This window comes from Amaranthus tricolor, chromosome 3 (genome assembly GCF_026212465.1).
Source record: "Amaranthus tricolor cultivar Red isolate AtriRed21 chromosome 3, ASM2621246v1, whole genome shotgun sequence".
Taxonomy (NCBI): domain Eukaryota; kingdom Viridiplantae; phylum Streptophyta; class Magnoliopsida; order Caryophyllales; family Amaranthaceae; genus Amaranthus; species Amaranthus tricolor.
The window spans coordinates 8,299,080-8,443,258 of NC_080049.1; the positions used below are offsets into that span (position 1 = coordinate 8,299,080).

The window sequence follows — 144,179 nt, forward strand, 5'->3', positions numbered from 1 at the left end:
AGAACATCATTTTACCCTATTTTATGCCCCCAAATCCAATAGAATGATCAACTACTTGAGATTCTTATAAGATTAATATAGATAAAATTGAAATGATACAAAGAAGAATTTTTTAAAAAGTAGCATGATCAATTGATCAAACTAATCTATGTAAAATACATTTAAATTCCCCTTGGACTTTTCAAGGTAATCCTCACTATGCCTTCTAAACAATTGTCATGGTCATATCTCACACGGATAAAAGGGATGTGTAAGCAATATAATATGTTGATGATTTTGCATTGTATTTTTAGATATTGGAATATTTATCATATCATCCTATATTATTTTTCTAGTTTATAGGCATAATTGTAGGCTCAATTGTATCAAAGGGATTTGCATTTGCATATAACGTGCCACGATTGATAACCTAATCTAGGAAATTGTTCTCTCATCTTATTCTCCTTCACACCCTAATTCAATACAACCCCTTTCCTCTATTCACTCCATCTGCCTTCCCTTACTTCTCTACAAGGCATAGGCTCAAACTTTATCTCCATCTCAACCTCCAAAAGCTGAATGTCAACCATATTCAATACTTTAACTACTTTCTCAGTGAAAACTTTAGCATTATCCTTTTTAATCTACATCATTGAATACTATGTTCTTCTTTAGGTTTCTTTATATTTCATCTTACTTGAAGGTGAACATCTAAGATTACGGAGTCTATATTGATTGGCTAAACATTCTCCTATGATAATTTTACAAAATTTAGGCAACTACCTCTATCTATCGTTAATCATTCTCGTAAAAAAGGTAGTCAATTTGGATTGTGTTTACTCTAATTCTAAAAGTCATCAAGTAGCTATCTCTCTGCTTAAACAATGTGTTAGCAACCTTTAAATCACCTGCTATATAGAGCTTCTCATTCATTGGTATTTTTTGCCCATATCATCGAAATCCTCCTAAATTTTCATTTTGATTGATTCATCTATTGCCGCTTGCTCTGCATAGGCACTTATGATGTTCAAAATCTCTTTATCATATACAATTTCACTCTCCTATCATTCTTTCGACATACCTCTGCTACAATCTCTAGATATTCCTTCATCCATAACGACACCAACTTCATTTCAATTTCTATCTTGTCCCGAATACTACAATTCACATTCTTATCTTCCACCTACTATCGTAGCTCTATTTCTAATCCATTTTGTCTCTTGTAGACGTAAAATATTTCCCTCATTTTCATGATTTCAACTATCTCTAAAAAGATCAATAGCATAATAAAACTAATACAAAAACAATCTTTTTATTAGGACGCTCACTAGGTAGCACATAAATAACCCCCTCAATCCATTTGGTTCGCCCAAAACCCAGCAAAAAGATTTGGCAAACCACCATGTATAGGACAAACAAAAGAGGACACTGCGAGTGTGGAGTTCATTTTAACATGCTAATGTATCATATTGAGAGGTCATGAGTCCATCCTTTCGAAGAACAAGAAAACTTTCTTGAAATTGGAAAAGTACTAGCAATGTATAATAAAGATATTGCTAAGGCAATAAGACACGAAATTAGAGACTCCAAATTTGCATAATTGTTGATGATATCAGAGATGAATCCAAGAGTGGAAATAGATTTTATTTTGACTACCATGGAGCGGTTCTTTGACCTTATACATGTTTTAGACGCTAGTGCGGCAATACTCAAGAGGTTATATAATGTTCTTGCTCGACATAATTTATCTATTGAAAATATTCGTTGTCTAGGGTATGATGGCGCTAGTAACATGAGAGGTGAATAGAGAGGACTACAAGCATTTCTTTGTGATTGCTCTTCTGCTTATCATGTTCATTGTTTTGCACATCATTTATAACTTGCATTAATGGCATTTTCTTGTGAAATTCACCCCGAGACCAATTATTTTCGAATTTGAGTTTGATTATAAATATTATTAATAAATCTCCTAAATGACAAGATGAATTTCATACAACAATAGAAAATAAAATGGACTCGTTATTATGTGTTGGTGAGTTATTATGGTAAATGATTTCATATGATGTTATGGTCCATTGCAAGGTATGGGATTGTTATAGGACAAATAGGAGAGCTCACCCAAAAGACTAGTCTATTAGGTGAGAGCCATTTGCCTATAACCCCACACCTTGCACTTTACAATCGATGTGGGACAAGTCTCATACCTTACAATGGACCATAACAATCGACCCCCATAAGGCCAACGTCCTCGTTGGGGCACGGCCGGCTCTTCCAAGCCACCCACTCCGCAGGCCACCCGCTCCGAGTCCAACTCTGATACCACTGTTATAGGACAAACAGGAGAGATCACCCAAAAAACTAGCCTATTAGGTGAGAGAGCCCATTTGTCTACAAACCTCACACCAATTGCACTTTACAACGGACGTGGGACAATTTCCATACCTTACAATAGACCATAACATATTCAATTGACTAATACGCCTTATATTGACTATTCCCGTCTAGACAACAACTGGCCGGAGAAAGAGCATTCTCTGCCATGAAAATTATGAAGACAAGACTAAAGGATTTTCTTGCAGATAGTTTATGATCCACATCGAGAAACATTTCTAAAATATTTTAGTATAAAGCCTATTATCGAGAAACATTTCTAAAATATTTTATTTGTTGTTCTAAAAAAAATCTTTTTATTTATATCATATATATTGGACAAAAATAATCGTATTCGTCGTCATTTTAATATTTTAATAATACTTATGATTCTTACCTTTCTTCCATTAACTTCAATTCAACATTTTTTATTTTTTATGATCCTTACATATATCTCACAAACTTAATAAAAATAATTTTTTATTAGTTATCATCTCCATATTTTTTTTTATTTTTTTTTAATATTTATAAGTAAAATTTTTCACCATCAAATCTATTATTTAATAATATAATATATTTACTATCTAAAAAGTTTTAATTTTTTAATTATCTAAATATTTATTGTGAAAATTTAATGAACGTAACGGAGTAACTTTTTATATCCAGCTAAATAAAAGGAGTACTACAATATTGCCAGTATACTAACAAAAAAATATACTCACAAGACATCATAATATCAAAACCCCCCCCCCAAAAAAAAAATCATTCCAATTACAATCAAAATTGATAATCAGATTATAAATGAACAACAAAAAATGAAATAAAAAGAAAAAAATAGAAGGAAATTACTGGGATCACGGACGGAAGCTTGAACGGTGTAGCCTCGTTGAAGAAGAAGCTTGACAAGCCATGAAGCTATGTAACCGGATGCACCTGTTACACACACTCTTTTTCCTTCACCATTCATCTTCTCTCTCCTCAACCCTCAACAATTCATCAAATTCAATTATTAACATTTTCAGGATTCCATAAGAAACCAACCTACCGTGGACCGTGGACCGTGGTTCAACATCTCCACATTATTTTTCTATTGGCCTTATTTATTTCACTTTATTCTATTAAATTTTCTATGTTTCTTAATAGGTAAATTGTTAATAATAAATTAATTTATGTTTGATCCGCTGAAAATAAATTTACTTATTATTGATTTTTATTTTTAAATAGATCACACATTAAGTATATTTGCTAAAAATAAATCGATTTATTGTTTATAACAATCTTTAAATACTTATATGTAAATTAAGAATTAGGAATAAACAATAATTAAGTTTATTTTCAGCAATCGAATAGGTGGGAATAGATGGATTTATTTAAAAATAAACAATAATTGATTTATTTTTAGTGGATCAAGCAAAAGTTAGTTTATTTACAATTTTGCCCATCTTATATTAGTCATGAGTGACCTAGTACACTTTTTTTAAATTTTTATTCATAAATAATTTAATTTACATTTTTATTTAATCCATATATTTGTTTTAGTCTTCATTAATGTACTTTTTATCACTTTTATTTATTTATTTAATTTAACCTCATTTGTACTTTGGGTTATTCTATTGAGATAAAGAAAGAAGTATTAATTAGTCTAAACATCTTATAGAGTTGTTTCGACAAAAAAGATATATAATGATTGAAAACTTTTTAATATACGGGAGGAACCAAACTTATTCCACTAGATATCAAAAGTAATGTTGAATTATGTGGAATTATAGTGGTCAAACTTTTCTCGGTATTCTACCACACGATGAGGGTGAGAAACAGTTTTCAAAGAGTATAATTTGGACTCATGTCAGGAGAGGTCCATTATTGATATTATTCACGTACTCAAAATGTTGACGGAGAATTGTATGAAAAAAAAAATTAATTTTCATATGGTGTTTATTGATTTAGAGGAAGTACCACATATTATTATTTGGGATAAATTGGAGGCTAAGGGAAAACTATTGATGTATGTTAAGGTAATATAATGTATGTATGATGAAATTAAGACCAACATTTAGTTAGTTGTGGGGGTAGCAAAGCCTTTTTTTTGATAGAAGTAGGTTGGCATCAAGGAATAACCTTTAGCTCTTTCTTAGTCACTATAATATTTGAAGAGTTGTCCAAATTTATTAGCGAAAGTATTCCTCTGCGCGTGCTATTTGCTTATACTAGAGGCAAAAACGCTGGATTATCAAGTATTATGAGGTTGCATTTAAAATTTTATAACTCATATTATATTGTATGATTTGGATTATCTAGCCTAAAGTGTGTTGTCCAAAACGTCTTTTTAAGATTTTTGTCAAGCTTTAGTAAGAGTAAAAAAGGCTTGACTCTACCTAGGAGACCTTTGATCAGAACAATAGTGGGCATTGCGATTTAGACTCCATAGTACAAATGTGAAGATCCAAAAGCAGCTTGCCATGAATAAAGTTGAAAAATGTTTGTCAATTTGTTTCAGAGTCTATTCCCAATCTATGGCCAAATTAAAAAGAAATTCCCACTTTCCTTAAAATGGGAAAGTATTTCCAAGTTTACCGTCCACGTAGGATTGCTTTGAGAAATTTTTTTTTTTTTTTTTTAATGAAACCGCTACATGAAATGGCGGTTTTATTCAGGCATTTGGAGTAAAACGCCATCTGAGATGGCGGTTTGGTTAAGGTAAAAATTTTTTTTTAAAAAAAAAAATAAAATAAAATGGAGTAAACCGCCACTTGATTTGGCGGTTTGGTATTAGTACAAATCTCCAGAATGTCGTGAGATGTTGTTCACTGCATTCCATTTTGCTCTTCATTCAACTTGCTGCCGGTTTTGCTAAAAAAAAAATAAATTCTTCACTCTCATTTACTTCAAATTTACAATTCCTCTCATTCAACTAAGCTAATCAACTACATTCCCATCTTCTCCTTGTGTACTAGTTCATTTTCATCCTCATTTAAGGTATGAATAAAACCCTAATTTTTGTTCAATATGCAAATTGTTTTTTTTTGTTCATTATTGTTTGAATTGAAGTTATAAAAACGTTAATTGTTTGTTACATTCTATTGTTTTCATGATTTAAGCTTACGTTTTACACATTTGTAGTTGAATTTTAGGATTTGTTTTGTATGCATATAAAGTGTTTGATGAAATGCTTCAATGAAAGTTTATTACTTTGTAGGGTTAGTTTAATGGTTTTTGTATATATTCATGGTATTTTTAGCTTTTATATTTGAAATGAACCTTATAATAAGTGTTCTAATACCTTAGTATCACAAATTCTTGTATTCAAATTTACACTTCCCGTTATAGTGTATTGGGGTGAGGAAGTCATGATATTGGTTGCAAATTGGTAGCAAATTGGTGGAGATATCACATGAAAGATCATTATCCCATTGAAAAACATGTTGAATTGGTTGCAAATTTGGATAATGCGAGGGAAGTCATGATATTTTTATGATTTTTATAACACTTATGGCGATGAAAAACACGTAACAGCAATCATGGCGATGCCGGGCCCAGTTGATCCATCAGTGCTTACGCTTCAGGCGACACACAGGAGCGTAGCTGCGTGGGAGGGCTCCACTGCCCAATTGGTTACTCGTCAGCACTACCAGGCGAGTACGTTACGGTGGGAGGTGGATGACAGGGTATTAGACGTAGTCGAGCTAGCTGGTTTCAGATACATTCACCGGTTGTTGGGCGGGGGCTTAGAGCTCGATCGAGCTCTTATCACTGCATTGGTGGAGAGGTGGAGGCCGGAGACACATACCTTCCACCTCACAGTTGGCGAGGCAACGATCACATTGCAAGATGTGGCAGTTATCATGGGACTGCCGGTTGAAGGACAAGCAGTCATTGGCCATGGGGAGGGAAATTGGCCAGCATTAGTACATGAGCTGCTAGGGGTTTGGCCGGAAAACCCTCAAGACCCCACCCAGCCGAAGATCATCGTTGGATCGTCATTGAAGCTAACTTGGCTTCGACAGCATTTTAGCGCGCTTGAGGATGATGCAGATGATGTGACGGTTGACAGACATGCCCGAGCTTACATTTTGTACCTGTTTGGATGCATCTTGTTTCCGGACAAGAGCGGCAATTCGGTACAGTTGATCTATCTCCCTCTACTGGGAGACTTGGAGCGCGTAGATGAGTACAGTTGGGGAAGTGCTACCCTAGCATATCTGTATCGTAACTTATGTCGAGCATCTCGTAAGGGTGCCAAGGACATGGGTGGATGCTTGATGTTGTTACAGATATGGTCATGGGAGCACATTCATATAGGGAGGCCCATTATTCGGACGGTTCGACCGGATGGGCAACATGATCAGGAAGATGACGCGGATGATTTTGAACCGATATTAGGGTCACAGCATCGGCGCGGGATGGATCCTTTGACAGTAAGGTAGCAACACTCAATTCACTATTCAAATTCATAATTTCACTATTTTATGATAGATGAAAATGTTAATTAATGTTTATTTGTTTGCAGCTGGCTTCGCGTATATCTTTCGAGATCCCACTCCCCACATACTCTCGTCTACTACAGGGACGCACTAGATCGACAACGGGACGAGCAGGTTAGTAACATTTACTATTTGTATTAGTTATGAATAAATTGTATACATTACTAAGCATATTCATTTCTATTACAGATGACATGGCAGCCTTACACAGCGGCTAAGATGGAAGCTCTACCGCACATATGTACATCGGGCCACGAGATTTGGAGATCGCGTTGTCCTCTTATTTGCTTTGACATCGTCGAGCTACATCTCCCGGATCGTGTCACGCGTCAATTCAGTTTGGAGCAGGTAATTCCGCAAGCCTGTGACACCCAACGTCAACTACATGCGATCGATAGGAGGACTGGGGACAAGAACTACCTCGTACGACATAGATCGCATGTAGATGCGTGGAACGACCGAGCATCTACATTGGTTGGAGGAGATAACTTCACAGGTCATAGCTCTGCTATGTACATGAGTTGGTACAGGCGCATCTCCATATTACGCCTAACGAACACCGCATTTGCGCAGCCAGGATCACATTACCATCCGACATCTACGTTACTGGTACGTTTTCTTTCAACACTCATAACAAATAGTAATAGTTTTAAGTAACTGTTTTAACAATATAATGATAACAAACAGGCTGAGCGCATCCGATCGGTGTTGATACAATGTAATGACACGATTCAAGGGGCCGCTACATCGCCAGTTGACGTGGGCTATCGGCTATGTTCTCAGACCTTAGGCTCCATTAATGCGTCGTTGACCGATGCATTGAGTCAAGCGGGTTATGAGTACCTCATACCGACTCCACCCGTCATTGGCGACGTAGATGACACATTCCACACTCCTTCTCCAAGGAGTTCAGCCCATCGAGGTAGCTCTTCCGGAGGATCCAGTTCTCGGTCCCCAAGAGGCCGCCAGCGTTCATCTACTCAGGGTCGGTCTTCCAGATCGCCATCGACATCCGCTACTATGTCGCCGTTCGTTCCCCCGTCTTCCATCAACACTCCTCCGCCACATCCATCGCCTCCGCAAAGGATTATCACATATCAGCGTGCTAGTCAACGACGAGCTCCTACTCTTATTGTCATTGCGAAGGTTGACGAGTTCACACCATCATCATCCACCGGTGCGCAAAACAAAAGGGGTCGGGGGTTGTAGTTTAACAAACTTTGTATATTCTTATATTATTTTAACTTCTTGTATATTCTTGTATGATTTTAACTTTGTATGTTCATGATTGTAATATATCTTCGCATTATTTTCATAATTAATTTTTTCAAATCAAGCTGGTTCGTAATTGATTAATATGGAATAGATGGTATTGAACTAGTTTAATGCAGGTTACGTTCACTATTTAGGGGAAATGAAAGAAAAAAAAATTGTTGCAGGCCACCAGCAAACCGCCACATGAAGTGGCGGTTTACCAGGGATCAAACCGCCACATGAGATGGCGGTTTGCCTTGACCAAACCGCCACTTCATGTGGCGTTTTTGTGCTTTATGTAAACCGCCATTTCAAGTGGCGGTTTGGTCTAAAAAAAAAAAAAAAAAAAAAGACTTTTCCACGTTGACGGTATTCTGGGAAATTCTTTCCCAAATTAGGTAAAGTGGGAAATTTTTTTTTTAAACATTATTCTGGGAAATGACTCTTTGTTTCACCAAGCAATTCTTACGGAAATTAAGAAAAAACAAAAAAATTTTAGAAGGTGGATATATCATTTAGCTTGTCTTCTATGAAATTGATTCATCATGAAACAAATTCATATAATTGACCTATTTCTCTATCACTTTAAAATTGCAAGTCATTACTTTAACACACTAAAAGTACATAAGTCAACTTAATATAGATGGTCTCACTAACCATGAGACCGTCTCATTTAAAAATTTACCGGAGAAAAGTTAATATTAAAATAAAGCTAGTGGAAAATAATAGAATTGATTACTTGTCATTTCATTACTTGGAAGGAGAATAAATACAATCTTAATCATGAGTTTTAGGAAACTAAATATTTACATAATAATGACAAATATAATTACCAAAGATATGATAATTTACAAAATATACAAAATATAGCAGAAAAATTATAGAGACCAGAATTATTAAAAAAATTAAATAAAGTTTATGAAAACATATAAAAAACATAAGTAATATAAAAATATTAAAAAGAAGTTTGTAAATAATATAAAAAAACCACAAACATCAATAATCTATTAAATGAGGTTGAACACAGTTAATTATGTTTAAAAAATTTTATATAATAAAAAAATTCATAAAATAATGATAAATAAAAGGAAAAAATGAAACAAGGTGTAGTTTATTTTGGAAAAAATGTATCCGTTAAATCATTATTAACAAGAAAGCGCCAAAAGCGCCAAACGCAACAAATATATTGATTTGAATACCCTTCTCGGCTCTCAAACGGTAGTTTCCGAATCATTTCGCTTGGTATGCTCTATCTTCTTCTCTGGGTTCAATACTTCGATCATCTTCCTTCGAATTTCAAGACGGATTCAAATACAGGATCTTGTAATGTAAGTTTGTAATACGTGGTACTCTCTCTTTTACGCATTTTTGGTCCATCTTTATTAACTTTTTGAAATTTTGTTGAATTTTTGTAATATGTATGTTTCATGTTTGTAATATGTGCTACTCTTTCTTGTAATGTGAGTAAATTTCAATCTTTAATCCTTCATTTGATGTACATTTCTGTGTTTTATTTCTTGATGTTTTTTCGTTTTCAATCTTATATGTCGTCCATTTTTGTGTTTTTTGCTTGATTTGTTTAATTTGTATCATTTATTGTTGCTCGGTTTGTTTGATTTGTTTGTTGCTTGATTTGTTTTTGTTTTGGGAACTTTATGGAATTTGTGGGTATTTTATATTTGTGGGTATTTTTGTTTTTGGTCATTGACTCCTTGACTGTTAGATTGTTTGTAATGAACATAACAACTGTGTATCAAACTAAACAGATAGTAGAATAAAAATTATGAGGAAAGAACTTTTGCTTCTTGACTTTTTTGTGTATTTTAATAATGATTTTATTAAATATAAAGAACAACCTATCTATATATTTTCTCTGTTTTAATATACTTGTTATATTTGACTTTTTACGTAATCTAGTGTATTATTTTGATCATTTATATATTGAATTATACATATTTAAAAATTATAAAAAATTAATATTATAAAAGTATGCGATTAGACGATTCAAACAAGATATCATATCATTATGTTTTGTTTTACACATTAGTCGCAATATATAAAATAAACTTAAATGATAAATAGTATTAAAAATCGTTCTGTAGCGAGTATTTCAGAATGGAGGAAGTATAGGATAAGAAGGAGAAACGTTATAACTAACTAACAACCAATTAGATATAACCAACTAACTAAATATATTTAACATAAATCTTGCAAACTAGAAACACCCACATCTTATCTTCTTTCTTTTTCCCCAATTTTTTTGCTTGTTTTTGGTGTTTATATGGGGTAGTAGTCTAGTAGATTTGTCATATCTTTAATAATAATGCTTGTACTTTCATTTTTCAATGGATTTTTATTTTTCATATCATGAAAGTGATCAACTGTGTTTTCAACTAGTTAGAAATATAAAGACAACTTATTTTGCTCTGTTTTTCCTGTATATTTCTATATTTCCAGGTTTTAGTAAGTAAAAATGATGGTTTTTTTTTTCCTGTTTACTTTTCAAATTATTTTGCTCTTGAGATTCTTCAATATGTAATTTATTCAACATTTTCATGTTTATTTTTCATAATTTGAAAACGAAAATGAATTGGCCCATATTTGCATGTAAGATGTAGTGCTCATATTATGAATAGGGGTGGTCAATAAAATCCGACCCAACTGACTCGACCTGCCAACCCATTGTCCCGATGACTTAATGGCGAGTCAAAATTTTTAAAAAACCATGAAATTCGTAATCGGGTATCCGACTCGGCTTAAATGGGAACCCGTTGACCCAGTCTTAATGAAATGAAAGGCGACTGATAGCTTTCATAAACAAAACACCTACAGAAATTAGATTCTTGATTCCCTTTTTTTTTTTTTTCTAAAATTTCATGTGTGGTTTTTCTCATATCTTCTCCCTCTTTTTCTCATCCCTATTCTCTCATCCTCTGCCATTTCTCATTCTGCTCTTCTAATTTTTCAATCCACATTCTCCTTCACGCCTAATTTAGACAAGTCAGTATTCTTCATGGTCGATATTTCGATCGTCACTCTCCTTAAGACGGACATAGAAAAGCCAATATTCATTTATGATTTTTCTTGTCCATCAATAAGACCCACAAACATTATAGTACTGCTCTTCTTGTAAACAAACTATACTATCATTGCTTTTTTTCTTCTTTTTTTTTTTTTTTGATGGTTTTTGTTACCAACTAACCTTTCTGGGAATTAAATGGCTGACATTTTTGGTGGATAAATGTTGCTTGATGCATGAAAAAGTTAGTGTGTATTTAGTTTTGAAAACGATCGCCAAATACTTACGATGTTAAGAACAAACAACAATGAGCAAAAATAAGTTTGACAAAGTAACAAACAAGGACACAAAAATTTAAGGAGGTTCACCCAATGATGGCTACGTCCTCCGTGGTGTGTAGTTATGTTTATATTATATCAAATGAATACAAACAACACTTCAATATGAAGAATTACAATTGAGATAGAGATAACAACAATAGGCTATGTGTTTGGCTTAAGGGTTGTGTTTGATGTGTTTTTACATACTTGAAGTGTGGGTATGAGAGCCCTATTTATAGTGCTAGGTACTTGAAGATGAATGGCTCACATAAATACATAGTTAATTTAGGGTAATGAATACTATGAAATAACTCTAAGAACTTGAAAAGGCATTATCTCAAGAGTCACACACATGAGACTCTTCACCTTAATCTTCATTAACACCAATAATTCCCATGAATACTCTTCACCTTATTACACCCTTTTGGATTCCACAACTCAAGAGTCATACACATGAATTCAACCCTTTAATGTGCACTCAAGTCACACATTAGTATACTATCATTTATAATCACATTAGTATACTACCATTCATAACAATCTCCACCTTGACTTGAGTTCACCCAAGTAACAACATTCATCAATCCACTTCATATTCAAAAAACATACACACCTCAAAATGCCCAAGAGGGCATTATCTCAAGCAAGGAGCTAAACCTACCAAGTCAACACATAACTCAAACTTGGTAGAAGGTAATGACTTTGTCATCATGTCGGCCGGATTTTCCGTAGTGTCAATTTTCTTCAATAACACCCTTTTGTGCTCAACTTCATCCCGGATAAAGTTATACTTAATGTCAATGTGCTTGGACCTTCTATGAAATGTATTTTGATTTCTAGCCAAATGTATTGCACTTTGACTATCACAATGCACACTTACCTCACACACCTTATTGCACATTTCACCAACAAGACCTTTAAGCCATTTTGCTTCCTTGAATGACTCGGCCACGGCTATGTACTCCGCTTCGGTTGTAGAAAGAGCAACCACATCTTGCAAAGATGATTGCCAACTAATCGCCGAACCACCCAAAGTAAACACGAACCCATTTGTGGACTTTCTATTATCTAGATCACCACCATAATCCGAGTCACAAAACCCGGTTAGCTCACTTGAATTTTTCCCATACATGAGACAAACATTTGAAGTATCTTTCAAATACCTCAATAGCCATTTTAGTGCCTCCCAATGTCCCTTACCCGGATTAAACATATATCTACTCACCAAACTCACCGCATGAGCAATGTCGGGCCTAGAGCATACCATAGCATACATAACGCTACCAACGGCACTAGTGTATGGAATTCTTACCATTTGCTCTTCTTCCTCTTTTGTTTGTGGACACAAATTCTTGGACAATTTGAAATGAGAAGCAAGAGGAGTAGACACACCTTTAGCATCATCCATGGAGAAACGTTGAACAACTTTCTCAATGTACTTCCTTTGACTAAGGTATAAGACACCCTTAGCCCGATCTCTCAAAATCTTCATCCCAAGAATCTTCTTGGCTTCACCAAGATCTTTCATATCAAATTCACTTGAAAGCAACTCTTTCAAGTCCTCCACCTTAAGCAAAGAGCTACATGCTACTAGCATATCATCAACATATAAGAGCAAATATAGTAAAGAACCATCTTCAAATTTCTTAAGATAAACACAGCTATCATAAGAACTTCTAACAAAATCATGTGAAATCATAAAGGAATCAAACCTTTTGTACCATTGCCTTGGAGATTGCTTCAACCCATACAATGACCTCTTCAATCTACACACATGATTCTCCTTACCGGCTACCTCAAAACCTTCCGGTTGCTTCATAAAGATTTCTTCTTCAAGCTCACCGTGAAGAAAAGCCGTCTTTACATCCAATTGATGTAACTCCAAATCCTCCATCGCCACCAAAGCAAGCAATGCCCTAATAGAAGAGTGTTTCACGATCGGAGAGAAAACTTCGTGAAAATCAATACCCTCAATTTGAGAGTATCCCTTTGCAACAACCCTTGCTTTGTAGATGGGAGGAATATCACTAGAAGGACCCTCCTTCCTCTTGAATATCCACTTGCACCCCACAATCTTCTTTTTCTTTGGTGCAACAACGATATCCCAAGTTCCATTCTTCGCAAGAGATTCCATCTCTTGTTTCATAGCAATCAACCACTTGCTTGAGTCATTTGAGGCCATAGCCTCCTTGTACGTACTTGGTTCATTTAACCCTTCGACTTCGCTAGCAATGTTGAGAGCATAAACAACATAATCACACTCTTCAATGTACCTCCTTGGAGCCACGATCTTCCTTCTTTGCCTAGTTGTGGACAAAGGAGGAGACCTTTGTTGAACATCATCATTTTTCTCATTATCAACATTGGAGGATTCAACCTCCACTTGTGCTTCATTATCATCATTATTAAAAGGTTTTTCAACATTAGATACAAGCATGCTATCTTCATCAAAAACAACATCTCTAGAAACAATAATTTTCTTTGATTCATTACACCATACCCTATACCCCTTTACACCCACTCCATACCCCACAAAGATACCTTTTCTAGCCCTAGGTTCTAACTTACCATCATTTACATGAATATAAGCTGGACAACCAAAGATTCTAAGACTAGAATAATTTACCGGAGTGTTGTACCATACCTCTTGTGGCGACTTGAACTTCAAGGCGGTATGAGGTGAACGGTTGATCAAATAACATGCCGTAGCCACCGCTTCGGCCCAAAATTGTTTCCCCAAATTTGCTTGATTTAGCATGCATCTTGCCCTTTCCAATAACGTTTTATTCATCCTCTCCGCAACACCATTTTGTTGAGGACGACCTGCACAAGTTCTATGTCTAACAATACCTTCATTAGAACAATAATTGAGAAACTTGCTATCAACAAATTCAAGACCATTGTCGGTTCTCAAGGTCTTGATGCTCCTACCGGCTTTCTTTTCAATCATCTTCTTCCATTCCAAGAAGACATCAAAAACTTCATATTTATGTTTTATAAAGTAATACCAAACTTTTCTAGAGTAATCATCAATAAAGGTCAACATGTAGCTACAACCACTAAGAGAGGGCGTTCGTGAAGGCCCCCACAAGTCGGAATGGACATAATCTAATATCCCCTTAGTGTTGTGGATGGCGGGTTTAAATCTAACTCTCTTGTGTTTCCCATAAACACAATGTTCACAAAAACCAAGGTTCCCAAAATTTTTTCCATCAAATAAACCTTGTTTAGAGAGTTCAAACATACCTCTTTCGCTCATGTGACCAAGCCTCAAGTGCCAAAGTTTGGTGTCACGATCGGACATTGTGCTTGTGGATACATTCGCCGAGCCAAGAATGGTTGAACCTTGAAGAGCATACAAACTCCCATTCAACCTCCCCTTCATCACCACTAGTGAACCCTTGGCTACCTTCATAACTCCACCTTCACAAGTGATTCTACACCCGATCTTATCAAGAGTACCCAAAGATAAAAGATTCTTTTTCAAGCCCGGGACATACCTTACATCGGTTAAGGTCCTCACAATCCCATCAAACATTTTAATTTTAATGCTCCCAATCCCAACAACCTTACATGTGGTGTTGTTTCCCATGGTAACATTTCCCCCATCAACACTTTCAAATGTATGGAAGAAAGTTTTGTTGGGAGTCATGTGGAATGTGCACCCCGAATCAAGAATCCATTCATTATTACCTTTGTACTCATGAGTGGCAACAAGAACATCGCCATCATCACTATCATTCACGTAACTAGCATTGGCATTGCTAGTTCCTTCCCTTGCCTCTTCTTCTAGCTTTCTCTTAAGCTTCCAACAATCCTTCTTGATGTGGCCCTTAAGCTTGCAATAGTTACAAGACTTATTTTTGTTTGGCCTCACGGACTTGGACCTTCCTTTACCCTTGTTTCCACTCCCACTAGTGGAACCTTTCTCTTGTGACCTCCCTCTTACAAACAAACCGTCACTAGCATTGCTTGGTGACTTTTGTGACAATTGTGTATCAATGAGATCCCTTTGAGTCAAGGCATTCTTCACATCATCACTACTCAAATTATCTCTACCATAAAGTAGAGTTTCTCTAAAATTTTTATAAGAAGGGGGTAAAGAACATAAAAGATAAATTGCCAAGTCTTCATCATCAAGCTTAACATCAATGTTTTGTAAATCCATAACAATGGAACAAAACTCATCCAAGTGAGGTTTTAAAAGTTTACCTTCCTCCAAGCGTAAGTCGTAGAGTCTACTCTTCAAAAGTAGCCTATTGGTAACACTCTTGGCCATGTAGAGTGATTCCAATTTCTCCCATATACTCTTGGTTGTTGTTTCTTTAACAACCTCTCTTAGAACTTCATTGGATAAGCATAATTGGATTGCCGATAACGCCTTTGTGTCTATCTCTTCCCATCTCGATGCGGACATTCCTTCCGGCATCTTCTCTACACCATCAATCGCCTTGTGCACACCATTTTGAATCAAAATGGCTCTCATTTTGACTTGCCATAAGCCAAAGTTTACATTCCTATCAAACTTCTCAATATCGAGCTTCATTGTAGTCATGATTTTCAAGTAATAATTTCTTAAAACACCGCAAAATAACCTTGGCTCTGATACCAATTGAAAACGATCGCCAAATACTTACGATGTTAAGAACAAACAACAATGAGCAAAAATAAGTTTGACAAAGTAACAAACAAGGACACAAAAATTTAAGGAGGTTCACCCAATGATGGCTACGTCCTCCGTGGTGTGTAGTTATGTTTATATTATATCAAATGAATACAAACAACACTTCAATATGAAGAATTACAATTGAGATAGAGATAACAACAATAGGCTATGTGTTTGGCTTAAGGGTTGTGTTTGATGTGTTTTTACATACTTGAAGTGTGGGTATGAGAGCCCTATTTATAGTGCTAGGTACTTGAAGATGAATGGCTCACATAAATACATAGTTAATTTAGGGTAATGAATACTATGAAATAACTCTAAGAACTTGAAAAGGCATTATCTCAAGAGTCACACACATGAGACTCTTCACCTTAATCTTCATTAACACCAATAATTCCCATGAATACTCTTCACCTTATTACACCCTTTTGGATTCCACAACTCAAGAGTCATACACATGAATTCAACCCTTTAATGTGCACTCAAGTCACACATTAGTATACTATCATTTATAATCACATTAGTATACTACCATTCATAACAATCTCCACCTTGACTTGAGTTCACCCAAGTAACAACATTCATCAATCCACTTCATATTCAAAAAACATACACACCTCAAAATGCCCAAGAGGGCATTATCTCAAGCAAGGAGCTAAACCTACCAAGTCAACACATAACTCAAACTTGGTAGAAGGTAATGACTTTGTCATCATGTCGGCCGGATTTTCCGTAGTGTCAATTTTCTTCAATAACACCCTTTTGTGCTCAACTTCATCCCGGATAAAGTTATACTTAATGTCAATGTGCTTGGACCTTCTATGAAATGTATTTTGATTTCTAGCCAAATGTATTGCACTTTGACTATCACAATGCACACTTACCTCACACACCTTATTGCACATTTCACCAACAAGACCTTTAAGCCATTTTGCTTCCTTGAATGACTCGGCCACGGCTATGTACTCCGCTTCGGTTGTAGAAAGAGCAACCACATCTTGCAAAGATGATTGCCAACTAATCGCCGAACCACCCAAAGTAAACACGAACCCATTTGTGGACTTTCTATTATCTAGATCACCACCATAATCCGAGTCACAAAACCCGGTTAGCTCACTTGAATTTTTCCCATACATGAGACAAACATTTGAAGTATCTTTCAAATACCTCAATAGCCATTTTAGTGCCTCCCAATGTCCCTTACCCGGATTAAACATATATCTACTCACCAAACTCACCGCATGAGCAATGTCGGGCCTAGAGCATACCATAGCATACATAACGCTACCAACGGCACTAGTGTATGGAATTCTTACCATTTGCTCTTCTTCCTCTTTTGTTTGTGGACACAAATTCTTGGACAATTTGAAATGAGAAGCAAGAGGAGTAGACACACCTTTAGCATCATCCATGGAGAAACGTTGAACAACTTTCTCAATGTACTTCCTTTGACTAAGGTATAAGACACCCTTAGCCCGATCTCTCAAAATCTTCATCCCAAGAATCTTCTTGGCTTCACCAAGATCTTTCATATCAAATTCACTTGAAAGCAACTCTTTCAAGTCCTCCACCTTAAGCAAAGAGCTACATGCTACTAGCATATCATCAACATATAAGAGCAAATATAGTAAAGAACCATCTTCAAATTTCTTAAGATAAACACAGCTATCATAAGAACTTCTAACAAAATCATGTGAAATCATAAAGGAATCAAACCTTTTGTACCATTGCCTTGGAGATTGCTTCAACCCATACAATGACCTCTTCAATCTACACACATGATTCTCCTTACCGGCTACCTCAAAACCTTCCGGTTGCTTCATAAAGATTTCTTCTTCAAGCTCACCGTGAAGAAAAGCCGTCTTTACATCCAATTGATGTAACTCCAAATCCTCCATCGCCACCAAAGCAAGCAATGCCCTAATAGAAGAGTGTTTCACGATCGGAGAGAAAACTTCGTGAAAATCAATACCCTCAATTTGAGAGTATCCCTTTGCAACAACCCTTGCTTTGTAGATGGGAGGAATATCACTAGAAGGACCCTCCTTCCTCTTGAATATCCACTTGCACCCCACAATCTTCTTTTTCTTTGGTGCAACAACGATATCCCAAGTTCCATTCTTCGCAAGAGATTCCATCTCTTGTTTCATAGCAATCAACCACTTGCTTGAGTCATTTGAGGCCATAGCCTCCTTGTACGTACTTGGTTCATTTAACCCTTCGACTTCGCTAGCAATGTTGAGAGCATAAACAACATAATCACACTCTTCAATGTACCTCCTTGGAGCCACGATCTTCCTTCTTTGCCTAGTTGTGGACAAAGGAGGAGACCTTTGTTGAACATCATCATTTTTCTCATTATCAACATTGGAGGATTCAACCTCCACTTGTGCTTCATTATCATCATTATTAAAAGGTTTTTCAACATTAGATACAAGCATGCTATCTTCATCAAAAACAACATCTCTAGAAACAATAATTTTCTTTGATTCATTACACCATACCCTATACCCCTTTACACCCACTCCATACCCCACAAAGATACCTTTTCTAGCCCTAGGTTCTAACTTACCATCATTTACATGAATATAAGCTGGACAACCAAAGATTCTAAGACTAGAATAATTTACCGGAGTGTTGTACCATACCTCTTGTGGCGACTTGAACTTCAAGGCGGTATGAGGTGAACGGTTGATCAAATAACATGCCGTAGCCACCGCTTCGGCCCAAAATTGTTTCCCCAAATTTGCTTGATTTAGCATGCATCTTGCCCTTTCCAATAACGTTTTATTCATCCTCTCCGCAACACCATTTTGTTGAGGACGACCTGCACAAGTTCTATGTCTAACAATACCTTCATTAGAACAATAATTGAGAAACTTGCTATCAACAAATTCAAGACCATTGTCGGTTCTCAAGGTCTTGATGCTCCTACCGGCTTTCTTTTCAATCATCTTCTTCCATTCCAAGAAGACATCAAAAACTTCATATTTATGTTTTATAAAGTAATACCAAACTTTTCTAGAGTAATCATCAATAAAGGTCAACATGTAGCTACAACCACTAAGAGAGGGCGTTCGTGAAGGCCCCCACAAGTCGGAATGGACATAATCTAATATCCCCTTAGTGTTGTGGATGGCGGGTTTAAATCTAACTCTCTTGTGTTTCCCATAAACACAATGTTCACAAAAACCAAGGTTCCCAAAATTTTTTCCATCAAATAAACCTTGTTTAGAGAGTTCAAACATACCTCTTTCGCTCATGTGACCAAGCCTCAAGTGCCAAAGTTTGGTGTCACGATCGGACATTGTGCTTGTGGATACATTCGCCGAGCCAAGAATGGTTGAACCTTGAAGAGCATACAAACTCCCATTCAACCTCCCCTTCATCACCACTAGTGAACCCTTGGCTACCTTCATAACTCCACCTTCACAAGTGATTCTACACCCGATCTTATCAAGAGTACCCAAAGATAAAAGATTCTTTTTCAAGCCCGGGACATACCTTACATCGGTTAAGGTCCTCACAATCCCATCAAACATTTTAATTTTAATGCTCCCAATCCCAACAACCTTACATGTGGTGTTGTTTCCCATGGTAACATTTCCCCCATCAACACTTTCAAATGTATGGAAGAAAGTTTTGTTGGGAGTCATGTGGAATGTGCACCCCGAATCAAGAATCCATTCATTATTACCTTTGTACTCATGAGTGGCAACAAGAACATCGCCATCATCACTATCATTCACGTAACTAGCATTGGCATTGCTAGTTCCTTCCCTTGCCTCTTCTTCTAGCTTTCTCTTAAGCTTCCAACAATCCTTCTTGATGTGGCCCTTAAGCTTGCAATAGTTACAAGACTTATTTTTGTTTGGCCTCACGGACTTGGACCTTCCTTTACCCTTGTTTCCACTCCCACTAGTGGAACCTTTCTCTTGTGACCTCCCTCTTACAAACAAACCGTCACTAGCATTGCTTGGTGACTTTTGTGACAATTGTGTATCAATGAGATCCCTTTGAGTCAAGGCATTCTTCACATCATCACTACTCAAATTATCTCTACCATAAAGTAGAGTTTCTCTAAAATTTTTATAAGAAGGGGGTAAAGAACATAAAAGATAAATTGCCAAGTCTTCATCATCAAGCTTAACATCAATGTTTTGTAAATCCATAACAATGGAACAAAACTCATCCAAGTGAGGTTTTAAAAGTTTACCTTCCTCCAAGCGTAAGTCGTAGAGTCTACTCTTCAAAAGTAGCCTATTGGTAACACTCTTGGCCATGTAGAGTGATTCCAATTTCTCCCATATACTCTTGGTTGTTGTTTCTTTAACAACCTCTCTTAGAACTTCATTGGATAAGCATAATTGGATTGCCGATAACGCCTTTGTGTCTATCTCTTCCCATCTCGATGCGGACATTCCTTCCGGCATCTTCTCTACACCATCAATCGCCTTGTGCACACCATTTTGAATCAAAATGGCTCTCATTTTGACTTGCCATAAGCCAAAGTTTACATTCCTATCAAACTTCTCAATATCGAGCTTCATTGTAGTCATGATTTTCAAGTAATAATTTCTTAAAACACCGCAAAATAACCTTGGCTCTGATACCAATTGAAAACGATCGCCAAATACTTACGATGTTAAGAACAAACAACAATGAGCAAAAATAAGTTTGACAAAGTAACAAACAAGGACACAAAAATTTAAGGAGGTTCACCCAATGATGGCTACGTCCTCCGTGGTGTGTAGTTATGTTTATATTATATCAAATGAATACAAACAACACTTCAATATGAAGAATTACAATTGAGATAGAGATAACAACAATAGGCTATGTGTTTGGCTTAAGGGTTGTGTTTGATGTGTTTTTACATACTTGAAGTGTGGGTATGAGAGCCCTATTTATAGTGCTAGGTACTTGAAGATGAATGGCTCACATAAATACATAGTTAATTTAGGGTAATGAATACTATGAAATAACTCTAAGAACTTGAAAAGGCATTATCTCAAGAGTCACACACATGAGACTCTTCACCTTAATCTTCATTAACACCAATAATTCCCATGAATACTCTTCACCTTATTACACCCTTTTGGATTCCACAACTCAAGAGTCATACACATGAATTCAACCCTTTAATGTGCACTCAAGTCACACATTAGTATACTATCATTTATAATCACATTAGTATACTACCATTCATAACAATCTCCACCTTGACTTGAGTTCACCCAAGTAACAACATTCATCAATCCACTTCATATTCAAAAAACATACACACCTCAAAATGCCCAAGAGGGCATTATCTCAAGCAAGGAGCTAAACCTACCAAGTCAACACATAACTCAAACTTGGTAGAAGGTAATGACTTTGTCATCATGTCGGCCGGATTTTCCGTAGTGTCAATTTTCTTCAATAACACCCTTTTGTGCTCAACTTCATCCCGGATAAAGTTATACTTAATGTCAATGTGCTTGGACCTTCTATGAAATGTATTTTGATTTCTAGCCAAATGTATTGCACTTTGACTATCACAATGCACACTTACCTCACACACCTTATTGCACATTTCACCAACAAGACCTTTAAGCCATTTTGCTTCCTTGAATGACTCGGCCACGGCTATGTACTCCGCTTCGGTTGTAGAAAGAGCAACCACATCTTGCAAAGATGATTGCCAACTAATCGCCGAACCACCCAAAGTAAACACGAACCCATTTGTGGACTTTCTATTATCTAGATCACCACCATAATCCGAGTCACAAAACCCGGTTAGCTCACTTGAATTTTTCCCATACATGAGACAAACATTTGAAGTATCTTTCAAATACCTCAATAGCCATTTTAGTGCCTCCCAATGTCCCTTACCCGGATTAAACATATATCTACTCACCAAACTCACCGCATGAGCAATGTCGGGCCTAGAGCATACCATAGCATACATAACGCTACCAACGGCACTAGTGTATGGAATTCTTACCATTTGCTCTTCTTCCTCTTTTGTTTGTGGACACAAATTCTTGGACAATTTGAAATGAGAAGCAAGAGGAGTAGACACACCTTTAGCATCATCCATGGAGAAACGTTGAACAACTTTCTCAATGTACTTCCTTTGACTAAGGTATAAGACACCCTTAGCCCGATCTCTCAAAATCTTCATCCCAAGAATCTTCTTGGCTTCACCAAGATCTTTCATATCAAATTCACTTGAAAGCAACTCTTTCAAGTCCTCCACCTTAAGCAAAGAGCTACATGCTACTAGCATATCATCAACATATAAGAGCAAATATAGTAAAGAACCATCTTCAAATTTCTTAAGATAAACACAGCTATCATAAGAACTTCTAACAAAATCATGTGAAATCATAAAGGAATCAAACCTTTTGTACCATTGCCTTGGAGATTGCTTCAACCCATACAATGACCTCTTCAATCTACACACATGATTCTCCTTACCGGCTACCTCAAAACCTTCCGGTTGCTTCATAAAGATTTCTTCTTCAAGCTCACCGTGAAGAAAAGCCGTCTTTACATCCAATTGATGTAACTCCAAATCCTCCATCGCCACCAAAGCAAGCAATGCCCTAATAGAAGAGTGTTTCACGATCGGAGAGAAAACTTCGTGAAAATCAATACCCTCAATTTGAGAGTATCCCTTTGCAACAACCCTTGCTTTGTAGATGGGAGGAATATCACTAGAAGGACCCTCCTTCCTCTTGAATATCCACTTGCACCCCACAATCTTCTTTTTCTTTGGTGCAACAACGATATCCCAAGTTCCATTCTTCGCAAGAGATTCCATCTCTTGTTTCATAGCAATCAACCACTTGCTTGAGTCATTTGAGGCCATAGCCTCCTTGTACGTACTTGGTTCATTTAACCCTTCGACTTCGCTAGCAATGTTGAGAGCATAAACAACATAATCACACTCTTCAATGTACCTCCTTGGAGCCACGATCTTCCTTCTTTGCCTAGTTGTGGACAAAGGAGGAGACCTTTGTTGAACATCATCATTTTTCTCATTATCAACATTGGAGGATTCAACCTCCACTTGTGCTTCATTATCATCATTATTAAAAGGTTTTTCAACATTAGATACAAGCATGCTATCTTCATCAAAAACAACATCTCTAGAAACAATAATTTTCTTTGATTCATTACACCATACCCTATACCCCTTTACACCCACTCCATACCCCACAAAGATACCTTTTCTAGCCCTAGGTTCTAACTTACCATCATTTACATGAATATAAGCTGGACAACCAAAGATTCTAAGACTAGAATAATTTACCGGAGTGTTGTACCATACCTCTTGTGGCGACTTGAACTTCAAGGCGGTATGAGGTGAACGGTTGATCAAATAACATGCCGTAGCCACCGCTTCGGCCCAAAATTGTTTCCCCAAATTTGCTTGATTTAGCATGCATCTTGCCCTTTCCAATAACGTTTTATTCATCCTCTCCGCAACACCATTTTGTTGAGGACGACCTGCACAAGTTCTATGTCTAACAATACCTTCATTAGAACAATAATTGAGAAACTTGCTATCAACAAATTCAAGACCATTGTCGGTTCTCAAGGTCTTGATGCTCCTACCGGCTTTCTTTTCAATCATCTTCTTCCATTCCAAGAAGACATCAAAAACTTCATATTTATGTTTTATAAAGTAATACCAAACTTTTCTAGAGTAATCATCAATAAAGGTCAACATGTAGCTACAACCACTAAGAGAGGGCGTTCGTGAAGGCCCCCACAAGTCGGAATGGACATAATCTAATATCCCCTTAGTGTTGTGGATGGCGGGTTTAAATCTAACTCTCTTGTGTTTCCCATAAACACAATGTTCACAAAAACCAAGGTTCCCAAAATTTTTTCCATCAAATAAACCTTGTTTAGAGAGTTCAAACATACCTCTTTCGCTCATGTGACCAAGCCTCAAGTGCCAAAGTTTGGTGTCACGATCGGACATTGTGCTTGTGGATACATTCGCCGAGCCAAGAATGGTTGAACCTTGAAGAGCATACAAACTCCCATTCAACCTCCCCTTCATCACCACTAGTGAACCCTTGGCTACCTTCATAACTCCACCTTCACAAGTGATTCTACACCCGATCTTATCAAGAGTACCCAAAGATAAAAGATTCTTTTTCAAGCCCGGGACATACCTTACATCGGTTAAGGTCCTCACAATCCCATCAAACATTTTAATTTTAATGCTCCCAATCCCAACAACCTTACATGTGGTGTTGTTTCCCATGGTAACATTTCCCCCATCAACACTTTCAAATGTATGGAAGAAAGTTTTGTTGGGAGTCATGTGGAATGTGCACCCCGAATCAAGAATCCATTCATTATTACCTTTGTACTCATGAGTGGCAACAAGAACATCGCCATCATCACTATCATTCACGTAACTAGCATTGGCATTGCTAGTTCCTTCCCTTGCCTCTTCTTCTAGCTTTCTCTTAAGCTTCCAACAATCCTTCTTGATGTGGCCCTTAAGCTTGCAATAGTTACAAGACTTATTTTTGTTTGGCCTCACGGACTTGGACCTTCCTTTACCCTTGTTTCCACTCCCACTAGTGGAACCTTTCTCTTGTGACCTCCCTCTTACAAACAAACCGTCACTAGCATTGCTTGGTGACTTTTGTGACAATTGTGTATCAATGAGATCCCTTTGAGTCAAGGCATTCTTCACATCATCACTACTCAAATTATCTCTACCATAAAGTAGAGTTTCTCTAAAATTTTTATAAGAAGGGGGTAAAGAACATAAAAGATAAATTGCCAAGTCTTCATCATCAAGCTTAACATCAATGTTTTGTAAATCCATAACAATGGAACAAAACTCATCCAAGTGAGGTTTTAAAAGTTTACCTTCCTCCAAGCGTAAGTCGTAGAGTCTACTCTTCAAAAGTAGCCTATTGGTAACACTCTTGGCCATGTAGAGTGATTCCAATTTCTCCCATATACTCTTGGTTGTTGTTTCTTTAACAACCTCTCTTAGAACTTCATTGGATAAGCATAATTGGATTGCCGATAACGCCTTTGTGTCTATCTCTTCCCATCTCGATGCGGACATTCCTTCCGGCATCTTCTCTACACCATCAATCGCCTTGTGCACACCATTTTGAATCAAAATGGCTCTCATTTTGACTTGCCATAAGCCAAAGTTTACATTCCTATCAAACTTCTCAATATCGAGCTTCATTGTAGTCATGATTTTCAAGTAATAATTTCTTAAAACACCGCAAAATAACCTTGGCTCTGATACCAATTGAAAACGATCGCCAAATACTTACGATGTTAAGAACAAACAACAATGAGCAAAAATAAGTTTGACAAAGTAACAAACAAGGACACAAAAATTTAAGGAGGTTCACCCAATGATGGCTACGTCCTCCGTGGTGTGTAGTTATGTTTATATTATATCAAATGAATACAAACAACACTTCAATATGAAGAATTACAATTGAGATAGAGATAACAACAATAGGCTATGTGTTTGGCTTAAGGGTTGTGTTTGATGTGTTTTTACATACTTGAAGTGTGGGTATGAGAGCCCTATTTATAGTGCTAGGTACTTGAAGATGAATGGCTCACATAAATACATAGTTAATTTAGGGTAATGAATACTATGAAATAACTCTAAGAACTTGAAAAGGCATTATCTCAAGAGTCACACACATGAGACTCTTCACCTTAATCTTCATTAACACCAATAATTCCCATGAATACTCTTCACCTTATTACACCCTTTTGGATTCCACAACTCAAGAGTCATACACATGAATTCAACCCTTTAATGTGCACTCAAGTCACACATTAGTATACTATCATTTATAATCACATTAGTATACTACCATTCATAACAATCTCCACCTTGACTTGAGTTCACCCAAGTAACAACATTCATCAATCCACTTCATATTCAAAAAACATACACACCTCAAAATGCCCAAGAGGGCATTATCTCAAGCAAGGAGCTAAACCTACCAAGTCAACACATAACTCAAACTTGGTAGAAGGTAATGACTTTGTCATCATGTCGGCCGGATTTTCCGTAGTGTCAATTTTCTTCAATAACACCCTTTTGTGCTCAACTTCATCCCGGATAAAGTTATACTTAATGTCAATGTGCTTGGACCTTCTATGAAATGTATTTTGATTTCTAGCCAAATGTATTGCACTTTGACTATCACAATGCACACTTACCTCACACACCTTATTGCACATTTCACCAACAAGACCTTTAAGCCATTTTGCTTCCTTGAATGACTCGGCCACGGCTATGTACTCCGCTTCGGTTGTAGAAAGAGCAACCACATCTTGCAAAGATGATTGCCAACTAATCGCCGAACCACCCAAAGTAAACACGAACCCATTTGTGGACTTTCTATTATCTAGATCACCACCATAATCCGAGTCACAAAACCCGGTTAGCTCACTTGAATTTTTCCCATACATGAGACAAACATTTGAAGTATCTTTCAAATACCTCAATAGCCATTTTAGTGCCTCCCAATGTCCTTTACCCGGATTAAACATATATCTACTCACCAAACTCACCGCATGAGCAATGTCGGGCCTAGAGCATACCATAGCATACATAACGCTACCAACGGCACTAGTGTATGGAATTCTTACCATTTGCTCTTCTTCCTCTTTTGTTTGTGGACACAAATTCTTGGACAATTTGAAATGAGAAGCAAGAGGAGTAGACACACCTTTAGCATCATCCATGGAGAAACGTTGAACAACTTTCTCAATGTACTTCCTTTGACTAAGGTATAAGACACCCTTAGCCCGATCTCTCAAAATCTTCATCCCAAGAATCTTCTTGGCTTCACCAAGATCTTTCATATCAAATTCACTTGAAAGCAACTCTTTCAAGTCCTCCACCTTAAGCAAAGAGCTACATGCTACTAGCATATCATCAACATATAAGAGCAAATATAGTAAAGAACCATCTTCAAATTTCTTAAGATAAACACAGCTATCATAAGAACTTCTAACAAAATCATGTGAAATCATAAAGGAATCAAACCTTTTGTACCATTGCCTTGGAGATTGCTTCAACCCATACAATGACCTCTTCAATCTACACACATGATTCTCCTTACCGGCTACCTCAAAACCTTCCGGTTGCTTCATAAAGATTTCTTCTTCAAGCTCACCGTGAAGAAAAGCCGTCTTTACATCCAATTGATGTAACTCCAAATCCTCCATCGCCACCAAAGCAAGCAATGCCCTAATAGAAGAGTGTTTCACGATCGGAGAGAAAACTTCGTGAAAATCAATACCCTCAATTTGAGAGTATCCCTTTGCAACAACCCTTGCTTTGTAGATGGGAGGAATATCACTAGAAGGACCCTCCTTCCTCTTGAATATCCACTTGCACCCCACAATCTTCTTTTTCTTTGGTGCAACAACGATATCCCAAGTTCCATTCTTCGCAAGAGATTCCATCTCTTGTTTCATAGCAATCAACCACTTGCTTGAGTCATTTGAGGCCATAGCCTCCTTGTACGTACTTGGTTCATTTAACCCTTCGACTTCGCTAGCAATGTTGAGAGCATAAACAACATAATCACACTCTTCAATGTACCTCCTTGGAGCCACGATCTTCCTTCTTTGCCTAGTTGTGGACAAAGGAGGAGACCTTTGTTGAACATCATCATTTTTCTCATTATCAACATTGGAGGATTCAACCTCCACTTGTGCTTCATTATCATCATTATTAAAAGGTTTTTCAACATTAGATACAAGCATGCTATCTTCATCAAAAACAACATCTCTAGAAACAATAATTTTCTTTGATTCATTACACCATACCCTATACCCCTTTACACCCACTCCATACCCCACAAAGATACCTTTTCTAGCCCTAGGTTCTAACTTACCATCATTCACATGAGACTCTTCACCTTAATCTTCATTAACACCAATAATTCCCATGAATACTCTTCATCTTATTACACCCTTTTGGATTCCACAACTCAAGAGTCACACACATGAATTCAACCCTTTAATGTGCGCTCAAGTCACACATTAGTATACTATCATTTATAATCACATTAGTATACTACCATTCATAACAAGTTTTAATAATTTAGTTGATTAAGCATTAATTTTGTTGTAGTATGAATTATTATATCAATTTCTATTGTTTTATTAGAAATATTTTGGTAGGTTATTATTTCAGTTTCCAAACTTTACATTTATCTTGCAGTTTTTGTATTTGTTTCTTAACTTATTTATCTTAATATGTTTGTAGTCAAGACATTGAAAAATTATATTATAAGCAATAGAAGAGTTGGATACGTGTCACTGTATTAAGAAAAGGTTTTCCTCGTACATCTACTACTCAGGTTATTTTAAGTAAATTTCTATCTTTAACTTTATTAATTTATCATGTATCTATCTATCGATACAATACACTAATGAAAAAACAATTACGACACATATTAACTTTACAATAAAAATTTTCTCGCCTTTTCATATTCTTATTTCGCAAATATTTTATAGCATATCATGTAATATCTTTCCGATTAGATTTATTTAATTGACTAAGTACAAAATATTTTTAAACTATACCGTATAACTGATTCTTACCACATACAATCGAATGACATATTAATTATTTATGTTAAAAGTTTATTTTCAAAAAATATTTTTGTAAATTGTAATCAATTAAGAAAAAGAAATAATTTTGAAATTGGTTTTTATATATTACTTATATGACTATTTTAAAAAAACTACACAGATTAAATAGATTGCACATTAATTATTTAAGTAAATAATTAGGATCAGATATCAGTGCAATAAATTTCTAATGATAATTCTATCACCTATGTTTGGCAAATTTATAATACATAAATAAATTTCTAATGATAATTCTATCAGATTAAATAAGTTATATGTTAATTATTATAGTTGTTTTGTTGACAGACTAATTGGTCGCACTCTCCTTTATGGGTATGAGTTGTCGCCGTCCTTTCCTTCCCAAACTCTGCTCATAGTTTTATGGGCGAAATACACTGGGTAAGATGATGATAATGATGTTCAAGCTAAAAACTTTTTTTAAGTATTACTTTTTATGTATTGAAGTTTCCTATTATTTTTAAGTAATTACTTATAATTGATATTATTTAGTGCAGGACTCTATGATTATGTTTTAAAAAAATCATAGAAGCATTGCACGCAAGGTGAACTACTCATTAGCATATACATCAAACACGAAAACACCTCTATCCCACATCTTTCTCAAATCCTCAACGAGAGGTGCAAGATATACATCTATGTCATTGCCAGGTTGTTTAGGACCCGAGATAAGAAGCGAAAGCATTATGTACTTACGCTTCATACACAACCAAGATGGCAAATTATAGATCACTAACAGTATCGGCCAAGTACTATGTTGAGAATGGGTTCATTCCATTCGTACACAGTCCGAGCCATAAATTACGAACCTCATCCCCAAAAGTCTTATGCAACCTATCAATACTCTTCCACTCCGGAGAATCAGATGGATGTGTGAGCAAGTCACCTTTCTTCACCCTATCTGCATGCTACCTCAAATTTAACGCATCTTTTTTTATAGAAAACAAACGCTTGAATCTAGGTATTATTGAAAGATACCACAATACCTTAGCCGGGGGCCCTTTAGCATTCCGAGCCCCTTTACGCTTGTAACGTGATAACCCACACCTAGGACACTCTTTTAAGTTCTCGTTTTCATTCCGATACAATGCACAATCATTCGGACACGCATGAATTTTCTGGTACTCCAAGCCGAAAGGACACATGAGCTTTTTGGCATAATATGTTGACTTTGGAAGTTCATTTCCCTCAGAAAGCATCTCATCTAACGCTTCTAATAACATTGTGAAACTAGCATCACTCCAATTAAACTTTGACTTAATGTTGAAAATTGTCAACACTACTGTTAGTATGGTAAACTTTGTACATCCAGGGTACAAAGGCTTTTGTGAAGCCTCTGTCAACAAGTCAAAAACACGAGGACGTTTTCCTAACTCATCCTCGACTGTAACATCCGTTTTTTTTTTAAAAAAAAAAATAATAGTAATAGTAATAAATAAATAAAATAGTAATAATAAATCTATAAAAACAAATTTCAGAAATTTGAAAAATAACTCCCCATTAACAAATAACATCCCACTTCTCCCTCTAAATCTTATAACTAACCTTATTTACCCACTATAAATTAAATCAATTACCCTTAATTCATTCACATTATTACTCACACTTTCTTTTCCTCCATCTTCTAATTGCTTAAAATATAATCAAGAAAAGTTAAGATTTTGATATTAAAGGTATGAATTTCATCTATTTGTTAGAATTTTTTTTTATTCAAAACCCAAAAAAAATAATTATGCTATTAATTGAAAAACACCCATCTTTTATTTGAAAAATGAAAAAAAAAGTATTTCTGACCTTAGTTTTCCGGCGATACGGCAGTCATCGGGATACCACCGGCATGCGACAGCGGCCACCGGAACCATCGTCGGCCGGCACCTTCTTACTTCTCCCTCTTTCTCTCTCTCCCTTCCTTTTCCTCCTCCTCTCTCTTCTTTCCCCTGTTTCTTTTCGTGGGTATTGGTACCTAGTATTAAATTTCCTAAGTTTTCTAAAGCACCTTTATATATATTTTCCTTTTTTATAATCTTTTTATTATTTAAACTTTGTCCTTTTTTTAAAAAACTATTACTACTAATCTTTAAAATTTTAACTACATTTTAAAATTTGTCATTTTAAATAAGTTATAAAATATAAATCGAGAGTCTTTTAATTTATTTATTTCGATTGAGTTGATCGGGGTATTAATTTGAGATATATTATTTTTTTCGTGTAGACAGCGGATTCGTAGATAAAGATTAGTAAGAGCGTACGTTTGTCTAGGATCGTGTGACAAGGTAATTCTCAATGTCCATCTAATTAGGACTATCCCGTTAATATTATATGCTAAGTGATAATTAATGTGTTTAAATAGAATGCATGATTTTATATGACATTATTTTGTATGATATTATGTTTTATATATTCTCAAATTATATCTACTATTATTTTTGTCAAACTTGAATTTATAATTGCTATTTTGATAAAATTTATATTATTATTTTGATAACGAAATTAGATTCGGTTTAATTTGAAAGAGAAATACTTATAATAATTACTATTATTATAATTACTATTATTTTAATGAAAGTTATATTATTATTTTAATAATGATTTTAAATGCGATTGAATTTGGGAGAAAAATATCATGATATAAATATTGCAATTGAATATTCTTGAGATATATTTTTCTTGGGAAAACCTATGATCATAAAATAAAATGTATAATGTATGTTTGATTGTATGTTTGTGTGCTCGCGACTAATTATTAAAATATATTAAATCATGTAAAGTGTAACACGAGGGAAATAAAGCTCTTATATTTGTTGTAATCCAAGTATAAGGGTGATGAACAGGTTGTCCTGTTTGGTTACTATAGCTGCCGACAGGTATTATTATTTCTGATACTTGATACGATGTTTGGTCTTCCTTCTATTTGTTGTGATCCAAGTAGAAGGGGTGTGCACACTAGGGTTCCCTGAGACTACTCTGCTGGCCTTGAATTATTTGGGGTGACGACCTCTTGATGAAGTTGGTATAGAGGTAAAGCCTCGGCCTACTGGCGTTCTCGTTCCCTCAAATTAAAAATTGATTATGTGTTTGTCATTATTAAGTATCAAATTTATAAATTGGTTTATGTGTTATTATATATATTGTTTTCACAATTTTTTTTTTAAAACTCAGCTATATATTATTTTCTAAAATTATTTTCAATTTGATTATATTTTATTTCTTAAGTCATTTTCAAACTTAATCGTTTTATGGGATGGAGTTGAAATTACTCAATTTCCTGATTACGTGGGAATCGTGGAGTGAGGATCACCTAGAAACATAGCTTTTATTAGAGTCGTATTTCAGTTTAAATTTTATCTTAAGTTGTTTAAATTTTATATGGACATAGATTGCGTTTCAGTCTTTTCTTATGTTGTAAGACCCTTTGTTGGATTTAAAGTTATTAAGTTATTTCTTAGTCGTTAAGCCTTACATTTATTTTATTAGAAATAGATGTGGCGGTACACTCCCATGAGTAAGTTTTGGCTCATGTTTTTCATTGAGGGTGTTACATCGACTCCCTCCATCATCTCATCAACACAATCCACATCCTCATCGACATTCTCTTCATCTGTCTCATACCCATCAACATGATCTATTACATCCTCATTCATATCAGCCACATTATTGACGTTCTCAACAACACTTTTCTCTTTGTAAACTCCCTCCTCACCATGTCAAACCCAAACATGATATTGAGTCCTAAGCCCACGTCGAAGTATGTGCTCCCTAAGGATATGAACATTATCTACCTTTGATACATTGCCACAAGTGACACATGGGCAATAAAAACCAACTCCCCCGTCCTAACTTGATGTTCAACCGAAATAGTACAAAATTCTAATATGCCATCAATAAATTATGACAATTCAATGCTTCCATACATCCAAGAACGATCTTTTGTCATCCTAATTAGTGTGATTAATTACAAAATTAATAACAACTTTTAACATATGTACTTAACGAACTCTAATTAACTACAAAATTAAGTAATAATCATTCATTTAACCCTAATTTACAATATCAATAATAAACCATCATAATGTATAAATTGTTCAAAAAATATGTATATTCTAATACGAAGATTATTTTAACCCTAATTAACCCTAATAATAATAAATTTAACCATAAACAACGCTAGTTAAACTTAATTTACAAACTATAAAAAAATTATGATAAATTTAAAACTTAAAAACCATAACTACATACACATTCATAAATAAAATAAAGAAATTACTTTAAAATATAACAAAACATGAAATGTATGATAAATTTAAAACTTAAAAACAATAATTACATACACATTCATAAATTATGATAATTTTAAACCTAATTTACAAAATCAAAATGAAAATTATACCTTGAATTTTAGTGGGTTTTGGATTGTGTATAACCTATACAATAAAAAAAATTAGTATAAAAAAAAAAACTAAGCCCTAAAACACAATTAATGTGATTAGTCAGATATTACCTATGCAGTTAGTGTGATTAGTCAGTTCATGTAGAAACCGAAGAAACCTTACCTGGAAGCTATAATGCGAATATTGAGGTATGTCAAAGGAAGTATTGATTATGGTATCCTTTACCGTAATGTTAGAAAATTTGAAGTTGTTGGATATTGTGATGTTGATTATGCTGGAGATCTTGATACACGTCGATCAACTACTAGTTATGTGTTCAACCTGGGTTTTGGAGTAGTTTCATGGTGTAATAAGAGACAAACAACAGTGTTATTGTCAAGTACGGAAGCAGAGTACCGAGCATCAGCGATGGCAACACAAGAATGTGTATGGCTCACCCAGCTACTGAAGGATTTGCATCAGCCTGTTGACTATGGTGTCATGTTAAGTTGCGATAATCAGTCGGCTATACGACTAGCTGAAAATCCAGTGTTTCATGCTAGGACTAAGCATGTGGAGGTACATTATCACTTTGTTCGAGAAAAGGTTCTACGAGGTGAATCCAACTTAAGCAAGTGAAGAGAGACGACCAAGTTGCTGACATTTTCACAAAGGGTCTTGGAGGACCAAAGTTTGAGAAGTTTCATAAACAACTTAGTATGACCTTAAGGCTTACTCTGAGGGAGAGTGGTTGCTGAGGGAAGTGTTAAATAAAGTCACCAACCACTTCTCTTTTATCAATGCATAAATTAGTCAAAAATTTACAACCAAGGGTGGTAAAATTCTAATCCTATCACCCCTATTAAGCTAAATGCAAAAGTTTTAATTACTTGCCAACCTTTGTTGAATTTTAGAGCATTTCTAGTAATATAAATAGGGTGCTCATCATTTGCATTTTTCTCATCCCACCACAACATTCTTGAGTGGTAAAGCAAAAGTGAGAACAATATTTTAAAGTGAGTTATTGTAAGAATAAGGGTGAGCTACTACAATATAGTAGTAGTATATATATTGTAATATTATATGTTTCTAGTGATATTATTATTACTTTAAGTATTAGTTGTTCAATAGCATTCTAAATTTTATTGTCCACATTATTATTTTGCTATTGCTTCCACATAAATATACTCCGAAATTCTCTATATTGAATACTATATGCTGCTAAAATATATGGCTTATTGTTCTTTGTTTTTGGCTAGTGGATTAGGTATTGTAGATATTACTTTTTGTGGATTATGTGCATGTGCCTTAGGTTTTGTTGTATGATGCGCAAATACTTTTAAGTTTCTTAGCGAGATATGCGGATGGCTGTGATGCTATTGGCTTTTGGTTCTGTGTTTCTTGTTTCTCTGAGTTTCATACAATCTTTTATACGTAATTGGTATTGTATAAAGTATGCCCCAGGTATTGGTTGTATGTTGACTCATTTCTGGTATACACAGATACATATGGTTTATTGCTTGTTCAATTACTAGTTGAGTTTGAATTGAGGCAATTGTTTCTTTGCAAATCCTTTTATATCAGTGTTCATGGATAATTGTATTTCAGAATTTAGGGGTCTTTTGCATTTTGAGTGTGGACCATGTTTTCTGCAGTTTGTGGCTTAAACTAAGAATTTTTTGTGTAATATGTTTTGAATTTTGATTTGTTGCTCTGTTTTGAGTCGACTTTGTGTGACATTTGGTCTCGTTTTAAAGATCTGGAAAAAAAAAAGACTGTTTGTATAATTTCTATTTAAAATAAATATTTTTAGGTGAAATCATCCATTTAATAAACTTTTTAAACAAATAAAAAAAAGACAAGTAGTTTGCAATTACATGTCAGTGTAATTATAAAGTGTCATGCAAATTCATGTCACTTTATCTTAGTTTTCTAACTATGTCACTTTATACCTGTTGATTGGTTGTTCAACAGACAACATATCACTCTTCGACCTCTTTTAGCTAAAACATAGTCAAGTTAGATATTATATTTATTTTTTCATAATTATATTTTTATGAATAAATTTACTTTAAATTTTTTAATAAATTAATATAAATTTATTTTTTTGATAATAAAGCTTATTTTTTTTGAATAATTGAATGTTTTTTTGGAATTTTTACAAAAAAAACAAGTCAAAAATATTACAAATTTGGTCTCATTTTAAAGATCTTGAAAAAATATTACTGTTTGTACATTTTCTTAAAAAAAGTTATTGATAGGTGAAATAAAACAAATATTTAAACAAATATAAATAGGAAAAAGGCCGGTAGCAATAATGTAATCACATAAATTTAGGGAAATGCAGCAACAGGTTACTCGTAGACATCTTTTAACTAAAATATAGCCAATTGAGATCTTATATTTAATTTTCTAATAATTGCATTTTAATGAATAAATTTAATTTAATCTTTTAGTAAATTCAAATATATTTACTTATTTATAATAAAGCTTAACTTTTTTTTTTAATAATGGAATAATTTTTTGAATTTTTTAAAAAAGAGTCAAAAATATTACAAGTTTGGTTTATTAACGGTACAATTTTTTTTAAAAAAAAAATATTTACTCATAGGTGAACCCATTTAATAATAAAACTATTTTTTAAAACAAATAGGAATATTAAGTAGATAAGTAGCAATGACATGAATTTGCATGACAGCATAATTATGAAGATATAATTATTCTACAGCTGATAAATAATCTTGAAAAATAATTTTGCAATGTCAAGATATTATTCTCTTTTACCAAGAAATATAATTTGGAAATAATATTGGTTACTAAATCTTCTTCTGCACGTTAAATTGTACTATATTTAGAAATAATTTTCACTGCCGATTCACCTGCCACATTAGCATAAAAATAAGCGAGAAAATTTTCGCTGAGAGTCTAACACATGTCAATTATGTTTCTTCATTAGTAGTTTTTATAGATTATAGATAGATTGTAATTGGGTTATATAATATATTGTATTCTATATGTATATGTAATGGATATTTATTTATATATTGTGGTTGATGATGTACATATACTAGTTTTGGAGTATCGTTGGATTTCGTATAGGAAAAATTACTGTGAGTGACACAACCTTTCGTTTATTTTCCTATAAGAATACTAACTTTTGATTAAACATAAATAACACCAACTTAAGAGGTTTTTTCTAAGAATAATACCAACTTTAGTTTATTAACTAATTTACCATTTTTTTTGTCATATAATGTCCTATAGTTTGAATTTTAACATGTTAGGGATATATTCAAGGGAAACACCCTCTTAAGTTGGTAGGAGTATTATTCATGGTTAATCAAAAATTGTTATTATATGGAAATAAGCAAAAGGTTGTATTATTCTTGATAATTACTATGAGTATAGGTTTTAATATTGATGTATAATAAATTATTTATTCACTTTTACAAAGAAAATATCATAACAAATACAAAGATTTGATAATTAAAATATAGAATTTATGTTGTAAATAGATTAATTTTATAAAATAATATCATTATTCATATCAGTAAATATTTATAACATCTCTATTATACACGAAAATATATATATATATATATATATATATATATATATATATATATATATATATATATATGTATATATATATATATATATATATATATATATATATATATACATACATATATATATATATATATACATACATATATATATATATATACATACATATATATATATATATATACATACATATATATTTATATATACATACATATATATATATATACATACATAATATATATATATATACATACATATATATATATATACATACATATATATATATATATATATATATATATACATATATATATATATATACATATATATATATATATATATATATACATATATATATATATATACATATATATATATACATATATATATACATATATATATATACATATATATATATACATATATATATATATATATATATATGTATATATATACATATATATAATATATATATATATATATATATATATATATATATATATATATATATATATATATACATACATATATATATACATATATATATATATATATATATATATATATATATATATATATATATATATATATATATATATATATAAAGGCAATATTAAAGATTGTGGAGGGTTTTAGGCAATAATTAAAAGTTAAGTTGTTGGTAGAATTGAGAGTTTTAAATCTCCTAAGAAGGTGTTTGACATGTGAGAATGGGAATTAAGAGATTAGTTGAGATTTGGAATAAGACTTTGAGATGAGACTTGAATTGATACTTTAAAAATAAATGTCTCATGTCATTGTTTAGCAAATTATAAAAATAGACAAGGAATTAAATAAAAATTAATTATATTTACAAAGTTTTCCTTATAAATCTTTACTTTTCCTTATTTTCGTTGATGATATAAATGTCATTTTATAACTTACCTAAATTTCAATTCAAATTACCATTTTCCCTTCAAGACTTTTTTGTGAAAGTTTTAATTCCCAAATTTCAACTAATATCCGTACCTCAATTTTTATCAATTCTCATTTCCTTCAAACAAACAAATATTGTATAATCCAATCCCTTAAAATCCAAATTCCAACCCAAACACACCCTAATACCTTTGTCATCTTAATATTTCTATAACTTGAACCAAGAAACACAAATTCAACCCAATTATGCATTATTAAATCCAAAAAAATTGTTTTATTGTAGACTGCACCTAATTATAAATTTTCCTTGGAGGAATATTGTGTCATTTTCAGCTGACTTTTATTATTCCATATGTCGATCATAAGACCTTAAATCATATCATGATTCTTTATTCCTTCTTAATTTAATTATTAACAAAATCACATACATCATCAAATTTTTCTCCGCTTCAAATTAGTTGCAAATCAAAAAAATAGTACTATTTATTCATCACTTTTAATTCATAATCAGTTTCTAATCAATAGGTTAAAATATAGTCAAGTGATATTCTATTTGATTCGTCTCATTGTAAAGATTATTAATATCAGATTTTTTTTATAATTTATATTAATAATAAAATTAGTACATTAGACTACGTAAAAAATAATCCTTCCAAATAAATTGAAACTGAACAAATATTACATTGCATTTAGTAGGAAAATTATACGAAGACGGCGAGAGAATAACGCAAGTTCTTACCATCATCATAGTCTATCGCACGTCTGATAACACTAACATAGTTAACGTTCTTCAATTAATGGTCGTGCATGCCACTCTGCCTAACGATCTATCATCTAAATTCTTTGTTTCTCTTCATTTCTATATATATATGATCATCTCTTCCAACTCAATATTCTATAATTTTCCTCTTATTATTCCAAAAAAAAAATAGAAAAAAAAATTTAAAAAAAAAATAAAAATGAAGGGTCCTGCAAATTTTGGGATGGTTATGGTGTTAGTTTTTGGTATAATCATGGCGTCAAGCACAGCAGTTCAATGTGCTGTTGTTTTCGGCATTAATATTAATTTTAAGAAAATGATGGGAGGAGGAGATGTCCCAATGTCATCTAATCTTGGACCTGTTTCGGCACCTGCTCCGGCTCCGGCTCCGGCTCCTGGTCCTTTAAGTTCTAGGCGTTCTGGTCCATTTTTGTCGTCTACTTCTTCTGCTTCTGGTTTAGTTATTGGGTTTTATAATGATAAGTGTAATTCTGATATTGAAGAAATTATTGAAACTTTGACTCTTGAAGAGTTTGATAATGATCCTACTATTTTACCTGCCCTTCTTCGCCTCCAATTTCATGACTGTTTTGTCCATGTAAGTCTTTTAATTACCATCATAGAATTGAAAAAAATAAAAACTTTTATAGATAATAAAAACTTTTATAGATAATAAATATCATTTTATTAAATAATAAATTTAATGGAGAAATAGTAGAGATTATAAACGTTACAAAATATATTAAAGAAAGTTAATGAAAAAATATGAGAAACACAATTATTAAAAATTTTGTTTAGAAAGTTAGAGATAAACATGTGAGGACCATAAGCAATATAAAAATATTAAAATAAAGTTAGTGGAAAACAATAAGCATTTTTATAAATATTAAAATGAGGATATATAAGCTTAATTTTTGTTCAAAATTTGTGATATAAACAGAAAATTTTTTTATGGGAACAAAAAATAGAACAACCTAAAATGACAAATATGAACGTTTTTAGGGAATAAAGGGATTATACATTTAACTTTTTAACTATTACTTCTTAAAATAGAGTTATTAGGAACATGTGGAGACCATCAGAATTATAAAAATGTTAAAATAAAGTTAGTGAAAAATATATAAAGATCATAAACAGCAAAACATATTTAAATTAGGACGATTAAGGCTAATTATGTTCTAAACATATGATATAAATAAAAAGATTATTCTTTAGGAATAACTAACAGAACTACTTAAAATGAAAAATAGGAACATCAAATAGTAACGGAGGGAGTAATAAACAATATAAATAGCTTTGTCAAAATTTAAAACAATTGATATTTATTACATGATTATGTGGTTAAGAAAAACAATTATCTTTAAATATCGGAGGATTTGGAGTAATTATAATTTGTATTATATATTTTTACTCTAAATTTTACTCGGTTTGTTATTCAATTTACTATTTTAATCTTTTAAAAATATTTTGATATACAGTTAAATTCTATATAAATTTGATGTTACCAAATATACATAAATATAAATCCAATAAGATTTCATAGTAAATACAAGAAAACATTTGTAAGGAAATAGTTGTAGCTACTAACTACTCGGCACATGAAGAAATCTAGGCATTGGCCTTTCTAGTATTTTGGATTCGAAATTAAACAAACCAAAGAAAAAACTAATCCTTTTATCATCTATTTCTTTATGTGATCGTTTGTAACATATTTATGTTTGAAATATGACATAGGGTTGTGATGCATCCATCCTCATTAACGGAACATCAACAGAGAAGACAGCGGGTTCTAACCTTAGCGTTAGGGGATATGAATTCATTGAACGACTAAAGACTGTCGTTGAAGCAGAATGTCCTGGAGTTGTTTCTTGCGCTGATATTATTGTTATTGCTACTAAAGTTGTCATTAAGCTGGTAAAAATATAGACTTCTATAACATGTTTTCCTACAAGTTTATTATTTATTTTTCTTATTGTATGCTATGTTTTTGTAACTTGTGATGAACAGGGAGGTGGACTTGATTTTCCTGTAGAAACAGGACGAAGGGACGGACTCGTTTCGAACGCCTTAGATGTGGATCTTCCAAGCCCGAGTATGACCATTGACCAAGCTTTTGAAATGTTTGCTCGTAAAAACTTCACCCTCGAGGAAATGGTTGTCCTTCTTGGTAATGCTACGTTTGCCCGTTTTCAACTTATGCTGATTCTCTCTTCGTCTCTCTCATTTAGCATTATATGACCAAATATTGTTATCCAATGCCCTCAAACACCAAACACAAACCAACAACCATCACCAGTAATTATGCATCGACTCAAGTCACAATTAATTCCTCCATCTTAGCTACATATATGATTAATGACTATAAGTATATACAAGTAAAATCTTATATGATAGATTCTAAATTCAACCTATCAATACGGTTAAACGGGCGAACGACTATGTTTTGAAAAATATTCAAGTTATTGATCAAATTATGTTTCCAATATTTTCGAGTTGGATACATGTTAAAATTTCCATTTTAACCCACTAATATTTATTCAATAAAGTGGTCTATTTCGAGATCATGTCAAAAATTAACAGGTTTTATTCTATTGTGTGTTATCATAGACAATAGAAAGTTATCATGAAATATAAGAAGCAATTACCAATGAAAATATTTAGCGTAAAAGCAGTGACATAACAAAAAATGACAAATTTTTTGAAATTCAGTTAAGTTCAAAATTATGATATTAAACTAACAATTTTGTATTCCCTTTAATTTACTGAAAATGAGACACTTATTTTTTGACATTGTTTACATATTACTTTTAATTTGTATTTCATTTTTAATCTATAAATTAAAACATAGTCAAGTGAGATCTTGTTTAATTTATTTTAATTATTACTTTTTGAGATATTTAATTATGTATAATACTACCTCCTATTCATCTAAAATGAGACATTTCCTTTTGGGACACTATTCATTTATCACTCTTACATTGCATTTTATTATTAATATATAAGTTAAAACATAGTGATGTGGGATCTTATTTGATTCGTTTTGATGTAAAGATTGTTAATATCAACTTTTTATAATTTTTAATTATAAATAACTCGATATATTAAGTATTGAATAAGTGCATTAAATAGCGTACAAATGTAAAGTTCCATTTTTAGTGAATTAGAGAGAGTATTTTAAACACCTAACATGAATTAATTACTATATAATTTAATATTAAGATGTGCAATCAGAACCTTTCATATCTAATAGAAAGTTAAATTTGATACAGGTTATCACGCAGTTGGAATTACACACTGCAATTTCTTCCAACCCCGAATATTCGAAGGCAGTAACCTATTCGACCCACTGATGGACCAAAGCCTTGCTGGAATACTTAGGCAGCTATGTCCGCAAGGTGCACCAACAAACAATGAGACACCATTGAATCAAGACCCAACCAACAACAACACTTTAAACAATGGTTTCTACAATCAGCTAATTGCCAACCGTGGAATCCTTGCACTCGACCAATTATTGTCAAGAGATCCTCGTACTTCTCCTATTGTTGCTGCATTGGCTCAAAACATTACCTTGTTTCAGATTAGAACTGCACAAGTTATGATTAAGTTGCAAGCTGTTGAGGTTCTTACTGGTAATGAAGGCGAAATCAGGAAGGTCTGCAGCAAATTTAACAACTGATCACATCTTTGTCTACACCTATTCCTATTCGATCCACCATACTAATTCATTATTTGTTGATTTTGGAGAATTTTTTTATTTTGTATGTCAAATTTTGGTCATAATTGATTAAATTATTATCGATTCATGCGTTCTTACCGTAAACACGTCTTATAGACTTCTTGTTTTAGATTGTCTCACCCTGAATTGTCGTCTCTAGGTCAACAGTCTAATAATACAAATTATTAGCATATGGACTTTTTATTTTAAATTGTCTCACCAGCAGAGAGATTGTCTTTCAAAAAATAGTGCATTATAATCACTTCTTAATTTCTCAAATAGAAGCATTTATTTCATAATATGTAAATGGTTTCTATCCGGGTTTCATACTCGCTCCTATGCATTATATGTGTATTATTTATTGAAACTTTAATGGTTCTAATTATAACTTTGTATTTCCTCCAAAATTTAGGTTTTCCCACCAAAATCAAAAAATAAGTTTTTTGAGAAACAAGTAACACCATGTAGTAATCCAACAACCAACATCCTTAACAACTCATCAAACAACAATAATCATACGTAGCAACAGCAAATGTAAAGTGTAAGTTTTTGGTCACACACTTTAATAGTAAAGTGTAAGTTTTTGGACATTTTAAAAATAGGTGAAATGCACTATCTCTAAAGTTACCTTGGTCTATTGTGATAATGTTAGTGCAATCTATCTTTCGGGTAATCCTATTCAGCATCAGCGTACTAAACACATTGAATTGGATATTCATTGTGTCAGCGAAAAGGTAGTTCGTGGTCTTGTCTGGGTGCGTCGCGTTCCGTCACATTTTAATATTGCACACATTTCTACAAAAGGACTTCCCCATGTATTATTTGATGAATTTCGAACCAATCTTAGTATCCGTGATCCTCCCGCTTAGATTGAGGGGTGTATAAGTATATATGTAACGTAATATATTATTCTGAGATATTCTGTAAGGATACGTAAGTAATTGTATAGCTCTAGGTTTGTATATAAATATGTGGCTAATCATTAATAATAATCAAGGATCTTTTCCTATAATGATGAATGAGAGAGATTTCAAGATTGGAAGGGGAGTCAATTTTCAGGTTCATCCAAAAGGTTGGGGTTTTAGAAGAACAACGAAGGAGGCAGTATAATAAATCACTACAAGAAAAAGGGTTTTGTGCGACGCTGAAGTATGTCGCCCAATTTTCAATTCATGTTTCCCCAAGTTACAAAGACAAATCTAATAAGTGACACGACAAGTGTCGCCCTATCAACACCGCACATATTGGCGACACACAGTTGATTCTGACGACCATGCTTAATTTTGGGCGACGCTTATCTATGTAGCCCATTGTTAAACGTTGGGCGACACAATTATATATGTAGCCCATAGTTATATGTTTTGAGCGACACAATTATATATGTAGCCTATAGTTATATGTTTTGGGCAACACAGTTATATGTGTAGCCCATAGTTATATATTTTGGGCAACACAATTATGTGTAGCCCATAGTAAAATGCACCTAAATCACTTTATAATATTACCCATATTGTAGCTTAAGTCTTACTAATATTACCAAAAGTGTAATTTAGGTACTTAATGTCATGAATCCCATAATTATTAATTGCACAATAATAATAATAATAATATATTACTTATTATACAAAAGAGCAAGTAATTTGCTTGTATGTGATATACATTAATAATTCTTTTCATAAAAGTTTGACTCTCAAAAATATTACAAAAATTATAATGGCTATGTACTTTATCAAGATAACCATCACATATAAAAAAAAATGCACAATAGTACATATTGAATATAAACAATATGCTTGTAGTTAACAATCTCTCACTTAAGTAATTAACTAGAGCTGGTCAAACAAGTCAACATGTTAGACTGTATGAAACTTATTTTGATATTTCGAACACATCACGGTATAAGGCGGCAAATTTTTTTTTCTTATATAGGACATGGTACTTACAATCCACTTGACTTCCTAGCCACACTCTTATAATACGACCCATACTTACATCGAGATAGTTTAAGTAAATAACGGTAATTTGTAATATTGATAAATCACTTTTATGTGGATGAATATGATAGGTTGAAGCTTTTAGGATTTTAATTCATCTTTCTATTTTTTGTTTATTGCATTAATATTTATTTTGTCGTTATGATTTTTTACAAATTAAAATGATTGATTAGAAATTTCTATACTTACATCTAATTACAAGTAATAAAATGCTGCAAAGAAGAAATATAGTCATTTCTTGAAAGAAAAATAATGAATGCCTTGAAATGTTAAACCTAAGCATGCATAGTATTTTGTCAAGTATTGGAATACTAAAAGTTAACACTTTATATATAGTCTTTATATTCAGTTATGTTGTGTTTAGCTGTCTATATTGACAGACTAGTTTTACTATCATTGTCTAAGACTGGTTAATACTTCCTCCGTTCCATTTTTAGTTGCTACATTTGCATGGGCACGGGTATTAAGAAAAGTGATTGACTTACACTGTAGCTGATTGTTTATTTTATAGAGTATAGTATTTTATTATTGTTAATTGAAAAAGAAAAAGGAAAAATAGGTTGTTAGGTTACTTTATAGAGTATAATATAGTTTTTATTATAGAGTATAGAGTATAGAGTAGGATAAAAATAAGAGTAGGTAGAACTTTAAATGATTGTTTTATTACTAAAAAAGGAAATGTAGCAAGTAATATGAAATTGCCAAAAATAAAAAATATAGCAAGTATTATGGAACGAAGGAAGTATAATGCAACATTGCCGATTATATTAATATTTTATCTTATCATGTAATATTATATTGTATGCACTTTTTTACTTTACTCTATAGCTATATACACACATTTTATGTTAGATCTTAATACATTTTATATCCATTAATTAATTAGTTTATACGGAATAAATTCACCAAATTAACTTAAAAGATTGAAAAACATCATAATCAAATAAATATACCGTAAAAATTATGTAATTTAGTTCTAATATGACAATATTGTAAATAAAACATTCTGATAATGATAAGCATTCTATTAAAATTATAAGAATTATTCACAAACAAATAGAATTGCATTAATTCTACAAGTCAAAGATTATATAATATAAATTCATTTTTACTTGTAAAAGCGTCACCTTGTAGTGAACGCCACAGAAGTCCAAAAAATTAATCAAAACATCAAGGGTTCGGTTCTAAACTCAGAAAATTCATTAAAAAAATATTTTTAACTTCACGATCATTAATTATTTACCACATTTTTATAAACTTGGAGATAAAATATAAAAATATATCTTTTTGAACCCATTATAAAATAAGAAAAGGGCCTTCTACCCGTCCGAAAACACCCATCATTCACATCTTATCTCTAAAAATTTACAATTAACTAAGAAATTCTTTTTTCTTCATCCATAAACCTTCAATGGCAATCAAATTCCCATTTTCATCTTCATCTTCTTCCTCTCATCTCTGTTAAACAAAGTCACCAATCACTTTCTTTTATCAATGCATAAATTAGTCAAAAATTTACAACTAAAGGAGGTAAAATTCTACTCCTATCACCCTTTCCTATTAAGCTAAGTGTAAAAGCTTTAATTATTTGTCAACCTTTATTGAATTTTAGAGCATTTCTTGTAGTATAAATAAGGTGCTCATCACTTACATTTTCATCATCCCACCTCGACATCCTTGAGTGGTAAAGAAAAAGTGAAAGCAATATTTTAGAGTGAGTTATTGTAAGAATAAGAGTGAACTACTGCAATATAGTAGTAGTATATATATTGTAATCTTATATGTTTCTAATGCTATTATTATTACTTTAAGCATTAGTTGTTCAATACCACTCTAAATTTTATTGTCCACATTATTATTTTGCTATTCCTTCCACATAAATATTCCCCGAAATTCTCTACAATTGGTATCAGAGCCAAACGGTCTATTGTGAGTCTCACTTTGGTAAATTATCAGTCAAGGACTGGTAAAAATTAGTCAAAATAATTCTGGCTACCCGAGTGATCAAGTGATCACATTAAAATTTCATTTGTGTACAATTTGGGATTGTGAAGTTTTTGGTGAGAGACCAAACTTACATATTACGTGAGAGGCGTAACTAAGTCACAAATGGCGGATATTGCGAGTACATCTGGTAATATTGAGAAACTCAACAATAATAATTACACTACGTGGAGCATACGTATGCAATTTTATTTGTTGGGTCAAGACCTTTGGGGTATAGTCGATGGTGGTGATACCACAGTACCAACCGATGTAGAAGAGTCAAAGAAGTGGAAGATTAAAGCCGGAAAGGCGATGTACGTGTTGACAACAACCGTTAAAGACGAGTTGTTGCACCACATCAAAGATGCGAAGACACCCAAGGAGGCGTGGGACATATTGTCAAGGTTGTTCTCCAAGAAGAACGATGCTCAACTCCAGATGCTAGTGAACGAGCGAATGTCGATCCAACAAAATAAATTGACGGTGAACCAATATTTCACTAAAGTCAAGAGTTTGTGTGAGCAAATCACAAAGTTGGATCCAGAGAAATCCGATCACGGAGACTAGGATGCGAAAGATCATTGTGCGCGGCTTGAAACCGAGTCTTAATGGCAATCAAATTCCCATTTTCATCTTCATCTTCTTCCTCTAATCTCTACTTAATTGTAAAAAAATTAAATAAAAAATTATCATTATGGCATATTTATCTTACAATTTTGATATTTTTTATTTGCATAACACTCTATTATCATCTATTAATATTATTATGCCTCTAATCCTACTTTATTTTTTCTTTATTATTTCTTTGAATTTGATTATGTCGCAATTGAATTGCTTGCTACTCTTAAGATGTTAAATTAGAGGGTGATAATACTAATCATCATACAGCTTATTAAAAAACCTGTAAAAAGTCAAATGTCAACTTTTAAAGAATTCTGCCACATGTAGAGAAATGAGTGTATTATAAAATCTGACATATCCATGCTTAAGTGAATATACTAATTTAACCCTACAATTTCCTGAATTTCAAAATCTACTTATTGATTATTTTAAGTAAAAATCATATTTAAAATATATCTTCATATAATAATGACAGCAAATAGTATATTTAATAATTTAATTATAGCAACTTTAATTTCCTATATTAATTTTAGAATATTTAAGTATATTTTTAAAATACAATCCCCTCATACAGCAACAGCTAATAATAGTTTGTTTGTTATGGTAAAAAGCAATTTAAGTTTATTTTTTAATATATGACAATAATTGTAAAATATTACAGCAGTATTCAGCCCATAAATATTTAACAGCAATATCATCTATTGCTATTGCTAAAAATACGAATTCCGTTATTAAGCAAGAGTAGGAAAAACGTATGATTAATGCAAAATTAAAGATTCAAAAGAGAATAACAGCAAATTTAAAAATTTAATTATAGCAACTTTAATTCAAAACAGTATAAAGATTTAAAAAATTAAACATTTATGGTAAAAAAGTATTTTAAGTATATTTTTCATATATAACAATTGTAATTTATATCAAAACAGTAATCAGCCTATATCAGTTATTAATATTACCCTATAAATACCACTACTTATTGTTGTCTTATGGACACAGAGTATGCTAAAACTATTTCCATGATTTTGAATAACTACATGCCATATCTTTGTAAGACATTAAATATTAAAGCTATAAGATTTTATTTTGAAAAAGTGGCTTGAAATTAAGGATTTTTTGCAAATCATCTTTAGAGTCTCATTTGACTTTTCATGGATTTTAAGGAGAGTCAAAAGTGGGACCCTAAGGGTACAAAAGAGAGTGGTATTATAAGTTTTTAATGTAAGGGAGAAAAATTAGTATGGGTAATAGAGGGTATAATTGAAAATAGGATAAAGCTACTAAGGGCACAAAAGTCAAAAACTCATACCAAAATTAAAAATGGGACAATTAAGGTGATTTGATCATAAAAGAAAATGGGACACATAAGCTGAATAGGAGAGAGTATAAGAATAATTAACTTATACAAATATATCTTAAAATATTGACCAATGTTAATAAATTCATCATAAAATATATTTTTTATTATTCTCAGATATAAAATTGTCAAATTTGTCAATGTATTACTGTGTATATATAAACAAGGATATTGCAAAATAATATTCATGATATTTTCTTCTTTTTAATAATACTTACAGTTTATTTTATAATAATATAAAAATAGTTAACTTATATAGATAAATAATTGATAGGTATAATCACCACTTATGTACTAAAACTTGCATTCAATCTTTTATAATCAGTTATAAAACCAATGCTTATCTAAATTTATGGTTTTCCTTTCGGATCAAAACCTTAAATTTATACTTTTTAAAGCCATTTTAATTTCAAAAAAGTTATTTCCTATTAAAATTAACCATTTTATGTCCACATATTATATGAATGGTATTTTTTAGTAGCTTTTACAATATAATTGAATATTATGTGTTTTCTTGTATTTTATATTCTTAGTTTATACTATTTGACAAAACTATTTTAATGTCAAAATTATATAATGAAAAATACATCAAGTCTATCCTAATAAGCAAACCAATATCACAAATACAAACATATAAATTACATAAATGGATATTAAAATATTTAGAAAATAAAGAGAGCTAGACTAAACTAATGTCTATTTGGCTTAAAACTATTAAAAATACAAACCAATTTATAAATGCTAAAACTAAAAATTACAAATTTTTACCAAAATAAAACTTTTAACTAATTAATTGTTGTGTATTACCCCATAAAATGAAGATCAATTCCTGCAATTAAAAAATAATAGTACAGTATTAGAATTATTTTTTAGTATAAATAAGTATATATTTTTTTAGGGTTAAATATGTGTGTTAGAAATAAGTATATATGTTTAAAAGTTGTGTATTAATTTTGTTTGAATCAATTAATCACACTAATTAGGATGACAAAAGATCGTTCTTGGATGTAAGGAAGCATTGAATCGTCGGAATTTATTGATGGCGTATTAGAATTTTGTAGTATTGCGGTTGAACATCAAGTTAGGACGGGGAAGGTTGGTTTTTATTGCCCATATGTCAGTTGTGGCAATGTATTAAAGGTAGATAGTGTTGATATCCTTAGGGAACACATACTTCGACGTGGGTTTGACATTTGAATTAAGTGATTCACAAGTTATGAATTTAAAGCTTTTTAAAGTTTTCTTGGCACTTGGTTTGTTTTGCATGAAACTTTGCACAGAACAGTATTTGTTATATATTATTGTGTTGAACGTATTAGAATTGTAAATCATAGTCATATTCTTAATATTACTTAGCTTATGTTCTAATATATTTCTATTCATACTCTTTCAGGTACTGATATACAATGCATCTATTCAGAGACGAAATTGTCCCCGAGATTGAGACCTCGGATAATAAGCATCGTAGTTACGACAGTGAAGAGGACCAAATTGTGAGATACGAGCGTATGGCTGAAGACGCTCCACCAATTGACAATGATTTTGAGACTGAAGACGCCCCACCAATGGATGCTCCCACTACCAGTAAGAAAAGAAAAGGGCGACAATCTACGAAAAACCTCAAAGTCACAGAACCCATGCATTTGGAATACAATGCATTGGGTCAACCCTGCGGAAAATGGCTTAGGCAATATGGAAAATAAGTGGGCCTATGTATCCGCAAGATTTCCATATTACACGCATGGAACGAGGTTCCAGAGGGTTTGAAGAACTCTCTATGAAATGATATCGTGGTAAGCAACTTTACTATTTTTACTCATTTAGTTTCATTTTAAAATTAATTTAATTGACAGTAAAAAATATACCTTTTTTTGTAGAATCTTTTCCACATTGAGAGCGTTGAGGACAAGAAGAATATGTTTCTTTCAGCTGTTGCTGAAAGATTCAGAGATTTCAAATCCAAGCTAGTAACTGGTTGGATTACGAAGAGGTGTGCCCGTACGACTAAAAAGGTCAAAATGGGAAACGAAGGTGGAGAGCAAGCACCTTTGAAGATGCCCTACGAAATATGGAGTCACATATCGAAGAGGGATTGGGAGGCCTTTGTTGCCAAAAGAATAACTCCCGTAGAAGTTGTAAGTATTTCATATTATATTATAGTTTTTGATTTGAATTTACTTCTTTTGATTCAGTCATTAAACTAATACATGACATTCGATTTCTATTGATTAATTAGGAAAAGCGTGGTAAAGCTTCTGATTCTGCAAGCAAAATGAAGTTTTACCATCGATTGGGCCAAAAAACGTACGATGAGGTCCGAAAAGAGTGGGTGGATGCGGGTTTATACCCCAATCAAAGTTCATCCACACCCTCATCTACGACTACCTCCGCATTTGTGAATAATCCTACTGGAGATCGGGTGCGTGATTGGTATTGCGGGCTTCATTCCCGAGATGCAAGTGGTAAATTTACCATTAATGATCCGGGAACGAAGAAGGTTGCTGATGCTGTGGTGAGTTTTGAAATTATTAAGTATATTCTTGATTTATTTTATATTCTTTGGCTTTGATTTACTTATACTAATTGCTATATATGTCACTTTTTATTTGAACAGATGGGCTGGAAGGAAAAAGAAGCTACGGGGGAGTTCACCCCAAGAGGCAATGTTGACGCATTGCATATAGTCTTAGGGAAAGACCACAGTGGGCGGGTAGTCGGAAAGGGAGGCGCCCGCGTGGGGTTACAAAAGGCATTCGGTAAAGAGTGTGTTGCTACTCAATCCCGAACGACGCTGCGGGATGAAGTAGCAACCCTCCGAGCAGAGATTACGAAGGATGTTTTCGCCAAACTGGCCGTCGTGTTGCAGAAGATGGGAGCACCCATTGTTGACTTGGCAAACCTGATTGTCGAGGATCAGGAAAGTCAACATGGGGATCCTAATGCTTCGGTCGAGCCAACACCCGAGCCCATTACCCCCGTAGCACCCCTACCCATTACTTTCCCTGAAGGGGAAAACCCCACACCGGAGACCATAAACTCCGTTGCTCAAAATCCGGAGCCAACTCCGGAGCCAGTGCTACAGGTACATAGTTTTTAAATATATAAGCACTTTTTAAATATTTTATTATGATGCTTATTATACTAAACGACACAATTTTAAGAAGGCGACTCCTTGTTCTGTTTTGCTGCCTCAGTTAGGTGTTGCTAGTGATGGCGACTTAACTGAGGTTGCATATGGTGTGGCCCAGCCAACCAAAGAGGGTCAAACAGTGCATTCGATGCCTGTTACAAGTGGCCACATCAGTGTGACCGTGGAAACTATTGTAAAGGGGTTTGAAGATTTCTCACTCCCGGTTCCAATGCCAGAATGGAGCCTTGAGAAACTATCAGACGCCCTAGGTAGTTTCGTCACATGGCCATATGCTTGGGTCTGATTCACTAACATGGTAAGAATCATTTGTACCTTATTTATTTTTATTTTTTTAATTACATGCTTACACTAATTTAATTGTATAAATTGAAATAGCAGAAAAGTCCAAAGGGATCTTGGAGAGAGATCGGTTCCTCAGCAAAGGTGTCGACTGGGTCAAAGTCGATGCCAAGCACTCCAATTTTGACTGATGCGGAGCTAAACGATCTCTCTCAAGATTGCAAATGGCTGCATACTTGTGCATCTCGCCTGCGTGAGGAGGACCCAATTATTCTAAACCTGCAGAAGGACCAATTCTGCTTTTTAGAAAGAGCGTTTGTAATTATTGGTCCTAGTGACATTGGGCAATTTTTGAGAGGAGAGATGCTGAACGTAGCTCTTATCTTACAAGTTAGGCATTGTTGTTTAATTGTTTTAATAATCGAATTACTAACAAAATTTTCTTATTCGTGAGTTTAGTGCGGCTTACGAGGAGCTAAATTCTTGCGAACCTCCAATAAAAATTAGATGGTTTTGTCCTGAGTCGATTTCGGGTACTAAATGTGTAAATGATCCAGATGAAGTCAAAGCATACATTGAGACTGCTTTGACTAATTCCCTTGCATCTAAACACACGTTCATTCTGGCTCCATATATGGAAGAGTAAGTTTTATTTTTGAAATTGAATTTATCTTTTGATTTTTAAAGTCACATAATCTCTAATTTGTTGATTTAAATTTGCGTTTGTAGTTTGCATTGGATACTTTTGGCCATATGTCCTTTAATGAACATTGTGCACGTCTTCGACTCATTACAAAAACCTCAAAGCCCGCCTCGCAACACAAAATTCAAAGCGTTGTTGAATGCGTACGTAATATTAATTATTTTACCAATTTGATTTAATTAAGTGTTATATATATAAAAATAGTATTACTTTTCCCATGCGTTTCAGCACAATGAAAAAAGTGCGTGGACAAATGGGATCTACATCCAGAGCCACATTTCCAAAATGGACAGCAATAAAGGTACACAAATTCGATTTTATGCGTTTTTAAGCTTTTTTGCACTTTTGCGCATAAATTAGATCAAATTTGGTTTGTTTTGCACGAAACTTGGCACACAAAACTAATTGGTATATATTATTGTGTTGAAGTGGTTAGAATTGAAAATCATAGTCATATGCTAGACGTTACGTGTTAAGTTGCGATTTTATACGTTTTTAAGCGTTTTTGCCACTTTTGCGCATAAAGTAGCTTAAACTTGGTTTGTTTTGCACGAAACTTGGCACACAATACTATTTGGTATATATTATTGTGTTTAAGTGGTTAGAATTGAAAATCATAGTCATATGCTGGAAATTACGTGTTAAGTTGCGATTATAAGGGTTTTTAAGCGTTTTTGCCACTTTTGCGCATAAAGTAGCTCAAACTTGGTTTGTTTTGCACGAAACTTGGCACACAACACTCTTTGCTATGTATTATTGTGTTGAAGTGATTAGAATTGAAAATCATAGTCATATGCTAGAAATTACGTGTTAAGTTGCGATTATAAGGGTTTTTAAGCGTTTTTGCCACTTTTGCGCATAAAGTAGCTCAAACTTGGTTTGTTTTGCACGAAACTTGGCACACAACACTATTTGGTATGTATTATTGTGTTGAAGTGGTTAGAATTAAAAATCATAGTCATATGCTAGAAATTACGTGTTAAGTTGCGATTTTATTCGTTTTTAAGCGTTTTTGGCACTTTTGCGCATAAAGTAGCTCAAACTTGGTTTGATTTTGATGCGAAACCGGGGTTGACTAAGGCCTTGGTTATGCAAGGATTAATGTTGTGCGGAAGCTTTGATTAATGACACAGACAAAAACTACAAATGATCATGAAAAGAACACGAAACAACCACAAACAGAACCAGGATTAATGTTCTGAAATACCTCTATATTACTTCAATTAAATCTGAAACATAAGTTGTTCAACGTTTATTACACAAGTGAGGCTCTCCTTATATAGAGCTCTCAACTAACATAACGGCTATATTAGCACATGCCTAATTGAAACGCATGTGCTATTACATGGGCACTTAAAATAGAAACGTAAAACAAAAAAACACTTAGACAATTCTGATCTAGCAAACTGTCGAGCAGCCTTCCTTCAGCTCAGCTTCTAGGAGTCCACGGGGATTGTTAGAATGGTTTTAGGACCTTGATAGCTAGATCCAAGTACCAAGATTCCATTTCCACTTTAGCCTAGGTCCTGGATGCATAGGTTTGGTCTCCACGTGTCGTGCAAGGTGGTCTGGTCGCTAGTTTGTTGTTGTGTTGTTCTGAAGCCATGACCTGTTCTGTGAGGTCTGTATGCAGCCTTGTGTGGGCTCCTTTTGGTATCTTCATTTGATACAACCACATTTGTATCAGATTTGCACGAAACTTGGCACACAACATTATTTGGTATATATTATTGTGTTGAAGTGGTTAGAATTGAAAATCATTGTCGTATGCTAGAAATTACGTATTAAGTTGCGATTTTAAGGGTTTTTAAGCGTTTTTGGCACTTTTGCGCATAAAGTAGCTCAAACTTGGTTTGTTTTGCACGAAACTTGTTACACAACACTATTTGGTATATATTATTGTGTTGAAGTGGTTAGAATTGAAAATCATAGTCATATGCTAGAAATTACGTGTTAAGTTGCGATTTTATGCGTTTTTAAGCGTTTTTGGCACTTTTGTGCATAAAGTAGCTCAAACTTGGTTTGTTTTGCACGAAACTTGGCACACAACACTATTTGGTATATATTATTGTGTTGAAGTGGTTAGAATTTAAAATCATTGTCATATGCTAGAAATTACGTGTTAAGTTGCGATTTTATGCGTTTTTAAGCGTTTTTGCCACTTTTGCGCATAAAGTAGTTCAAACTTGGTTTGTTTTGCACGAAACTTGGCACACAACACTATTTGGTATATATTATTGTGTTGAAGTGATTAGAATTGAAAATCATTGTCATATGCTAGAAATTACGTGTTAAGTTGCGATTTTAAGGGTTTTTAACCGTTTTTGGCACTTTTGCGCATAAAGTAGCTCAAACTTGGTTTGTTTTGCACGAAACTTGGCACACAACACTATTTGGTATATATTATTGTGTTGAAGTGGTTAGAATTGAAAATCATAGTCATATGCTAGAAATTACGTATTAAGTTGTGATTTTATGCGTTTTTATGCTTTTTTGGCACTAACATCTATTTTCTCTTAGTGCTTTCGACAACCTTCTAATTCCGTTGATTGCGGCTACTACACTCTCAAATACATGGACGATATCTTAAAATCCATGAAGGAGGTTGGAGTCGAAAACATAGATGCCGTAAGTATTTGTTACGTTCTTAAATTATTATTATTTGTAAAATCTAATGTTTATTAATCTTTTAATTTTATATTATATTATAGATTTTATACGACATTCCGAGGGAAATACGCCCTCTGAGAAGTGGAGAGATGCACGAATTAAAAGACAAGATTGCCGCGTATCTTGCTAATTTTTGTCCTTGATAAATTGTAATTAGTATAGATTTTTTAGGACTTTAATGTATATTATATATATATATGTACGTATATAATATTATATTATACATACGATCGAGAGTTTATTATTACAAAGAGATTATTGGTGATTATTTGTGATTATCATTGGATTATTATTGGATTAATCATTGTTATTACATTGTACATTATTATTGGATTATTATTAGTATAAAACGAAAAAAGAAAAAAAAAATAACAACTATTTGCTGCGGTCAGCCCCCAAAACTGCAGCAAATAAGTGGCATTATTTGCTGCGGTTTTAGGGGCTGACCGCAACAAATAATGCCACTTAATTGTTGCGGTTTTGGGGGTTGACCGCAACAAATAATGCCCTTTTTTGCTGCGGTTTAAAACCGCAGCATTTAAAATAGGCCATTTGCTGTTATCACTATTACTTGGGGCCAAAACTGCAGCAAATAATGGCCAAAAAACCGCAGCAAATGAAGTTTTTTCCACTAGTGAAAGCATGCATCTGATCCAATATCTGCAATTGTTAATTCCACTTATCCTGGAATTCGTGAGGGCTCAGTTGATAGTTTGTACTTTAGCGAGAGGGCAGTATTAGCACCAACAAATGATATTATGGATAAGGTTAACGAACATGTATTGTCACTTTTTCCCGGAGAAGAGAGGTTCTACTTGAGTTCAGATTCTATCGACAAATCTGACAGTAACTATGGTAGTAATGATGATGCATTTTCAATTGAGTTTTTTAATACAATACGTGTATCTGAAGTTCCAAACCATAAGTTAGTGTTAAAAGTTGGTGTTCCAATAATGTTTCTCGGAAACATGGATCAGTCTGTCGGCTTATGCAATTGTACACGTTTATTGGTTGATCACCCGGGCGATCGTGTTATAAAAGCAACTGTTATATCCGGATCTAACATTGGATATAGGTTTTCATTCCAAAGATTACACTCACCCCTTTAGATAGCTCAAAAATCCCAGTTGCTCTTAAGAGAAGACAATTTCCTGTATCTTTGTGTTTTGCGATGACGATTAATAAGAGTCAAGGAAAATCATTATCCTACGTTGTGTTGTTCTTACCTAAGCCTGTTTTAAGTCACGGACAATTTTATGTCGCGATTTCTAGAGAAACTAACAGAAAAGGTTTGAAAATTCTTATATGTGATAATGATGGTGAAATATGTCATCACACTGAATATGTTGTATACAAAGAAGTTTCAAAACCTCTAAATGTTGTTTGGCATTATATATTTAATTTAAACATATTTGATATTTAAAGTTGCTTATTATTTTTATTTTTATATTTTATATTACATTTGTATAATTGCTTAATTATTTACGTCTATTTGTGTATTTAAAAATTTTATATCAACATTGTCGTAAATTTTAAAATTTTAATGAAAATATCTGAAAAATATAAAAATAATATGTAATTGCATCATTACTATTAATTCTTATTTGCTGCAACGGTTTTTAGAAATCCGTGTATTGCACGGATTTCTATACTAATATGCTATAAATCTTAAATAATTTACAAAATCAAATTAATATAACTAAGATTTAAATGAACTATTGTAAATTGATTAAACTAATAATAATTTCATTCACTCAATTGTAGAAAAAACAACGATTGATATCAAGAAAAGATAATTTAATGCCTTGGAATTGATAGGAAACAATATTATACAATGGGCAACATATAAACAAAGAAGCTCGTCGTATACTATAAATTGAACAAAACTTGCAGACAAGGAATAAAAGCAAACAGCTAGTCTCTTAAGAGACAGTCTCTTTAAAAGATGTATCTCAAGTCCAGCCCATTAAAGATTAATGTCTACTTACCGTATTCTTAATGCCTACTTACATTATCCTATCCTTCATGCTTATTTACTGTATCTTTAATGTCTACTTTCAATATTTTAAATGTTTACTTACATCAATCTTAATGCATATACTTACAATTTTTTTAAAAATATATAATGGCCGGCCCATTTAAAGAGGTCTCTCAAAGAGACCGTCTCTTATAAGAATTTGTGAAAAGCAAATCAAATCAAATATGTAAAATAGAATATAGTATTCTAGCCTAAGTTAGATTAGCAGTAGTCTTGTACGTATACTATGTAATCCTAAACACATAATTAATACTAAATAATCGAATTTAACCTAAACCTATTTTTTTCTTAATATTCATTTAGTCTTTTCTTAGTTGGAGATAAGGATGGGCGTGGCCGCGTGGGTAATAAGGCTTGCGCATTTGGGCCAGGATACGTTGGGAACCCAATTCCTACCCTTAATAATGAGAATTTTTGAAAAAGGTGAGCGAAAAAAAAAAATTTAATTGAATAAATGATTATTCAAATTATTTCAAAAACTGAGTGTGAAACTTCCAGACTAAGGTTTGGGGCTGTTCGCAGTTAGTAACTGCGAACAGGTCAAAAAAGACAAAATAGCTGTTCGCAGTTACTAACTGCGAACAGCAAAAAAAAAAATTTTTTTTTTTCTAGGTCAAATAGCTGTTCGCAGTTAGTAACTGCGAACAGTTATTTTGTCTTTTTGCTGTTCGCAGTTACTAACTGCGAACAGCTATTTTGTCTTTTTTAACCTGTTCGCAGTTAGTAACTGCGAACAGCTCCAAACCATAGGTCTGGGGTTTTCACGCTTAGTTTTAGAAAAAATTTGAGTAATAGTTTATTCAATTAAATTTTTTTTTTTCGCTCACCTTTTTCAAAAATTCTAATTATGAGGGTTTTAAAAGGGTTGGACTGAATAAGAATTTTATTAATATAAAAGAATATAGACTGAATAAGGGTTCTATAGCTAATGACATCACCTGCTGCTTTTGTTGTGCTTTTGTGTGGAATGTTCTGATTGTTGCTGAAAATACAATTGCTATATGATTTACTTTTCCATCAGTGTTTTGTACTCCTTGCTAAGCAATTCTGGATATGAACCCAAGTAGTATCAGTTTCACTTATGTTTGACTTTTTAATTGCAAATGTACTACCGAAACTAGATATAATCCCCACTAGTTGAGTGATCAAAAGTAGTACATGATAGTTTTATTGAAGCAGCGGTTTAGTTTCACAAAATTTCTCTCTTTGATTTATTAATGAAACTTTTGAACAAAAAACACTCACAATGGAAAATTTGATTGAAGAAATAAGATAAACGGGTCGGGTCATGCCAAATTGGGCTTGATGGGCCCGTTTCTATTTTTTGTAAGGCCCAGCCCAACCCGACCCTTATTCGACATGTTGAATTGGCCTAGTCTTAAGCTCTAAAGTTCTAGACCTGATTCGATCCTAATTCTTGTATAGATCACTTATCTTTGGATCTTTAAGGGTCCGAATCGAATCTGGATCAATAATCTTAGGGTTTAGATCTGGATCAGGGTCCACACTTTTAAGATCTAGAGTCGACCCAGATATCCATTGTTGTATATTTTTTTTAAAAAAAAGTTATATAAAAAACTATTACATGTATTTGTTTGTTTGATTTTAAACTTTGTATGTTTATGTAAATTGAAATATAGTTGTTTTATTTGTACTTTAAAAATTAAAAGACTTGATAAAAATTTCTTTTTAAAAACTTGAATATTAGAAGATTTCATATATGAGATTTCTTTAGTATTTAAATAATTTTATAGTTTTTTATACTAATTGACGAAAATTGCATATTATATTGTTTTATACTAATTGACGAAAATTGCATATTATATTGTTTTTTATAGTTTTTTTAAAAAATATTCTAGAACCAGATTAGACACTAAACCCACCAGACCCTAAGGATCTAGATCTATGTTTAAAAGTTTCTAACCCAATGGATTCAGGTTGGGGTCTAATAAAAAGTAGGGTCTAAATCTGAGTCTAGCTGTAATCGACTCAGATTCAACCCATACTTATCCGTAGTTGTAGAGCAAATTACACTTTGTTAAGTAAAATCTTGAGTTTCATTTTCACGTTCTCTCAATTATACTTCTTCGTTTTGAAATACCCGCTACATAAGAGTTTTTGACACTATTCATTGTTCAAGTTTATTTTATATATTACGGCTAATGTGTAAGAAAAAATATAGTCAAGTGAGATTTTGTTTGAATCGTTTAATCGCATATTTTCATAATATTAATTTTTATAATTTTTAGATATGTATTGTTCAATATATAATCAAAATAACACATTGGATTGCGTAAAAAGTCAAATGTAACAAGTATTATGAAACGGAGGAAGTATCTTACATAGTTATATCCTATAATAAAAAATAGAGAAAATTATTTAAAACTACCTTTTCTATACCCTTCTTTGCAAAAAACTACCTTTTGTAAATTTTTTTGCAAAAAACTACCTTATTTAAAGTATTCTTTGCAAAAGACTACCTATTAACGGTTTCTTAGTGTTTGACCGTTGAAACTGACGTTGACCATCACGTGCAAGTCACGTGATGTATTAAAAAAAAAAATTTTTTTTAAAAAGTAACAATAATAATAATAATAATAAAAATAATAAAAATAAATGATAATAATAATAATAATAATAATAATAATAATAATAAAATTTAAAAATAAAAAATAAAAAGAAAAATAAAAAAATAATATTAATATTAATAAAAGTAATAATAATATAAATAAAAATAAAAATAATAATAATATTAATAATAATAATAATAATAATAATAATAATAATAATAATAATAATAATAATAATAATAATAATAAAAATAAATAATAATAATAATAATAATAATAATAATAATAATAATAATAATAATAATAATAATAATAATAATAATAATACTAATAATAATATTCTTATTATTGTTGTTGTTATTATTATTATTATTATTATTATTATTATTATTATTATTATCATTATTATTTTATTTTAATTAATTTTTTATTATTATTTTTTTTATTTTTATTTTATTTTTATTTTTATTATTATTTTTTTATTTTTATTATTATTTTATTTTTATTATTATTTTATTTTTATTTTTATTATTATTTTATTTTTATTTTTATTTTATTTTTATTTTTATTTTTATTTTTATTTTTTTTATTATGATTTTTATTAGTATTATTATTATTATTATTATTATTATTATTATTATTATTATTATTATTATTATTATTATTATTATTATTGTTATTATTATTATTATTATTATTATTAATATTTTTATTTTTATTTTTATTTTTATTATAATTTTATTTATTTTTTTTATTTCTTTTATTTTTATTTTTATATTACTATTACTATTATTATTATTATTATTATTATTATTAATATTATTATTATTATTATTATTATTATTATTATTATTTTTATTATTATCATTATTATTATTATTATTATTATTATTATTATTATTATTAATTTATTATTATTATTATTATTATTATTATTTTATTATTATTATTATTATTATTATTATTATTATTATTATTATTATTATTATTATTATTATTATTTATTTTTATTATTTTTATTATTATTATTATTGTTACTTTTTAAAAAAAAAAAATTTTTAATACATCACGTGACTTGCACGTGATGGTCAACGTCAGTTTCAACGGTCAAACACTAAGAAGCCGTTAATAGGTAGTCTTTTGCAAAGAATACTTTAAATAAGGTAGTTTTTTGCAAAAAAATTTACAAAAGGTAGTTTTTTGCAAAGAAGGGTATAGAAAAGGTAGTTTTAAATAATTTTCTCTAAAAAATAAATAGTTCAATATAGCACATAGGTTCTGGGCTAAGGCCATATAGGTAACCGGGGTACCATGTAGATCAGCGCCTCTCCTGAGAGACCGTCTTTATAAGAGACGACTTTCCAGGCCCAGGCCCAGGCCCAAGCCCAACAAATAAAAAAAAAGTGAAAAATCTAAAAACTGACGCGTACGTTTGATCCTAATTGGAGTTTATAACCTATATAAGTTGCTATTGAAATTGGCATTATAACCTATTAAAATTGGTATTTGGAGTTGGTGTTATAACCTATTAAAGTTGGTATTATAACCTATTTGGAGATACCAACTTTAATAGGTTATAATACCAACTTTAAAAAGTTATAATACTAACTTTAATAGGTTATAACACCAATTTCAAAAAGGATTACACAGCGCGTATTTTTCTAATAATTATTTTTTTTATTAATAATAGCCCAGCCCATTTAAAATTTGTTTTTAATAAAGAGGGTATGAAGTAAGAATTTTGTGAATTAGGATTTACTCCATTTAGGAGGAAACTTGTTGAAACACAAATAATGAGGGGGGGGGGGGGGGGGGGGGGGGGGGAAGGGAATAAAAGCTGAATGAGCCAGGAAGGTGGAAAGAGGATGTAAAGAAGCCACGTAAGTGAATACATTGTTTCTAGAATAATAAAGTACATTTTTTATGGATAAATTTGAGGTCACAATTGTCTTTTCAGTGTGCTATCCTCTACTCTTATTATACTGCTCCTCTCTTCAACTTCAAAGCATTTGTTTATTCTTTATCACATTTAAAAGTCAATTGAGCCAGGAAGGTGGAAAGAGGATGTAAAGAAGCCACGTAAGTGAATACATTGTTTCTAGAATAATAAAGTACATTTTTTATGGATAAATTTGAGGTCACAATTGTCTTTTCAGTGTGCTATCCTCTACTCTTATTATACTGCTCCTCTCTTCAACTTCAAAGCATTTGTTTATTCTTTATCACATTTAAAAGTCAATTATTCTAGTTTTGATGTATTTTTGAAAATTCTAGATGATAATATGGAACTTTTATGAAATGTTAGTAGTATTATTTTTATAAGATTTTTTCATATGATAACATCCAGCTTATATCTTATCTGATTGCCGTAGCGTTTTCCGTTAAATTCTGATCAATTTCCGTTTGATTTACCATTTTGACGTTTTTACCCTTAATAAGTGTTGGTTGTTGTCTTTATCAAAGTTGTTAAAATCGGAATTCTACTTGAAATCGTTCAGGCATGTAGAATCGAATCGCAGAATCGTAAGATTTTGCAGTAAACTTAAATTTGCTATTAAAGTTATAATCATTCACCTCAAAAGTTTTAGTTTATTAATTAATGTTTCATTCACTTCATATTTAAGAGTGAAATAGAAATATATTTTATAATTAGTTCAAATCTTCGTTTCAATGAAGAATTTTAATTTTTCAAAATTATGATGATGGATCATTAAATTATAAGAAAAATTAATGAAAGATGGTAAATAAGAAAATTTTATAAAAATTAATAATAAATTTGTAGAATTGAATCGTTAAATCGGAGGATCGTAAAATCGTGTTATAATTCTACCTCTACAACTTTTATTTTAATTAGAATCGTAAGATTCTACCAACTTACGATTCTACCCGCGATTTGAATCGCTCACTTATTTTTGGATCGTAAAATCGTAAATCAGAATCGTGATTTTAATAACCATGGTCCCACCAACTCTTTATAATTTGTCCTAAACCATTTTTTTGCTCTCAAATGTTTAGTTCACCATTTTGACATTTAATTCACCGTTTTATTCATCAACGCTCTCAAATATTTAGACAAATTATTAAGACAAAAACCAACACTTAATAAGGGTAGAAATGTCAAAATGGTTAATTAAAAGGAAATTGACAAGAATTTTACAGAAAATGCTACGGCAGTAAATAAGACATAAATTGGATGCTACCATGTGGAAAAATCTTACAAAAATGCTACCAGTAGCATTTCATAAAAGTTCAATGCTACCATATAGAATTTCCCATTTATTTTTAATTTATGGGAAAATTTAATTTTAAAGATTCACTTTTGGTGTTTAATTTTAAAGGTAGTAATTTTTGTTTATTTTTAAAGATTTGACCACTATATGATTATTTTATTTTAAATATTCGACCTTTTATTTACATTTTACAGATATGACATTTACACGACTTTTCTTTTAAAGGTCTAAATAATACATTACTCCCTTTGTCCCATTTATTTTGCATTAATTGTCACTTTGATTTATCCTATTTATTTTGCATCATTTCTATTTTTGGACGATAACTCATCACTTTTTTTTAATTTCATCTACACAGGTCATTCTCTCTCTTAATTTATTAACGATTTCTTAAAAATCTCACAATTTCTCTTTGCTTCAAATCTACTAAGACAGAAAAAATACTTATTGAATAAATTGTCTCTATCCCTGCGCGATCCCTTCCCTCGGCCTTTCCCTGCGCCACCCTACTCCAATCATTTCCTTGCACCACGAAGCATTTAAAAATAGACCTTTTAATATGATACTTATCCTACTTTGTAACCGAATCCAATATGAAAAGACATTAAAATAAAATAAATGATCAATTATGTAAAAACAAGCATGGAGACAAAATTTGATCTTAAAACCAACTTAAAACATCTAATTTAAATCCACCTGATGGCTCGAATGAACATCTTGGCTCTACCTAGGCCACCACCACAAATATACTAACAATATAGCTTCTTCAAGAGGTAAACTACAATTTAAAAGCTTAGTCCAATTTAAAAGCTTAGCCTAAACATGTAAAAAAAAAAAAAACACATTTATCATAGAATTTCAGTTAGCAAGTTGAACCAAGCCTGTGATTACCTGGAATATGAGATTGGAGAATAGCTTTCCTTTATGACAAAATTTGTGGCTCAGCAGTTCATTATAAAGGGTATGAGTATTGAATACTAAACCTCTTATCTATACTTATACGGCTATACGTATATCAATTGGTAATTTGAGAAGTTATTTCAGTGAAGCTAATAGTGGTGCACATTGTCTGATTTAGCATGCTTTTAACAGTAAAATCAGATCATATTAAAATTTTCAATTTTGGAAAATTTTCAAATCAGATCAGAGTTAATCGTTATAATGGTCTAGTTTGGTCTATGGCTTCGAAGTTTTGAAGTTTTTTTTCTAAATTATTGTATTTGTTTATGTAAATATTTCGCACCTACAATCACTAAATAAAATAATCTCAAAATACATAGTTAGCGACCTAAATTCAAAATTAAAAAAAATAATTTTCAATTATAGTGCGGTTTTCTGTCTACTTTGATCTTAAAAATAAAAAATTGAGATCAGATCGGAACTCGTATTTTTTAAACAAAAAAACTGAACCAAACCGTTCAAATTAAAAATCAGATTAAATAGCAAAAAATAATTTAATCTAATTCAATTTACGATTTAGACCAAACTTATTTCAATTCTATGCGTAATATATATGTAATATATATGTAGTCAAAGTTGTTTTAAGTTTAAAACTATGCATAACAACTCATGTACAAAATGACCAAACTACCAATTCATAAGGTATGACTACTAGAAATTTTACCTAGGATTTTATGGTCAACATTTTATAGTACTTTTGGATTTTAAGAGTATTAAATTTAGGAATATAAATAAGGGGTGTTTGGCACATGTGATTCAAGAAGGAAAATGAGATTTTAGGGTAAAAAAAGTCTTAAGTCTTTGTTTGTTTAAAGGGAATGAGAATAGGAAATGAGATTAAAAAATATGAAAGTCTCCAACAATAATATTTTAGAGTAGGGTGGTATTTGAGTTGAGACTTTAATTCTTATCATTTTCATCCAAGTCTCTAACATAACAAATAAGAAATAAGTTTTTTTTATCTTAAAAGTCTCATCTTAAAAGTCTTATCTTAAAATCTTATAAATCTCATTTCCTTGTGCCAAACATCCCCTAAAAGTATAAAAAAAGAAAAAGTAAATACTATAATATTATGTAGAAATGACCAAGCCACCAATTCATAACATTTGGTTTAAGAATTATAAATGATCAATCTCTCTTTTCATCTCATATACTCAGTTTAAATATTAGGCTATTTTTATGAGAGATTATCATACACTTAGACAATCTCAAAACATTAAATTCAATTCTCATAAATTGTATTAATTGAGCTATTTAACAAATGTATGAAGCGCATTTTACCGTAAAACCGCCTTATACAATAATTAGTATTAAATGTATTTCATTATCCTCCTCTAAGCCCAACAATAAACAAAGAAGACAAAAGCTAAAAAATAGTCACTGAAATGCTTGATAACAAGAATATAAACAAATAAATAATAGAGAATAATTTGAAAACAAAACAAAAGAAAATGATATTTGAAGCTCTAAGAAAATAAAATTGAAAATCTAAACCACTAAGTGAGACATATTTCTATATTATAATTAATGCTCATATTGTTTAAAATTTGAAATGTTTTTTAAATTTACTTTCAAACTGATGATAACTGATAGTTGATTATAATAATAAATTTAATCAATTGATTTTAAATATATTGCTAGAAAAATTTTGTTTAAAAATAACTTATTTATTACAACAATATATTTTAAGGAATTAATTCTCCGAACTTTATAGTTTAATCATTTAAGTATATATTCGATCTAAAATAAGTTTCTAAAATAAGTTAAATTTTATGGTCATTATCAAGCATCCCAATCGTTTATTTGATGATGCCCGTACCATTACCACGTAGGTGGGTAAACAAATAAGCCAATCAAGTTAGTGTGGCCCTCAAGTATAATTCAGAAGTGAGAAAATTGTACTTTTACGGTCTACGCATACCCAATGAAAGCGTCTTCTTCTTTTTCACTATTTTTTATTTTTATTTATTATTAAAAATTTGTTCTATTCCTCATAAAGTGTTTATTTTTATCAGTTTTTTTGTGGTGTAGAAAATAGATGGTCCACGTTTTTATGTGGATTGATTTTGTTTGGTACCTTTTTCCTGTGAAAAAAAAGGGTTGGTTTTTAGACGAAATTATGAGGTTGTGATGCTCTGCTCATTGGTTTAAGTTGGTGTGTTTTGTGTTGTTTATTGGTTTTTCCTTTTTCAGGTTTTTATTCTTCCTGCCCATCTTATCCCTGCTCTGCTCTTACTGCTTTGGTTAGTCTCTTCTTTTCTTTGAGAAAAATCAAAGATTTAAGTAATTAAAATGGCAGCATGATATGAATGTTATCTGTATTTATGAAACCCTTGATGGGTTTTTCTGGGTTTTTTGTTTTAGTTAAAGTATGATTCTTGCATTTTTAAAGATTCATACTTTTAGTGGGTAATTGCTAGAAAATCCTTGATATGAATCATGAATGTTGTTGATTTTGTGGGTTGTTAATTTTTTCTGCTGTTGCACTAATACCTATTATTTCTAGTTTAAATGGTGCCCAACTGTAGTTTTCTTCTCAATTTTGATAAGAAAAGTTGGCCTTTTATGTGAAAATGGATTATATATAGTGGGAATTGGGAAAGAAATGAGATTGTACAAAATAATTTAAAATTGTGGTCATATGGGTGATCATTGGCATTATTTTCTAGGTTAACTGAATGATCTTGATTCCTGTGTTAAGCTTTTGATTTATGGATTGTGAAGGAATTTTTAATACTTTCAAGAGATTCAACAATCATATGTAGGGTGCTGTCTAGCTTCATAGGTGATGCTTTTTTTTGCATCTTCTTCCTCACTTTGTCATCATGACACAAGTCGTCTTGAACATTTTTGTGCTGTTTGTGAAGGACGAAACATGAAATACTTTCTTATTGTCATTTTTTGCTATACAAGTAATGTCACTATGTAGTTTGTTTTCCTAGAAATCCATAAATGGCTTTTTTTGTTATACAGTAGTTATCTGACATATGATTGTCCCTTTTCATTTAGGAATTTGTGAAGAGGTCATTGAATATTATCCTTGTGCAAACTTTTTGGCTATAAGAGAGTTGTTTCTTGTGGTCCGATAAATTCATTTGAATCTCAAGCCATTTGCTGAGAGACTGATACACCTGAGTTGACACACAAAATCTTGAATTTCTCATTTTCATATGTTTTAATAATGCTAAACATCGCAAGATTTTGGAGGTTCAAAGAGCGAAAGTTAGTAGTTTCTATGTTGGTCGTCTTGCATTTTGGACGGAGGTGAAGATGAACACATACTTTAGGAAATTTTGTTATGTTTTGGAAGTTGTTTTTATTCTGGTCTGGATGTGGTAATTACTGATTGACAATGGAAGGTTCGTCTGATACTGGTTGGTTGAAGTCCACAAGTTCGAGAGGATTGGATATTTCTGCATCTTCAGAAAGGAATCTGAGGCTGCTCCATGCAAGTAGACAGAGCTTATCAACGGATGCATCACGCAACTCCATATTTGGCGGTGGGCGGAGGTCAAGGGATGATTTCGCGGAGGCTCCTAGTGACTATCTGAGGAACCGTTTGGGTGCATCCGGCGTATCAGAGGATGAGATCGTATTGGATTCTGTAATTCGCAGCATAGAATGGGGTGATATCAGCTTGAGACAGTGGCTAGACAACCCGGAACGCAGTGTTGATGCGATTGAATCTTTGCATATATTTAGGCAGGTTGTTGAAATTGTTAGCACCGCGCATGCTCAGGGAATTGTTCTTATCAATGTGCGCCCTTCGTGCTTCATAATGTCTTCCTTCAACCATGTGTCTTTCATTGAGTCTGCGTCTTGTTCAGATTCAGGATCGGATTCCTCAGAGGATGGGGTGGATGTCCAAAATACGGAGACGAAACAGCCATCGTCTTCCCAACCCGATGAACAACTTGAGAGGAAAAGTGGGTCGGGACATAAAGAAAGCGAACAGATACCAGATACGAGTGGCTCAAAGTCACATTCGACTCACGCAACTGATTTAGTGTTAGTAGAAGAGAAAGGTTGGTGTGAAACTAAAGATGCTAGAAGCTCCAAAAAAGCTGGAGAAAAACAGTCTTTCCCTATGAAGGAAATTTTGCTAATGGAAACGAATTGGTATACTAGTCCAGAGGAGATTGCAGGTGCTCCATGTTCCTGTGCTTCAGATATTTACCGTTTAGGTGTTCTTCTTTTTGAGGTCCGTAAATATGGTGTCATTGCATTCCAACGAATCTCCCTTGTCTTAGGTTTTTGCTGCTATATTGTTTTCACCTTGGAATTTATGTTCTGTATTACTCCACTTCCTTTTGCTCTACAACGCGAATATAACGTAGATCATACTCAATCTTGAAATAGTCGTCGCATTGTTCCAATCCCACGTAGATATGAATTTATAAAAGATTTATTGTTATAGTATGGTTATATTATGATCTCTACATCATTCAATTTAAGTAGGTGGATTTTGAGAAGTGGGATCATATAGTGTTAGTTTTTAAACAAAGGCGAGATTTTTATATGCACATTATGAAAAAATGAATGTGACAACTATTTCTAGATTGAGGAATTTTGTTGAGAAAGCAAGAGAGGAAGAAGCTAATGTTGAAAATCTGATGAAACAGTTATTTTGCACGTTTAGCTCCATCAAAGAAAAGAGTGGAACAATGTCTAGTTTACGGCATCGAGTTCTTCCCCCAGAACTTTTGCTGAAATGGCCTAAAGAAGCTTCGTTTTGCTTGTGGTTATTGCATCCAGACCCATGTAGTCGGCCAAAAACGGGGTAAATACTTATTAAATTTCCTATTTTGTATTGCTTTTTATTCCCTCAGTACGAAACTACGAATGGATGTTTCTTTGTGTAGTAGCTCCGTTTATGGAATTCACGCATTCCATTTACTTCTGTTTTTCCCCACAAATAGGCCACATTTGACGTTTATTGCATTGCTTGAATTTTTGTCTACGACAAGTATTTTCTTTTTGCTAAATATTGTAGAAATTACTGCCACCGTCCTTCCACAAATACGATATTTTGGTGTTAGAAAAATTAGAACACTTCAATTTTCAACTTCAAGTAAAAGTCAAAAAAATTAAATATATTGCTCCCTTGGATTATTTTATGAAAGCAAATTTATCGAGCATAATATGAAGATACATAGAATTGATTGCAAATTTGATATTAATTTGCGTTTATATCTCTATGATCGCATTAAAATTTAAAGCTCAAAGAAGAGACACTACAAATTGCTTTTGAGCTTAACTTGAAATCAAATTGTTACGATTTTCTCATAATCACATCAACACTTTTTTGCTATTTATTGTTACACTCTCTTGTTTTCTTGCTTCGTTCACTTTCAGTTATTATATTGACATTCAATAGAACTTTGTAAAGCCTGCAAAAGTCTATCATGAAGTTTATGTTGGGATGCGAGAAGTTTTTTAAAGTTTTCAAGTTATATAATTTTGATGTTGTAACTCTATATTCTGACAAAGTAATTATTCCTCCCACTGTCACATGATTTACTAATCTCCTTGTAAATCGCAAATAAAAAAAGCGAATTATGGTCGGTTTTGGGCTATTTTAGGGACATTTTGAGCGAATTGCGAATCAAAAAGCGAATTATGTTACACTGCTTCCTCCTAATCTTTGTATTTAACCAATATAGCTTTCACATAATATGGTCAACCGTTGCATCTAAAGAAACTAAAAGTTTGTAGAGTTGATTTTAGCTACCACTCCAAGGTGACCAATTTTCTAATGCACATTTTATGTTAAAGAGCTCAGTTAAGTTTTCCTTTTTTGTTACTTATTTTGTATCAACGCATTATTCAATATTTTCCCTTCTAAAGCTTTTCTCCGTTTGTGGACATTTAGCTGCTTTGCCAATTTAACATGCTGTAATGATATTGTGATCATATTATTTGAAATGTTACCATTATAGTGGAATAAATCAGGGATATGGATAATTTAAAAAACTGTCGACTATAACGACCATATATTTTGAGTGAAATCTTTCCCACCTCCCTTCCCCCTCCGATAAAATCTCCACACTGGCCGTATTATCTTTTGTTATCCTGACCTCCGAGCATCTTGCTTGGGCAAATATTGCACATTGCCACATGTTATGCTATCTATGGAGTGTGCTTATTGGCATCGGTAAATTTTTGTGTATTTGGAAGCTTTGTGTTTTATAAAATTGAGGGTCTCCACATGCAATTATCTTATTTATGGATGTAAGTAACATCAATGAAGCTACTAAAGGTAAGTTTTCAAGGACCGGTTCGTCTTAAATCAGTTGAACTCTAAATTTGGTTCTTCATGAAATGAATTTGATGTGTTTTTGGTTACAAGATTCTACAAGAATTTATACAAGGTAGGGAAATACAAAAAACTATTATAAAAGGTAGGGAAATTTGAAGCATTTAAAGCTCCCGTACTAGTCTGATAATAGAGACTCATCTGCATAGGCAAGGTAAGGGTTACTGTGAAGGGTTTCAGATTAAGCCCCTTTGACGTGTAAGTTAGTATATCTTATGACATGGGAGAGAGAAAGTAGAGAAAGAGAGTTAGATCGATAAGGATTTCCTACCCCAATTGTCAGAATGCCAGGCCTTATTACAGGCTTTGGGAAATGTACTCTAACTCTCCAAGAGTCGGTACCCACAACGAGTGACACATGTACATTAAATATTTTACATTCATTATTCTGTTCGAGGGCATTTTGATCATTTTACCTTCTGCTGACAGAAATCTCAAAAATATTCGTGGGTTTTTCTATTTGCGGTAACGAAGCTAGACATGATCTAAGGCCGCAAGAATATGTTTTCTGTTTTTATACTAGGGGATGTCGATCAAGAATTGATGGGTCTGGTTTATTATGTGATCACCTGTTTGTTTTCTTCTCCTTTTTTATTGGAGGGGCTTTGTTTATGCGTGTGTGTGTGTGTTTGGGGGGAGGGGGGGTATAAGTCTCATTTTGTACTAGAGCCTTGCAATATGGATTTGAATGAAGAGCCATAGCATATAGCGGTACAACAATAATTGATCCGTCGTCTTTCTTTTGTTGATTTCAGTGACCTTCTGCAGAGTGAGTTCCTTAATGAACCCAGGGATGATATTGATGAACGTGAAGCTGCAATAGAATTGAGGGATAAGATAGAAGAACAGGAACTGTTGCTAGAGTTGCTTATGCTCATGCGACAAGCAACACAAGATGCTGCTAATAAGTTGCATAATATGATTTCTTTTTTGTCTTCTGATATTGAAGAAATTGTAAATAAACAAAAGGCTCTAAAGGAGAAGGGATGCACATATGTAGGCTCGGAGAGGATTCGTCAGTCACCAACAGATCTCCCTAAAAGTAAAACTGTTGAACTTGGAACATCATGGAATTTGGATGCAACAGATCACAACAGACAGGGAACTCAAATACATGACGTTCTGAAGACTAGTATTGATCAAAATGAAAATAATCAAGAAAGTTTACTTTCAAAGAACTCGAGATTAATTAAAAACTTTAAGAAACTTGAGTTAGCCTATCTATTGACGAGGCATAGGCCAGTCAGGATGTCAATGAAACCAGTGGGTGGCCATTCTCAACTTAGCAGCAATAGTAGAGGATCTGCAGTTTTAACGGAAAAAAGCTCAAGTGTGTCATTATCAAAGGAACATAGAAGTAATACTGGAGAAAGTGGATGGATAAGTCCCTTTCTTGACGGTTTATGCAAGTATCTGTCATTTACTAAATTGAATGTGAAAGCAGACTTGAAACAAGGGGATCTCTTAAATTCTTCCAACCTGGTATGCTCCGTCAGTTTTGATCGTGATGGAGAGTTTTTCGCGACAGCTGGGGTTAATAAGAAGATCAAAGTATTTGAGTGTGATGCCATCTTAAGCGGAGATCGTGATATTCATTACCCCGTTGTTGAAATGGCTTGTCGTTCAAAGCTCAGTAGCATTTGCTGGAATAGCTACATTAAAAGCCAGATTGCATCAAGTAATTTTGAAGGCGTAGTGCAGGTTGGTTGATACTGAAAAAAATTATCGAGTATTGATACTCCAGACCTGTAATCAACCATGATATTGTCCCAACACTTCATAATTGGATATAAGATGAATTTATCATACGATCCTATTATAGCAACGTACTGCATGATCTTTTCAACTGGTTAAGTTGTTTCTTCTGATACATCTTGCAAAATGTGCAGGTATGGGATGCTGCGAGGAGCCAAGTTTTTACGGAACTCAAAGAGCATGAAAGGAGAGTCTGGTCTGTTGATTTCTCATCAGCAGATCCAACGCTACTGGCAAGTGGAAGCGACGACGGTTCAGTTAAGCTCTGGAGTATCAATCAGGCAATTCTATTTCTGCATTTGGTGGCTGTCAGCTTTGACACTAAACGTACTGTTGTTATCTAGTTATTGTCGCTAAACAGTTCAATGTCCTGCCGTTTTGATGATTTGTTTCTCTCTCACATGGGATGTCGCTGCAGGGTGCAAGCATCGGAACCATCAAAACAAAAGCCAATGTCTGCTGCGTTCAGTTTCCCACGGATTCTGGCCGGACACTTGCATTTGGTTCAGCAGACCACAGAATCTACTACTATGATCTGCGGAATCCTAGATTGCCTTTATGCACATTGATCGGGCACAACAAAACAGTAAGCTACATCAAGTTTGTGGATTCCGTCAATCTAGTGTCTGCATCAACTGATAGTACACTCAAGCTTTGGGACTTGTCGTTGTGTGCATCTCGGGTCATTGAGGGCCCTCTGCAGTCATTTACGGGACACACCAATGTAAAGGTATATATGTACTTGAGTGATTTTCCAAATATGTTTAGTTTGCACTTTTTCCCTGCTAAACATTTAAGCTTGTGCCAACAGCTATGTTATCTTCTGTTGGGTGCTTAAAAACTTATCTGTTACCCTTTGGTTATGCATCTAGATTGTATATTAGTCCTGTTGAAGCTCCAATTGTCTTAGCCGTGAAAGATAACTAGAATGCTGCACCGTATGACTTTAGAGGTTAATAATATCTTCGACACAAGAGATTATTAGCTTGCATATTGTACTATAGTAGTAAACAAAAAATTTCCTTCACGGGACATAAAGAAGTATCTTTTGGGATCAAGCCTCTGGTATCTTTTTTGTTGTTGACATAATACATATCGTGGAAGATCGCGAAGAAAAAAGAAATATCTACTGTTGATTATTGAATTTTGTTGACATATTATAATGTTAAACTGCATAAATTTTTATTGGAACTCTTGTTGGCCCATGTATTAACTGTTTTCTCTATGCTGCTGCTCGTGGCTTTCTTGCTTTCAGAACTTCGTGGGTCTCTCGGTATCAGATGGGTACATTGCCACAGGTTCCGAAACAAATGAGGTAATATAAATTTGATAAATTGCTGGGGTCACAGTATTAACTGCTTTCATTTATAAATTTCACGATCAAGCAACAAGATGTACTCATCTGTCTCATTGACATTGCAACATTACGCAAATCTATGTAAGAGCTTTCGAGTGAATGTTGCAATCTCAATGGGATGGAGGGAGTACTTCTCTATGCTTTCATATGTCATCTAAGAATACCCAACTGAATCGAACTAATTTCCCTTGATTATTAAGCCTTTATACGTATGAATATTTCACTTGTTGCTCACCATGCATCGTGCCAGACGTGTTTTACTAAGAATGTGTGTGGTGCGCAATGAACAGGTATTCATCTATCACAAAGCATTTCCAATGCCAGCGCTTTCGTATAAATTCAACAGTATAGATCCACTTTCGGGCAACGAGACAGACGACACTGCACAGTTCATCTCTTCTGTATGTTGGCGAGGGCAGTCATCTATGCTGGTCGCTGCAAACTCCACCGGAGATGTTAAGTTACTGGAAATGGTATGATTCTTCGGAACACAAATGGATGGTTAAGATTATAGATGTATAGGGGAATTTATAGGATCGAGTTCCTCCAAAATGAATTCATGTCGAATGATTGATTGTATTCTTGAGTAAGATGCTGGTAAATTATTGAGGGGGGCTGGGAAGGATTAACCATTATACAATTTTGATATTAGTTCAGAGATCTGATGTGTGAAACATATATTAATTGCTGTAAATAAATATTTTAGGTACTAAAAGAATTAATGGGCAAGTTCATCAAGCCCATGTATAACCTTTTTATAGCTCTAAATTTGATTTATCTTCAAATAGTATCCTTATTTTTAAGGTGTCATTTTGATGCAGGAATTTTTGTTTTTTATTACATGTAGGTTGTGGGAAGGAGAAAATTTTAACGTTAACGTTGTTGGAGTCCTAATTGTTGCTCATGTTGCTTGACTTTGTTAAGATTGGTGAATTTTGATTTTTTTTTTATTAAAGGTTAAGAAAATTTTAGTAGAGATTAAAAAGATGACTACAAAGTAAAAATTATTGATATCTCAATACATTTAATGTGTATTAAATATTAATAGTTTGTGATTACAATTTTTTAATTTTGGATTTTTGTGAATTTCAGTCTTAATATTTATTTTTTTGTGAATTACAATCATTAAAGTATTAAAATCTACAATATAAGCCAAATCACATAACTTTGATTACTTAACCTAAAATTCCGACTACTAAAATGATCGAAATTCTGTAATTTGGCTTGAATGCTGTAATTTGCAATTTATTCTTTTTAAATTTTATATAAAATAATAATCTAAATTTATGTGTGTGTATATATATATATATATGTATATATATATATATATATGTATATATATATATATATATGTATATATATATATATATATATATATATATAATAGTGAATAATAATAATAATAATAATAATAATAATAATAATAATAATAATAATAATAATAATAATAATCTAATAAGCGACACTTTTATTTATTATTCTACTATAAAATAAAATAATTTTACTTTTACAATGATAGATTTTCACATTGGCGATCCGGGCTACTCCCTCTAAAGAAATTGTCTTTTATTATTCAAGTTTTCATTTATCATGCTAAACTAGACTATTTTCATTTCTGTTTGATGTTCTTATAAAAAATATTCAAGAGAATTAGAAAACTTACATTTTTTAAGATGGTTGATAACTAAATATATTATTTTATTGATCAATAATAAAGTTAATTGAGAAAAAATAGGGATCATAATTATTAAAAATATATAGAATAAAGTTATAGAAAAAAATGAGAACCACAAATATTTTAAAAAATGTTAAAATAAAGTTTTAGAAAACACGTGAAGACCATAAGCATTATAAAGATATTAAAAAAAAAGTTAGTAAAAAATATATGAAAATCATAAACATTAAAAAAAATCAAAAGTAGGATTACTAATGCTAATTATTTCAACAAAATATAATATAAATAATATAAAAAGCTTTTTTTGAGAAAACAACAAATAAAACGGTCTAAAATGGAAAATAAAAACATTAAATAAAAACGAAGGGAGTACTTCAATTTAAAAGTTGATGTTCCTATAAAAATTATTCAAGATTTGTCATTAATTAACCTAAAAGTATATTTTATAAACAAAAGGTGTTTGTCAAAAAATATTTTTTTTATTTAGGGATAGATGAAAGAATCTATGTAGGCAAGGAAGAGAGAAAAATTCTTGTTATGATTTGTGAGAATTAAATTTCTGTTACAGAAGTAAAAAAAAAAGATGTTTTGATCATCAGGTTAATTCATAATTAAAAAATTCAAGTTTGATAGTGTAGGACCATAGGGCATGGAATTAGAATTGCAATTATTAGAAATTAGGATTTAGGTTTTTGGTTTTAAGTTATAGATAGTGAGAATTGAATTTCTGTTACGAGAGTAAAAATGATGTTTTAATCATCAGGTTAATTCATAATTCTCAAAAATTCAACAAGTTTGATAATGTAGTGGAATTAATATTGCATCATCATCATCAACCCAATATTCCACTAAAAAACAAAACTTGGGTGAGAGAAGGTGATGAACAATCCATACTTGTACTCCCTTGAGAGAGAATACTAAAGAAAAGCGGTCAATTTACCCTCAGAAGGTGAAAACCCTTCACACAGTGAAATTAATATTGCAATAATTAGAAATTAGGATTTAGGTTTTAGATGAAGTACAAGAATATAATTGAGTTTCATTTGTATCATTAGGACTGAACAAAGTTCGGTATGTACCGTAAATCAAATCGGACCAAATCGGAATTTTAGTATTTGGTCTGGTCTACGGTTTAAATGGTTTGGTCTTTTTCTTCAAATTAAATTATGGTTTATGGTCTAGTCTCTTTTTTTTAATTTTCAGACTAGACCAGACCGCAAACTGTACTATGGTCAAGAATCATAATTTTGTAGTTAAAAAATTAAGTTGCTACCTAAATATTTTAAGATGTAGCTATTTTTATATAGCAATATATACTTGAATGATGTTGATGTTATCAACTAATTACAAATTATTATATTTATTAATTGTAGGTGTGAAATATTTGCATAAAATACATGTATTAATTTGGATGAAAATATAAAAATAAAAAATCGTAGGCCAAACCAGATCAGTACGTTGTAAAACAGTTTGATCCGGTTCTGTCTGGCGATTTAAAAAAAATGGTCCGATTCGAAATATTTTCAGACCGAAATTTTTGGTTTGATCTGATTTTAGTGTCAGACCAGACCAAACCAGACCGTGTTCACCTCTAGACATCATAATCACATGGAGTATTATCCCTCCATGCTCAATATTCCTTCGCATTGTTTACGTTTTAGCTTATGCAACCATGAATCATGCACCATGGATTGTACTACTCGTCTACTCCTTGTATACTATTTGGACCGATAAAGAGCATAACATAATAATAACTAATGTTTCCTCCGTTGCATTATATTTATAATTGATAGTGACATTTATCTGTATAATTAATCAGTTATAAGTATTTTAAAATGAAGTTAATATCTCTATTCCATCCATTCTATCTCACTTTATTTTTTTATTCCGTCTATCAAATTTGTTCCATTTTATTTTTACCCATTAAAATTAGGAATATTTAATAGAGATATGGTGCCACGCCATGCCATACCATGCCGACTGCCGCCGGTGGATCCTCATGGATTTAATACTTTATAATTACTAAATATATGACATGATCTTTTCTTTTACATATAAATAATTATAATTGAAAGTACTCTCTATCATCTAATCAGTCTTATCATGTTTAGCCATTATGCATTGCTACAGTTGTGCCCATTACCTATTACACGTCATGGTTTTATTTATATTCTTTTTTAATCAAAATAAACACTTGTCATGGCTTTCGCTAATATAAATTAACAATGATTATTTATAAATTCTTAGTATAATTACTTTTTATAATCTTAAAATTAAAATAGTTATTTAATTATATAACAAAAAACAATTGAGTTATTTCAGTCAAGTATAGGAGTTGTAAATACGGAATTCCAAACCTTGTACTTTGTGATTTAGCTTTTGTAATTATGTATCATTAATTACATCACCAATTTAACTACTCCATCAACTATATTTTACAAAAGAAGGAATGGGACATGGGATTGGGGATAATAACATTGGGATCAAACTTCATGTAATTTGTTTTTTATAGGAAAGTGAAACTAATAATAATAATAATAATAATAATAATAATAATAATAATAATAATAATAATAATGCAATTTTCAAAAGAGATAATTTCAATATAAGAACATTTCTATTGGGTTGACCCAATGTATATTTATTGTCTTAAAGTGATAACTTATAACTTTAAAGTGATTACTTTATAGCTTTAAAGTGATCACTTACAGTTTCAAAGTACACACTCTTTTTATAGTCATAGAGTGATTACTTATAATTTGATAATCAATTATAATCTTAAAGTGATCATTTAGAAAAATAGGACAATTAGTTTGGAAACAGTCTTTCGTGGATATTAAAGAATGAATAAATTATTATATAACTAGAGTACTTTACGAATTTATTTAGATCCTAGTTTGCCTCTTTGAGGTGTCAATTAATGATTACTCGATAAATAACTAAATATGATTTTGATACGTAGTTGGTGAATAATAAATACTTCCTTCGTTTTATTTACTTGCACCACTTGCTTTTTCATATTTTCTAATGTACGAATTCAATCGTTAATATATCTTATTATACATATCAAAAAATTATGAAAATTCAAAATTAATAAACTTTGAAGTGAAAAGATTCAAACAAGATCTCATATGACTATGTTTTAACTTATAAATTACCGACAATATAAAAATCAATTTGCTTGATGAATAATATAAAAGTCAACTATGTTAAAAGTAAAAAGAAACGGAGGAAGTATATCTTTATATTATACTCCCTCCGATCTTTTAATTTAGTCCCATTTCCTTTTTTGGCAAAACCTTAAATTAGTCCCATTTCTATTTTTGGCAATCCTTTTTTACTTAAATACCCTTAGTTCACACACGTAATTACGATTTTACCCCCGTTAACCCTACTAACCTAAAATAATTAACACTCTAACCTCACCTTAATCATTCCCTCCCTTTTATAACCTCACCTACTCTGAATCCCTTCCCATCCCTCCCTCTCTCTCCCTCTCTCTCATCTTCATCCTAAATCTGGGTTTTTTCCCATCTTTTCTGGGTTTTTTCGAACATGGCCTCACCAACTTCTTGTCTTTCTTGTTTGTCTTCGTCCCAAGAAAGTGATCCTACGATTGGATCTCCTAACCCGTGGTTCGATTTCTACAATCGCATACCTACGAAGTATAACTTATGAAGATGAAGAAATACAGGGAATGTTTGATTTACAACTGGATCTTCAAGATCTATACATTGAGAACTTGTTCCCTTCCTCAGATGAAGAATCGTTGGATGATGTTGATTTGGTTTCTGATTTTGATGTTCGAGGCCCATTTTCTCGTATGGATATATCTTTCCTCTATGACTAATGATGATTTTGTTTATGTGCTGGTGATGGTATGCATGTCTTTCGTGTTCTGTTTTTGTTGCCCTATGATTTTTTTTTTTGAGGGTAAACAATTGGTTATAGCTACAAAATCCCTAAATCCATTCATTTTGCCACCAATCTAGGGTTTTAAGTTCATAAGCCACCAAACATTATGTTTAGGAGGCTATGTTCTTACCAGATGTAGGAGGCAATTAGTATGGGATTTGGGTTATCTGTGATGAGTTCAAATTGTATCTCTGAGATGAATTTGTTTTTCATTTTGTTTTTGAAGCCATCAATAAATTGTTACATGCTTTTTCCTTCTAAATGTTTATGACTAAACATCTCCCCTATTTAATTATTACATCATGTTTAGACCTAAACATTTACCTTACACTGTAACCCAAAAGTGAGTACAAAAGGAAACCCAAAAGTATACTCATGTGTGTCATATTTACATGGTTCTGGTGTTCATGCTGGTGTTGCTTCTGTTGTTGCTTCTGTTCTTGCTGGAATATATGCTGTTGCTTCTATTGTTGCTTCTGTTGTTGTTTCTGGTATTGCTTCTGGTATTGCTTCTATTGTTGCTTCTGTTGTTGCTTCTGTTGTTGCTTCTGGTATTGCTTCTGGTATTGCTTCTATTGTTGCTTCTGTTGTTGCTTCTGGTATTGCTTCTGGTATTGCTTCTATTGTTGCTTCAATTGTTGCTTCTGTTGTTGCTTCTGGTATTGCTTCTGTTGTTGCTTGTGATGTTGCTTCTGTGATCCCCAAGTAAAATAAAATGCCCTCCAATGTAGTTTTATCCACCTTTGTTTCCAGATATCTTAGTGCCTGGTAAATTGTTTCCTGCTGTACCCCCAAACAATGTGGGAGTCTCCCTTCCCTTTCTAGTTTTGCTTTGCTCATGTGTGGAATTGCATAATCCATACCACCTAGTTTCCTAATAACTTCAATTTTACATGCTTGCAATGTGATCCATACATTCTTCAGTGCATTTGGTGTCAGATTGTCAAATGATGTAGTTACTGCCTTAACTAATTGTGAGTAGTTGTATGCTGATTTTTGATGCTGTAAAGATTGTATTGACCTAAAGAACCCTAAGTCTAGCACATTCATATCCGGTGAGTTAGGAGGTTGTTGCACTAAGTGGAAGTTAAATCCATCTAGTGTAGCCACCTCTCTAAACACCTCATCATCATCTAAAATGTGTGGTTTAGCATTGTCCTGTTGAATGAAAATTGTTTTGCTTAAATCTGATGGCCATTTAAGTCTAATTGCTGGTAGTATCTTGTGCACAATCATGTCTCTTGTGTGTTCTTTAGTGATTGATTGTATTGGTTTGGTCTCTGGCTCTCCTCTCTTTCTGTTTTTTGAACTCCTTTGTGCTGCCACTTCATGTGTGAAAGGAAAAATGCCTATCTTTCCATCAAAAATCATGTCACCTTCAATAGAAAAGATCGGTCTTGCAACGGCACACATAAACATGATCTTGGGGATAAATCTTTTTGATTGGATTTCTCTATGAGGCTCTATTTCATCTTGAGTTAGATAAAATGTTTGTTGTGTCCTTGTAATGTAAAACAACTTTTCATCAATGTGGACTACATTTTTCATTTCATTAAATGTGAAATTCTTTGTTTGCTCATCTAAAATGCAACTACTAAGACAAAAAATTAACCTGTCGAGTTTATTTTTGTCTGTAAGTAACGGTTTGATTGCGTTGGTGTGCTTTCGAAAGTACCTCTTTTTTTTCCATCTGCATACTGTGTTGTAGCTTACTTCCATGGCCTTTGAAAGTGATCTTAAGGTTGTCTTCTTCGCTTTTTCAATTGATTTGAATTTGTTTTCATCAAAGGCGATTCGAGCTTTACCGTTGGTCAATGACTTCATATTGTTGACATTAATTGGTAAATTGTGTTTTTTTTGATCACGAATCTGTCTCCATATCCTTCCGATTGTCCTCCTATGCAAATCGTACTTCTTCGCAATTTCATTGATGAACCCGTGTTGTAGCTTCCCATTACTGTTTGCTGACGTTAAAAGGTCATGCATTATTTGAGTCTTAGTAAAATTATCTACATCTTTTTTTTTTCCCATTGTATATACTGTGTTGAAGTTGGTGGAAATTAAATGAAGTGTTTGATATCTTCACTTAATGCTGTCTTATATACTGCTTTTGCTTAAATCTGTTTATGGGCGCAAATTTTTTCATTTTTGGCGCCATTGACATTTTCATTATTTGGTTTCCCTGTATTGTGTTAGTAATTGTCAACTCATTTGATATCTTCCAGTATCATTGTTATCCCTTTATCAGCTTTTTTTTGTTCCAGTATCATTTGATCAGCTGTATTTTTCTCATTGATGGCTTACTTTCAAAATGAAACATTTTGATTTTTTGTAGTTATTTTATTAATTTTCAACACTAAATGCATACCGTGTTTGTTTTTTTATAAATCTGAAGTCAACGAAAGATTTAATATCCACATGCGCATGTGGCGAGAGGGTTGCTCGTTTTCAATTGCCGTTCAAAAAACGTTGAAGAAATCAAGGAAGTATTGAAGACTTAGCTTATTTTATGAATTTGACGGTTTTTGTAATTTATTTGATGTAATTTTCTGTAATTTAAATTAACTAGTTTAATGGTTGTTTAATTATAAAAAATTCGGAAATGTATTAATTTCAATTATTAAAGCTCAAACAATGTCAAACCCAATTTTCCCTCCAAAATTCATTCCATATACTTTATTAATCAAAAAGAGGGAATCATTAACAATTAATCCACTTACTTAAAAATACCCAACTACCACCTTTTACATGGACCCCACACAACCCTTAATATCCGTGCCCAACCTATATGGGACTATATTGAAAGATCGGAGGGAGTACTAATTTAGGTGGTAGTTTATCTTGTAGACGGATAAATTAATTTTTTTTCCAAATTTTACATGAAAACATCAATTTCTTTTTTTAATAAAAACTCACTAGTTTGATGTAGACCTTTAAATCTGTTAGATGGGTTGGGGGAATTCTGATTACTTCTTTTATAGATTTTAGACCGTATATCTTCACATAGTCACATGGTCCTAGGTTTAATATCATGCATGATATTACACATGATTGATATCATAATCTTGTATATAAAATATACCAAAGGAATACAATCACAATCAAACAATTTTGTTCTTTCAATAATACATCCTTAAGGATCCATCCAATTTAAACCTAATTATTAATAAAATTTGAACAACTCTAATACATAAAAAAAATTAAAAATCATAATAATGGAACGAGAAGCAAATCAATAACACATAATCTTCAAAATCACTAATTCAATATTAAGCCGACATACAATCATAACATTTCACATGCTCCCATCTATGATGTGAGATTTGAAAGAGTCATAATATTCACAATCTTACTGTTGTCAGTTATACTGAATACCATTGCAACATCAATATTTGTACACATGATTTAATAAGTCATTTTACTATTGTTCGTTATAATTTATAAACCCATCAAAATAAAGAGCATTAATAATAAAGTATTATAATATATTTCTTTTTAAAAAGAAAACAATTTTACTTGACTCTTAAAAAAATAATTATATTAAAATCTGAAAACAATTATAAATTAGAGACAATGCCTTGCCTTATGTAGGTTCTGAAAGGCCAATGATGCCGTAACAGCACAAGATTGCATTTGCAAATAAATAAATAAACTTCCAGAAAACAATGGATTTCTAGTAATCTGTTTCTGAACACTTTAGTTGTACATGAACAGAAACAAAGAACATGGCAAAATGTAAACTTTTCTGCACAAGAATATTACTTTCCACCTTTAGAACAACTCTCAAGGAAATCATAGAAGTATATACCAAAACTGTAAAGGATTATTACAGATCCAATGTTACATAATTCGCTAGTTAAATTCGCAATTCGCTTGAATGACCCAAAAATAGCTCAAAACAGACTACAATTCGCTTTCGATTTGCGAGAAGATTAGTGAATCATGTGACACTGTTCAGACCATACATTGTGAGAGCACTAAATAGAGCAAAATGTATGTTTCAGTAATCTACAAAACCTAATAACTTTCTAACTCTCGAAATAAGTGAAGAAACTCGATCTGCTATGGGTTCTGGCGTAATCACTGCAGAGACAGTAACTAACCCGAAAAAATTAAATCGGTGCCCAAAGATTCACGAAATATACTTGAGCACACACTAGTTAAACAAGCCACCCTTTGTTCATTGTGTCATTCCGTAAGAATGTGTTCCATGGTAAATCTATTTACATTGTCTTGCCAGAAATGATTCTGCCGAAACTATTCTCGACACAAGTTCATCAAGCCTTTGAGCTCCAGGGCCGGGTTTTACCTTATCGGGATTTTTAACTTTTGTGCAGCGTGGCTTACCACCACACCACTTGCCAGGAGTAACACTCACATTTACTCGCCCAAGAAATTCTCGATCTATTCTATCCAATAAAGGATCATCTTGCCTAAATTTCCGAGCAAAGGCAGCATTACTGGCGATCATCTTATCGCTGTCATTCATAGTGAGAGTGTGCGGGTGCTGTTGTGGTGGCATATCCCACGCAATATAGTGAAGATCATGATTAACGACTGTTTTAGCAAACTTCGGTGCATTGCATATAACAGTGTGAAAGTAGCCTTCAGGCGAGGAAACAAAGTTTGTGTAGTACATAAGCATGGTTCTAGGTAAGTTATCCCATCCTAAAATCAAGTATTCTACAAATTCATGTGTAAGAACCATCCACGCTGAACCTGCGAATTTAATTTACAATCAACCAACGGAATTAGGCCGTAACCACAATCCTGTTGAGAATCTAAGCAGTTCAATCTAATGATCAGTTTGGTCTCAATAGTGATAGTGTATTTAGTTGATCACGACAACATATTCCCATTCATCTAACCAGCGGTGAGCATTCAACAAACAGCAATTGAATCAAATTACACATATAACGACGATCACTCCTACATTTGCAAAATTTGCAGCTATCAAGAACTCCATCGTCCCATCGAAAGCCTTAAACAAGTCCTATCTTTCATGTGAATTATCGCTTTCAGCCATCACTCTAAACATACTAAAAGACAGAACTGCAGGTGTTTCCGGAACATTCAATTACTCGAGTGCCATTGAGTGACTCCCACCTAGGCACTTCGGATGGGTCAGATTGACGCAACCTTACCCTTATTAGTTATAACAAAGAGATTGTTTCCGAATGACTCTTAGTAGCAAACATCATATCCAACTTCACACATAAATAAAAACAGAAGACTAACCAGTAAACAACTTAAACGATGTAGGCAAACTTCTCTTTGGTTGAACCCAAAAAATATCTGATTTTGTTGAGGAGTAAAGCCCCGGATCTATCATTAGTGGCATAGCCCTTCCACTCCTGTAAACACATATTCATAAATCAGAATAGAACACATAGATTTTACCTAAATTCTTTGATAAATAGAGTACATTAAAACTTACTCCTTCCAGCCTAGCCTGCCAGTATGATCAATAAAGTTCAGCTTCCTGTCCAACTTCGAAAATGTATATATAAGATCTGCAAAAATGTCACATGATCATTAACTAGAACAAATAACCATCATTCTATACTTTGATGAATTGCAACTTTATGGGAAAAACTTAATTTACCATCTTGGGTGACAAGAGGATAATCAGAAGCACTCAAATTGATAAACCAATCCCAATCTTTATATTCCTTGAGAAGAATGGCACAAGCATGAAGGGTAGTGGAAACCATGGTAGGGCCTCTATATGTCACAATATTTGCTTTGGTGATCATGTGTACATTCCCAACACTAACAAACAATGGATCACTATCAATTTGTGCAGCAAGCTTCAATCTTTCCTCTAATGGGGACTCTAAATCCAAGTGAACAATATACTGATTTCTCGGGTGATACACCGCCTGCAACACCCTCCATAACTTGTGCAAATCACCCTTAGACCCGGAAATCAGATATGCAAAACGAGGAAGGGGAGGCAGAGGTGGTGGTGGAGGAGGAGAAGAAGGCTGGGAAACTAAAGTTTCTACAAATAAAGGATTAGTTTGGTTCATGGATGACCTAGAATAGTGTGATATAAGGGCATTTATAGTATGATTTGAAGAAAGAAGACCCATGTTAAAGATTGTTGCTATCAAAAATACACAAAATACTGAACTAATCACAAGAGGAAATGCCCATCTCCTCTCCATGTTTAATGAAACTCCCTCACAAGCTTTCATAATGACCCCTCAATTTAATATTCTCCCATTAACATAAAGTTAGAAACTTTTTACAAAAACCCTGTAAAAAGTCACTAAATATGAAGGCATTAATGATCAACAAATCAAGAAGAACAAGAACAGTCCAAGGGCTCCACTAACATAAAAAGAAACTCCTCCATTATGATAGAATTAATAGAATCTGCAGAAAAGAACAATGAATTTCAGTTCACATAATATCAGTATAATCAGGTAAGATCTCATTTAAAGGTAGAAACAATTAATACTTCATTGATTCTAAACTGACCCATAACTTAAGATTGATATAAATAACATAAATTACTTAAAGGGATCAAACAGGGTAACAAAACAGGAATTAAAAATAATTGCCACTCCATATATATATAAAATACATGAAAATTATTGAATTTAAAAAGTAGGCATATAATGGCAATATAGTAGAAAGAAATCAAAATATAACAATAATTATTATTGGATGGAAATAGTAACGAACAAACCTAATCAATTACATCCAAAATCTGATCAAACAGGAAAATGCAATAAATTTCAAGAAGAAAACCGTAAATAAGAAGAACCCAGAATCATAAAACAGAAAGAGAAATGACCCATATGATAAAAAGTGAAAATAAGGATTAGAAGATGAGAAAAAAAAAACTTAGGAGAAAAGAGCTGAAAGCATAGGAAGAACAATTTTAAAGATTTGAAATTAAAGGGAAATAAGGGAATGGTTTTAATGTTTATTCTTCTTGTGTATCTCAATTCTTAGAGATTATAGAGAGAGAGGGGGGGAAATGAGTATAGTGGTGGGTATTTAAAGAAACATAGGACCCAAATATTTATACTTCATATGCAAAGGTCTGTTAAGGGTGGAATTCTAATTTGTGTAGTGTGTACTGTGTAGAATAATATTTTTCACAAATTCTTAATATTTCTCACAAATTCTTTTATCAGCTAGTCTTGGACGATACGATTTCATAATCAGATCGTCAATTTGGGCTGACTCATTTCACGCATGTAACATTCTGGGCATTTTTTGCATTTTCTAGACATTTTTCAATTTTGATCTTAAAGGTATTAATTTTGACATTAAAGGTATTAGTTTTCAAAATTAATATCTTTAAGGTCAAAATTGATAAATGCCCAGAAAATTAAAATGTTGTTACACGCGTGAATTGGGCTGACCCAAATTGACGGTCTCATAATGAGACTCTCTTGTCCAAGTTTTTGTGTTGTTGTATGAGACGGTCTATCTGAGAGACGCGCCTCATACATGGGCTAAATAGCCCATCTCATACGTATTATAATACACAAATTCTTATTTGAGACCGTCTTTACAAAAGATATCTCAAGTTTGGGTCAGCCTAATTTTTAAAATTAAAAAAAATAACTAAACTTTCTAAATAATGCTTTTTAATTTGTGGTTTTTAATTTCCATCTTCCTCTCTCAGACTCTATTGTTGTTTATTTTCTATTTATCTTCTTTAACATTTGAAAAACCATCAAAGTTGTGTATTTAAACTTCATCATTTTCGTTTTTAAAATTGTCATTTTCATTTTTTTTGGGCTGATTGTGTTATATATTAGTTGGATTTAAAATTTTCTGATTTTTTTTTAAATTAAGCTTCATCAATGGTGTAAATAGTGATGTTGAAGAAGACAACAATGTCTATTGTTTGGGGAAAATTAATAAAAGCAATTGTGGTTATAACATAATATATTGGGAGTTATAACATAATCTATTTGTAACTATAACATAATATATTTGGGGTTATAACCATAATATATTTAAAGTTATAATATAATATAGTAGGGGTTATAACAAAATATATAATTGCGGTTATAACGTAATAGATTTGGGTTTATAACAGTATATATTTGTGATATAATACTACAAAATTGATATTATAATAATACAACCAAATATATTATGTTATAAAACCTCAAATACATTAAGTTTTAATTCCAAATATTATGGGTTATAACCCCAAATATATTATGTTATAACCACAATTATATTCTGTTATAACTCTAAATATATTATGTTATAACCCCAAATATATTATTTTAACCCCAAATCATAAAAATTAGCCATAATTGTCATCTTCAACATCACTAGACCACCATTGATGAACCTCAATTTTTTTAAAAAAAATGAAAAAATTTGATTTATTACTAAATGATGTTTTATTTTGCTTGGGAGTAGGCAGTTAATCAGAAAACTTTTCATCTTTCAAAAAGAAAGCAGTTTTCTACAATTTTTTTTTAAAATAGAAATTTTTTGTTAAAACAACAGTTTTTTTTTTTTTAATTAAGATATTTACTAAAGAAGGAAAGTGGATTGGGCTCTTGAGAGCTGTCTTTGGAAGAGAAAGTCTCTCAAGAGAGAGCCTGATTATAATATTATAAGAATATAGGCACTTTGTTTGACATCATCTCACCGAGAGACGGTCTGTTACAAAAGTAGTTCAATTTTTTTATGTAAAAATCTTGTATAGACTTGGTTTATGAAGTATTATTTTAATATATATTCATTTAAAAATAAAAAATATTTTCTAATAATTTTTATGTGATTATAGTTTATTGTTTTTGTTAAGTAAAAATACTTATTATTTTAATATGGGTATACACGAAAATAGTGTCAACTAAATTTTTTTTCGTTCTATATATATGATTTAATATCAGTTGCTTTTCAAGTTACATTGCATTTTTATTTTTTAGTATGATCGAAGTTTTTTTTAAATTGTCACTTACACATTCAATTTATTATTTTGCCACATTTTTTTTTTCTACTTTCTTATAAAATATATTTCTTTTACCTCTTGTGTTCCCTTTCCATGTTTTGTACAAGAAGTGTATTAAATGAATAACGAGTTAAGACTACACATAGATTTGTTGCTCTTTTTTCGTTTTATAGAGTCTAAAGTTTAAAGTTTCAGATCCAATAAATATGAGTTGAATTGAATTTTGTAACAAAATTGTGGATTAAGGTTCGACTCTTATACTAGATCTATACCAAAATACGTAGACTTTTTTTAAAATAACTTTTTTTTATTTTTATTCCATGTTAATTTACAAAAATTTGTGATCAATCATTTATTTCCTCCGGTCTTTTTTATTATTCTCATTTGGAATATAAAGAGGAACCAAAAAGAATACTAATGAATGATAAATTCTATTAAAAGTCATTATTAATTGAAATAAATAATAATTAATGTAGCTTGAAATCATAAAAATGAGTAATATTGTTTATTAAAAAGAGAAAATAGTTACAACGAGGGGAATGATACCATTAACATGAATGAATTAAGAAATTTTTGGGGTTAAAAATGTAAATATAATGGTCCTTTTTGTAAAATATATTAGACAAATGAGGTTATTTTTGTCCATAAAATTATCTCAAATTAATATAAAAATTCATAATGGGAATAAGCTTGTGAAATTTCCTTTTGGGGAATTTGGAAGAACAAATAAAAACGTAGGAAGTATTTGTTATTTATGGGGAAGAAGAGATCAAACATAAAGCAGCCCGTCTTATATGAGATCGTCTCACGATGAGACAACCTCAAAATTAAAAGTCCATAAACTAAAATTTTTTATTATTAAACTATTTAATCCAAATATAAAACATATCTCATGATGATACCGTCTCATACAAAAACTTAACTAAAGAAATAGACCAGAGAGTCATGGGAGTTGAAGAAATAAGTGTACTTTTGTAATCAAGAGCTTGTCAATTTTAGGTTACATAGCTCTTGAATTTGCGTGTTTAATTAGCTTGTCAATTTAGTTTGATTTCATTATAAATTATTATAGGGACTATATTGGTTAAACTTTGAATTCGAATAAGTCAGATTTCAAACTATAATAATAAATTTTTTTGGAATTAAATAATAAACGGAAGAAAAATAATGATTATGTGAGAATATAACCTAAGATTTTAACAAGAATAAATGATATTTACTGAAGTAACTTTTATAAATTTTATGAAATTCTTTAACCATCAACGTAAATTATTGAAGATGGAGAATATAATCTTTATAATACTTGCAATTCCTATTTTAATTTAAATATGATTTATTTTTTTATATCTTAATTATTCTTACATATTTATTTATTAGATAAAGAGAGAAATATCTACAATGAAGGTGATCAAGCATTCCAATGTGGTGAGTACTCTATGAGGTACGTACTCAACAATCAATAACCATTTAATTAATTTTCTTAATAAAAAAATAATTAATTGTGAAATTAGATTTATGAATCTTTTAAATCATACGTAGTCATATTAATCACTCAAATTATTAGTCCTAACTTAATCAACTTTTTTTTTTGCTAGTAACTTAACCAACTTATATAAACTATTTTATTTGATTTTTATTTTTTTTAAATTTAGTATAAACATAATCCATATTAACTAATGTATTGCACATCTTTCTATTTAAATAGTAGAAAAGTAGTTCAAGCAGAAAATAATAAAATTAAATATTAAAAACGTTATAAAATATTTTAGTGTGGACTAAATTCATATATGACATTCTCTATTTGCATACGAATTTTTGTAGTATAACCTTGAGAAATTTGCTCCATAAATATTTTAAATTGAATCATAAATGTATTATCGACAAATTATTACATATATTAATATTAAAGCCTCAATTACCAAATTTTTAATTAATTAATTGGTTAATATGGTATGAGAAAATGTTTTCGAATAAGTTATACACTAATGATCGTGTATTGATATCTTTTGAGCAGGTCATAGCAAGCAAAACAAAGATCTACATTGTTCAAGAATTGGTTGATGGAGGCGAGTTTTTTTATATCATAGTAGCATTAAAATTTCTTTTGGTGTATGTTTTGTCTTGTCTTGTTATTTATTTCCTCCGTTTTATAATATCCGCTACATTTTCTATTTTTGACAATTTCATATTACTTGCTATATTTCCGTTTTTATACTACTCTATACTCTATACTCTATAATAAATCTATACTCTATAATAAAATACTATACTATACTCTATAAAGTAACCTAACAACCTATTTTTCCTTTTTCTTTTTCAATTAACAATAATAAAATGCTATACTCTATAAAGTAAACAATCAGCTACAGTGTAGGTCAATCACTTTTCTTAATTCCCGTGCCCATGCAAATGTAGCGACTAAAACGAAACGGAGGAAGTATTTTTTTTAATTTTTTGAGTGGAAGGTCTTATTGGCCACAAGATGTTATGATAAGGGTATGGTGTATTGGTATGTTGTCACTTGCCCTCTCAAAACCCATATCGTATATCGTATGAGCAGAATATATTTGGTAAAAACTTGCCTATATAATTTGTTTTTTGGTCATGGTGTTGATGTACAACCAAAAATGGAAGACTAAAAGAAGAGGAAGCCAGGAAGTATTTTTTTAGTAGCTAATTGATGCTGTTAATTTTTGCCACAGCAGAGGTGTATACCATAGGGATCTTAAGGTTCTTTCTATTTTTAATACGAAAACAAGATATAATATCAAGTCATGAATATTATCATTTTTAATAAATTTAGTATGCACTTGATAGTAATTGTTAGAGTATATAACATATTTTGGAATTTTAACTATCAGATTAAGCTTTTAGTTGAATTGGTTCTTTGACATGATATTAGAGCCAACATGAAAGAGATCACGAGTTTAAATTTCAACAATCCCTCATTTAAAGTAAAATATTTAATGCTAGCTACATATAAGGAGAGTATATGCGTTGCATCCACACTTGTAACTAAAACAGATCAGAGTTAGAGTATATAACATATCTTAAAGAATAACCATCAAATTAATTTTTTAGTTGAGTTGGTTTCTTAAGTTGTATGTAGTCTAATAGTCATATTGAAATCGTTATACCTTCCACCTTCTTTGGTTGCTTTCACTCAGCTATTTGCACACTTGCTATTGTCTTTAAATTAGGACATCAAGCTGATATTGTCATATACAATTCTTTACTAAACGGTTGATTTCTGGTTTAACAACAAGTTTCTTTGTTGTTTTTTTTGATTATTTCTGTATATTACTTCAATCATAAGGTTTAGTTTGTTTTATACAAGTGCACTACATAACTGCTACTTCTAAGTAACTGCTACACTATTACATAACTGCTCTTTCTAAGTAACCGAAACTACTATATAACTGCTGTAATAAGTAACTTCTATACTAACCCTAATTAAGATATACTGGATATGTTTATTTTCATATTCTAACACTCCCCCTCAAGTTGGATCGTAGGGTCACCAACACCCAACTTGCGTAAGACTTCTTCAAAGAACTGAGATCCAACTGCCTTTGTAAGAATATCTGCTAGTTGATCTTTTGACTTGACATGTGGAAGTTTGATCACTTGTGCTTCTAGTTTCTCCTTTATAAAATTTCTGTCGACTTCTACATGTTTTGTGCGATCGTGTTGAACTGGGTTTTCTGAAATGTTGATAGCAGCTTGATTATCACAGTTCAGTTCACAACTACTTATGGGAGCAAACCCTAGTTCAGTAAGTAACTTTCTCAGCCATAGGACTTCTGTGATTCCCTTTGCTACACCTCTAAATTCAGCTTTTGCACTGGACAAGGCAACCACCTTTTGTTTCTTGCTTCTCCATGTAACTAGATTTCCTCCAACTAGAGTAAAGTAGCCTGAAGTCGACTTCCTGTCATCTCTATCACCTGCCCAATCTGCATCTGTGTATGCCATAAGATCAAGGTTACCATTCTTTTGGTATAAGATTCCTCTTCTCGGGGATCCTTTCAGGTACCTGAGAACTCGATATACTGCATCCATATGCTGAACCTGTGGTCTGTGCATAAACCGGCTAACTACTCCTACTGCATATGCAATATCGGGTCTTGTGTGAGCTAGGTAAATTAATTTCCCTACTAAGCGTTGATACTGTTACCGGTCAGCCAATTTTCCTCCTTCAATCATCTGTAGTCCATGGTTCATCATCATTGGTGTCTCGATGGGCTTGCAGTCCAGCATTCCTGTTTCAGTTAACAGGTCTAAAACATACTTTCTTTGGGATATGAAAATTCCTTTGTTTGATCTAAGAACTTCAATCCCTAGAAAGTACTTCAATCTACCCAGGTCTTTCATCTCAAATTCATGAAATAGTTTTCCCTTCAAATTTGCAATTTCGTCCCTATCATTCCCGGTAATGATCATGTCATCAACATAAATTATCAGGCATATTGTTCTGCCTCCTCTTCGTTTAAGAAACAAGGTGTGATCTGAATTGCTTTGGCTGTAGCCAAATTTCTTCATTGCAGAGGTAAATCTTCCAAACCACGCTCTAGGGGATTGTTTCAACCCATACAAAGCCTTCCTCAATTTGCACCCCTCATTCTCTGAGAATCCTGATGTAAACCCTGGTGGAGCTTCCATGTACACTTCCTCTTGTAGCCCTCCATGTAGAAATGCATTTTTAACATCAAATTGATGAAGGGGCCAGTCTAAGTTTGCTGCAATGCTGAACAGAACTCGAATTGTATCAAGCTTAGCAATTGGAGAAAAGGTTTCTGAGTAATCAACTCCATACGTCTGAGTGTACCCTTTCGCCACCAATCGAGCTTTGTACCTTTCAATCGTGCCATCTGACTTGTACTTGATCGTGAATACCCATCTACATCCAACGACTTTCTGATTATTCGGTAAGATGCATTTTTCCCATGTGCCATTCTTATTAAGAGCGTTAATCTCTTCCTCCATCGCCTTTCTCTAATGTGCAGACATTAGGGCTTCTTCGACTGTGGTTGGGCTCTTGGTTGTATCTAAAGTAACCTTAAATGCTAAGGCACTCTGTGACAAATTTCCTGATCCGAACGACTTTTCAATAGGATATTTCGAACGTTGTGCTTCATACTCAGGATCATACCTTCTTGGATTGGAGGAACCCCTCGAGTGGAGCGAGGAGGTAACATATATGATGCATCATGACCCCTTGTTTCAACTGTATCTGTGGCAACTTCCTCAGTCAGAGTATCAACAAGCACATTATCACTGTTAGTGTTGCCTGTGTCAATTTACTCGGTCAAAGTATCAACTATCACATTATCACTGTTAGTGCTTGCTGAAACAACGTTATCAAGAACAGTATGACTTACTTGATGGTCAGACAGGATTGGTAGTGGTAGAGGAGTGGACAGAACATCTTGGTGAGGTGACTCTGTAGCATTGTCAACTTGATCTTTTGGGTCAAGGTTGGGCAACCACAGACTAATGAGCCAACTGAGATCGTCGTCGTCATGATACTTCTCCCCCTGACGGCGAAGATGGGGATAGTAGTACTCAGTCTCGATGAACTCGTAATCCATCGTGGTATAGACTTTTCTAGTCGAGGGATCATAGCACCGATAACCTTTTTGATTGCGACCATATCCAATAAAAACACATTTGACTGCTCTTGGTTCAAACTTATTACGCACCCTTGCTGGACAATGAACAAATACTGTGCACCCAAATATACGAGGAGGTAAAGTATGTGAGGAGGGTATAGAAATATGAGTTTGTAGAGTGACTAGGGGTGTGTGATACTGAAGGCTCTTGGTGGGAAGTCTATTGGTAAGGTAATTGGCAGTAGCGATGGCTTTGGGCCAAAGATGAGTGGGAACATGAGAGTCAAGCATAATAGCACGGGTCATCTCAAGAAGTGTGCGGTTTTTCCGTTCTGCCACTCCATTTTGTTGGGGTGTATTAGGGCAAGAAGTTTGATGTATAAGACCTTGCTGTTTAAAAAATTGTTGCATGTTAGAATTAATGTATTCTCTACCGTTATCAGTTCGAAACATGCGGGGTTGGGTTTGGAATTGGGTACAAATCATATTATAGAATTCAACAAACACATGAAACACCTCAGACTTCTGTTTAAGGAAGTAAATCCAACTCATACGGGTGCAGTCATCAATAAAAGTAACGAAGTATGAAAAACCATGTAATCCTACAACGGGAGCAGGGCCCCATACATCAGAATGAACTAGCATTAAAGGCATATCAGCTTTATTCAAACTACTAGAATATGAATGTTTATGACTTTTTGCAAGAATGCATGTTTCACATTTGAATTCAGTTTTGAGTCCTACAAAATTAGGAAAAATTTTTTCTAGATACCCTACAGATGGATGTCCCAGACGACGATGCCAGGTCCATAGTTGTCTTTCCTCTGACCCGCGAACAAGAACCGCTTTGCCGTTTTGAGTCTCCCCGTCCAAGTAGTATAGTCCACCTCTCTCAATACCACGCCCAATAATTTTCCCTGTCTGAGCATCCTGCACAATACAACACCCGGGTTTCATGAGTACAGTACAATCAAGGTCTCTAGTAAGTTGACTCACTAACAATAATTTGTGAGACAGGTCAGGAACAAATAAACAATTTTTTAAAGTGAGAATTTTTGTGAAAGAAATACTTCCGACTCCGCTCACTTTAATCACTTCCCCATTAGCTGTTTTAATGATGTCTTTCATAGGTTTGTCACGAGTTAAAAAATCTTTCGGGTCATATGACATTGTATCTGTAGCACCACAATCAAAAATCCAATTCCCTTCGAGATAAGATAAAGTATTAAAGGAGGTCGAGAATTGATTGGGAGGAAGAGTGGCGTGTGAGGCACGTGACCCTCCCCTCTTTATAAAGGGTTGAGGTCCCTTGTCTTCACTCCCCACTCTCCTTAACCCTAGACCTGTTTCTTGTTTCTGTGGAGGTGCGTCGTTTCCTTCTTCCTCCTTGCGTGTGTTGTTTCCTTTTCCATCTCTGATACAGGTGACTTGCATGGCTCCACCTTGGTTTTCCCTTTCCTCCATGGATGGGGGTTCTTCTATGCTCCACCCCACCGCTGCTCTGCCGGTCAGGTGCTGATCGAAATATCTTGCCGGCTTCTTTTCCCCCTTTTTCTTTGTGTCTGGCCACCACTCCGGGTACCCAACGAGTTTAAAGCACTCGTTTTTTGTGTGCCTTGTACCTCCACAGTGGGTACATTTTAGGTGAGTTTTATCATCATCTCGCCGGTAAGTCCTTCCTCTAGCCGAGAAAACTCCACCGGAGCCCGGTGATTCTAGATCTGATGAGGGCTCCGTTTTCATGATGTGACGTCTTATTACCTCCCTCCTTATGCTAGCATTGGCCTCCTCCACTATTGGGAGTGGGTCTAAGAGTAGAAGATCTCTTCTTTCTTTGTCAAATGACTCATTGATTCCGGCTAAAAACTGGTATAAACGATTTTGTTGAGTTAATTGATTGTAGATGATGATGTCTCCTGGGTCCTTCATGGGGTTCGGTTGTCTCCTATCTATTTCCTTCCAAAGCATGAGTGGTTTACTGTAGTAGGTCTCGATTGTGTTTGTGCCTTGTTGAGTTTTGTTGATTTTGACTGTTAGGTCGAATATTTGCAAGCCATCTCTCCCACTACTGTATAGCGTCTCAATCCCTTGCCACAATGCTTTGGCTATTGGGAAATCGAGATACTGATTCACCAGGTCTGAGTCAATATTCTCCAAAATCCATGAGATAACAATCGAGTCACTTCTGGTCCATTGGTTGTACGCTGGATCGTTTTTGGATGGTGGGTCGTCGATGATGTGATTGAGACGACCTCGTCTACTAATGGCTAAGTGCATCAGCCTGGACCATTTTGTGTAATTCTGGTTTGTTAGCTTCTCTGATATTGAGAGGGTATTGGTGTTTTCGGTGGATAATTTGTTGCAGTTTAACTGGTTGATCAGTTGCAACAATTGCCCCATCGTGACCGGTTGGTCTGGTGTTATGACAGTTCTTGGTTCTTCTTCCATTTTGGATTTTAAGGTAAGTTAGTCGGTATATGATGAAGCTGCAAAAACGATTCAGAATCGTTGCCGCTCTGATACCATGATTTCTGGTTTAACAACAAGTTTTTTTTGTTGTTTTTTTTGATTATTTCTGTATATTACTTCAATCATAAGGTTTTGTTGGTTTTATACAAGTGCACTACATAACTGCTACTTCTAAGTAACTGCTACACTGTTACATAACTGTTCTTTCTAAGTAACCGAAACTACTATATAACTGCTATATTAAGTAACTTCTATACTAACCCTAATTAAGATATACTGGATATGTTTATTTTCATATTCTAACAACGGTCTTATTATATCTTATCGATTCCATGAAATTGATTCATTTCTAGATAAAGTTCTCCACCTTGGCTTTAAACCCACAGTTGTCACTTATAATACCTTAATGCATGGTATGTACACTTTGGGGCTTTGGACAAATGCTAAAGAGATGTTTAAAGAAATGCTGATCAACAACATAACTCCTGATGTTTATACTATGATCATTTTAATTAATGCATTTGTCAAGTGTAAAGATTTTGACAAAGCTCTTGGTGTGATTCAAGAAATGTCTCTTAAAGGATTAACCCCTAATCTCATCACTTATAACATAATGATCGATGCCTTGTGTAAGGAGAATAAACTTGCTTTTGTTAACCATCTTATTGAGGTGATGAAAGCTTATGGGTTGAAACCTGATGTAGTCATTTGGAGTTCGTTACTTCATGGCTTGTGTGAAAATGGACAATTGGACGAGGCAATGGGGTTGATAGGAAAAATGGAGAATAAAGGAGTTTCTCTTAATATCGTTACATATAGTATTCTAATAGATGGTTTATGTGAAGTTGGACAACTTAGAAAGGCTGTAGATGTGTTTTTATCCCTCCCATCTAAAAGATTAAAGCCAAATTTGCATACCTACACTATAATGATTAAAGGACTCTGTAAAGCGGGTTTATTTGATGATGCCTGTGAACTCTTCAAGACAATGGAAGATGATGGATATACTGCTGATGCATACGCCATCAACACATTGGTTATTGAATTTCTAAATCGAAATTATCCTAGTAAGGCTTCTGGGGTAGTTAAATGTAGGAATGACATACAATTCAAGGCTAATGTAACTTCATTGTTCGAAGGTTTACTAAATCGTGATGATGTTAGTTATGCACAAAAAGAAATGATTGTACAAATTTTGAGATCTAAACAATTACGTAATACAATTTGAAATTTTTACCATGTTTTGTTCATGAAGAAATTAAGATTTTTACATTGTTGTTGGACATTTTATTATGTTTATGTTCACTACATGAATTCAAATGTCGTTGATTAGCTCATGTAGTAACTGTTCAGATTTCTTCGTTGAGCAATATATTCATGATCTTATCACTAAGGCAGCAAATTGGTCAATACTCAAGTAAATACCTTGCAGAGTCTTGTGAGGTAAGTTTAAGATGGATACTTTATATGGGAATATTTTATCTAGGATTGGTTTTTGGCCAATATAAGAGCCTTGGAAAATGGAACCTGAACGCTGTATCACATCATTATATGGGAATATTTTATCTACAAAGTTCCTTAAACATTCCAAAGCAAGGTTTGTACTTCAGATCTGTTTTGTGTTGTAGTATCTATTTCTTATTGACACATATGATCATAACAATGGATTACTTTCCGGATAGTTTGGTTTCCTAATAGACACTAATATAGTGCAAAAATGCGGTAATGGTTGCGATCGGGGAGCAGTGATGACAATGATACGATTATCGTAGCGCCTAAATATCAGGTCGAAAGCATGATATATCCCTTTATATGGCCACCTTTACAATGCTGGAATTGGTACTTTTTTCGAAAACCTTTCAACGCGAGTTGCGATGTGATGCGGCCTTGTTTTTGTACTAGGGCATTGATGAATTATTCTTATCCTTATCTTTGCTTTTCCTACCGTCCTCCATCTTGTTCTCTTGTACATGCACAATAAATATACACCCAAATTTCCTTCCCCTTAACCACGGTGCTGCTCTTGTTCAAGAAGCATTACGTGTTGACATGATTATAACACCTTTTTTGTACCTTTAGGCTTCATCCTCTAATTTTGAAATAGTTTTATGTTGAGTTGTTTCAATCATATTTTGGACTATGTGAAGGAAACTGATGTTTCTTGTTGGCACTAATCGTTAGGGCCCTGGATGCTGGACCCGTCATTGAATCTTAAAGATTTGGTGTTGGTGATGATATAAAGGTACACATTGTCACAAGGAACCCAGTCATTCAGTTATGTTTTGTACCTAGAAACTACTTAGAAACAGATAATTTATTTGCGTTTAGATTTTACGAAAGTTCCCAAGTCTTGTCAGACAGAAGGCATGCTAGCAATACAACAAATTTATCAAAATATGTACTCTTCTCTTTATTAACTTTAAGAGGAAGAGGAATTGATACTTAAATATGATGTTCTTTTTGATCTTGGTATGTCTGCTGTCAACTCCCTGTATTGTTCAACTACTTGCTTACGATTTTTCCCTATTTTAACTTTTGTTTGATCTATGAGTTACAACTGCTTAGTTTTGAAACTTGTTTTTTATTAAATGTGCACGATATTTTGTGTAAATTAGATTAAAATTTGAACAGGTCTTTATTCTGTGTATCAACCATTAAATGTCTTGATTCTTGAAAGATGAAGATATGGACTGAGATAGTGTTGTTTGACTTTCAAGATCTACTGCATCTTCGAGGAGCCTTTTAATTGGATTGTACAGTTCTAATGCGATTGATCTGCATCTGTCCTGCCCCCTAGTTGATGTAGGAATGATAAGAGTCAAATCAGAATAAAATTTGATATTTTTGGCTGAATGACTTTCATCTATTATCATTCGACATTTCTGGGTCCCAGCATTTGTAGGTTGGCCGGCCAGGAACTCGATACGAAGTTCAAGTTTGGGATAAAGATTCCGGCACTTCTAGTATTCAAAATCATGAAGTAGATTGTGTTGCTTTCATAAAATCATGAATAGTCAAAGGGTGCATGTGATCTCACCTTTGGTGGAGGCTCAATTGTAGAGGTCAGGTTCCTTATTAATGCCTTTTCTTTTACTTCCAAATGAGATCATTAAAAATTACTAGCTGGACAAGCTTTTCGAAATATTTCATTTCGAGTACCCAAAGAATTCTACATTCGTATTTCAGTGCCTCACAGTATATCTATTTTCGTTTTATCCATTAAACTTCTTACATTCATCAAATTTTGCTAGCAAATTAGTATAGGCTGCCATAAGTTGCTTAAGCTGATGAATCACTGCTTTCGATATCTAGCATAATTTGTTTTCCGTCTCTACCTATAATTTTTTTCCGCGATTTTGACCTTATTCAATTCACCTGACTTGAAATTATTATGGGGATTTCAATATATTTATCCCAACCAAGTAAAAGTTTGTTTTCCATTTCAACCTTTAAGCTGGAAGCCATGATCTTACTTTTTCATTGTTGTACAAGTGAGCTTCCTAAGTTGTAAATCTTATAACCTGAATAGTTCCATACTTGTATGTCTTTATGTTAATGTAGGAACCCTACAAACACCAATTAAATGGCTTATGAAGAGGGTTATGATTATTTCATTTACTTTAAGGATACTATGCTATAAGCCTTCCAGCAAGGTCTTGCAAAAGCTAGACTATCCCTCCCACAAAAGTATAGTGTTTAATATATTGTGTTTGTAGTTATAAGTTGGGAAATTTGCAAAGAAACACCTTTTAAAACCACTTTTTTGTAAAGAAATACCTTTTATAATTTCTTTTGTAAAAAACCTTTTAAGAGACTTTTTTTTAAAAAAAACACCTTAAATCAGTTTCCGGTGAGTTTTGTCAACTTTCCGGCGTTGACTATGCCAGTCAACGCCGGAAAGTTGACCAAAGTCACCGGAAACTGATTTAAGGTGTTTTTTTTTAAAAAAAGTCTCTTAAAAGGTGTTTTTTTACAAAAAAAATTATAAAAGGTGTTTCTTTACAAAAAAGGGTTTTAAAAGGTGTTTCTTTGCAAATTTCCCTAATTATTATTATTATTAATTTTTTTTAAATTTTTTTTTAAATTTTTTTTATATAATAATAAAAATAAATTTTTTTTAAAAAAATAATATTAATAATAAAAATAAAAATAAAAATAAAAACAAAAATTTTAAAAAAAGTTAAAAAAAATTTTAAAAAATTAATAATAATAATAATAATAATAATAATAAATATTATTATTCTTATCTTTTTTAAAAAAATATTTTTTTAATTTAATTTTTATTTTTAATTTTATTATTATTATTTTTTTTAATTATTATTATTGTTATTTTATATTTTTTTATACTTTTTATTTTTTTTATTATTATTAAATTTTTTAAATTTTTTTAACTTTTTTTAAAATTTTTGTTTTTATTTTTATTTTATTTTTATTATTAATATTATTTTTTTACAAAAAATTTATTTTTATTATTATATAAAAAAAATAAAAAAAAATTTTAAAAAAATTAATAATAATAATAATAAGGGAAATTTGCAAAGAAACACCTTTTAAAATCCTTTTTTGTAAAGAAACACCTTTTATAATTTTTTTTGTAAAAAAACACCTTTTAAAAGACTTTTTTTTAAAAAAAACACCTTAAATCAGTTTCCGGTGACTTTTGTCAACTTTCCGGCGTTGACTGGCATAGTCAACGCCGAAAAGTTGACAAAAGTCACCGGAAACTGATTTAAGGTGTCTTTTTTTAAAAAAAGTCTCTTAAAAGGTGTTTTTTTACAAAAAAAAATTATAAAAGGTGTTTCTTTGCAAAAAAGGGGTTTTAAAAGGTGTTTTTTTGCAAATTTCCCTTATAAGTTTTACTTCCTATTGAAAGCTAACTTTTAGATTTGGTTGATTGAGGTTGGGTATCAATGGTTGGTATTTGGTACCCTATCTTTATGCCTAGTATGTAGGGTTTCAATATTTATTATCAATTGGAGGCTATTTCTTTCTCATTAAGAGGCAGGCAAATTAAAAGATTCCGGCACTTCCATTTTTCAGAATCATGCAGCAGATTGTGTTGCTTTCATAAAAGGGTGCATTGATCTCACCTTTGGTGGAGGCTCAATTTTGGAGGTCAGTTTCCTTATTATCAACCCTGCAGAAGTTGCAATGCCTTTTATTTTACTTCCAAATGAGATCATTTAAAATTACTGGCTAGACAAGCTTTTTGAAATATTTCATTTCGAGTACCCAAAGAATTACGCATTCGTAATCTCAGTGCCTCAAAGTATATCTATTTTCGTTTTATCCGTTAGACTTCTAAAAAGTTTTGCCCCTTCATAGTAAATGACATCCGTATTCCACCATGGAATATAACGGATGTAGAATGACAGCTTCTCTGTAGCTCCCGGAGCAGCCTCATTGTGTGGAAATAGATAATGAAGTTTATTGATTGAAGTTTAAAAGATCCATAGACTTCTCTACGTTATGTAGTAACTATTAATGGTTTTTTTGAGCCTTTGTTCTACTTAACACTAAGTAGGTGAAATTTATCTGTAATACATCATCTATGAAAGTTAAAGCAGAAAACATTGTGATACTACAGCTTCTAGAAGTTCATCTTACGGGCAAGAAAGTGGTGAATGCAGATGCATTTTGGAATGGCTTGCGACATGAAAAGCTAAAAGTTATGATAGATGATGAAGCTGCAATGTTACAATTATATAAAGTAAGCTAGCATCTTCTTTCATTCATCAAATTTTGCAAGCAAATTAGTATAGGCTGCCATAAGTTGCTTAAGCTGATGAATTAATGCGTGTTGATACATGTAGAGGCATACGGTTAGTGCAGTATTGCACCATGTCTGACATGGTGCAGGTTTTTAACACATTCAAGACCATCTCTTTGGGAGGAATATTCAGAACAATAGCATAGTTGGAGTATCATGATTAGCCAGCAGCAGGCTGTGTGTTGAGGTGCAGAACAAGCAACAATAGCATACGGTTCAATTGTACAAATCAGTGGGTGTACAAGACAGATCAACAAGTGCAACAACAACTTGATCAATTGTGGGAAGATCTGAACAAAGCAAGTGTGTGGAGTTCTGATTCAACAGAATCAGAAATACTCTGTACAGCATCACTAATCAGTTTAGTTGTTTGTGTGTATGTATTCAGCAGGTTGTTTGTTCAAGATTAGTAGCCACCAACAAATGTTCAGCAGCAGCTCTGGTTCAGCTATCTGAACAACAACAGCAACATTAAAAGCAGTAGGTAGTTGGGCCGCAAGTCTGTACAGATCAGTAGGGTTTGTACAGCAAGGTACAGAGTGTCCTAAATGTACAGAATGTTCTGTGCAGCGAGATGCAGATCAGGAGCTGAAGTTTAGGGAATATGCATTGAAGCACATGTGATCCGGGGCTGAATTAAGAATGTGAATTAGCGTGCAACAGCAGCATAGGAGAGTTTTGATGTTGATTAATGCTAATTGGATGAATCTTGAAATGTTGATATGATTTAAAGAAATGTTAAAATTATAGAATTTGTTGTAGAATACTCGTGAAGATTACATGTTAGGTTATTGTTGGATATTGATAATTAGTGGGATATGATAAAAAGTATTGAGATTATGAGTTGTGTTCGGAAATATTTGATACTAGTGGAAGTATCTAATAATTTGGTGTCCTTAAAATAAATTAGGAGTATTCTTGATTTTTTGTATGAATGTACATTTGTTTTTGTTTAGAAAATATAAAGAGATCAATTAGAAAGGCGAGTAATCTTTAAAAGAACGTAAGAAGTTTAAATTGCAACTATAAATCTTGATGATATATTGAGGCTTGAGTTAGAACACGCACAATTCTTTGATGATTAGATACGCTAGAATAAAATTTTTGGTTTAATCTATAGGCGTAGTAGGAGATGTAATAAATTATATGTTAGTATAGTAGTATCAAATACTCTTTGGTGATGTTATGATTTTTCGGTGGGAGACGATATCATCGAGAAACCCTTCTAGTTGATAGCTATGGGTTCGACTCGACTCCTTGAAACAACATTGTCGGTGAGTACTGAATAGTAGCAGTCTCTTAAAGGGTCTGGCCAGACTACGTTTCTTGAAAAATAGTTTTAATAAAGTTTTGAAATTGATAATTATTGAAACAAGTTGGTTGTGACATGTTATGATTATATTGATATATGGGTCAATGGATCGGGCTTACGAGCTGACCATGGACGGAGCGGTGGGACATCAACTAGTCTCCTTGTGCGCACAAAGATCTAGGTCTGATGTTGTTTTTAAACTTTCAATTTGATTTATTGTGTTTCATTTTTTTTTGGATTGCTTCTGCTAATTCAGTTAAATATGACTTCCTGTTGTTTTCGTCTTTTAGGACATTATTTTATTCCCATATTTTGACCATATTTTTCGTCTAATTTTATAGGACATTATTTCTTAATTTTGACCATATTTTGGGTATATAAACGTGACAACTTCTCTTACTTGGTCTTAAGTAAGTTGGGTTGTTACCGTTTATGGCTATGAAATGTAGATTAGGGACTTTTTTGCTTCTTATTTTAGACTTTGCATACTTATAATGATGCACAATCTAGATCAGAACAAAAGGGGATTTTGGGTAGAGTGTTTAGGTTGTATATGTAAGTGAACAAAGAGTAAAAAGAAGGTAGGGGACAACTTTGGGGGCTGGCTGGTTAGGGGTAACGTTGGGTGATTTTTTTTACCTTCATTTAGTATATTATTGCAAGAAAAGTTTATCTAAGATAGTTTAAAGTTTGGATAAAAATTGTTGCACTTGTAACAAGTTAAGTAACTTGTATTTCAAGTTTAAATATCACTTGTATATATGTATGAAATATTTGATTTATTCCCTACATGAGTAAATAGAGTTTTCGATAAGTATTACAATTATACCGAAATGTTATCGGTTGTAGCTCAACTTTAAGTTTTACCTCCAAAATTTACGTTACTTGTTATGATTCATAATTACGTTATGAAATAACAAATTTCTAATCATCGTAGAATTTTTTCAAATTACTACCATGCACTAATTAAAAAAAATTTAGACATCAAATTCATGATTAAAATGAGATTAATTTGCTCGACTGTTTTACGAATCTATCGCTTATTTTTGGATCATAGGATTGTAGAATCGTATATCGGGATTGAGATTCTAACAACCATGATGGTACCAAAGTGGTGGAGTTGGCGTCTTATGTTTACTCTGAAGTATGGTTCATTGGTTACATAGTCTATGCTTGTGGTTCTTCTGGCACCAAGAAGAAGGTGGAGATGGTAGCAGTGTCACTGTTGTTGAGGTTGACAGGGATGGTGTTGATGGTGCATGCCCACCTATTTTTGGTGGAGATATCACTTTATGTACCTAAAGAAATACTTATCACAATTATGGGAGGATATGATTGATTTATATTTTCATGGTGGTATTGTGATGAGGGAAGAGTTGACACCTCTTCATGGGATTCAAACTTTGTTTGAGGGGTATTAGGTTGTTGAAGAGGATTGTGTGATGGAGGTGAGTTGGACAATGGTACTCAGTATTAGGCATGCCAAAACAAACTCAGACCTTCTTGACCCGTTTTCTTGACCCGCATCTTAAATAGCGAATCACAAAACAGATAAAATTATAAGTTACAGGTCGGGTCATGAGTCACAAAATAATTATATCTAGGTATCCGCTAACCCGTTTATTATAGTGAAATTTGTTCTAGAAAAAACTAAAAAATGGGTATGTATTGCAATATCAAATAGCAATGCAAGTAAAACCCAAACCAGTCAATGATTCTCTCATTTTCCAATTGAGCTCGTTGTTTCTCTTTTTTTTCTCATATGTAACTCTCTCCTTCTCCTTCTTCACTTTCTTCAATTTTTCTTCTTCGAATGGATTTTTCTCCCAACCTAATCATAATCCATCAAAAGACATTGTACGTTGCAAAATCGTTGTTCTAAGCAAAGTATTGTGTGTCGGTCCCGCCATCAATTAATTTCGTGGATTGTTGTTTAGCCATTGAAGAATCACAAAATGTTGTTTTCCTTCAAATGCTTTTTTCTCCCAACCTAATCTGTAATCCATCTGAAAACATTGTACGTCGGAAAAACGTTGTTCTAAGCAAAGCGTTGTATGTCAGTCCTACCATTAGTTTTCGAGGACTGTTATTTAGCCATTAAAGAATCACTAAAAAATATATAATAATTTATAGGCAAGGAAGAGTATCAGAATCAACTGGACCGTTAGAGATTAAAATCACTAACACATTGATCTTTTCTTTGTTTTTCCTTGTTCTTGTTGTTGATGTTACTTTTTTGTTTTGTTTTTTCCTTATTTTTTTCTTGATCTTGATTTTTCTTTCTTTCTTATACTTGATCTTTTTTTTTTTTACATAAAAAGTTGCTTATTTGCTTAAAGTGTAATGCATATGGAAGACTGAACAAAGACTAAAAACTAATGCACTTATTTGCCACAAATAATATCCGGGTACTCGAATAAATCGAGTTTTAACACGGGCCGTTTAAATAGATACCTAACTAATCGAATACCCGATTATAAACATCCCTACTCAGCATTATGCTCAAGGGTAACCACAAGGCATGGGTCACCCGGAGCATGATTATCTCATTTACGACAATTTGACATGATCATGATGATGGTTTTCTTGAACCTCTTTTATTAATGCATCATATTAATGTCGTCTGTGTTGGGTTAATTGTTGATTATTGATCTTTGTTTGATGATGTGGTGGCTGCTATAAGGCATTTGCTCGAGGGGCTTGAGACTTTATCATTCGATGCAAGCGGCTAGCAGGCAGTCTTCTACTGATATTTTTGACGTGTAGTAGCTTCGCCTAGATTGTAGATGAAGCTACTACACGTCAAAAAATCAGTAGAAAGCTACTTGCTTGCTGCTTGCATCGAGTTAAAAAATCTCGCCCTTCTCGAGCAAATGTCTTATAGCAACTTTGCAAGTTACCAACCTTCGTATAAGATAAGGGTTGCATATAAATATTCTTGTACGTTCATTTATCAAGATATTTTGTGACCCTTATAATTATCAAGTGGGTAGATTAATCTAGCGAGAGAGAAATCATAAAATTAGGATTTAGTTAGAGGAAATTTGGAGATTTTCATCAAATTCCTCTTACAAATCCAATTTTAAGTGACTCTAACTGTTTAGAGTTGGATTATTAGGGTGTAATCAAGAACTATATACATCAATAAAATTGTCATATAATTATTTAAGTGACTTTTTTTAGTCCAAAACCAATTCAAGTTTGAGATTTTTTCCACATCTCAGTTTGTTGTATCATTTCTTTTTATTTTTGCATTTTGATTTTCTTTTCTATATTACTTTGTTGTTGTTCTTCGGTCTACCATATTTGAGTTTGGTCCAAGTCTATAACACGCACTAAGTACACATAATACTTTATCATTGGAAGTATAGAAGTGTTCAAAACAGACTCAATGACCTGATATGTACTCAACATGATATTCAAATTCGACTTTGATTCGACTTCAAAATAAATTCAATTTATGTAAGAATCAATATCAGGGCTGACCCTAAGCAAGTGCAAAACGTGCCTACGCTCAGGGCCCCCAAAAAATATTAGTTTTCAACTAGTGTTAAGGTTCGAACTTTTTATATATACAATGGTTTAGGGGTCATAAATAATCTTTCGCCCCGGGGCCCCTAAGAACCTAAGGCCGGCCCTGTCAATATGGACACAAAACTTAATTTTAAACCAATTCAAAATCGACCCGATGACTCAAATCAACATGTCTAGTATTAGTAGATAGACTAGAACAAGTGGAGGAGGAAACCATACATGTTTTATATGTGTCGTGTCGTGTGGACGTCTTGGAAGTTGGGCAGAAGAACAACCAACAGAACACAAATGACGCTAAAAGCTTTACTTAGCGCTTTATGGGTGTTATTATTTATCGCCACTTTTTTTATTTTATCGCTATTTTCTAATGAAATTATGAATTTTCTCTTGCATTTTTAAAAAATTATGAAATTACCACTGGACTTAAAACATGTTTAACAAATGTAAATCGCACTTAATAACACTATTATCACTTAACAACATTATTATCGCGACACTATATATATTGAATTTTTAGAGGCGTTGTTGTAGTATATACGAATTCAAACACGGTACTATCTCTTTAAAAACTCTTTAAAAACACTACGTTAACTTAAACAAGCTAAAACCGTACATCGAACAACAATGGCATACGAAAACGAGCATGATAACGATTCGGTAAGTAATTAATCGATTTGAAATTATTTTTTAAAAAAAAAATTCAGAAAGGCCAGTCGCACAAAAATTACGACCAGACCTAGGCTGAGTCGCACAAAAAGTGCGACTGGACCTAGGCTGAGTCGCACAAAAAGTGCGACTGAACCTAGGTCGAGTCGCACTTTTTGTGCAACTGGTTCAAAATTTTTTTATTTTTTATTTTTTTATTTTTTATTTTTTTGAAGTTCGAATTATAAAATTTCTTTTGTTTAATTAATTTATTTTTTAAGTTATTGTTATTTAATAAATATTGTAATAAATTATTTTATTTTAATGTATTGTTATATTATGATAATGTTATTATAATAATTAGTGTTGAATTTTTTTAATTCGAAAATTTTAAAAAATAAAATAAAATAAAATAATAATACCAGTCGCACAAAAAGTGCGACTGTACCTAGATCGAGTCGCACAAAAAGTGCGACTGGACCTAGGTAGAGTCGCACTTTTTGTGCGACTGGTATAAATTTTTTTTTTTTGAAATTCGAATTATAAAATTTATTTTGTTTAATTAATTTATTTTTAAGTTATTGTTATTTCATAAATGTTGTAATAAATTATTTAATTTTAATGTATTATTATATTATGATAATGTTATTATAATAATTAGATTTGAATTTAAATAATTTATTTTAATGTTTAATTATTTTTTTGAAAAATTAATTCTTCTTATTTATTATAATTATTTTTTTAATTATTATTATTTATTAAATATTATAATAAATGATTTTATTTACTCATATATTTTAATATATTATTATGTTATGATAATGCTATTATAATTATTATTTGCAAGACTTTGAAAACTTAGGGCATGATGTAGATTATTCTGATAGATTTGTTATCGATAGAAAATTTGATTCTGTAGATGATTTACATGCTTGGGCTGATGAGATACCACTAATAATTGGTTTTCAATTTACACGTGCTTCATATAAACAAAAGGAAGGACGTTCTAGAGTGAGTTTGTACTTAAGATGTCATCACTACGGTAATATAAGGGGTGATTTGCACAACTTAGACAATGCTGCCTGACCTGGTTCTAAAAGTAGGGCTTGTGGGTGTAAATTTATGATTATAGGAAGTAGTCGTAAACCAGGGGAAAGACCTTGGACGGTTAGAGTGTTTCCTAGTGAAAAAGGAAGACATAACCACCCGTTCTTCATGTACAGAGATGGTCAAATAAGAGTAAATAGGATGACTGTCGATATTAGGCAGCACATACAAGATCTAAGTGCAACTTGCATGCAACCAGCGTTTATAATGACTTCAATTAGAAGGAATTTTCCTGGTTTTTTGCTAGTATGAATCAAATTTACAATGTAAGACAGTCAATAAGGAGAGAAGAGATGGATGGTAGGACTCCTCTTCAACACTGTTTATATATGGCCACGGAGCATAATTATGTAGTCTGGACAGACTTGGATAGTGAGGGGCAATTGAGTAGATTATTGATTGCGAATCCAACATCTATGCAAATGATACGTTCGTGGCCCCATGTTGTGTTGATAGACACAACGTACAAAACGAATAAGCAAAAGTGGCCCCTTTGCGAAATCATTGGAATGACACCAACGAATCACAACTTCTTGGTTGCGTTCTGTTTGATGCGAGATGAGGTCGCTGTGTCTTATTCTTGAGTGTTGGAGAGGTTGAGGGATATTTACGGCAGAGTCCAGACACTCAACGTAATCATAACGGATCGAGATGAGGGTTTGTCTGCAGCTATTCGTGTTGTCTTTCCAGGTAAACAGGTTTTAATGATTAATTATTGTCGATCTCTCTCTCTCTCTCTCTCTCTCTCTCTCTCTCTCTCTCTCTCTCTCTCTCTCTCTCTCTCTCTCTCTCTCTCTCTCTATATATATATATATATATATATATATATATATATATATATATATATATATATATATATATATATATATATGTATATGTATATGTATATGTATATGTATATGTATATGTATATGTATATGTATATGTATATGTATATGTATATGTATATGTATATATATATATATATATATATATATATATATATATATATATATATATATATATATATATATATATATATATATATATATATATATATATATATATATATATATATATATATATATATATATATATATATATATATATATATATATATCTCAATTAATTTTAAATTCTGTTTAATGCAAATGTACGACATTTATTATGCGTATGGCATATTGGCAATGACGTGGAGAACATGGTCGACAAATTGTGCGGCGGTAAGAGAAATCAACAGGGGCAGATATTCAGGCAAAAAAAATGGAACCCCTTGGTTAACAGTCTGACGATCCCTGAATTTGAAAACAGGAGGGTCGTGCGATATTTGGCTGGAACATGGATTTCTCACAAAGAGAAATTTGTGCGTGCGTGGACGAATGATTATTTGCACTTGGGTAACCAAACTACCAGTAGAGTTAAAAGCCAAGACTCTTTCTTCAAGTACTACTTGGGTAGCGGTAATAACTCATTTGATACCCTCTTTAAAAGGGCACACGCACAAATAACGAATCAGCATTCGAGGATAAGACAAGCTCTGGAGGAATCTATGAATTCCATTTCAAGGACGTCGCGACTTAATTTTTTGAGACCGTTGTATCGTCATGTTTCCATATTTTCCTTGGAACAATTGATGATAGAGCACAATCGGATGTTAAACTTGGGTAGTTGTGTTTTTGACAAATGCGGTTGTGTCATTCAAAAAGCCCATGGATTACCCTGCGCGTGTTACTGTTACTTGTCAATCAGGTCTCATGGTGCTTTGTACTTGGACGATATACATCCATTTTTTAAAAAGTTAAAGTACTTAGAGGCAGAAGAAGACGCCAACGAAGAAGTACGGCACGCAAACGCCGATGATAAAAAGTACTTTCAATTGTTGGTTGATGAAGTTTTGAAAGCCGACCCCTCAGTTGTACGACGTGTGTCTCAGGTACTTGAACGTGAACTACACCCTGATGATACCGATATACCTGAGCCACAAGCAAGTCCACCTAGGAAGGGAAGACCAACAACAAGCAGAACACTTAGGAAAAACAAAAGTGCGTTTGAGTACAGTAGATCGTCCTCAAGGGGTCGCGAATCCAGATCTTTATCACGCGGGAGATCTAGTGGTAGATCTAGTAGCCGGTCGCACCAATCGGCAGTTGGAATTAACTTCAGTTTCAACTTATCTGGTACCCTTATTTCCTTTCATATAATCATATATGTTTTAGATCAATTGAATGACATTAATATACCGTTATTTTTTCAGATGGTTTAGCAGGTCGTGATTTTTACTTTTTTCGTGGCCAAATCACATTCCGTTTATTCTTCCGTCGTATCTATTTGATTGGATTGATGTTATAGGTGACGGTAATTGTGGATTTAGAGCTATTTCCGTCACAGAGTTAGGGGGCGAGGAAGCATGGCCTCTTTTACGATGTGCAATGAGTTTGGAAATGGAAACGCATAGAGAACAATATGCACGCGTGTATCTATCAGCTGATTTGGTGGAGGAAGCTATATACAGAATTGGTGCCCACAACAAAGGACCTGCTCCGTACAGTCACTGGATGATAATGACCGCATTATATTCTACAACAACGTTTCTCAACATAGCAATTGCTATTGGCTCTGCCGATGGTAATCCAATGTATAATTGTTTAGTGCTTTCGTTAAGGAGAACAGGGGGAATGCATGGTGTAAACAAACTTGTACATATTCTTTGGGTGAACGGGAATCATTATGTTCAGCTTTTAATGAACGATGATTCATCTCCACTGCCGCCAGTTCAGCAAAATTGGAAAGCAGCAGCTAACAATTCATGTATAGATTTAGAGAAACAATATCGCAATAGGATATCACTTTGGAGTAGACTGTGCGGTGTACAACAACGACAACAAAATAACACCGCCGAAGACGCGGTCAATTTAGATACTCCATAGTGTTTATTTTACTGATTATACTCAGTGTTTTCATTTTATTAATTGTATTCATTGTAGTAAATATATTTATAGTATTCATTCTATAATTAAGTTAGTGAATAAATGTGTAAGTGAATCAAACGCAACACGTAATACTACAAATTCTTCATCAATAAAGTTAAAAAAAAAATTGTTCATCAATACAAATTCCACAAATGTCTATTAAGGGTTGTGCCCTCTAAACGCTTGCCATTCGGCAAACAACTCTCTATGATCATTTAGATACATATCAGCAGCATGTCTTTCCCGAGGCGTCATATGAACAATAGCTGGCATCCTAAGCAAAGGCGCGAGTTGAGTTGGAAATTCAGCTGCGAACTGCATTATCAAAAAACTGCATTATGAAAAAATTAGACAGTCAATTCGGTAATGACACATAAAATTGAAATAGATAAAAAGAAACACTAACGTATTCGCATCTGTTATCCGCTGCACCAAACGCGGCAGCAGGTGCTTCACCTGGGATGAGAAATGTGTGGGAAGACACTCTAAACCAGTCAATGTACTCAGGGGCAGCCTCTGATGGAATCGATGACCGACGCAGTGCCTGATCACCTACGCGGGCACAGTAGGGGAACCTACTCCACATCTTCGTGTACATAGACGGAGAAGTGAATGTCACTGAGTAGGAACCCTGTGCCGGACGCACAACTTGGGTAGGTCTCAGCGGAGGGGGGGAATGGCCTGTGCAAAACCGAGCTGTCTGACTGTCCTCTCAGGCAAATACACCTCCACGATATCAACACAGGTGATACCACCGATATAGGCGGTGCGTGGGTGCTCGTTTAATAAAGCCTTGGGAGAAGTCATGTCCGGAGTCCATTCCACCTGTTTACAAAGAAAATTAACATAAACAACATAATATAAAATCAAAATAATTAGTATAACGATGTGTGAGGTCATGTACAAAACCTGTGTCTCTGTCATGGCGTCCAGTATGCTCCTACAGTCTCTCAGTCTGCTCAGCCACGGATTGGCTTCTGCGGGGACCACATCTCCACCCTAGTCTTGTTCGGCATGTCAGCTTGACGCGGTTGGGGGCGAAAGGCTGGAAAGTACTCATAAATCCAGGTCTGCAACAGTGTCGGACAACCAGCAATAGTCTTGCACCCAGTCCTTGTCGCCATACCTAGTTGGCGATACATGTTAGCTAGCATCACTGCACCCCAAGCAATGTAATCCTGATCAGCAGTGACAGCAACTACAGGGTGAGGCCGCATCCCGACTCTAGTCTTATCCACGAGTAGCGTGGAACCATCTATAGCCATGTAGTACGCAATAGCCTGAGTTTCCAGAGACTGAGAACGGTGGCATAGCTGCAACAGTGCACCAACGTTAATGCTCCCGCTGGTGAAGGACCCTTTCCTACGCAGCTCCGACATTGGCTCCCCAAATAGACCGGCCAGGCCAAGCTGCCAGTCAGCATCAGCAGATTCAGCGGGAAGTGAACCGTCAATGCCAATTCCTAAGATGCGTTGCAAGTCGTGCAACATTATTGTCATCTCCCCCCACGGCATGTGGAAGGTGTTGGTATCAGGCTGCCACCTCTCCACAAATGTCGTAATGAGAGCACTATCAATGTGCTGGTGCATTATATACGGCAAACAACCTAGAGGAGTGGCTGGTAACACCCCGTACAACTCATCAGACATATCCTGCAATCTGATGATCGCATCCAATGTCCTCTTCGTAGGACGACATTCCAAAATCGGAGGCGTGCGCTCCAATCTCTTAAATATAACCTTTGCTACGTGCCCACCGTAACTGGGTATTAAAGTGGTGTCAACAGGGCCCCCGGGCTGGGGTGATGTGATCAACCAGTCCATGTCCGCGGATTGTGAGCCTCCTCCCCCGTGGAGCCGCATCCTCAACCTGGCTGACTCCTGCGTGATCAGAAGTACCAGCCGTGCTATGCTCTCTAATCCTAAACTGACCAGCATGCCCTCTGAAGAGCGTCCAATCAACATGATGACTGGCAGACTCATCCTGACCGACGGACTTTTCCCGACTAAGAGAATCGTCGTAATTAGTATCATCGTCACCTGAGCTGACTGTATGACTATGCTGGCTACTCTCGGCGCTCAAAGCGACTACCCACATGGTCTAGGGTAGTTGAACGTGGAGCCTGACTAAGTCTGGCCGCCTGTTCCTGCCTGGCTCGCCTTGTAGAACCCGTAACCCCCCTCTGATGGGGATCCCCTCTCAGTAAACTCAGCCTAGAACTATTGCCGCTCAATAACCCTCTAAAAAACCCTTTTCCTTTTCCTTGATTTCCAGCCATTTACTACAATTTTCATATTTTAATAAACTATTAATAAAAAATTAAAAGCATCAAAAATTAATTTAAGTTATATTCATTTTAATTACACTTACAATATTAATTTAATAAACATGTCAGTAAATTTAATAAACACTTACAATCATATAAATTATTAGCAACTAAAATAATTCACACATATAAACAAATAAACAATTATTATATTAATAAATAATGAAACAACTAAAATTTAATAAACAACTAAAATAAAATTTTTGTTCACAATTATTATATTGAAAATTAATTAACAACTAAATTTTAATTAATATATTATTATTATATTAAAAAATAATTAAACATTTAAATATATTATTTAAATTCAAAACTAATTATTATAATAACATTATCATAATATAATAATATATTAAAATAAAATAATTTATTACAACATTTAGTAAATAAATTACACAAAAGAAATTCATTCGAAATTCAAAAAAAAAATTTAAAAAAAAAATCATTCGAAATTAAAAATAAAAAATAAAAATTATTCGATTCGCACAAAAAGTGCGACTGGAATTTTATATATATATATATATATATATATATATATATATATATATATATATATATATATATATATATATATATATATATATATATATATATATATATATATATATATATATATATATATATATATATATATATATATATATACTTATATATATATATATATATATATATATATATATATATATATATATATATATATATATATATATATATATATATATACTTATATATATATATATATATATATATATATATATATATATATATATATATATATATATATATATATACTTATATATATATATATATATATATATATATATATATATATATATATATATATATATATATATATATATATATATATATATATATACATATATATACATATATATATATATATATATATATATATATATATATATATATATATATATATATATATATATATATATATACATATATATATATACATATACATATATATATATATATTGTATATATATATATATATATATATATATATATATATATATATATATATATATATATATATATATTTACATATATATATACATATACATATATATATATATTGTATATATATATATATATATATATATATATATATATATATATATATATATATATATATATATATGTATATTTGTATATATATATATATATATATATATATATATATATATATATATATATATATATATATACATATATATATGTATATATATATATATATGTATATATATATATATATATGTATATATATATATATATATATATATATATATATATATATAAATATGTATATATATATATATATATATATATATATATATATATAGATATATATATATATATAAATATATATATATATAATATATATATATATATATATATATATATATATATATATATATATATATATATATATATATATATATATATATATATATATATATATATATGTTTTGAATTTCGAATTTCGAATTTAAATTCAAAACTACTTCTTATAATAACATTATCATAATATAATTTATTACAACATTTATTAAATAACAATAACTTAAAAAATAAACTAATTAAACAAAAGAAATTCATTCGAAATTCAAAAAAAAATAAAAATAAAATTATACTAGTCGCACAAAAAGTGCGGCTGATATTATTATTATTGTTATTTTAATTTTCAAATTACATTAAAATAGAAATTATCATTATCTCGAGTTTTTGTTAACGACTTCGATTACAAAGCTTTAGCTCCGATTAATTTTATGTGTAGATTTTGTGTTTTTCAAAGTGATAAGAGTGTTATTGAATGAGTTTGAAGTGTTTTATAGAGGTTTTAAGTCCAGTGGCAAATTCGTAATTGTTAAATTTCAGGGACGTAATTTCATTAGAGGGATGACGATAAAATGAAAAGGGTGGCGAAAAATAAAAATTGGGGCGGTTTATATCCATAAATATCAGTTTTTCTTATTTTTATGGAAAAAGTTGATTGTTATTATTTTCAGGAAAATTCGAATGACATCATAATAATTGATTTTGTTTCCACTTCCGTACTCATTCCCAACGGTTTCCACTCCTTCATAATCTTACCCAAAACTCCTTTCTATGGTTTTCCAATTCCACCATCAACTTTCCTATCATATCATGTGATACATTTTTTTTTTGCAAAATTACTATTAATAATATAAATTTTTATTGATTTTTAATATAATAATTTTAACATTTAATTAATTATGATTGATACAAATTGCAAAGATTTTTTGTAAAATAATACTAAATTTTGTTTATTATTAATTTATCTTTGTTTTTTTATTAAATAATCAAACTATAAACAAAAGGTAATATTATTCTAGGTAAACATCTCCTTAGTTGTTAATTATTGTAGTTAATCAAAGTTGATATTATTGGACGAAAATTAGTGAAAGTTTATGTTACTTAGTGTAAATTTTCAATTTTTTAAGTAATTGTTAATTTAATTAATTAAAAAATAGTGTGACTTTTTTATTAGTAGTTAAGTCAATTTAAACTAATTATTAATAAGGGTATTGATAAATTTATTTATTGATTGTTAGCCTTTTTATTTTAGAAAGAAATAAGACAATAAGTCAAAAGTCAATAAATTATAAAATGATTTATTTAGCTTAAAAATTAACTTTTTCAACATGCTTTTTCATTACAAATAATAAGTTAAATCCAAAAGTCGACCTACAAACTTGCCAATCCAATTACCAAGCAAGACATATGCCTTATTTGGTAAATTACTATTTGTCCCTCTTATTAGTTGGCTTTTAACTTTTAATTTTAAATCGGTCAAATAAGTAAAAACTTTGTTCAATAAATTAACAATCCCAAGTCTATATACTTACCTTCACGACAAACAAAAAATCAATATTAATATTTTGTCAACTTGACAACTAATCATATATAAGAAAATCAATTAAGGTCATGTTTAGGACACTTGAAAAAAAAATAATCAATAAAAAATATTATTAATCGGTTAAAATCAGTTTATATTAGAATAAATTTTAATTAGTAAAATTCAATTATAATTAATATTATGTCATGTTTGAAAACATGATTTCATTTGAAAATTTGAAATTGGCTCAAATTTTTTGTTTGGCAAATAAAAAATTTACAAATTTGAATTTGGATCAAACTCTACAATTATTTTTAAAGTAGTTAAAGTTGAGAATTTGAGAATGACTATCCAAACCTTGTTATTCTCAAATTCTTCATTTCATCATCATCCTACCCGATATATACCACTCATAGAAAAATTATTGACAGAGTTTGGAGAGGAAAAGACGGCGGCAACTCATATCCATTAAGGAGAAGCAGTCAAAGGAGTCCCCCGGCTCGACAAAGATAAGAAGACGTAGCTACACGGAAAAGATAAATTAAATGCATATAAACAAAATAAATAAGTGGAACCAACTACAAAATAAAAGAAAATAAAAAACTAATAAATCAAATTCTTTATTTATGATTTCATAACTAAAATCTATAATTTAAAATAAAATACTTATTTTTAAACAATACGTTAAATTAATTTTAATAGGTTTAAATCAATTACAAATCAGATCTGCTCATACATTTAAATAAAAAGTTGTTCCAACACTACATTAAATTAATTAAATTCCTATGTCTAAATCTAAAATGGATAAAAATAGATAAAAGAGACAAAATACGTTTGAAAACCGAAATACTCCATTAATAATATCTCTGACTTTCTCTTTCCTTCCATGTTCCATCCTCGTCTTCTCCATCATCAAAAAAATCTCACATTCACATATAAATCATAGTAGTTGGGTCTCCTCTTTCTCTCTGTTTCTTTCTCCCTTTCCATCATACACACGGAAAAATCAACGAGATCAAAGTCTTCCAAAAGCACTCTTATTCACTGACAATCTTCACTCCAGGTTTCATTTTTTTTCCTTTGTTTATCTTTTAAAGATCGTAATTTATCACTGGTTTCTGTAAGTGATTTGTGGGTTTTTTTTGTTATTGTGTTTGATTGTCTTGTTTAGTTGAACTTTGATTGAATTTTTTACATTTCTTTACTTTTTTGCATGCGTTCTAATTCATAATTTTTAGTTGTTTTATAATTTATTTGGGATTGTTAATTTTGTGGGTATTACTTAAACTGCTGACTAAAAAGATCTACGGAGGTTGCGATCTTTAGTAATAGCTATAATTGGCATGTTTGTTAATTTGGGGTTTCTACATTTGGACTTTATTTTATGCTTTGTTGTTTGATTGTTGAATGGAGAATGAAAATGATTGATTTATGAATCTTTTGGGAATAAGGATTATGTATTATTGTTTTTTTGTTATTCATTTGATGGATTTTTTTGATTAATCAAACTATTTTTGAACAGTTTCCTTGATTTTTTAATTTGTTTTTGGGTGATGAGTTGATAAAGGTGTTGACTCTTTGATGATGTTGATTGTGATATAGAAAAGGATGGGTATGGAAGTTGCAGGATCTGAGATGCCCAAGATGAATGGTGAGGTGAAATCTAAATTGCAGGAGGAAGAAGTTGGTATGAACAATGTTTCTGAGGCTATTACATTCGGGTCGCATGGTGTTGATGAAGTAGAGACTAAAGGAGAGGAAGATAATGTCTCAAATGCCAACATTGCTAAGGATAATGCAGGTTGGGCTGAGATGCAATGCCATTACTTTTGGTTTGTCAAACGTAGACCTTTGGAGGACGCGAGCTTGAAGGAGAAAATTGACTATACTGAGAAAGAAATTCAGAAGTATCAACTGCAAATTAGCAGGTTATATGAAGATATCAAGGCTAAATCGGTTAATACTATACCTTTTCTTTTACTATATCTCAAGTTATTACTTGTTGGTTGGATTTGCACATGCATGCTTTCCCTTTATTGAGACCAAAGAATAAAATTTCGGATATTTTGTCGCAATTAGCAAATTACGGTAAGTCGTGATGTCGCAGTGTTATGACTCATTTTGTGAACATCACAATGTGAATTAATACGCTTAATAATATGTCAGAATATGATCTTATAATGGCTGTTACTTCATGTTTTTAAATCACAAACTACATAATGGGGTAGGCTCAAAATCAATTATAAAGCGGCTATTATGTAACGTAATGGTCTCATTTTTATTCAATTATTGAAACATTAAATTTTGAATGTGTTTTGATTTTTATTGAGAAACTTCAGCTGAAGTCTCGCCTTATTACAGCCTAAATTCCCACCTTATTACAGATTGAAATAAATGATCTTGAGGCTTGAAGTATTGAATTTAAAATAAGCAAGAAATTTGTTTTATGTTGGCTGTTTTCGTACTATTTGATGGGATCATTGTTTTGGCTTTGGGGATTGCCTCAGATCCGTAACTCTTCTCTAATGTGTAATTGTTCACTCTTTTCTTTTTAGTGCTCTTGTCAAAAAAGTACTTGGAGCTTTTTTATCTCTAGAATTTTCTAGAATACTACTATCCAATCCATTCCATTACCCCGATTTCATTTTGTAGAATACTACTATATGCATAAATAATTACGAAATATTATGTATAGAGCAACTAATGAATATCAACAACAATGTAAAAGTCTAACCCAATATTGGAATCAACTACATGAATCAATATTCAAGCCTAGTGATTATCCACATAAATTCTTCTCTTCCATACATTCTTATTTCTTATCATATCCACCTTTAGGCGTAAATCTTTCGTATCCTAAATAACTCCTTCCATCACAGTCAATCTTTGGCATCCTTCTTCCTCTTTTGGAATTTTTCTCGTTCCAACCTTTCACCTTCTTACTCAAACCTTCCACCAACATAGAAGAGTTTCCTACATTTTATCCTCAATGTTTGACACTACCAATTCCTTCCTGGTGAACTTATTCCTAACTTTATGTTTCCATGTATGATTGTAACATATACATCTCAACATTTCCTATCTTTCTTCCGTGATCCTTATTGAAGGGCTCAACATTCCAATCCATGTAATAATGTTGGTTTAGTAGCTATCTGATTAGAGGAAACAGATCCGATGACCCAATATTTAAACGACCTTGGAACCAAACCCGACTTCAAAACGAATTTAAAATAATGTAAAAGTCAATGTGGGTATAAGACCTGATTTTGAACCGACCCGAAACACCTAACCCGAAATTGACCCGGATGACCCAAATGAACACCCCTATATCTAGAAAAAGTTTCCCTATGAGGAATCGTCTCATCACATAAAATATTAATTTCATAGGAATAATGAATATTATCTGATAAATATATATCCACATGAAGAACATTACTGATTCCTATGTAGTTGCATAGAAATGATGAATATCTATTTGATAAATATATCCTCTTGAAGAACCTTATTGATTACTATTAGCTTGATTCTGGATCAAAGGTTTATTAGTTTATTAGTCCTTTATAACCATTTAGCTCTTTGTTTCCAGCTTCATCAACCTTTTTTATCGTTTCCAAAATCTAATATGGTAATTAAAGAAGCTTGCTTTCATATGAGCTATATATGTTTACTACTTTGACTTAACTAAGCAAATAGATCAAACGCTTGTATCTTTGGAAATTGGGAACTGAATTTGCTCTGCAAGATGCAAATATATCTTCAACTGCAATGCTATCCCGTTTTTCTAGTGTATTCCTCATTGATCCCTTGGAATTTTGGAGTGTTTGAATCTTGATACAAATTCTCAATCAAGAATGTGTATGTTAAATTATTAATTACAAGATCTTGTTTTTGTCTTTTGAGTTATTAATGTGCTTGTTGAACTTTGGATCGTGATATTGAGGTTTAGCACTTCATTTCTGTCTTGCAGTCTGAGAAAAATGAGCTGTATGAAGAGATAAATGTTTTGTCAGATGAGAATCAACAATATCGAGCATTTATTACTGAAAAAAGAAAGGAGATGAAGCCATTGCAGAGTGCTTTAGGAACCTTGCGTGGTGGTGGTGGAGAGAAAGGATTTAGCATATGTTCGAGTGAGGCGGAACTTAATCAGATTGTGAGTATTTAAGTTATGAATTTTTTATAGGACTATTTGCCGTAATACACCAACACATATAACTTTGCACTAAATGTATACAGATCCGAAGTTTGGAGTATCAAATTCAACATGAAAGTATGTCGCTGAAGGAGGAGAAACAAATTCTCAGGGAAATCAAAGAATGGGAAGCTACTCGGCCCAAAGTTATTGCAAATAGTGCCGAGAGAGCAAAGATTCAGGAAGCATTGGGGCAAAAGGAAGCTATCCTGGATCAGGTCAAGGTACATGACTTAATTTGACATCTCGAATGTGAGCATTGTCCATCATTTGTTGCTTTTTTAAGTAACAATTTGATCTCTTTTTGCTATAGCTTTTAGGTACTGATGTGGACGGAGTGCGGAAGCAGCAGGCAGCAGTCAAAGCAAAAAAGGACAGTTTAGGCCCACAACTGGATGCGGTAAAACTTCAGCTGGGAGCACTAAGAAAGGATCTGGATATTGTTAAGAAAAAGAAGGCGGCAGCAGTTCAAACAATGAAAGAACTCAGGGAACAGCGAGATAAAGGGGTAAATATATTTGATTTCTGACGTTTGTGGTTTCCTGTGGTTTCAATTTTGGGAACTTTACATTTCTTTAGTCGTGTTGTATTTTTCTTGAAGAATTTTGCCAAATAAAGTTCTGGAATCATGAATTGGTGATGCAGTAACTCATAATTAATGCCATTTTCTACTAGGAAAAATTATTCAGGATAATCCAATCTTAAACTGATTTTCCTATAATAATTTCAACTTTTGATTAAACATGAATATACCAACTATATGGGGTGTTCGCTAAGAATACACCAAGGTAACCTCTTACACATACGACAATCATTTGCATAAAAAAATAAAAAGTAAATACAAAATTAAATTATAAAAAGATCGAAAAATTAAAAAGTGAAATCGAGTAAGATTATTTTTTAATTTTAAATTCTAATTTTTAATATTTTTGATATTTTATTTTATTTTTCTTTTTTTTTTAAGCAATTGACCTATAAAATTGGTCACCATTTATTCTAGATAACTTGTACTTTCTACTATCAATGAAATTTTGCATTTGTTCAAGTGAACTGTTGGTAGAACACATTTTTAGCATCTTACCTTTTTTCACCTTTTCTATGTCTGCATTGTGAAGAAGCTGGTATATTGTGCCTGTTTTGTTGATTTTCCTTTCAAAATTTAACCTAATTTCATTTTTCTAATTCAAAAACTTAAGCTCAGCAAGTTTTTGGGAATGGAATAATTTGGCTTTTTACATACTATCAGTGAACGAATGCCTGCTTTATATCTCATTTTTATTGTATACTTTTCAGAATGCGCCTTTTTATAATGAATATCGACCCATGCTCACCAATGCGAAGGATATTGCTGTGAAGAAAGACGTGAAGGCTCTTGAGGAACTTTGTTCCACTGAGGTTTTTTCCTGGATCTGTAATCTTTTAGTTCTGGACTGTTCTGTTTGTCATTCTAATATGTATTCATTTGAACAATTAATAGGTTGAGAAGTTTATGTCCCAATGGAACCGCAGCAAGGCTTTTAGGGATGATTACGAGAAGAGAATATTGAAATCACTGGACTATCGGCAGATGAGTAGAGATGGACGGATAAGGAATTTTGATGAGAAGCCATTGGTGACAGATTCACCAAGACCTGAGCCGGTTGTAGCAGCTAAAGCTATGCCGAAGCAACAGAAAGAAGTTGAAAATACTACTTCCACAGCAGAAAAATTACCTGCAGGAAAGGTTCAAAAAGAATCTAAAAAGGGTAATAAAGAGCTAAAATCTGCTTCGGAACAAGTAGTGGAGGAAGAGGAGATCTTTATGGTAGAAAAACCGAAAAAGGATGTTCGAAAAAATGACGAACGGGATGTGAGGGAGATGAAGGAAGAAGAAAAGGAAAAACAAAGACAGGCATTGGAGAGAAAGAAAAAGCTGCAAGAGAAAGCTGCTGCCAAGGCAGCTGCTAGGGCTCAGAAAGAAGCTGAAAAGAAGCAAAAGGTTTTTCTTATTCCCTCTTTTACAGTTTTTGATCACTCGCTTTATTATGTGATAAAATGTTTTTACGTCATTTGAAGGAATGAATTTTTGGGTTTGGACTTTGGTTTATAACTGTGTCATGAAATGGCTCAATATATATGTGAAGTTTCTATTGCTCCAATGATGTACACAATCAAGGGTCAATCGGGAACCGCAAACTTGTTATTATATGAGTAAGACACTAAGGCTGCGTACATCCGACCTAAAGCACAGGCGGGGTCTACTTAGTACACTGGAGTTATGATCATTTTTCTTTACGATTTAGAAGCATTTAATCTGAATTAATTATGTATGCAATCAAAGGTCAAACGCTGCCTCTAATCTAATGTTGTCGTAAGCCCCAAACATTGGCTTCTTGTTTGGCAAGCTGCCATTTTACCATTTATTTAGTGTTCGATTTCTTAAAGTCACTTTTACTTAAGAATAAACTGATACTGTCTACGTGCCATTTCAGGAGCGTGAAAAGAAACTGAGGAAGAAAGAAGCTTCAACTTCACAGCCAAACATTGAAGAAGAGCAAACCGAAAAGTCTGAACCTGATGAACCTGAAAACTCGGAAAGTCTGGATGAGGCCATTGAAACTCCTGCCCCCTCCAAAGCCAAAGTGCAGCCGAGCTCATTGAGACACAGGAAACCCATAAAAACACGAGGCGCTCCCCCAAAAGCTATACTAAAAAAGAAAAAGTCGGATAAATATTTGGTTTGGGGATCCATAGCTGCTGCTACTGTTGTTGGGTTTATGTTGCTTCTTGTTGGTTACAAGTACTTTCTCTAAGTCGGAACCTCTTATCCCTTGAGGGGGAACTAAAGACCAATACTTGGCCTCCCTAGTGTATTATGTTGTTAATGTAGCATTAGACTGGTGGTTTACGTTTTTTCGCATAATTTGGGGATGGACAATCAATCGATAACGAGGTGTCTGTAGCTCAGACAAAAACACTTATACAGTAGTATCGCTAGACAGACTGTTTTCGTAGTGTTTTTTTTTTGCCTTTTCTGTTTTGCCTGTATTTCTAAGTTTTGTTCTTTTTGTTTTGATCTTGAAAGACCTTTGAGAGTTCGTTGAGTTGTGTAAGACCTTTTAATGAGTTTAGAATTTGATTATGCTTTATGATTTTCTTCATGAGGGAGGGCAGGGGAGGGAAGATTGGTATATTTTTATTCAAATTTGTTCAATGGTTTTTGTCGAAGATAAAAACCTTCCCATGTTAACTGATTTGTTTTGTTAAAACTATGAAGGAGTTTCTCCAGAAAAATAAGTAATATTATACAAAAATTCTTAAATTAGGCATGGGGTTCCTAAAGCTGTGATTTGGTTATGTTTGTTGTTATTAACAACGAACAAAGAACAAGCTTAATAAAAGTCAAAGACTTTATTTGCTGTTTGTAACAGCGGACAATAATGCTGGTCAATAAAAATCAACATCTTTGTTCCCACTTAGTAAGTGGGAATAAAAATATTTGACTTTTTTTTACGAATCTTTGTTTGCTGTTACTAAGAACTGATGCGTTTTATAAATTGTTTCAGAATTATTTTAATTTATTTATCGTAAGGCTAAACTAGGTCAAACCTTTGTTGGATGTTATTAACCGCGAAAAAAGGTTTGACCATGTTTGATCAGGGCTTCCTTGTTCGCTGTTAATAACAATGAACAAAGTGTATGACTTTTATTGACCAATTCTTCTTTGTTCGCTATTAGTAACAACGAATAGACTCAAACCACATCTTTAGAAATTCGTGCTTATTTAGGAATTAAGTTTTCCCCATGCCTACTTTATGAATTTTTATTAATATAAATCTGCTTATTTTGTTCAAATTTTCAAAGGATGACAACTTTGTCCATTTCATCCCTAATTTGACTCGATTCAAGAAACATAATATGATTTTAAATTCGTGAAAAAGAAGTTCGACGTTGAATCCATTTATGTATTTCGACTCCAATTCCAGTTATTGGATCTTAGAAAAATCTAATAATCTGAATAAACTTCGAGTTCGTCTTTAATAAATTTTGATATTTATTACAAGTAGACCCAAAAAACTAAACTCGGTGAAAAAAAGCGTATTACAAGCAAATTTATCACTTCAACTAAAAAAATTAACTTTTCAATTGACTTGAACACCATTTATTAAAGCTTAAGTCTTGTATGGTTTAGTACACATTAATATTAATATAATTATATAACTATGACTACATTTGAGTATGGTTTGTCCGCTACCTGCCCCATCGGACTCTGACTTTGTACAAGAATACTGGTTGATGACTATAGATGCATTTTCTCCTTGTTTAAACTACCTATAGGGATGACATACAAATATATGGGTTTTACGCCGCATCCACCCTAATTGAGGCATATATGAGTGTGAATTTGGTGGGTATTAGATGAATATGGATATAAAAAATCTTGCCGATCATAGGTAATAGGTAAATGTGGGTATAACATCTTTAATCTTACACGCCGACCTTTTATCCACATTACTTTTATACATTATTTATTAAATTGACAATATTTAAAAATATTATATTTTGTTAATAGCCTAGTCGTCAAAGGTACTTATGTTTTATCATTGGCATCAATCTCTTATGATATAGACATGGTAAGTCGTCTTCTATTTCTCCCAAAGTCCTAATCATAATTTCTATGAGCGGGATTGTAACACCTAAATTTCCTCCCGTTCTTTACGATTTTGGTTTTGAAACCAAAATCTAAAAGGATGGGAGAGAATTCGAGTGCTACAAGAATACACTAGGTATGATGATGATGATAATATAAAGCATATATAACACGAATATTGACCGAATATAAAGTGGGTATAATCCTAATGGCCTAATGGGTATATCCAATCAACCATAATGGGTGACGATGTGTTAGAATACAAACCTAGAGAAAATTTGAAAAAAGTAAGATAAATAAACAACTTAATTCCAAAAATAAGGTTCGTTAAAACTTATTTTCCAAAATAAGCGTCCGTACATCCAAGCCTAGCCTCGGGATAAGTCGCTGTTAGTAACAGCGAAAGAGGAAAAAAAAAATAAAATAAAAACCCCAAAGTCGCTGTTAGTAACAGCGAATGAGGAAAAAAAAAATTAAAACCCCAAAGTCGTTGTTAGTAACAGCGACTTTAAGGTTAACTGATAACTTCTTAATCTCGTAGGTTGGAATGAGGAAGTAACTGAGAACTGAAAACTTAAAAAACATTAAGTCGCTGTTACTAACAGCGACTTAAAAAAAAAAAAAATTTTTTTTTTTTAAGTCGTTACTAACAGCGACTTTGGGGTTTTTATTTTTCTTTTTTTTTTTTTTCCTCTTTCGCAGTTACTAACAGCGACTTATCCTAACCAGTGGTTTGGATGTACGGACGTTTATTTTGAGAAATAAGTTTTCACGGATCTTATTTTGGGACATAAGTTGTTAAAATGTCTTATTTTTTTCAAATCCTCCAAACCTAGATGGGCAAATCTGATGATGTGTTTGAATACAAACCTAGATGGGCAAATCCGTTATGAGTAATAAGTGGATGGTGAGTATAAAAATTTTAGGTGTGTATGTGGATGAAATAAGAGTTATTACCATTTACAGATGCTACAATTTCATAAGCAGGAGTAAATATTTTTGTTTGATTAACCAACTAGAATTGGTTTTTTTTTTTTTTTTTTTTTTTGAAGTAAACTGAAAAGTTTGTTTGGTTTGAAATAGTTTTGGTTTTTTTAATTTTTCTGTTTTAAAGACAAAAAATATATCAGCAAAATTGTTTACATAAGCAAATTATGTTCACGACGACTAAATATGGTCATGCACTCTAAGTTTAGCTCTAGTACTTAACCAAAACTTGACCCTCAAACCCAACTTTAATGAAAAAGTTCTATTTTCTAATACTTTGTGAGTTAGAATCGAGTCTTGTTTGGATTTAGTCTAATAAAAACTAATTTGATATAAGTCTAATCTTTTCATAATAAACCTGTTCTATAGACTTAAGTCTAATTTAGACTCGCATAATAAACTTTGACTACACCTTGCACCAAATTAAGGGGGTCCTTAAACACCTTAATTTGCCCAAGAGTGATACCCAAAAGACTAGAATAGGAATGAAACAATCTAAATGAAACTATGCATAGAATCAACCTCAAGAACTAGGTTCTTGACTTTCCGGCTGATGAAATACCCTTTAATGGCTTCACTCACCACCTTCGTGTATTTGATATTGCAACCCAAGGATTGATTACCTTGTAGAATGCAGGATAAACTTTGAATTTGTGTGACTAACAAATCAAAGGGTTGAGTGTATGACTAATACTCAAATGTCAAAACAGACAATGTTGAAAAAACAAATACGTTTGTGTTATTTAAATTTGAACTGAGATTACAAGGGCTAAGGCCTCTTATTTATAAGCCTAAGAAACAAGCCAAAAATAGCTAAGGCTACCAAACATAAGACTAACTAACATTAACGGTCATATGAAGTCACGTGCCAAACATGTGCACATTTGAAGAGCAAATAAATCAGCACAAAGGCTGAATAACACTGTCAGATGAACTGGTTGACTTCACGACCTTAGTTCGATTTCTTGGGGACTTCTTGTGATTGTAAAAAGTAACCTTTGGCCATGACAGTAAGGTCCATGTATAGAGATTCCATTTCTATCCTCCATGTCTCCCAAGAAGCTGAGACCTACTCTGGCTAAGCCTTGCAAGGTCTGCTAGTCAACAGATTTGATTAATGCCTGGTAGGCTTGGTTATCTGCTGCGATGATCTTTAGTATTTGTTGTGGACTTTTGTTTATTTGCTGCGTTTCATCATCTTCATTTGTATTATCTTCACCTATTGGGTTTGCACTTGAGCCATGTGTGCCTTGCATACTTGGTTCACACCTAGATGCAATCGAACCCATAATCTATCTAGACATTTCACTCATATTTTGGATTCTAAAATTGTAAAAATAATAGAGAAAAACATAAATTTAAAATAAAATTTTGACTCTTGACTTATTATATGTAGTAAATTTAATTACGAGTTCAAATTTTACAAATGAGTTGAGTTTGGATTTGATATCCAAATTGAATTTGTATAAAATTTAAATATATTTCAAATTTATCTCTTAAAATTGATAAATTTCAAAACTATAATGTTCAAATGTATTGTATATATGACTAGAGATGCAAACGGGGCGGGGCGGGGCGGGTATTGGAATTCCCATCCCCGCGGCGGGTATAATTTTTTTTCTCGTCCTCGCCCTGATGGGTTTGTACCTAAAACCATCCCCGCCCCATCACCCATCCAAAGTCTCAAACAATTACATATCCAAAGTCTCAAACAAACACATAACCAAAGTCTCAAATAAAAATACATGTCTAAAACTCATCCCCATCCCCGCGGTGGGTATGAATTTTATACCCGTACCCACCCCATGACCCATCAAACCGGGACCCATCCCCGCCCCGATGGGACGGGGATGGGGCGGGTCTCCTATTAGACCCGCCCCGCCTGCATCCCTATGTATGACAACTAATTTTGTAAAAAAACAAAAATATTTCTTTTAATAACTAAAAACACTCATTGAGAGACATATCTCAGGCCCAACCCATTAAACCTTAATGTCTACTTAGTGTATATTTAATGTCAACTTACAATATACTTAATGTACTTACAATGTCTACTTATAATATTTTTAATGTCTACTTATAATATTCTTAATGTCTATCAAGACTCTTAACCTACTAGCTTACTTATCATATCCTTAATACCTACACACAATATCTTTAATACATATTTACAATATATTTAATGTCCACTGAGTAAGTATTAAGTACTTATAATATTCTAAGTATCTACTTACAATATTCTTCATGTCTACCGAAAAACTTACTCTATATTTTTCTTTTTATGCCAGTATAATTAGAGATCTCACAGAAAGTTTTTTAACAAAAATCAATTTTGTTTTTAGCAATCCATTTACAAAACTAGCTACTTGAATTGAAACAAATACTCCCAAAGATACAAGTGTTGAGCGAACGGTAGGAGTATTGACGATCCCGTGAAAACAATTTGGAAGATGAGCGCATTATCTCGAGTACAGTTCTCCATGGCTGCTGCTACTAATCTCATCACTCCATACCCAAAACCATTTTCAAATATTGTTCCTCCTCCCGCCTTCCTCTTTCTTCATTGCCCAACCTTCCATTCTTTCTCATTTGTAACACCATCTACTCCTTCAGGTATTCACTTTATTCATTCCATTTTTTTTTTTCAAGTTTTGCCATTTCATTCTTGAAATCTTTTGAGTTATTGTTGGAAATTGTTCAATTGCTATGTTATCTGTCTGTCAAGTTCACTGGAACGCCATAATTTTGTGGACGATAAGCTGGATATTGTTGGGTTTTGAGTTAATTGAGGGTCGCCCAAGTGTTCGACGAAATGCCATTCACAATCACTCAATTCCAAGATTTGATTTTGTGCCCATCTTATGCTTATAACATTCTCTATTTTTGAACGCACCACAATATCAATACAATGTGATGTGACATTTCTATACTTATGGGGGTGTTTAGTTTGTGGAAAATAATTTCCTTGAAAAACAGTTTTCCATGAAATGCAAATGATAATTAATTTTTCTTTGTTTTGATTGATGGAAAGCTGAAGGGGTTGCAGATTGAAGGGTGGAGGAAATTTGTTTTTCTTCCATTTTGAGTGATGGATTCATTAAAGTTTTTCATTATAATTCCTTGTCAAACCAAACAATAGAAAATGGATTATTGAAGTATTTTTCACGAAAATGTTTTTTCTCCAAACCAAGCACCCCCTATTAAATGAATATGTTGTGAATGGGCTATGGCAATGGTGAAGAAACAATAACAAAAACAAATGCAAATAGAACACCAAAAACAGAGCAAGAAACAACAATAGCAAACACACAAGAAATATGAGGTATCTATGGATACCTCCCCTCAAAACAAGCATCTTATCATTAATATACGCAATAATAAATTACTTACTCACTTTTCCAATCCTTGAGAACACTCTCTCAAAATAAAGATTGAACCTTTAACTCAATCTCACACAAACATACAAATACAAAGAGGAAGAACTCTTATGTTGTGATCCCTAGTTTTACTCTCTTGTATATGCCTCTCCAATGCCCTAATGATGTTCTAAGACTCCTTATATAACCCTAAAACATATTAGAGTAACCTAGTACAAAAGGGCTTAAAGCCCACAAAAACTCCCACATAAAACAGAAACTGACGAATAAGGGAGATGATGGTCGCTCGGGTCGAGCAACCTTGCTCGCCTGGTCGAGCGGAGGTCTAGTCTGCTTTGTGGCTCGACCGAGCCATACATGCTTGACCACTCGAGCAGTCTTCAAACCCTCCTAATCTTCGTGCCTTGCCTTCATTAAGACACTCCAAATCATTCACCTTGATCACTTCATCAAGTGATCTAAATCTCAATCCTCCATAACTCATGTCCTCACATCTTCACTCTCAAGAGTGCAAGATAAGGCATGAGCAATCAAGAGATCAAACTCATCACCAAGGTCATTGGAATTGGGTCTTGACTCAACAGAATATAATGGTTATATCATGGTTCATGCTTAGTGTCAAAGGATACACCCTAAATGAAAATGCATAATGAGATAACTAATGCTTGCTATAACTTATGAGAGTGATGGTGGTTCTTTTGTTTTTACGGTTAGGGTTGTTTTTTAAAGGAAAATTTGATTTAAAAGGTTCGAACTTTCTTTTATTTTTTAAAGGTTCGAACTTTGTACCCCATCCGCTTTTAAAGGTTCATATTACCTTTAACCGGCTAAACCAGCTTCTTTCTTCAACCAAACATTAATACTCACATCTAAAAGAGAGTTTTCCTCCATTAATGAGATTTAACCTCCATCTTCAACCCACTTCCCAAATTATCCCTCCCTTATTACCTCCTTACCATCATCATCCTCATATTTAACATAAAAACAAGAAAATTTGCAATGAATAAACAAAAGAAAAAAAAAGCATCTTTACTTGAAAATTAAAACCTGAAAAATCAAGAAGAATGAGGAAGAGGAGGCAACATTTGGCGTAAAGAAGTATGAACCTTATGATTGAGAAATTGCACATATTAAACTAGCCCGATCACCTTATCTTCCATTATTTGACGAGGAAATTGTAGCTGATGAAACAAATAGGAAGGGGATTGTAGCTGATGAGATAACTCATTGTTGTCTTGTCTGAGGTTTTTGTCGGGCAGATAAATTTGGCGTGGCTGTGGAGGTGCTCAGAGAGATGGAGAGAAGAAACCACAAGATCGCAAATAGCTCTTGTAGGTTTATGATTCTGGAGTTGTGTAGAAATGAGAAACTGGATGTTTCTATACAAGTTCTCGAAATCATGATATGCAATCAGATCAAGCCAAATGCAATTGTTTATATCAGTTTAATTAGAGGTTTAGCTGCTTATGGTATGATTGAAGAGGCTCATGGATTGTCTTCTAAGAAGAATAACCCAGAAACCCCAAAAAAAAATTAAAAAGAACATGGTGTAGACAATCGAAATTGAAATTTGAAATTAAAGAAAATCCTAACTTTTGGAAATTGGGGATTTCAAAAATCAAAATAATACATGAAATTGAATTGAAGGTGGGTTGGTCACGGTGGCCGTCGATGATCTCCACGGTAGCAGGTGAAAGCTGGTGAAGGTTTAAGGAAGAAATCAGATGAAGAGACCATGGTGAAGGTTTAAGGAAGAAATAAGATGAAAAATCAAGTTGAGGAAGATGGTATCCTGATATTCCAGGTTACTAAAACCAGAAGAACCTTTAAAAGTGGATGGGGTATAAAGTTCGAACCTTTAAAAAATAAGAAAAAGTTCAAACTTTTAAAAGCGGATGACCTAAAGTTCGTACCTTTTAAATCAAATTTTCCTTTTTTAAAAAGTTATGCTTTGTTGTTGATTTGTTGGAGCATAACTATTAATGTACGGTGCTAGAGCGTTGAAGAAATTTCATTGATCTAAAAGCAATTTTAGAAGTTCAATATCTCCTTTGACCTTTCATTCAAAAACATGTTTTATTTTCAAAAGAAGTGGAATTTTATTGTTAGCAATGAATACAAAAAGTTGATTGTTTAGGACAACGGGAAATGGAATTAGAATGTTTGAAGTTACCAGGATAGAATATAGATATTTCTCCTTTCTCAGAATGTAATTTTTTTTATGTAATAGTTGGTTAATAGTGGGAAGAACAAGGTTCTTCTAGTAGTTAAAAGCTGGTCTCGTTTCTTCTAGTAGTTAAAAGCTGGTCTCTTTGTCAATAGCACGGCAGTAAGTTTAGTTAAGATTGTCATTGGGTGTCGATAGTTGTTGAGTGTACATACCAAGTTCCACATCAGAAAAGTAAAAAAGAATTGACAAGCATATTGTTGATCCAACTTCAATCTGAGGCCTTTTGGGAAGTGCTCAAAAATTAATTCGGGTGGACTCGGTGCAAAACGAAAATGTGAGTCATTCCCGGCTGATGGGCCCAACAATAGTGAATCTTGGTTTGGTCTTGGCGAGAAATAGAGCGAGAGACCGAGGGAGAAACGGAGAATAAAGAGAAGATGGACATATACCTTTGAGCAAAGTGTATGTCTTTGGCTGGAAGGGTATGCTAAAACATATAAATGATATGGTCACATAAGAAAAAAAACCTCATCTCGTAGCAATTAAAGATCTATGTGAAGTTTATTTCCATGCGGTACTAGTGGATCCAAGTCTCTACTTTTGGCTTGTACAAAATATGTCTAATATGCAGGTTGTTATCTTGAACTCATGGTGGTGATTTTATATCATTGTAACTGAGAAATTTTTGGACTTGGTACAAAAGTATCTCAATATAAGAATCTATGGCCAAACCTGCAGAGATATGCAGAACTACACAAGCTACAAAGAGTACAAAGAGTGAAGTGGATGTATTGCTTAAAGGAGTTGTAGATAGAAGTCTTGTTGAACAGATCAAGAATATTATTGATATGGTAGTTGCTTCACCTCTTTCTATTGTAGAAATTGGAATAATAGTTGTAGCTTTATATCTGGAGGTAGTCTAACTTGATGTTCTCTGGTCTATCCAAGGCGAACCGAGCATCATTGAGAAGAGAAATCTTGCATACAGATTTTCTTACCCCCCCGGTAATGAATGAGGCTATGATGGCTCTGAAAAAATTAGCTGATGTAAAGGCTATTCCTAATGGAGGGTATTCAGAGGTCTAAACTGTTGCTGTGGCTAGTGAAATTTAATGGGTATAGATTGCAAGCCTTCATCTAATGTAGTTTGCGCTTCTCTGGATATTGTAGGCTGAGCGTTGTCGACTCTCAGTAGGACACCCAGACGTTCTTAGAACTCTTCCTGAAACAGTTGCCGCAATGAGGTTGGTCATTCTGTAAATTCATGAATCATTCAAGTTATCTAAAAGTAGTATTTTCCAATATTTTATTTTTATTTAGAGAAAACTGTCTTTAGCATTACAGGGAACTTTGGGTATCAACCACCTTCCCATGGTGATTTCCTTGGCTCAATTCTGGGCACAGGGATTGCTAGAGAAAAGCTTGGGGATATTATCCTTCAGGTATCTTTAATCTTATGTAGTCTATTTGATTCTGAATTCGATCTTACATTATGTCATACTAGATTTATGGAATCCTGAAAATCTGAATATACTAGTTTCTTATATTAAATCAAGGATTTCATATCTAATGTTGTTTGGAGTTTCTAATTCTGATCATTGCTTGAAATGTAGAATGAACCATATTGTGACACTTTTTCAAGCAGCCTTGATTTGAACCAAGCTGATAAAATGTTCTTTATATTAAGTAAGGATCGTATTGATAACCCTTATTGTGGTAGTTTAGATTCTCTTATAAGTGTTACATTATGTTTCTCTTTCGGAAGAAGAATCTTTGTATATTAGGCAAGGACAAGAAACTTTATACCCTAAAAGGGTCTTTGAGAGGAAGAGAAGGGGAGGGGGTTGTTCATTAACGGTTTGTAAATATATGTTGTCTAGCCAAGATATGTGATTATGACTTTGGATATATTTTGTTGATAGTATATATTTTGATGGACAGGGAGAAAAGGGGGCTCAAGTTCTTATTGTTCCTGACCTTGTTGACTACATGATTTCATCATTGGACAAGGTAGATAACTTCTAATTGATTTTCGTTTTCTTTCTTTTTGCGCTGACGCTTAAAGGTCAGACTTAGCTGTTAATTTATTTCTATAGTAATATGGCACCTCTGAGAAGACTAATGAACATTATTAATTGCCACTAACTGAAGTACGTCCAAAATCCTTTTATGAACAGCTTTTTTGTGGCAGGTTGGTAAAGTTCCTGTCGATATTACATTGATACCCTTGGAAGCACTTGTATATGAACCACCAAGGTAGTGATTGTTTTGCTGCTTTATCTTTTTCTACATCTGTTAAAAATTAATGACATACTCTTCATTTATTATTTGCAGAACCAAGATCTTTAAGACTGTAGAGTCCTCTTTGAGAGTTGACGCTATAGCTAGTGCTGGATTCAAAATTTCACGGTCTAAGTTTTCTGATTTGATAAGGTAGATTCATGCATCTTTCATTCATCCTTTTGTAATCCGTAAAATGTTATCTTACTCTAGATTGTTGGTGAGTTATGTTTGACAATGGATATCAATTAGTACAACAACTCTTTCTTCAGTTTGTCGAAACACTGTGCTTGTGACTGGTATTGACCTGTCTGTAAGTTGTGAATTGTAATGTTAGCAATATATCATTGTTTCTGGTTCAGTGTTCTTTTCATGTAATGGACAAGAACTAACTATGGAATCATGAATGCTTTAAATTTAGGTCAGTGATTCATGGAGTGTTGGCCATGTTACAGGATCACTTGGAATCCGTTATTCTTAGTTGTCAAACTAGTATATTAGCTTGGCTATTGCAAGCTCTGTTTTCCTGGATCCTCCATTATGTTATTTTCATGGATGTGAACTTGTTCCTCTTCTTATTTTTAACATTGCTGTAAAGTGTTGGTGGTATGTTTCATTAAATTTTTGTTTATAGAGTCTTGTATAGCATAACATGAACAATTTGGCATGAGATAAATACTTCCGTATGTAGGAAGTAGGAACAATTCCAAAATACAATACATGTGCCGAACACTTTCTGTCTTCCTGCGTTGGTGATCTTCTGTGATTCGGATTGCTGTTTCATGTATATTGCATAATGTGTAGTTATTAGTTATGCTTATTTAACAGAATGCTACGAAATTCACCATGACATTAAGAATTGATTCTTTGATGGGAATCATACGAAAATATGCTCATTTCATTATGCTAAATTCTGACTTACGGTCTAAGGCATCATATGGATTTGAAGTAGAAATGAAACTTATAACATTTATGCTCTGCTCAACCTTTCTTTCTTGTAGCAAAGGAGACGTGCGTATAAACTGGAGTACTGTGACTAAAAATGGAGCCACACTAAAGACTGATGATGTAGTCTCAGTCAGTGGCAGTGGAAGACTGAAGGTGGGTTTTTCACATTAGCTTTATTACCGAAGTCATTGTTGTCGAGCAAACTATCATTAAACTGTACACAATGGCTTTGCAGATTGGTGAGATAGTTACAACAAGGAAGGGAAAATACGCGGTTGAACTTATACGATACTTATAGTGTGAGTATTCAGCTTTCACCAACATGACCTTCAAGTGACAAACACTAGTCTTCAAAACACATCTCGTCCACTGAAATTCACCCTTGTTGCAGACTTGGACCATTTAATCATTGATTCTTTTGCAAACTCGCGGTTGGATTGTAAGTAGTGTTGTCATACATTGGTTTGTGTAAGTAGTGTTTCTTCGTTCAGAATATCAAGTGTGCACTAAAGATTTATAGTTTTCTAGCTTTGGATTATAATGGAGTAATGCAAAATGTCTCGTACTCTTAGTATTGTAATAATGAATGTTTGTTGTGTTTTTAGAGCATATAAGCGCGGAAGCTCAAAAGAAAATCTATGGTTTCAGACATACAAGAGAACAAATTTGTGACAGGATTGCATGGATGCACTTGTGGAGCACTAGATGTAGGTGCCTGCAGACTGCTTGATGGCAAACCAATTCAGATTTTGTTTTACTACTTGATGAGAGCTTTAGAGCTACGAGATTATGGAAAAAGTTTCGTATGAATTTAGTTTAGACTATTTTAGCGTGCACCAACCTTAAAATGTTACAATAATAATACATTTTTCATGTGACAAATACAATTAGGTACATTATTGGGAAGTATTCATTATTTTAAGTTGGTCCATACTATTTGACTAAAGCAATACAAGATTTACATGAAATTATGAAAGACTATATTGAGATTGTGAAAAACAATATCTTTACTTCGGATTTATTCCCCCTGTGAATAGATTGTGTTTTAAAGGTTGACTTATAAAATCAGCATCTCTTGGGAGAGAACGCCTTATCGTGAGATCACTTATACAAGAGTAGTTTTATCGGTCATTTTTTTTACAATACACGATTACTAATTGTTCATTTTAAGTTTATTATTGTCTAATTGATACCTTTAAGGTCAAAATTGATTTATTTTAAAAAGTATAACTTATTATTTATAATATATAACTTGAAAGTCGAAATTGACCACTTTAAGATTATAATTGATCCCTTTAAGATTATAGTGAATTCGTTAATGCTTATATGTTATTATTGATCAATATACATGCAATGACTTATAATTTAGTAACATAAATTTTAAATTGATCACTTTAAGATTGTAATTAATTATTTTTGAACTTGTTAAATATGAAGTTAAGTTGCCCGCAGTATACAATTGGTCATTTTAAGATTTGAAATGATCACTTTAAAAATGATCCATATAACGTCATACACTTGTAAGTAGAAATTGATTATTTTAATGTCAGAATTGATCACTTTTAGGTCGAAATTAAATTTTTTTATTTTAAGTGATCCGTTTAAAGTTATATACTTTAAGTTAAAATTAATTACTTTAATGTCAGGATTGACTTTAAGTAAAAATTGATTTTTTTTATTATTTTTAAATTTTGGGTCAGTCCATTAGTACCCGTCTCATAATAATGCTGCCGCTTACAAACTTTTGCTTTATAATAATATGGGTTTGAACTCATTTTGCTATATTTATTATAAAAGTAAAAATAGCTTTCAAATTAAATTTGAAAATCATTATACGTTTAATAAAAAGACTGAAAAATTCCACATTTAAAATCAAAAAAATTAATAATGGCTTACATTAAACTATATTAGATAAATTATTAATTTGATTTTATTATGTAGCGTAGATTTACCATCTTTATAAACTTAATAATTTGAATATTTACATAAAACTAATCAACAAGAAAATTTCTTGCATTGAATGATATAAATAATGTTAAAAAAAACATGTGTTAAAAATTATTAAAAATTTACCTAACATTTTTTTTGAAATACAAATTTACCTAACATAGAATACAAATAATTAAATTAATTCAAATATTAAAATCAAATTCATATCATACAATTTAATAAAAAAAAATGATTAAATTAATTTGAATATCACATATCTTTGAATTTTTTTATACATCTTCATACTCACAACTCCGTGCATTTCACAAGTTTTTATACTCATAGGCGAAGCCACATCAGGGGCCCGCGGAGCCCCGACCCTTCTTGCCGAAAATTCGATCCTTTGTAATTTTGACTTTGGCACCCCCTTACTAATATATTATATAATTAAAAAGGTGAATAACTGTAACAAAAATTACTATAGGTCAATGGTTGAATAACATATTTGTAATATAAGGTTAATGGATCAAACCTAAATTTGAACTAATATTTTTTAGTAGACTAATAAATTTAATTAATACTATAATGTCATTACTATTTATCTTTCATAATTTCACATTTATCCTTTTTTTAGTATGTGTGCATATATTTTGGTATCTTAATTTTAATAGTGATTTTTTTTTGAGACTTAAAAGGCAAATTCAAAAACACTTAGTTTTTCTAAAAGGGGTATAGGGAAGATTCAACTCTATTTATTAAATATAAACATAGTTTTTAACTTTTAGAAGAGAAGAAAATATTGAAAATACTTCACATGTGAGATAAGATCCCACATCGATAAAATAGTGGGTTGTTGACTTGCATATATATTGGTTGAGCTAACCTTTCTACTACCATATGGTTTTAGGAAACAATGAACCTCACCAAATGTATGTGCAAGTCAATGCTCTAGACCCGTGGGTTTGTGGGCCCGAGCCCATGGGTGTCCCGTGTCCACATAAGTAGGCTACAGTGAGATTATATGACGAATTGTCATGGCCTAATAGAAAAAGTAGACTATGTTTTTAGGCTTAGGAGTTAGAATGATTACTTAGCATGACATTATGAGCTTGTTATATATAGAGACCAAGGTTATTAGGATTGAGTTTCTACTTAGGATCGTTGAGGGTGTAGGATCGAAATCAGTAGAATCGGATCGTAGTATCATGTGATCTTACAAATATGCATTAATGTTCTTAGGATTACTGATTATTAATTATATTTATTCTCTTTTTAAGGTATAAGTAAAAACTTATTTGATAGAGACTAACCCTTAATGATTGAAATAAGAAAAGCCACGTGAAAAAGAACCAACCATCACAGAACACCAAAAGACACAGCTGAACCAAGGGACTATTGAAATGCTCGCTCGCGCGTGACAAAATTTAATAGGTTTTAAAACTTTGACGAGTAATATTACATAAAGAGATGCTACTAGTTAAGACACACTTAATTGATAAATTATAAGGAGTTTGTTAATATATGAGGTTCCTGTTTTCAGAGGACCTTAAGCGGGCGGACACTTTGATTAGTAACGCCCATGTATCATATTAAAGTTTGCATTTTAATTCATTTAAGTTGGCATTTTAATTACTTATAGTTGGTGTTTTAGAATGTTATAGTTGGTATTTTAGTGAATTGAAGTTGACATTTTAACTAGATTAAGTTGGTGTGTTTGCATTCTGAAGTTGACATTTTAACTAAATTAAGGTGGCATTTTAACTACGTATAATTGATATTTTATCTAGCTTAAAGTAGGCATTTTAAGTACATATAGTTGATGGTTTACAATTGGCATTTTAACTTATCATAGTTGGTTTTTTAATTTAACATTGCTGATGTTTTAACTTAACATATTTACAATTGACATTTTAACTTAATATGATTGGTATTTTACAATGCTAAAGTTGGGCTTATAACTACTTATAGTTGTTATTTTAACCTAATTTAGTTGTTGTTTTAGCTATATCTACTTCTATTGATAAAAGCATCTAATATAAACCATCATAGTACTTACATGAACATGTAATTTACTATTAACGATTATTATAACTACATTTACTAATTAAAACAACTACTATAACTCATTAATATACCTATTTATAATGATAAAAATGCCTATTATATTTATTACAATACGTTAAAGGTCAACTCTATTGAAGAGAAAAATTGAACTTCAATTGAAGAGGGAGAAATAAAGTGTTGTGACTAATTTTGAAAAGTAAACTTATCAAAAGCATCAATTGTTCCATCTTATTCCTTCTTGATGATTTGTTTATTTAAACTGTAAATTTGATGTATTATTGTGCAGATTTCTATGTAAATTAGGTTATTGTCAATAACTTTCAGTGACAGGAACGGGATTTAGTAATTAGGTTTTTTAAAAGGAACCTACTAATAATTTTAGAAATTAGTTATGCGTGAGGAAGGAAGCCATTTTCTTGACAATATCGTGAATCATTTAGTTTTATTTTTTTTTACGATCTTTAAAAAAAATATATTAGCGCATCTCTATTTTTTTTTAATTTTAACCCTTTAATATCATTTATATAATTATTCTTCTCCTTATTCGGTATTATATTTATTACACTCAATAACAAATCACAAATTATTATTCTCTCCTATTAGACTCATTAGTCTCATTTAGTTTTTTACACTTGTTGAAGTAACATTTTAATCCTTAATATCTCTTATTGATTTTTATTTAAAAACATAAAAAACTTGATATTAATAATTCTTATATTTAGACGAATCAAACAAGATCCCACATGATTATATTTTAACTTATTGATTAAGAATAAAATGTAAATTAAAAGTGATGAATAAATAATAATAAAAAATAATTAGGACTAATGAATTTTTTTTTAAAAGAAAAAAAAAAAAGAAATATAAGACTAATGGGTAGAACAATAAGGGAGCGTAACTTTTCATATTTTGTTCGATATACTTGAATAGATTTTTTAAAAAAAATTCTTTGGACATGTTGGGCTCATTCGGCTCAATTCAAATGCTGAAGACCGGAATCAAATTTGTTGTTTGTCCTCCAACCTACGGGAGAGAGAAGACGGTTAGGGGAGAGAAAACCGCCGCAATAGGCCTACCATCTTCAACCTTCTTTCATTACATCTTTCTAAACCCTTTTCATTCTCAGTATGAAGAAAAAGAGAACCCAAGAATCACAACTTTTGTATGAATTAGGAACTTGTTTGAAGCAAAATGATCTCGCAAAGGCAATAACTTTATATGAATCTGCTCTATCTCAAAATTTCCATCTTTCTGCTGGTCATTTTAATGCAATTCTTCATCTTTGTTCTTCCCCTGAAATACTTTCCTCACCAAGCAAAGATTTAGCTCTTGAAAAAGGGTTTAATGTTTTCCATCAAATGAAAACCCAGAAAATCCCTCCAACTGAGGCAACAATTACCCAAATTGCACGCCTTTCAACTGCAAAAAACGACCCAGATCATGCTTTTAACTTGATTAAATCAAATGGGATTTTACCTAGATTGAGAACTTATAGTCCTGTATTGTTGAGTTATTGTGCTAATTTGAAGGTTGAGGAAGCGTATGATGTTGAGGAGCATATGAAAAGTAATGGGGTGAGACTAGAAGAGATAGAATTAAGTGCCCTTTTAAGGGTTAGTGCAGCGTTGGGAAAAGGAGATAAAGTGTATGAGTATTTGCATAAGTTGAGGGGTGTAGTGAAGGGTGTGAGTGAGGAGACAGCTGAGGTTATAGAGAATTGGTTTCGAGGGGTGAAGGCGGCAGAAGTGGGTGTTGAGGAGTGGGATGTTGAAAAGATGAGAGAACAGAAGGAAAGGTGTGGTGGTGGGTGGCATGAGAAAGGGTGGTTAGGGAAAGGACAATGGGAAGTCAAGAAAGTTAAGATTAGTGATAATGGGGGCTGTCATGGATGTGGAGAGCAGTTGGTTTGTGTAGATATTGATTGTGGGGAGACAGAAAGGTTTGCACAATCTATTGCTAATTTGGCTATGGAGAGGGAAGTCAAGTCAAATTTCAAGTCTTTTATGGTGAGTGTGTATTTGTTATCTTTGTTTTAATAGATTCATTGTTCCTTATATAAATGTTGGTGTTTTGGGATTGAAAGTTTATTCTGATTGATTGATTGTTCTTAGTTTAATGTTGTTTCATTGAGGTAGAATTTTTATCTTTATTATTATTGTTTTGCATTAGAATCATAACTTCAGTTTTATGGGATGCTGAAATTAAGGAGATTTTTTGTTCTGATTGTGATTGGAAGAGGATGTAAAGAGGTTGGTTCATATAGAAACAGGTTTGATCACTTTGAAAGTTATTGATCATGTAGGTTAAAGATAGGGCGTAGGAGTATATAATATTTGCAAGTTGTTAGTACCAACTAGGGGTGGGTAATGGGGCGGGTTGGTCCAATAGTTTGAGGGCTGTGTTGTATTGATGGGGTTATTAGCTCCAATCACTCAATTGGCACTCAGTGCACAAGGATGTAAACTATGTAAGAGTAGTTACTACTTAACATGCTAATGAATAGGATGCATTGTGCATTGTGCATTGTGCATTGTGTTGATACTCGATGATGTTACAACATTGGAAGCTAATGACTTTCAGTTGATTGGAATGGTTTGTTGTGATACAAAAGTGCATAAATAGATAAGTTAAAATTGTACAATTTTTATATTTTTCTGGATTCAGTATTGCTTCGAACAAATAGTTTGATTAAAAAATGTCTTGGAGCAACTAAGTTTCTGATGTTTTAACTTGAATAGAGGAAGCTTTAGTTGCATTATTGATTTCACTATTTACTTGAGCTTTGATTTTATAGTTCTAAGACTAGTTCACTAAACTCTCTTTGTTGAAACGAATCCTAGCGTTAAAGAATTGAGATGCATTTCAAATCATTTGTGTCTGAGTGAAGTCTTTGTATATGCTTGCAACGTTACTGCTAACATAGACTTTCATTACTAATGCTGATGTTCTGATGTAAACTCCAACAGGCAGATGATCTAAGCAATGGAAATTCATGGCTCTAAGCCTCTAACTCTTGAACATCAACTTGTGCTATTGTTATATTTCCTCCGTTTCATTATACTTGCTACATTTGACTTTTTACGCAATTCAATGTGTTGTTTTGATCATTTATATATTGAATTATGCATATCTTAAAATTATAAATAATTAATATTATGAAAGTATGCAATTAGACGATTCACACAAGATCCCACTTGACTATATTTTTTCTTACACATTAACCGCAATATATAAAATAAGCTTGAACGATGAATAATGCAAATAACCGTAATGTAGCAAGTATTCTAGAATGAGAAAGTACTATTTTTACAATTCTTGTTGCTCTGTTGTTTTGCAGGAGTGGGTGGATAGGCATTCTGACTACAAGGCTATAGTAGATGGAGCAAATATTGGGCTATATATGCAAAATTTTGCTGATGGGGGGTTCAGTATTGCACAGGTGGTCTATTTCAGTTTACTTCCTTATTTTTACCTTTCCTTCTTTCATGCTCTTGCTTCCATTTTATCTATGAATCAATACTAATTTTATATTTTTATTTTTCTTGTGGTGAAAATTCCAATAGAGCAGCTTGAATCTGTAGTGATGGAGCTGTATAATAGAGATAAAAAATGGCCTTTAGTTGTTCTTCACAATAAACGTCTACGGGCATTCCAAGGGAACCCTTCCAGTCAAAGGCTGCTTCAGGAGTGGTTAGCTCAAGGCACACTCTATTCAACACCCGGTGGATCAAATGATGATTGGTGAGGACTTCTCGACCTTTACCTATCTTTTTCTCCATCTCCCCCATTGCTTTTTCATTTTTACGAAGCATAATCAATCTCTGCCTCTCTTTATATTATTTTGATTGTTGGTAATGGGTATTGCCACCCAATAAAAAGTTGAAATATGAAATGCGATATGCTGTCTTTGAGAATGATGATTGGGTCTCAAACTTTTAAGTTTTTGTAATTGGAGATACTTTTTCTGACTTCCTCTACTAGTCTCTATGAAAACTAGAACACTTCTATTAATGGAAACATCCTGTCTTTGATTGAGAGCTCTCCATATCCCAAGTGACCATTATCTGTCTTATAACTCCCTATTTAATGGAATTGGAATCCATGAATTTCCTTACATGAAAGTACTTGTTTCTGATGGCCTCTACTTGTCTATATGGTCCTTTTTCCCTATTAAAGTTTGTTTAATTGTAAGTTTCTATTGTGTTTTGTGGTCTCTTGCCTATGTCATAAAAAAAATATTTTATGAGTTCAGGTATTGGCTATATGCTGCTGTGAAAATGAAGTGTTTACTTGTCACGAATGATGAAATGCATGATCACATATTTGAACTCTTTGGAAGCAGCTTTTTCCTCCAGTGGAAAGAAAGGCATCAAGTATGTTTTTTTTTTTATCCTTTTTATTAATTGTTTGCTAAATTTCCTGTTATCTGAAATTGCACTGCCTTGAGGGAGAAAAAATATCACAATCTGTGTGCTTTCATGTAAACTGTTTTTATACCATCAAATTTAAAAGAATCTCAATAGTACTTGGGGGTGAAAATTTGGTCTATAGTTCGATATTTTTCCTAAACGGAAATCAAACTAAACAAATTTTGGTTTCGGAATTTTTATCAAGCCGAAACCAAAATTAAAGAAGACCGAACCACACCAAACCGTAATTTAGACTACCAACACCAAAAGGTTAAGCAAAACAATAATCATTAATTAAGGACTTAAATCCATATTGTTCAATTTATCTTCAACAATAAAGTAGCCTAGTCATATCTTTGATGGTAGCCAAATGCTTTTTCACAAATGGAGATAAACCGGTGTAGAAGTTCCTCCATTTAGAAAAGTCTCTTTCTTATTCTTAAAGCCATTAAAAGCTTTCACCGTTAAATAAATTCCATGGATTACTGAGAGATCAATCCAAATTTACCCATCTAATTTCTTTTGTTCTTTGGTAATTTCAAAGTTTTCTGTCAATTTGCTCTTGCTATTGAACTGAATAGTGTACCTCAAGGGCAGGATCTGAAAATTTAGGTCAATCCTAGAGCCTTAGCCAAGTTTCTCAAGCAATAAATTTGATGAGTGATCTAAACACTTAGACGAAAGGAACAAAAAAGGAGTGGAAATCATTAGGCTTTAGCAACTCATAAATAATGTTATGTCAAACAACATATTAGAAAAATGAAGGAAAGTGGAACGTGGCAGCAACACTAGGATACTATGGAAATAGGGTTTTGCTCTTGAGGAAATGAGGATGTTGCAGCAGTAGTTTTATTTTTTCGAATGGGCTTAAATGTGGCGCTTAGGTGCTGATCTTATGGGTAATAAAGTTCGGGGCCAAAAACTTGTGAATTTTATTTATAACTGCCAATGCACGGTGTACGTGTAGCTAAAGGGTCGATCTCAGG

At 32.6% G+C, this 144,179-nt stretch overlaps 13 protein-coding genes and 1 long non-coding RNA gene across 21 annotated transcripts in view; 9 read left to right on the plus strand and 5 right to left on the minus strand.

The window, feature by feature from the left end:
• The window catches only part of LOC130809437 (phenylacetaldehyde reductase-like), a 7,872-nt gene extending 4,464 nt beyond the window's left edge, over positions 1-3,408 (minus strand). The window contains exon 1 of the mRNA XM_057675221.1: positions 3,199-3,408. Within this exon, the coding sequence (XP_057531204.1) occupies positions 3,199-3,316 (118 nt within the window). The 5' untranslated portion in view covers positions 3,317-3,408. The remainder of the gene's footprint in view (positions 1-3,198) is intronic.
• A 5,906-nt stretch (positions 3,409-9,314) lies between these two features.
• On the minus strand, positions 9,315-26,646 carry LOC130808306 (uncharacterized). The gene is made up of 8 exons (XM_057673783.1): positions 26,617-26,646; positions 22,321-22,651; positions 19,148-19,152; positions 17,651-17,981; positions 14,478-14,482; positions 12,981-13,311; positions 10,809-10,885; positions 9,315-9,371 (listed from the first exon to the last, which is right to left on the minus strand). The coding sequence occupies exons 1-8, from the start codon at positions 26,644-26,646 to the stop codon at positions 9,315-9,317; spliced, it is 1,167 nt and encodes a 388-aa protein (XP_057529766.1).
• A 6,677-nt stretch (positions 26,647-33,323) lies between these two features.
• LOC130808307 (secreted RxLR effector protein 161-like) lies at positions 33,324-33,767 on the plus strand. The gene has a single exon (XM_057673784.1). The coding sequence runs from the start codon at positions 33,324-33,326 to the stop codon at positions 33,765-33,767; it is 444 nt and encodes a 147-aa protein (XP_057529767.1).
• A 4,786-nt stretch (positions 33,768-38,553) lies between these two features.
• On the plus strand, positions 38,554-42,184 carry LOC130809438 (peroxidase 57-like). The gene is made up of 4 exons (XM_057675222.1): positions 38,554-38,968; positions 40,105-40,284; positions 40,378-40,537; positions 41,640-42,184. The coding sequence occupies exons 1-4, from the start codon at positions 38,570-38,572 to the stop codon at positions 42,047-42,049; spliced, it is 1,149 nt and encodes a 382-aa protein (XP_057531205.1). The 5' UTR covers positions 38,554-38,569; the 3' UTR covers positions 42,050-42,184.
• Positions 42,185-55,604: 13,420 nt separating this feature from the next.
• Positions 55,605-57,302, plus strand: LOC130808308 (uncharacterized). The gene is made up of 2 exons (XM_057673785.1): positions 55,605-55,921; positions 57,188-57,302. The coding sequence occupies exons 1-2, from the start codon at positions 55,605-55,607 to the stop codon at positions 57,300-57,302; spliced, it is 432 nt and encodes a 143-aa protein (XP_057529768.1).
• Positions 57,303-65,576: 8,274 nt separating this feature from the next.
• Positions 65,577-73,857, plus strand: LOC130809439 (protein SPA1-RELATED 4). Of its 3 annotated transcripts, XM_057675223.1 has the most exons (8): positions 65,577-65,887; positions 66,654-67,845; positions 68,267-68,424; positions 70,716-71,661; positions 71,850-71,996; positions 72,134-72,445; positions 72,971-73,030; positions 73,363-73,857. In XM_057675223.1, exons 2-8 carry the CDS (start codon positions 66,997-66,999, stop codon positions 73,549-73,551), a joined length of 2,661 nt encoding a protein of 886 aa, XP_057531206.1. In that variant the 5' UTR covers positions 65,577-65,887; positions 66,654-66,996; the 3' UTR covers positions 73,552-73,857. The 3 variants fall into 3 exon arrangements, with proteins under 3 accessions (XP_057531206.1, XP_057531207.1, XP_057531209.1); XM_057675226.1 differs by lacking the exon at positions 65,577-65,887 and having other exon boundaries at positions 67,659-67,789; XM_057675224.1 differs by lacking the exons at positions 72,971-73,030; positions 73,363-73,857 and having other exon boundaries at positions 65,713-65,887; positions 71,850-72,042; positions 72,134-72,397.
• A 5,538-nt stretch (positions 73,858-79,395) lies between these two features.
• On the minus strand, positions 79,396-80,648 carry LOC130808309 (uncharacterized). Its single transcript, XM_057673787.1, has 2 exons — positions 79,578-80,648; positions 79,396-79,536 (listed from the first exon to the last, which is right to left on the minus strand). The coding sequence occupies exons 1-2, from the start codon at positions 80,646-80,648 to the stop codon at positions 79,396-79,398; spliced, it is 1,212 nt and encodes a 403-aa protein (XP_057529770.1).
• A 393-nt stretch (positions 80,649-81,041) lies between these two features.
• On the minus strand, positions 81,042-85,673 carry LOC130809440 (beta-glucuronosyltransferase GlcAT14B-like). The gene is made up of 5 exons (XM_057675227.1): positions 85,360-85,673; positions 84,268-85,043; positions 84,100-84,175; positions 83,901-84,016; positions 81,042-83,381 (listed from the first exon to the last, which is right to left on the minus strand). Exons 2-5 carry the CDS (start codon positions 84,860-84,862, stop codon positions 82,882-82,884), a joined length of 1,287 nt encoding a protein of 428 aa, XP_057531210.1. The 5' UTR covers positions 84,863-85,043; positions 85,360-85,673; the 3' UTR covers positions 81,042-82,881.
• Positions 85,674-92,598: 6,925 nt separating this feature from the next.
• Positions 92,599-95,615, minus strand: LOC130808310 (uncharacterized). The gene is made up of 4 exons (XM_057673788.1): positions 94,286-95,615; positions 92,939-93,955; positions 92,756-92,893; positions 92,599-92,693 (listed from the first exon to the last, which is right to left on the minus strand). Exons 1-4 carry the CDS (start codon positions 95,613-95,615, stop codon positions 92,599-92,601), a joined length of 2,580 nt encoding a protein of 859 aa, XP_057529771.1.
• Positions 95,616-95,637: 22 nt separating this feature from the next.
• On the plus strand, positions 95,638-97,858 carry LOC130808311 (pentatricopeptide repeat-containing protein At3g22470, mitochondrial-like). The gene is made up of 6 exons (XM_057673789.1): positions 95,638-95,676; positions 95,956-96,898; positions 97,018-97,127; positions 97,194-97,281; positions 97,471-97,523; positions 97,832-97,858. Exons 1-6 carry the CDS (start codon positions 95,638-95,640, stop codon positions 97,856-97,858), a joined length of 1,260 nt encoding a protein of 419 aa, XP_057529772.1.
• Positions 97,859-100,627: 2,769 nt separating this feature from the next.
• LOC130809441 (uncharacterized) lies at positions 100,628-102,449 on the plus strand. Its single transcript, XR_009040810.1, has 3 exons — positions 100,628-100,799; positions 101,272-101,394; positions 101,498-102,449. It is a non-coding gene; the product is annotated as an uncharacterized LOC130809441 (long non-coding RNA).
• A 14,560-nt stretch (positions 102,450-117,009) lies between these two features.
• On the plus strand, positions 117,010-123,527 carry LOC130809442 (proton pump-interactor 1-like). Of its 2 annotated transcripts, none has more exons than XM_057675228.1 (8): positions 117,010-117,270; positions 117,810-118,163; positions 120,175-120,360; positions 120,444-120,623; positions 120,713-120,907; positions 121,693-121,794; positions 121,877-122,377; positions 122,871-123,527. In XM_057675228.1, exons 2-8 carry the CDS (start codon positions 117,816-117,818, stop codon positions 123,189-123,191), a joined length of 1,833 nt encoding a protein of 610 aa, XP_057531211.1. In that variant the 5' UTR covers positions 117,010-117,270; positions 117,810-117,815; the 3' UTR covers positions 123,192-123,527. The 2 variants fall into 2 exon arrangements, with proteins under 2 accessions (XP_057531211.1, XP_057531213.1); XM_057675230.1 differs by having other exon boundaries at positions 117,042-117,270; positions 117,835-118,163.
• A 4,839-nt stretch (positions 123,528-128,366) lies between these two features.
• On the plus strand, positions 128,367-135,857 carry LOC130809443 (uncharacterized). Of its 5 annotated transcripts, none has more exons than XR_009040812.1 (12): positions 128,367-128,629; positions 132,302-132,414; positions 132,512-132,643; positions 132,734-132,807; positions 132,900-133,005; positions 133,505-133,573; positions 133,755-133,819; positions 133,898-133,996; positions 134,845-134,944; positions 135,027-135,090; positions 135,183-135,259; positions 135,397-135,852. XR_009040812.1 is itself a non-coding variant. In XM_057675232.1 (12 exons), the coding sequence occupies exons 1-10, from the start codon at positions 128,467-128,469 to the stop codon at positions 135,087-135,089; spliced, it is 984 nt and encodes a 327-aa protein (XP_057531215.1). In that variant the 5' UTR covers positions 128,367-128,466; the 3' UTR covers position 135,090; positions 135,183-135,230; positions 135,397-135,844. The 5 variants fall into 5 exon arrangements, 3 of the variants coding, with proteins under 3 accessions (XP_057531215.1, XP_057531214.1, XP_057531216.1); XM_057675232.1 differs by having other exon boundaries at positions 135,183-135,230; positions 135,397-135,844; XR_009040811.1 differs by having other exon boundaries at positions 135,027-135,230; positions 135,397-135,835.
• A 3,887-nt stretch (positions 135,858-139,744) lies between these two features.
• LOC130809445 (proteinaceous RNase P 2) overlaps positions 139,745-144,179 on the plus strand; it is an 8,630-nt gene continuing 4,195 nt past the window's right edge. The window contains exons 1-4 of the mRNA XM_057675234.1: positions 139,745-140,790; positions 142,122-142,223; positions 142,353-142,525; positions 143,037-143,157. Of these exons, the coding sequence (XP_057531217.1) occupies positions 139,912-140,790; positions 142,122-142,223; positions 142,353-142,525; positions 143,037-143,157 (1,275 nt within the window). The 5' untranslated portion in view covers positions 139,745-139,911. The remainder of the gene's footprint in view (positions 140,791-142,121; positions 142,224-142,352; positions 142,526-143,036; positions 143,158-144,179) is intronic.

Excerpts from the sequence above, each read along its gene's own strand:
- LOC130808306 (XM_057673783.1), bottom strand. The coding sequence starts at position 26,646 with ATGTTTAATCCGGGTAAAGGACATTGGGAG. Across the intron at positions 22,652-26,616 it reads CGGGTAAAGGACATTGGGAG|GATTTGGAGTTACATCAATT; the intron begins GCACTAAAATGG and ends GTGGCGATGGAG. Across the intron at positions 10,886-12,980 it reads TTTGCTTAAGGTGGAGGACT|TCGCCTTTCATTTCATTAAG; the intron begins TGAAAGAGTTGC and ends GAAAGCTATCAG.
- LOC130808307 (XM_057673784.1), top strand. The coding sequence starts at position 33,324 with ATGCGAATATTGAGGTATGTCAAAGGAAGTATTGATTATGGTATCCTT.
- LOC130809438 (XM_057675222.1), top strand. The coding sequence starts at position 38,570 with ATGAAGGGTCCTGCAAATTTTGGGATGGTTATGGTGTTAGTTTTTGGT. Across the intron at positions 38,969-40,104 it reads TTCATGACTGTTTTGTCCAT|GGTTGTGATGCATCCATCCT; the intron begins GTAAGTCTTTTA and ends AATATGACATAG. Across the intron at positions 40,285-40,377 it reads CTAAAGTTGTCATTAAGCTG|GGAGGTGGACTTGATTTTCC; the intron begins GTAAAAATATAG and ends TGTGATGAACAG.
- LOC130808308 (XM_057673785.1), top strand. The coding sequence starts at position 55,605 with ATGGATAAGGTTAACGAACATGTATTGTCACTTTTTCCCGGAGAAGAG. Across the intron at positions 55,922-57,187 it reads GGATCTAACATTGGATATAG|TCTTTTCTTAGTTGGAGATA; the intron begins GTTTTCATTCCA and ends ATATTCATTTAG.
- LOC130809439 (XM_057675223.1), top strand. The coding sequence starts at position 66,997 with ATGGAAGGTTCGTCTGATACTGGTTGGTTGAAGTCCACAAGTTCGAGA. Across the intron at positions 72,446-72,970 it reads CGGGACACACCAATGTAAAG|AACTTCGTGGGTCTCTCGGT; the intron begins GTATATATGTAC and ends TCTTGCTTTCAG. Across the intron at positions 73,031-73,362 it reads CAGGTTCCGAAACAAATGAG|GTATTCATCTATCACAAAGC; the intron begins GTAATATAAATT and ends CGCAATGAACAG.
- LOC130808309 (XM_057673787.1), bottom strand. The coding sequence starts at position 80,648 with ATGCATGACCTTTTAACGTCAGCAAACAGTAATGGGAAGCTACAACAC. Across the intron at positions 79,537-79,577 it reads CACCAAATGCACTGAAGAAT|GAAACTAGGTGGTATGGATT; the intron begins GTATGGATCACA and ends TGAAGTTATTAG.
- LOC130809440 (XM_057675227.1), bottom strand. The coding sequence starts at position 84,862 with ATGAAAGCTTGTGAGGGAGTTTCATTAAACATGGAGAGGAGATGGGCA. Across the intron at positions 84,017-84,099 it reads GGCAGGCTAGGCTGGAAGGA|GAGTGGAAGGGCTATGCCAC; the intron begins GTAAGTTTTAAT and ends ATGTGTTTACAG. Across the intron at positions 83,382-83,900 it reads ATCGTTTAAGTTGTTTACTG|GTTCAGCGTGGATGGTTCTT; the intron begins GTTAGTCTTCTG and ends TTAAATTCGCAG.
- LOC130808310 (XM_057673788.1), bottom strand. The coding sequence starts at position 95,615 with ATGGGGCAATTGTTGCAACTGATCAACCAGTTAAACTGCAACAAATTA. Across the intron at positions 93,956-94,285 it reads TAAAGTGAGCGGAGTCGGAA|GACTCAAAACTGAATTCAAA; the intron begins GTATTTCTTTCA and ends CTAATTTTGTAG. Across the intron at positions 92,694-92,755 it reads GGTTCCTCCAATCCAAGAAG|GAAATTTGTCACAGAGTGCC; the intron begins GTATGATCCTGA and ends CGTTCGGATCAG.
- LOC130808311 (XM_057673789.1), top strand. The coding sequence starts at position 95,638 with ATGACAGTTCTTGGTTCTTCTTCCATTTTGGATTTTAAG. Across the intron at positions 95,677-95,955 it reads CTTCCATTTTGGATTTTAAG|ATATACTGGATATGTTTATT; the intron begins GTAAGTTAGTCG and ends ACCCTAATTAAG. Across the intron at positions 97,128-97,193 it reads ACCTTGCAGAGTCTTGTGAG|AGCCTTGGAAAATGGAACCT; the intron begins GTAAGTTTAAGA and ends GGCCAATATAAG.
- LOC130809442 (XM_057675228.1), top strand. The coding sequence starts at position 117,816 with ATGGGTATGGAAGTTGCAGGATCTGAGATGCCCAAGATGAATGGTGAG. Across the intron at positions 120,361-120,443 it reads AGGCGGAACTTAATCAGATT|ATCCGAAGTTTGGAGTATCA; the intron begins GTGAGTATTTAA and ends AAATGTATACAG. Across the intron at positions 120,908-121,692 it reads GGGAACAGCGAGATAAAGGG|AATGCGCCTTTTTATAATGA; the intron begins GTAAATATATTT and ends TATACTTTTCAG.
- LOC130809443 (XM_057675231.1), top strand. The coding sequence starts at position 128,467 with ATGAGCGCATTATCTCGAGTACAGTTCTCCATGGCTGCTGCTACTAAT. Across the intron at positions 132,415-132,511 it reads TCAAGAATATTATTGATATG|GCGAACCGAGCATCATTGAG; the intron begins GTAGTTGCTTCA and ends GGTCTATCCAAG. Across the intron at positions 133,574-133,754 it reads TGATTTCATCATTGGACAAG|GTTGGTAAAGTTCCTGTCGA; the intron begins GTAGATAACTTC and ends TTTTTGTGGCAG.